Below are 144,179 nucleotides of genomic sequence, written 5' to 3'. Positions count from 1 at the left end.
GGATGCAGGCTGAATCTCAAACATTGTTTCTTTATTCTTCATAGATTAAGAGTTAATTTAGAACTATCAGAAACATAAATTGCAGCTTTGAACTTCTACATTAACTTTTTTTGATTTCAGTCAAGGCTGCCAAGAATTCATTTTGGGAGAGAGTGGAAAATTTATGGGGTTTGATTAGATGATTAAGGACCAAACTATGGCACAGTTAATGCTTGTTTTGTTTTTTTAAATGCTTTTAAGAATGCTAGTGTGAGTTTTGATTAAATATCATCATTGGTTGGGAAGCAAATTATGCCTGACACAATAACAGCAAAGACTTTTTCCTGGAAATATGTTATAGTTGAGTTGAGGTCTTTCTTGTCTCTTTTAAAAAAATGCAGGCATTTGGTGGGAGTGAGCTTTCAAGTTAAAACTGTTTGTTTCACGTACAGTATGTTTCTCTGGATAACTAAATTCAAGGAAGCCATCAAATTTTATGGCTGAGGGTGGAAACTGTTTTGGTCACATTGTCTGTGCCAAAATGCTCATTTTTGTGTACATGAAATATAAAATTTCATCTGTGTGTAAAGGTAAAATCCTGCAGTTTAATATAGTGCCCATGGAGACCTTGACTGGGACAATTTGCAAAGAATATGCTCATTTTCAGGAGACACTCACTACTGTAAAGTGGGTGCTGCTGGCTTTATTTGATTGTGTACAATTTTGTTAAGGAGCTGTAAACATTTATTTAACCCTTTAAATAAATGGCATTAGAAAACATAGAGGAAAACAAAGTACAAAAATCCTGTTGTTCAGAGTGGAGATGTGAAAAATACAATATTAAGGTGAAGCCCAGCTAAACAGCTGGGCCAAATTCTACGTTGGTTTACATCCTTTACAATCCCATTGAAAGCTATTTTTTTGAAATGGCGACTCTTAAAACTACTATTCTCCCTAGCCTTCCCAATTCCCAGAAGCAAAATGCTCCCAATTAACAGCCCTAGTCCTGCCTTGTCCTCCTCCTCTGAAATGGAGCATTCCACTCTAACGTTTGCAGTTCCTGTTGTACAGGGTATATCTTCTTCACTTCCTCTCTTCCACTGACTACAGGTTTGTCTACATGATGCACTAGAGGGGTGTAAATTCAAACAGTACTACATTAATAGTCACTAGGGAACTTTTAGAAACACCATCAGGAGCCACAAGGGCCCCTTAGTGTGCACCATGTTAGTGCACATTAGAATTGACACCCTTCATTGTGCAGACAAGCCCTTAGTTTCCCAAACTTCAGCAAGTTGACCCCCTTTCAGGAATAGGAAACCAATTGTGTCACCCCACCATGTGCTGTTAAAGCACTACATATTTTAATGTATACACCTTCTATGCCTCCACACCACTCCCACTCCTCCCCTCAGCCATGGCTTCACTCCATTCCCCATCAGGAAATACTGGTTTCGATCTGCAAAGGCTTTGTCTTTGCTGCCAAAAAAGATATGTTTTCACAGCAGGATAATGGTAGTTAACCATACATTTCCCATAATTCTGCTCTTCTGGGACTACTTCAATACTCCAAACTTCTGAGCTGCTTCAATAGCCGCCATTTAAACCAACCAACCAGCTGATGGCTTCATTTTTTGGTCATGCTGTGTGCTGCAACTGATCAACTGTTTGAGGAATAGGGAGTTATCTGTATGGAGACTTTCACTAAGGGCTCAATCATATGTCTGTCTGCTCATCTGCACAGGAGAGTGAGGAGGCATAACAAACCCCTTTAACCATCTGTGTAGGCTCCTTACATCACCAGAGTTGGGGGGTAGAGGAGGGGAGCGTAGCTGCATTCTTGTGCGGATAGGTAGAGTGGGTGGTACAGGCAGCAAGTAGGTGGAGCTTTGGTTCTACCCAATGCTCCAGCAAGTGCAGCTGAGCTAAGTGCAAAAAGAAAAATAAGATGTGACAGCAAAAGGGCATGTGCAAATTCCTGACCCCTGGTGGCCAGGGAAGGAATAGAGTTCAGAGTGAGACTGAGACCCAGTTTGGTTCCTAGCCTGACCCTCAGACAGCACAGTTACGTGATGCTCCTTATGTGGGCTGGAAAGCAGGGTTACAATCCAGATTTACGTGTATGACTTTCTGAAGTTGAACGTTTCCTCCTGTAAAATCCAAACAAACAAAACAGACAAAGTTTCTTGCTTTCCCTGAAATGCTGAATTTTTCAGCAAAATTTCACTGCCTGGGGCCTGGGCAATAGTCAAACCTGGTCCAGCAGCAGGTTTAATATCTCACAAACCATCAACTGTAATAACTGGTGCTTTAATAGACAGGAATCTCCTCTTTCCATTGGTATTTGGTTTTGTTTCTAGCCTGGTTATATCACAAGATACCATGTAAGACCCTCAGACTATAATGTTATTATGCATGAAAAAGGGTCATGTTAGTGGTTTTTAATATACCCTGATTATAATTTTCCTCTGACTTCAAGGACTGAACAGTTGGCCTCATATGGAAGCATGGCTTTATAGATGGATGGAAACAAACTATAAGAACTATAGCAAACCTTTCTATTAAAAAGAAAAGGAGTACTTGTGGCACCTTAGAGACTACTCCTTTTCTTTTTGCGGCTACAGACTAACACGGCTGCTACTCTGAACCCTTTCTATTGTTTGCTATTTGTGTACAGCACCATATATAGCACATACAGACTGCATGCTAGGGTTGTGTGGTACACGTATAAATGGTTTTTTTAGTACTTATTTGAGATAAATTGCATATCACATGACTTTGGAACTCATGAGTCATATGGCCTTCTGAAACTCACGCTGATAAACCTTTTTAACTACATGGCACTAGCATGTATTCCCTCTCTCACTCATCTTTCTGTTTGTACAGTAGGCACGACAATAGAGGAGTTATTTACACTGCCAGTACACTTTTAACTTTGCAATAACCTCAGCTGACATGATGGCGATGTGGAATATTCAGAGTTACAGGTACAGAAGCCTTCACAGGTTTCAGCTGTTGGAGTTGCTCCTTCAATTGGCAGCTCACTTGCCTGAAAATGCTGCAGGATCTGAAATTCTAGTTCCCCTTTGCCTTCTCCCCATAAATTAATCTCTTAATTGGCAAGCACAATATGCCCATTTATTTAATGAGCTGTGTGGTGGCCGATCCTGGTTCTTAGAAAATCTCATGCAGCATTTGATGCCCAGCTTGCAGCCTAGGGTAAAGACCCACCATGTGAGAGAGCTCATGGACAAGGGCTGTTTTAGTTGCGAGAATAATGTAAGACATTATGGGTAGTATCGATTAGAATCTTTACCAGGCTTTTTGCTGGAGCTGATGGACTCTTGGGCTAATGGTCTTGGAGTCAATTTCACCCAGGTGAAACTGACTCCAAGATGTGAGAGCTGAATTGGATCTCTTGTTTGGGAATGCTGGGGTGACACATTCTAATGATAGCACAACAGTGTTCAGTGAAATCATTGTTCCCCCAGGCGCAAATTATAGACCAGCATATCTGATTATTTGATGAGAGGTGATTCCCTACTTAAGGCCAATCACCTAGCAAGTGTCAAGGGTGTGTGTGGGGGGTGGTGGGGGGGGGGTTAGACATTTATACAGATAACAAGAATATCCAGAAATATAATCGTTAATATTTTTAAAAATGGAGAGGTTTGGAATAGTTATACAGTCTCAGGCATCAATCTCTAACTATTTGGGTCTAGGACAAGACAGCCCTTTATGAGGACAGGGTATTCCACATTGGCCTATTCTGTGGTTTCTTGCACATTTCTCTGAAACTTCTGTTGTTGGACATTGTCAGCGGTAAGACACTGGACTAGACAGATCATGGGACTGATCCTGTTTGGAAATCCCTATATTCCTTCAGGTGGATGCCAAACATTTCTTATACATCCAAGGCTACATGTGTTTGAGCCGAAGTCCATTAAAGTAATGGAAAGCCTCCCATTGACTTAAATGGAATTTAGATCAGGCCCTGAAAGCACAACTCACAGTATAATAAGTTTTCTACAAGATGTGTTTTTTTTATAATTCTTGCAAAGTTTTGTTTTGTCTTTAAATAATTAAAATTGCATTCAAATGTTCACAATATGCAATAAAACCAAGCAGAAACCAACAAGAAAGATCAGACACTGTTTGTGAGTTGGTGATAGTTGGTATGAACTTGCATGGTAGTATCAGTGCTTGATCTAGATTGTGCGTAGCACTGTAATGGTAATGTGAGAGAGATTAGAACGCTCCTTGCCCTTAGGCAGATCTATCAGACAGGTCAGAGCCTATAAACCATATATTCAGAATGGAAAAGCAGGGAGAAGGAAGAAAAGGAAATCAAGTGTACTCATGTTTGTTGTCTTTTTAAAGATCTGAAATGCACAGAATAGTTAGAGTACCAGGAATAACAGGACAAAAATCATACTGGGGGTGAGATTCCATACGGCACTTCTTAGGGGACGTCTACACTTCAGTTGGGAGTGCGCTGGAGCTAGCACACTAAAAATAGTAGTGTGGCTGGGAGTAGCATGGGTGGTGGCTCGGGCTGGCCTCCTGTGTATATACCCCGGGGGTCCGGGTAGGTTTGTACTCAGGTGGATTGGCTAGCCAGAGCTGCCACCCATGATACCCCCAGGTACACTGCTATTTTAGTGTGCTATCTCCAGCAGAGCTAGCCCATGTCTGTCTACCCTTGCTGAGGCACAGCACAGCACTTGCAGCCCACAAGAAAGGGGCTACTGTGGCTTTAAGACACTCCTTTGCTCCTGGTCATGGGCTACTTTGGGGGCTGGAGAGGCCTTTGGTATAATGTAGACAATTTGGGGAGGGCTGTCGAAATTAGAGCAGTCTTTCCGGGTTTTTCGATGAGCTGCAACATGGCCTGGAATAGCCACAACACTGAGTGGTGTGGCCCTGCCCTGGACACAGACCTCTTCCAGCCACAGCCTGTCAAGGTTCCTCCCCCACTCTGAACTCTAGGGTACAGATGTGGGGACCTGCATGAAAAACCTCCTAAGCTTATCTTTACCAGCTTAGGTCAAAACTTCCCCAAGGTACAAAATATTCCACCCTTTTGTCCTTGGATTGGCCGCTACCACCACCAAACAAATACTGGTTACTGGGGAAGAGCTGTTTGGACACGTCTTTCCCCCCAAAATACTTCCCAAAACCTTGCACCCCACTTCCTGGACAAGATTTGGTAAAAAGCCTCACCAATTTGCCTAGGTGACTACAGACCCAGACCCTTGGATCTTAAGAACAATGAACAATCCTCTCAACACTTGCACCCCCCCTTTCCAGGGAAATGTTGGATAAAAAGCCTCACCAATTTGCATAGGTGACCACAGACCCAAACCCTTGGATCTGAGAACAATGAAAAAGCATTCAGTTTTCTTACAAAAAGACTTTTAATAGAAATAGAAGTAAATAGAAATAAAAAAAAAATCCCCCCTGTAAAGTCAGGATGGTAGATACCTTACAGGGTAATTAGATTCAAAACACAGAGAACCCCTCTAGGCAAAAACCTTAAGTTACAAAAAAGATACACAGACAGAAATAGTTATTCTATTCAGCACAATTCTTTTCTCAGCCATTTAAAGAAATCATAATCTAACACGTACCTAGCTAGATTACTTACTAAAAGTTCTAAGGCTTCATTCCTGGTCTATCCCCGGCAAAGACAGAATATAGACAGACACACATACCCTTTGTTTCTCTCCCTCGTCCCAGCTTTTGAAAGTATCTTGTCTCCTCATTGGTCATTTTGGTCAGGTGCCAGCGAGGTTACCTTTAGCTTCTTAACCCTTTACAGGTGAGAGGAGATTTCCTCTGGCCAGGAGGGATTTTAAAGGGGCTTACCCTTCCCTTTATATTTATGACACAGCCCCACCCCCTTTATACCCCTGTACTGGGACTTATGTAGGGTGGGAATCCTCAGAGAACAGCAAGCTGTCTTCTGCATTGCCACAGAAAGAAATGGGGCTTTCAGAGATCCTTTACATTGCTCTAGCCCTTTTCTGAGTGTAAAGGGTCCAGACTGGAGGTGAAGATTTCATGCAATTAATACAATAGATCTTACAGGCAATTTTCCCTTTATTGAGCAGTCACTGTTACACCCATGAATCCAGTGCTTAAAACCAAACCAATATCACTAAGTTTTAGATTTACGCCCACAACTCTGAGAAATAGTTACCTCCTAAAATGTAGGTTATGATCATAGCTGCGAAAGCTTGGAAAAATTTGCTTGGCAAGCAAACATGCTTAAAAAAAATTCAAAGCACTGAGTGTTTAATTAGCTTAATTTACTTCCTGTTACTTTAAAATATGCCCATTTGAGCTTGACATTACAGTACTTCAAGAGGCTCCTGCTCTGATACTGCATCAAAGCAATGTTGAAGCAAGAAGGGCTGTATTTTAAAGTGGCAACTCTAAAAATTACTGTTCTCCTTTTGCCCTCCTCAACTCCCAGCAGCAAAATCTCAGCCCGATTAGCAAACTGATTTATTTTACATAAAAATAGTAATCTCCCTTTTGCTCTTCTCCTCCCAGTTGGTGAATTTCACTTGACATTTGCAATTTTATCTGGATGCTGTACTATGAGTTCTTCACTTCCCATCTTAAATTTAGGTAGTGTTGCTGGGCGCTGTTAAATATCTGCTTCAATACACCTCAGAAGTGGGTGCAGTTCCATGATGGATGAAGTGATTCCTGTACATAAATAACTTGTAAAGTTTTATTTTATATCCTTCATGATGAAATATACTCTGATGCTACCTTTTTTATTTATTTTCATTGCATAGTATAATCTTGTTACATTATTTCTATTTAAAACAATAATAATGATGTGACTTTGCTCTTTCTCTCACAGCTACAGAATCTGTGCTAATCCTTAGTTAACAATTGAATTTAATTAAGTGAAAACAGCCCACAATACAGTTTGTGGGTCAGCTCTTCACACCTTTGCACCACCCTTGCATTGAGGAGCCCCCTGGTCAGATAAAGTCAAAGGAACCGGTTCTACTCCACTCAATCCTCCCTAACATAACTGGGACCCAAGGGTCTGTGAGTGCAATCCAGAACTGGTGGAACAATCTCCAAAAGGCCGTTCCAGCCAGCACAAATTAGAGCTACCCTGAGGCCAAACAGGCCTCAGGATTTAGGGGGCCGCGGAGGGTTGAAAGCCACCCATTTGCCACTCATGTGTGCAGAACATAGCTCCCATGCACCCAAGGAGCTGGCCCTGTAATTGATGGATGTGGTTTTCCTCTCACTTATATCAGAGTGAGTCAGGAGTAATTTCATTGAAGTCAATAGAATTAGCCCTGTACCAGTGTTACATCAGTATGAGACCCAATATTTCTAAGTCTGTCGGTGGTAGCCATGGGGCTGAGAGTAACCCACGTTGTGACACCAGTGGAGTGGTAAATAGAGCAATACTTTCCTGTATGGGTTCCAGTGCTTCAGTGAACCAAACCATTTTGTTCAGTTTACCAGGTTTTCCATCTTCTGATGTTGATTCAGAGTTTAAAACTTGTGCAAAACCCCCAAAACTCCAAAACAATCTCAACAAACCGTGGCTAACCTAATTAGTTTCCTAATGAAATGGGTGAGTTTTGTTGCTCCTCTGTCCATAAGTTCTGAACCCTCAGATAGCGACAGGTGGGATTTGGAGGCCTTCCTTCTCAAAGGCTACAGAGGGTGATTAGCAAGTTCTATTCCTCATGGACTTTGTAAAGAATGACCTGTTGGTTTGGTCCCACCAAACTCAGTCTTCCGGGAGACTAAAAATGGGGCCAGTGCCTCCATTCTATAGCAAGGCTTTCTAGAGAAGTAGATGATTTGCTACCCCCATTTAGCAGCAGGAGTGAAAACAATCCTGCTTCCACTGCAGCCAGTGCTTTCCTGGGTATTATCATAATGTGAGGACTGAGATTGTCCCATGGCAAATTCTTCACATTACTGCAATGTGACCTTCATGACTCAGAATGGACAAGAAAGGCAACATCTATAAATACTTTTTTAATATCATATGCACCTCAGTTTACCTCTCTGATATTATCATGCCTGACTATGAGTTAAATCAAAGAAGGCTGTAAGGGAAAACCACTAGAAAACTAAACAATGGCAGAGATAAGGTACTATCATAGGGAATACTAAGGGTCCTTGGGGAAACAATAGGGAAACTATTAATTTGGGAATACCCTCAACCTGGCTTCAACCAGGCTGGCAAAGTTTACTCTTCCCAGGTGGACCCTAGGATCAAAGGAGGTGCTGAAACCTTAAAGATGCGGGCTAGGGAAGAAGGAGGTATGGGGAGGAGAGAGAAGTAACTGAACTTGTCAGCAGTTGCTCAGGAGAAAGAGACACAGAAACTGCAGCAAGAGGGCTATCCCTCAACCTAGGGATGGAGGTAACTGGGCTGAAGGGAATTTACAAAAGCTTGAAAGCAAAAATGATGGTGTAGGTAAGAGTTATGTGCATAAACCTTTTTCATTCTAACTCTTTGCTCTGCATGCTCTGTACCTTTGGGTAAATAAATAATCCTTTGGTCTGAAGAAGCTGTTTTTGAATCACTGTAATCAGCCCCTTGGTCACAGATTCCAGGGGGGAAAAGCACTTACAGGAACCACACTCAGTTGGGCCTGTTATATTGATATTGTTGGTAAACAGGGGGCTGCAGCCCAGAAAGTCAGTCTCAGAGCGGTTGGGTGATACGGGTTCACCCTTGAGAGAGGGGAAGGAAGTCAGGCCTGTCACCAGAGGGAAGCACCTTACAGGGACTAAAAGTGATCTAAAGCATAGCTTGCCCTATAACCCTGTAGTATGGACTGTAGTAAGGCTCAATGACACATTGACCACAACAAGGGCAAGACTATGTCCTTGTGCCACATCTCAATGGGTGAGGAGTGAGAAGGTAGCAGGCTCCCCTGATGACTCTATGAACTGAAAGGGCAGTAGGCCTTAGGTTTGCCTAAAACCTCTGTTCATCCCCTAACTGCCAGCCTGGCACAGAAAATGGGGATTGGGTCAGCCACCTCTCACCAAAGATGTTGGGGAGTAATGAAAAAGACCTTTTTTACACCCCTCCCCCAAATGATACCTAGAGGTATGTGGAGAGGGGTTTGTGTGAGGGCTCCTGGAGTCAATTAGGTAGAGATGTGCTCCTTTGTGGTTGAGGGGAAGGAAGGATGTATAGGGGAGAGTTAAAGGTCCCGAGTCAAACCAGGGCTGGCTGAAATTATCTGAGATTTGTGCATCCCTAGAGAGAGTTGCTTTTACATCAAAACCACAAGATCTTCCTCTGCTTTTGAGGTGAAAGTTTTGCTCAGTATTAATCACACTGGAAATCAGTTTTCATCCTGCTTTGTTACTGGCTTATGGGGAGCAAGAACTTGGCAAGTAGGAGAATTAAAAGGAACTTAATTGAGATATTTAAGACTATGAAATATGTAGTGAAAACTGATCAGTCCTTCCTCCTCTATCTCACAGTACAGCAACAACTTGTCGCTTGATAAAATTAATGGCAGGTAAATTTAGAACAAATGAAAGGATCTGTTTCTTCACCCAGCATGTCACCTGCCTCTGGAATTCACTTGCACAGCAGGTCATAAGGACCAGAATTGTAGCAGGAAAAGAGCTGGATAAGTTTATGACCAAATAATACCATTCATAGTTATACTTGCTAAGATAAGTGTATCCTAGCCACAACGCAAGTACAGCGCCCAAGATGAACTCTGAGCTGGCCAGTAAGGAAATTGATCCCAGAGATAGTCCAAGGTGGCAGACAGTGTGCTTGTTCTTGTACTCTTTAATTTTTTCTGGTTTTGTTATTTTTTTAGTTTCATGGCTTTCATTTTTACATGCCCATTAAAATAATAAAATGATAATTATGAACAAAATAGTCTGAGATACGCCATGAAACTTCGACTTGCCAGAAAGTTTTTAGTTCCACCACGGCAAACAGCTGCACAAAAATTGAATATAGGGTGCTAAAGATCGATGGGCACAACTGATTGCTGTTCAAATGAAACGACAAAGCACAAAGACATTCAGAAATCAAATTGATGACCTGTAAAAGATAAGTTCTGATTAAGAAATATTGAGTTGATAGAAATTCCTGAAGGCAAGGAGACAAGGGAAGATGAAATATTTTTGAAAGTGAATGATGAAGCTGTTCAGTATGGATGATTTTTGAGCTCCCTTTACAGTGTGTTAGAGCACATCAAATCCATGGCTGATCAGACAACACCTTGCATAATGCGTGTTAAGTCTGTATTCCAGTTTGTTTAGGCTGCAATTCTGAATTGGCAGCCTGTATAGCCTATTCCCCTCAACAAGGAACTGTCTTTGACACAAAAATACCCTCACTGCATATAAACATATATCAGAGTATTCTTCAGTAATCACGTCGGTATTGCAGTAGCACTAATTTGGACCATGACTATAGAATGTCACAGTGATTTTTTAATCAGGGTATTTCTGCCCTCTGTAAGCCAGTGCACTGCCCGCGCAGGATCAGGCACCAAATCAATATGCAAATCCTTACTCATGCGATTAGTTCTTAGTCAAGCAAAAAAGTCTGTTGACCTTCATGGCACTACTCATATGCATAAGACTCATCTGAGTAATGATATGCAGGATTGGGTCCTCTGTCTGTAAACTCACTGAGGGCAAGGTGCTAGTCCCCTCTTTGTCCTGTGCACACTTTTAACTCTCCAGAAGCCAAATGCAAAATGGGCCAAATTTTCAAAAAGTAGAGCCTGAGGTAGGCTTGTCCACATGCACCCACATTTGCATTCATGATGGATAATGGCACCAGCAAATGCCTAACTGCTTTTATAATTAAGTACAAATATGGGTTTCTTTTGTTATTTTACATGCTCCTACTTTTGAAAATGTCACTCCCTGGGGCTGATTCACTGCTGAGTTTCTCCAGGTGTACACCATAGTAACTGCAGAGCAAGAAGTGGAGTTAACACCAGGGTGAATCTAGAGTAAGGCAGTGGTGTATCAGGCCTTATGGGTCTTTCTCTTACAGAAGAGATGATGTTTCCAGAAGAGTGGAGCCAAACTGTACCTGAATTTTGTGAGCCCAAAGGATATTAGGGGATCCAGACTCATGGAAAGTTCATCTTTCCTGATGTGGATTTTCATTTGCTTTTTCTGTATGTTTTCTAAAAGTACTGTCACTGTGTTTGTTCAACTGAGTATATACGATGTTATAATTGTTTTGTTTAGTACTGTAAATAGTATGTGTGATTAATATCTTGTCCATGCTGGAAAGATATTTGAGTTTCTTACCAGGCGGTATGTGTTTAAGGTTCTGCTTTATTTATGTGTAACAGAAGAGGACAAGTACTGTACAGGAAAATGAGGGATGTGGACTAAAATCTGTTTTGTTTTTGTTTTTTTAAGGACAGAGAAAGACTGGTTTGGAAATTGGGCCAGAATTATGAGCTCCTGCTGTGCTTCAGGTTGGGGGTGAAGCTGCTAGTGGGGGCAGGGGACTGGCGATTGCTGGCATCTGTCACACCCAGCGTGAGATAAGAAATAAACTGTATGGAGCAAGATGAGCAGGGCACAACCCTAAAGGCTGAGGAGAGTGAGCCTGTGAGGGCTTGCTCACCAGAGTTTAAATCTTTTGTAAACATCTTGTCCCAGCAATGGGACTGATACCATGACCCTGAGCTATCAAAGTTGCCGTTTTCAGTAGATCCTAGCGGTTCCATTAATACCACTAGATTATTCACCATGACTCAGGGGTCCTTATTTTATTTATTTATTTATTGTACTGCCTGAACAGTGGGTGTTTTTTTTTTTTTTTTTTAAAAAGCCTTCTCCAAAAGAGCATCTACTTAAAATGCAATAATAAATTGTACCCCATTAGGGTTAATATAAACATAGCTACAGCCCAGCCATACTTTTGGGAAACACCGCTGTTCTATTTTATTTCAGTACTGCAGGAGTGTTTTGATCTCACTTCACACCAGCCTCACAAATCACTGGTGCAGTGCTCTCACTAACTTGTCTGTATTATGTTCATTTTCTGGGTGGCAATAAATATTAGAATAAAATAAACTAAAGACTGCTGGCTGGGGCTCTGTTAGCTATCTTTATGGTTTCCACGGCAGCTGAATGACAGCTCAGGCTGGAAGCAAGCGGCCCCTTTTCACCAAGTAAATTTAGCCTTGGGAAGGATGAACATCATCTAACTCTTGAGCTGTGATGGTTGATGCCAGTCAGTAAATCAGTCAGATTTTAATTATCGGACACATGACAGGGAGCAGTGACAGGCTGCAGTCCACTGGAGAGCATTCCTTCAAAGCAGCTTTAAAAACAGAACAGCACTTGAAGAGGAAAACCAAGTGAACAGAACACAGTCACAGCTGAATTGCAGGACATTAATAGCATGATGGAATTACCTTCCTCGTAATGTTAACTGTTTGTTGGCTGTAGCCCTACAGAGAGAGTGGATCTAATGCAGCATTACTGGGAGGTTTTGGGGGTTTTTTTAAGCCCTCTTCACAGACACCTGTGGTTTTTAATAGTGTTTCACACAGTTCTTTGCATAAGCAGTTGTTAAGTGCAGTGAAAGCAGTTACAGATTTAAAATGCAGAAGATGCCCCTATTTGGTTAGATGAAGGTACGTTTCTGACAGTGGCCCCCTTATGAAAATTGGTAACATACCTTAAAATGACTTGAGTATGTAAGAACTTTAGTATGTATGATTGTTTTGCATTTTTACGATTAATTCTCAGATAATTATCAAAAAGCACCTTCCCGGAAGCCTCTTTAGATAATAAGGCCTCATGTTAAGAAAAGGTTTTGGGAATTTCACAAAATCTATTTGGAGAATCCACAGAATTTAAAAAAAAATACTTTTGGGTGTTTTGGGGTGAGAATGGGGAGATGGCAGAATGGTAGCTAGATTACTGTCTGAAGAGTCTTCTAGGGAAGGGTTTTTCAGAAATCATCCCTGAATTAATAATATGAATGTCGATGACAAAATAAAATAAAAAATAATATTAATTAATTAATAATATATCATACAGTTAATAAAAACACGTTAACTTTTTAATTGAGCTCTCCATAATGCGTGAAGGGGAACTTGAATGTCTGTAATCTTAAAGCTGGTCACATCTTTTTCTCACAAGGCATAGGTTCAAGTTGAATCTTTGGGCACATGCATACACTGGAGTCAATAGGAAGTCCTACATAAAGCTCAATAGCAGGACATGCTGTAAAATCTTTCATAAAGTCAGCATGTTGCTATTACAGTAGTCCATACTGTTGACTCTTCAGACACAATATAGCCCAGTTCAGTGCAGTGCTTAGTCTCTGCTCAGAATACATGAAGCCTTGGAAACAAAAATAATGTTCAACTTAATCTCAGTAATTTTCCAGTGGGTAACTCACAGCAAATACAAATGAGTCCTACATCAAAAACTGGATCTCTCTTCTTCCATGAAGATAAACACTTCTTTCTTACTGACATAGAAATCACCTGGTGTCTGAAAATGTCTCCCATTTTCCAGTGGGAATCACACTATGCACTCAAACTGTGATTTGTGTTCGATGTTTTAGGCTCAAGCTTAAAAAATATTTTTAATTTAAAGACTTCTGTAGGGAAAGCTTTATAATAGGAACACAGGTCTCCAAAGGATATAAATACGTCTCTCTGCATCCTTTCTTGTAGTTATCTTCACAAATCTAAAAAAGCACCAGATGTATATGTATATAGATGTGTGTATGTAAATTCCATAAATTAGCAAATGTTTGGGTTTTGTTGTGTTTTTCTACAAGAAGCAGGTAGTGTTTCTTCATGTCCGCATTTTATAATTTATAAATCAATTCAACAAATACCAGCCAACTAACTGAATAATGAGATAATCTGTAACTTTCTAAACCAGAACAGTATTTCTCTGTATTAGGTCAGGACTGTGAAGCACTTAATTATTAATTATTATTATTTATTATTGCTGTAATATCTAGGAGCTGTAGTGGTGGAGCAGGACCTCATTGTGCTAGGCACTACTTGCTGGTAGCATGTGGACAGCTAGATGGTCGCATGGACCCTCATCCTGCACTATTAAAATCAATGGAAGCTTTCCTATTGATTTCAATGAGTGTGAGATCAAGCCCATGGTGCTGGCTCTCTACTTGTTTTCCAGCTGCTAAACTGTATTGGAAGCTAATTAAAAATAGATTCCTAATGCTACTTCCCCAGCTAAAGAATTGCTGAAGTTGCCCAAGGAACATTATTTGACTGCACATGGGAGTGGAGATGGTCTTTGTGACTGGGAAGGGGAGGTTGTCCAAGTGACCATCAATGGGAAGGGAAGTGTTTAGGACATAAATTTGTCTGTTAATATGTGGTTGAAGCTAGGAAAAATTGTGAACATCTGGCTTACATCAGTTAATAAGAGATAGATTGGACTAGAGTGAGGTTTCAAATACACCAGTTGTAAATGAGGTAGTCATTACTCCATGGAAGTCAATGGAGTTATTTTGGATTTACACCAGTGAAATTTAGAGCTGAATCTGGACCAGGGTATATTATCATATTAATATATTTTTCTACATTGTTTAGGTGTATACATTTAGTTACGCAGGTGAATTAAATAGTTGACTGTATTTTCTAAATCAAACAGATTTTTTAAGTAGAGTGCAATATATGTCAGTGTTTTACAGTTATTAATGAATGTTACAGGAAATATAGTGCATAATCTACACCTTTTATGCTTTTTCATTTATAGATGAACAAGATGTAGCTACAAACAAAAAAAAGAAATCACCTAACACTAAATTTGATATAAAAACAAGCCTCAAGAGAAGCCACTTCTATAAGGCAGTCCCTCCCTGCTAGTGGATAAAAACCTTTAAACAAAGGAAAGCGCATATCGAAAGGTGAGAAAGTAATGGAACAACACAAAACCAAGAGCCAAATCATCAGCTGGTATAAATTGGCATAGCTCCACTGAAATTTACACAAGTTAGGAATTTGTCCAAATTTTTCTGGTTCTGAGAAAGCAATGGAACTATAAGGAGATTCTATATCTTGTCAAAAGCTTGCATCCTGTCAATGTCAAAGGGTAGGAATTAAAATTTTGTGTTAAGAAAAATGTATGTAGTTCTCTATTGGAAACATTCTACACTGAATGGAAAATCTTACACTCCTGGTCATGGAAAAGATAAATAAAGTCTTTGATCACCCCATTCTCCAATCCCTTAAAGTATTTTCAGAGCAATATTCTTCTACAGTAGAACCTGAGAGTTATGGACACATCAGTAATGGAGGTTGGCCATAAATCCGAAATGCTCGTAACTCCGAACAAACATTATGGACTTCAACCACAGGATCTATATGTGTGTGTGTTATCACTCTGGGGGTGGGGAAGATGGGGGGTGGTCAGGGCTTCTGACCCTTGGGAACACCAGGGCTCAGGGCTTTAGATGTGGGGGGAGTGCTGGGGCTTGTGGCTTCAGCCCCACAGCTTCATTCTGGCTTCTGCCCCAGGTCGGGGAGGAGGGCACTGGGGCTCGGGACTCCCCAAAGCTCCGCTCCTATATATATATATAACATATAATCCTATATATAGAGGATTTGGAAAAGAAGGGCAACAGAAATTTTATATAACATGTTAGTTAAGTATAACATCACATAATAAACTAAAACCATTGGCTACAAGAAACTAAAATCATTGGTACAAAAGTTTGCAAGGAATGTGTATATGATGGTCAGTGAGTGCTCGTGTGTGTGTGCATGGGTGGGAGGGGAGGGAAGGGGGCAGTTAGAGCTACCAGTAAATTGTGTCTGGGTGGGGCTAGAGCCATGATTCACACAGCGTCTCCCCATCCCAACTCCCTAGTCGTGCATTGGCAGGGCTAGAGTGAGGGCAACTGCATGGTACTTTCCCTCCAAAGATCCTAGGTGGCAGTAGGCTTAGCTCTCTGTTCCACACCTAATGTAATCATTTACACCAATGCAAAGTGAATGAAAATGGTGCCATTTTGATTTGATACTATTTTAGAATGACTTTGCACCGTGTAAATGGCTGTCCAAGGTGTCAAGGCAATGGAGAATCATGCCCAGTCATGTCTGGCTGACAAAATGTCTCCAGACACTGCCACTTACCTTGTTCATCTCCTCCTCTACTACCTGGAGAATGAAGGGGTAATCATTAGCAGCCAGCATGGATTTACTAAGAACAAATCATGCCAAACCAGAGTGATTTCCTTCATTGACAGGGAAACTGGTTTGGTGGATGGGGGAATGGGGTGGACATAATATACCTGGACTCCAGCAAGGCTTTTGACACAGTTCCACATGACATTCTGATAGGTAAGCTGGAGAAATGTGGGCTTGGTGGAACTGCCATTAAGTGGATATGTAATTGGTTAAACAAACACAAACAAAGAGTAAGTGTTAATGGAATGATGTCAGATTGGAAGGAGGTTTCAAGTGGGGTTCCACAGGGATCTGTTCTAGGTCTTGTGTTGTTTGATATCTTTATGACTAGATGTAGGAATAGAGAGCATACTGAGAAAATCTGCAGATGACACAAAGCTAGGGAGGCTTGCCGACACTTTGGGTGATAGAGCTAAAATTCAGAGGGATCTTGATAAGTTGGAGAACTCAGCTATAGACAACAAAATGAAATGCATCAAAAACAAGTGTAAGGTGCTACACTTAGGGAAGAAAAAACAAACGCACATATACAAAATGGGAGATAACTGGCTTGGCAACAGCGCTGCGGAGAAGGATCTGGGAGTTGTGGTGGATCACAACCTCAACATGAGTCAGCAATGCGATGCTGTTACCAAAAAAAAAAAGAAAAGAAAAAAGCAAATGAAATTTTAAGTTGCATTAACAGAGGCATAGCATGTAAGTCCCGGGAGGTGATAGTACTGCTCTGCTCGGCACTGGTTAGGCAAGTTTGGTCACCACTATATAGAAAGGATGAGGAGAAACTGGAAAGAATCCAGAAGCGCGTGACAAAGATTATCAAAGGGATGGAATGCAAGCCATATGAACAATGACTGAAGGAACTGAGTGTGTTTAGTTTGGGAAAGAGATTTGGGGGGGGGGGACATGATAGCAGTCTTCAAATACTTGAAAGGCTTCCGTAAAAAAGATGGAGAAAAGTTGTTCTCGTTTGCCACAGAGAGAACATTCTTCTACTACTACTGCTACAGTTCAAACTCAAGCATGCACAGAAGGTTTAGTTTAAATCTCAGTGAAAACTTTCTAACGGTAAGAAGAGTAGGACCATGGAAGAGACTGCCTAGGGAGGTCACAGAGCTCCTTCACGGGAGCGTTTCGAAAGGAGGCTGGATAGCCATCTGTCGTGCATGGTTAGACACAACAAATCCTGTATTTTGGCAGGGGGTTAGACTGGATGACGTTGCAGTCCCTTTGAACCCTATGATTCTCCTCCCCTTTATCTGTATCTCTGAAGAGGCACATTTTGTCTTAAAGCGTGTTTCCCAATATGAATTCATTCATTAAAGCTCACAACATCCTTGTGAAAGAGGTAAAGGCTCTTCACCCATCACTGACATGTAGCTGCTCTTTTAATAGCGCACAGCAACACTACTGAACAGCTTGGGGCAGGAAATGAAGAACAACTGGTATTCAGTTTAAAGTGCAGGTAGGCAGAATGGAGCTGGCATGTGGCCAGGATGCTGAGGTTCACTGCAAATGGGCAGGAATTCCGCTTTACATCTCCTCTGAGAGATCACTCTTCTAGCAGAAGAGTGCCGCCTCACACACCAAGCAGGGTTGTTTGCTCAGTGTGGACTCAGAAAGACGCATACAACCCATTAAATCATCCTCACAACTTCCAGGATCATTTAGGTGCTTTGTGGAGGAGTTCCATCCAAATCTTGACTAAGCTTGACACTGCTTAGTTTCTGAGTTCTTACAGGGTCTGAAAACCTTCAAGTTTTCCTGAGTCAGAGCTCTCCAATCCCCTCATAGCCATATAACAAAACTCTGATCAGTCTCTACTACATAGGGCTCATTTGCTAAATGAAAACTTTGCTTTTTACCAGGATAAGTGAATTTATAATGTAGGGAATAATAAGGTGCTTCTACTATTGTGTCTCACTGTGAGTGCATAGATCTGAAGATCACCCTAAATATTATGAAAGATTGGATCCCGAGCTGAACTTTAGAGAGATTACTATTTCTGTAATGAGATGAACACCATACCCCAGACCCAAACGCACAGAACTTATGGGAAGTTCAGACTCAGATCTACGCTTTGTGGCACCTCTAGTTCGCTTTGGTGAGAGGGTTTATCTCATGAGAACTTTAGATACACAGGACAGCCAGCAAAAATTGCATTGACTGCAAACTCTTCTGCCCCCTCCCACTCCACAAAAGACTGCCTCTGATGCAGTCAGACACCAGAGCTCAAGCCTAGTTCCAGGAAAGCATCCATTCTATGGGGCTGTTCCAGACAAAAGGAACAATGTTCACATCCTTTTGACAGTATTAAAACCAAAACTTTATGGAAGTGGGAATAGTAACACAAAGCTTATTATAGTCTTGAGCATTTGAAAAACACTGGGACGGCTGTCTGATATATTTTTCTAACTGGTAGGATCACATTAGATTCACTTGCAAAAAAAGGAATGATCAGGTGGAATCAAATTACACACAGCGACTGAAGAGGAATGGGAAGGACTGGAATGTATAGTACGACTGGTTGGATAAACTACAGCAGAAGGTGGTGGAGGGTTCCATCCTCCCCTCCCCCCCATTACAATTAATTTTAGTGGACTTGGGCCTACAAGTCCCTGGCCTAGGGCACTTTTCACATCATAACAGTTGTGGGGAGGGAAATTGCACAGATGAAATGCAGCCATTGAAACCTAGCCCAAAGCTGTTCTTGAAAATAGACAGAATTTTCTCATTTTCATGAAACCAGTGAATATATAAATTTCACTGTATTCACTTTTCTGTGACAAAGAAGTTAACGTAGTTCAACTTGGCATGTTCAAAATTGGAAAGATCTGATTGACAGAAAAGGGAGATGGCACATTTACAATATTCAAATCTTGCTGTTGCACACTTCACTACAATACAAAAGACGTACACACAGAGAACTATTGCTGACAGTCCACTTCCCTGTGCCATACACACTTATACTATATTCCCTTTAAAATATTTCTTGACTATTTCTTGTTATATGGGCTCTTTGTTATTTTGTTAACCTCAATATTATATTTTCACATCTTTTAAAGCTTCTTTAATATATACAAACCTCATGGGTCACCTGAAAACTAGCGTCTTGCAATTCTCTGTTTCCTTCGGCTTTGCAAAGGCTTCACCTAAACACTTTTCACATTTCCATATGTTCTAGCTCTTCCTGAGTTTCACCTCTAGTTTTGGATAGAATGGAAACAAAACTCACCCCCCCAAACTGCCAGGTTTTCCATAAAAAATCATGTATGACAGACTGACAATAGCCTGCCATATCCTGGACAAACCTTATGGAATTAAAATAAACTTTACTGATTTAAGTTAAACCTTATTGAATTAGGTTTAATACCTTTGGGGTCCATTGTATAAAAAAAGCAATTGTGTACATGGGGGAGGGGTGTGCTAATGTAATTCCTCTGGTATCAGCCCCTTTGAAGACACCCCTGGAGAAGTTCACATATACTAGTTCAAACTTGATTCTCCAAGGACTAACAGACAAAGAAAGGATTTTTGGATAAAGAGCATGGTTTTACACAGGACAAGGGCCTGCCTTCTTCCTGTCCTTAGGGAAGGGTTAGAAGGACTTGGCCTACTGAGGCCCCATAAGACTGAGTGCTTGTTCTGAGAGGAAGCTGTGATGAACTTGAAACCACAAGGGCTCCCCTTAGGTAGGGTTTTAAAGGACTGCTCTTGCCAGAGCCCATGTTAGTGTTGGGGTGGTCTTGGTAAGCTCATTAGCATGCAGGCAGGTTCTTTTATTGTTTTTAATATTTTATCTGTAGCGCTTTGTTCTTAAGACTAAACAGGCTGACACAGGAAGTGCCGTGTGGTACATTATAACTGCGAGGAGTCACACTTTTAGCAGTCTCTGAACAGAAGACAGGAGAAGCTTGCTTAGGCAGCCTGCCTTTTGCTGGGGATAACACAGTGAAGGCAGGGTACTATTCAGCCTGGAAGTTCCCTGGTTGAGAGGGAGAGAGACGTGGTTCTCCACCCAAGACAGTCGATGACCAGGGGAGCTGGAAACCTGAGGGTGGGTGTCCTTGCTGGACCACTGAGGGGAAAGTTGTCCTGAACGCTGACGCCATGAGACAATATTAGGTTTTGTATGGTGTCCTTTCCAAGCCATAATTCCCTTCCTGGAACCAACAGGAAGCAAATGTTCAAAGTGCAGGTGATATCCCTGACCAAGCCTTTCAAATGGCCAGAGAAGAGACTGACAGAGAACTTATTGAGGTTATTCCCTGAGACCATGCATGGTGGAACAGGACATTGGGAATGCAACCAGTAGTGTGTGGATACTTATGCTGTGAAAACATTGGGGCTGATGTTATTCCACTCAGACTAGGGCAGTTCCCATAATTGAGAGTGTGATTCTGTTCTATTTCTATTCTTCACCTCACTCTTCACTATAGTATCTGAGTACCTTCCAGTAGTGCATTAAGTAACATATTATCTGTCATATGGTGCCCAAAACTTAGCAAACAATGAGCAAGTCTGGGTTGAGTTCTGGGTTTGTAAGGAAACCAGGTTAGTTCAGGCAGAGTCTGAGTTTTGTTATGCATTCTTCACACAGCTCTGGTTAAAATGCTTTCTTACCCCCTGCTTTATTTGCCACCAAGTGATAGTTCATCAGACTTTCTGTGTTTTGCATCGTCACTCACTTCTCCTGCCTATTTCTTTGGCAGGTTTTGGGATTTTCAAACACTGGTTAAAAAAGTTAATGCATGTGGACCTGGGATCTCATTTTAACATGTGCTCTATCTGTCCCTAAATCAAGCAAGGTTTGTCAGACACTCCGTGCCATTTATTTCATGTCAATCCCGTGATTAAATGGTTTTACCCCAACCCCATTGAAAAAAATTCCTTACAACACAAAATAATCTTCACATGAAAAGTTTTCTGTCAAAAGGAGATTTCTAGGTATGAGACATACAATTATTAATGCTGCTTGGTAGAATCTTTAAATGTACATTGTAACAATGCTATTTGCTCTAGGCAATGCTTTAAGCAGGAAAAAGCAATGGATTCCCCCTTCCAATATCTGACTTCATGTTTAAGAGCTAATGAACTGAATTCTTCGTAAACAAGGCAAAAGATGCAAATGAACAGACAGATTCTCCAAACGCAAAGGGACACATGAGAAAGAGCTAATTTTACACAATTGACTCTCTAACCTTTTTGGATCAGTGGAATTAGAGGCTGATTAATCTGCCATGATTAGCATTTATTGAAGTTTTTTGACACTGCTGCATTGTTTTTCCTTTCCTATTCTTTTGTTTCTCTAAGAGTTAACAGTTTATAATACATTTAACTGCCAGTCCATCACCCTGACAGGGTCATAGCTTTCCTTTATGGACTTTTAAAATTAATAACAGACAGTTCTATTTTGACATGCCCTTGCTTCTGCTGCAGAACTTGGCTGTTTAATTGTAGAGCTGGCCTCTTGTGGCCAAATGCTCCCAATGTTTAGCAAGGGTTGAAAATATGGATGTTAGGAGAAAAACTGGCAGATGGCTGACAAGGCATTTTTACTCATAACACACCAGTAAAACTTTAACTCGGAAGATTTAGTGCTAGAGCTTTCCAGTCAGCAAGCTGCAGCCATATGCAGATTTTTTTTTCAAACTTCTAAACTGATGGTTTTGCAAAGTGTGCATAAGCAGCCTTTATTGATTATGATGTTAAAAATTGAAAGCGTCAGTATCATTTAGCTTGAGACACTTTTAAAGAAAAAAAATGAACATTCGTTTTCATTATGAACTCCTGATAGGTCAGACACTAGAGAGGGCCGTGGTCTTTATTTTTAAAACGAAAGCAAGGAACTCTCTCGACTCTGGTTCATATAAAAAAAAACAAACAAACAAAAAAAACCCAACCAAACATTAAATATATATTATGCATATGTACATAAGAATATGAATCAAGCAACACCTCGCATGCATAGCATAACTGCTGGTTGTTACACGGTCAAAGGTTCCAGATGATGTCAGAACCCATGAAAGTGACTTGTTAGCTGGTTATAAAATCACAGACACCGTAAGCCTGGGTGATAGCTTCACAGCCCAACTTGCAGACACAAGCTAGTATTTATAACATTCTCAGTACCTATCTATCACCACAGAAAGCAAGTTAAATAATGTTAAAGGTCTGACAAACCCACAAAACTAGCAAATTCAGATTTAGGGGTATTCTGTGCAAAATCTGTGTCATCGTGCCAAGGTGTTTCAGCGGACATAGACATGACATACATTCTTCGTATGTAATTGTGAAGTAATGAGAGGGTATTAGCACAGATAGCCTGTGGTGGACTGGCACCTCTACTCACTATTTTTGCATGGAAAAACAACATTATTTTTGCTTGTTAGCAAAGAATAGCATGAAGTAGCTGGTTATTTTAGCTTCTTACCATTTTTCTATATCCAAAGGCATTAGCTCATGTTATAGGCTGTCATAAATATTTTAGTTTAAAAAAGGGAAATATGTTTAAGTTAGAACCTGCACAAAGAAGAAAATTCTCCTTGTCTCTCTTCATTGTGAAAGGACTAAAATGGATTATTTAAAAAGTTCTTAAATAAAGCGAGTGAGAAGGAAGCACAACTTCTTGCCTATAGCCTTGTGGGCCAAATTTTCAGCCCTGATTACAGTGTTGGTGCAAAAATGCATTTCTATTCCTTGCTGCTGACAGGCCTCTGATTTGTGCACACACAGCAGCATTTGTGGATAAAAACTGGGTAAAATTGTCACCTGACTAGCCAATCTATGGTTACAAATGACAGTTTGAATCTTCACATGTGATGTTGTGGATGCAGTGGATGCAGGTGCCTCTTTTACTGATTCCCCTATTGCACCTAACTTTGGCCGCTTCACGGCCTTTGTCAACATTTAAACCAAAGTTGGTTTTTACACCTGAGTTATAAACTTCTAAAAATAGACGTTTGTAATGGAAATTCTGAAAGACCCTTAACTCTAACGGTGCTAGCAGGTGCAACTATATCATAAGGTGTCTTAATCAAACATAGTTTACAATTTACCAAGGGCTCTAGAAGTCTTGACAAATTCTGCACTACCAACAGAAAGATTTGATTAAATGTTAAGGAGAGAGCTCGCCTCGCCCAAACAACCAGAATCCAGTTTGGGATTTTGGAGCAAGAGGCTACCTCCTTTGTCCCAGAGATTCTGGAAGAAAGACAAGACACTAGGAATGTGGGTTAACTAGGCTGCAACTTTATTAAGTAATACATCTGGGAACTATCCGGCAACAACTCATCCTGGGCAGGTCATCCTTCCTTTGTAATATGTAACACCTGGTGGAAATCTACTATCAGCCCTCCATTCCACCTGGTGGGAGGCTGCCATCAGTTTTTCACCCCATTAACTTGATTCCAACACTGTTGCTGGGATCCTGCTCTCTCCCCTCATATGAAGGTTAATGCGGTGGGGAAGAGAGGGTTGTGTCCTCAGTGTACTCGACATTAGGAACACCAACCTCATTCCTCAGCATCTTTTTGAGATGCCTCTTCCTAATCCGCTTCCAACTCGAGTTTATCAGGAAACCAGACCACCTAGAGAATGAATACTTGCATTGGACACTGGCCAAGTTATGATAATATGATTTTTACAACCTAATCTAACCACCAGGATCCTGGGCTGCTGAGAGACAGGCGAAAATACCAACAATACCCAGGATAGTTTGGCAGTGAGAGAAAAATTCTGCCTATCCCCACAAAATTATCCCAAAGAGAGAGGGGGAGTGTTTCTTCCCAGTGCAGAATGGCAGTAGCTGAGCAAGGATTTTGAGGATCCTAAACATTGGATTTAAAGTGGGAGTTAGACCCTAAGTCCTTTGTGGATCTGGTCCCAGGGGTTTTCTTTCCCTTGTAGGCCCACAAAGTCTCCCCACCCCTGAGAGTGATGGGGTGGGGACATTTTTGTATAAACCAAGCAGGAGGGTGAAAGGGAAATCTGTTTGCTGGGAGACAAGATTCCCAAAAGAAAACATCAACTTTAGAGTAAAGCTACTTTATTTCATAAATTCCAGGCTTGTGGTTCTGGGACAATAGTATTGATGTCATTGATAGAACAATTGGGTCCATGGCCCTATCTTCCCAATTATTTTGTCCTTATAAACGTATTACCACATTCTAAAGTAATAATAATGGTGCGAAGTGCTTTGCTATTACTATTGTTAGATATAGGGCTACATCCTCAACTGTGGGCTGATCCAACAACCCACTGAACTCAACAGGGTCTTTCCGCTGACTCTAAAGGACATTGAAGCAGGTTCTGGTGTACTTATGTGCAGGTCCATTGACTACATGAGCTGAATCCAATTGTATTAGCTGGAGATCTGGCCCATGATGTTTTGAACCATTACTCTATAAAGTAAAGATTATTACAGTATTCTTTAGGAGTAATTACATATATTACATCATTTGCTTTTTGAGCAGTTTAAAGAGACTACAAGAATAATTATTGTGAGGTTTAATATGGAGGCAAAGTCAAGTAGCCTGACGTAAGAATGAATAACACAATTACATATATGGGCAGCCTTTAAGTGACGAAGGTCCGAATGCTTTCAAGTAATTGTGAGTCAGAACTGCTGAAAAACTGGCTGTGTTCCCTAATTTAGGATAACTTGCACACATTTGCTCCGCCCTTTGCCATATAGGGTATTGAATTATTTCCGTTGAGAAAGGACTGGAGTCCATTTTGCAAAATAAACGTTCCCCAATACCACATTCCCAGGGAAGCAGTGGTGTTTGTTAGCATAAACCACAAAACCCCTTTAACACCAGGAGTTGGGATTCCTCAGTTTGTATCCTATTGCCAGCATTGGGATGTGCCAGAGCCCACCAGTGCCAAGGGGATAATGAGGTAATGTGCCTGAGTGATAAAATTTTGTCTTGCTGGCTTGCTGCCCAGTACATATGATGGCTCACACCTATCTTCATCTGGAAAAGCTAGTGTGGGACATTCCAGCAGCTTTTCAAATAATTCATCAAAGAATGAATGAATCAGGCATCTGACAGAGAAAAATGCCTTTAACTATTTATAAAAACTGAAAGAAAACTGAACTTGCAGCAGACAGGTACATTTCTAACCCCAAATCCGCATTAACTAATGCTTGTTGGGTATTGAATTACAACAGAAAGCCTGTGTTAATGCATGTGAGAGCCACATGAATATCAAACAAATTCATTATGATTAGTGCTATTACAGTGAATACCAAATGAGTTCATAATGATGGAACAATGAAAGTGTTACTGAGAGATTTTATTTCTGCAACAAATCCTCCATATAAGGGTCCACTCCTGAAGTATTAATTCTAGTATAAGATTGCATCTGAATATTAGCATCATCAAATAAATTATACCTTTCAATAGCCTCAACTATATGGTTCAACATTTTTTTCTCCACTGATACATCATTTCTTTTTAGTCTCAATTTGTCCTTAAAGTTTGATGACTATTGTATAGGGGTAACACTTTGTTTTAAGTGTCCAATCATTAGGCATTCATTTAGTATTCATTGCAATAACACTAATACAATAGAATGAAATGAATAAGAAATTCATTTAGTATTCATATGGATGTGATATGTACTTGTAAAAGAGTTCCACTCTATTTCAGCATTAGTTTAGCATTATTTAATGGACACTTAAAATAAAGTGTACTGGTAAAGATGACTTAATTTCTACACTTCAATAGCTAGCCCTTTTTTTTTTATTATTAAAGAAAGGCTTAGGACCTTATGGCAACTTCATTGGAATATGAAACAAAAGTCTCAAACCTGTGCAACAGCATCAGACTCGTGAAAATGGTTAGAAGGAAATTTGAAACCTTTTTCCTGATCCATTGTGATGTATTCACAGAGCCAATTTGCCACAGAGCTTGCAAGAACTTTGCAATAATTACTTAAGAGCAAACAGCCTCACCGGTCACTGCTACATTCAATAGCTAGCGCACAGAACTGGAACTGAAATCACAGAAACAATCAAAAAAATTTATTATCACAGATGACCTTCAATATATAAATTGCACAAGTTAGAACAAAGGCAAGTCAAATTTCTTACAGATTATTGTCTTTTGCTTTAGAAAGAGCTCTGTCTGCAACTTCTCCATACAATATAAGTAAATGGAAGAAATGCCTCTAACCAGCAAGGGCAAAGGCGCATAGATAACCTACACTTCCTCTTTAATCCAGCTCCCTATTATCCATTAGTAATGGCTCCCAGAAAACTGAAGGCACATCACTGAAGCTGACAAAGTTATTTTGAACCCAGAGGGATTATAGTGATTTTCCAATAATTTCTGTACTTCAACAAACACATTTATGAAGTACCAAGTACCCTTTCAGCTAACTCTTCATTAAAATATATTTAGATGTCCTTCAATTTAAAAAAAAGCATCTTAAACTGAAACTCAAACTGGCTGATTCCCAGGCTTACAGTTACGTTCCTATCAAGAATTAATGCAATATCATGCACACACCATTACTGAAAAATTCTACGCTGTTTTTTGCCAAGTGTTCCTATATAACAGTTTTATCACAAGTCTGACAGCCGCCATAAAAATTCCAGGCATTCTATATCAACAGCCCTCTTTGTACTAAGTTATTAAACATTAAATTTTTATTCGTCATTTGTATTCTGTTATGCAAAATAAGCTCCTTGATAAGATGTGTCTTCTTAATTGGGCCCTTGATGCTTCTTGGATCGGAGTTGTCAGATTAGCTGGAAGAAGAGGCTCTGCATTGAGCCAGCTCTCTATCAGGAGACCAATAGCTTTGTAACAACGATATTAAGTTAGAGGGGCCAAATGGAGGGCAGCACTAGGCTCAGGTGAGACTCTACATCTGTGCATGTCTTATGCTCAGGCACTTTTCTCATAGCATCAGCAGGGCTGATGGAAATAGATTTGTTTGTTGTTTACAGCATGCAGCTGTGGCGGCGGCTGCATGGGAGTTGTATAAGATTGAAGCAAATTTGTACTGAGACTAAAATATTGAGCTTTTCTCCAGTCAGCAGTCTCTGGAATCTTATTGTCGAAAACTTTATCCAGTTGTAACCCTCCCCAGGGTGATTTTCATTTGCAGCTGCCCTGTTCTGTCTCTCACCGCCTGTCCCATACTGCCTCTGTATTAGTCAGTGCAAAAGTAGACTCATAGTATACAAGCTACTGACTAGGCCATGCAAAAGGAACAACAACTGAGTCAACCATTTTATTCATGGAAGACGTTGTGGTTTTATCCAAAAAGCACTCCCATTTCCACTAAAGCTGTCATTTGTGGGGTTCAGCATCTTCTTTTTTACCTACTACATGAAAGAAGGCGCTCAGCATTTAGTAGTGTTGAACAACAAAGCATAATCAGAAATCTCATAAGCACCATGGAGAAGAAACCTTAAAGAAAATGTAGGATTTATTATTTTCATAAACTAGGGCCATTCTGACAAGGGGATTGTATATTTCCAGACAAGTGCTAGAAATTTAATTGTTTAATGCTACTGGCAGTTGTATGGCTAAATTCTCCCATAACATGAGGGAAATTATCTTTTCATATGATTAGCACCTAGAGGCCCAAATAATATTGGGGAGCATTTGTGCCTGGCACTGTACAAACACATTGTAAGCAACAGTTCCTGCCTCAAAGGGCTTGCAATCTGAACAGATATGACAGACCAAGGCTGAGAGAAAGGGAGTACTTTGTCTCTCGTTTGCAGATCAGGAACTGGAGATTAAATAATTTGCCCAAGGTCACAAAGGGGAATCTGTGGCAGAGCCAGGGATTGAACATAGGCTCCTGCGTTAACCCCCCAATGCCTTAACCACAAGACCGTCATATTTACAGCTGACATGTTCAGAAGTCATTTATTTACTAAACTACTAAATTTCAGGCTGTTCTCCAACCTGTTAGAGCACACTGGAGGTTGATACAACTTCCTTTAGGATTTTTATACAGGAAAAGTTTAGAGAATGCATTCAGATGTTTTAATACTTACATGTATGATTTTCCATAAGTGATTTTTTGCATGAGAATGTGTCGAGCCATGTACACGTCGAGCACGTGTACATCTTCCTTTCAATGTACCTGCAGCGACTTAGCTTATGGGGGTAAGCCCAAGCTATAATCACTAAGTCCAGCTTTCACCATACCATCAGCATGAGCCACTGAGATGCTACAACATGGATCCTCTACATGAGCTGTGTGGATCCATTTTTCATATCCAGCCTAAGAACCAACCTCTACACCACAAATCAGAAATAATAAGTTCATTGTACACATCACACACACACACATCCTGCAAATAATAACACATACTTAAATATGCACAATCAGAATGACACAAGACTAGCTGAGCTAAATGTCTCTGTATGGTTTTGTACAGGGGCCTTCCCCACTAGGCATTTCTGTGTTTAATTTGTAGGTATTTGCTTGTAGACTATGTAATTACAGGACCTCAGTGTGTCCCTGGATATTGCAACTCATGAACAAACAGAGACTATCAGTCTATACTTGATATAACTTAGCAGGGTACAAGATTCAAATAGAGGAGAGTGAAAAAAGCTGCACTAATGCATAGTGAGGAAAGAGAGAGTGTGACTAATGATAGAAACCTCACTTCCCTCATGATCATGTACCTAAAACATATATGCTTTGGCCTAGACTAAAACACATATGAGGAGACGTCAGGCATCACTACCTGCTCTAGTCCATCTGAAACTGATGTGCAAATATTGATAAAGATGTTGTCCTGTTCCAATGGAAGGAAGTAAATGTACTCAAGTACAATGGAGAAGACGCTTGCCTACCTGGTGAAAAAGCCCACAATAGCAGGTGTGCTCGCTCTCTCTCTCTCTTCACTAGCTCTGCGTGAGGACACTCTTACTGCATGCTAAGCATGCCTATGTGCACATTAGCTCACTGCACTTTGGAAGTGTGCTTAGTTAAGCCATCCTTAGTGTGCGGTAAGAGTGTCTACATGGGGAGTTAGTGCTGAGTAGCTAGTGTGCTTTAAATTCACTCCCTAGCTTACTGTGCACTAACTTCCCCATGTACACAAACTCATAATAAGTTTGGGAGATTAAGTTCCCATTTCCAAAGCATTTTCTCTCTTTCCTGAACCATATGATCCATCTTAGCCTCAAAAGACAAGACCTGCTGTGGGAGACAGTTCTCACATCAGTTCCAGCTTTTCTTTGCTGGTTTGTTCTACAGAGCTTCCTGGAAGCAAGCCCTAGGATGTGTATGGAGAAAACTCTTTCCAGACCAATGCTGAAACAACAGAACTCAGAACATAATAGCTTGGCTCTATAGACCAGGTGCCCACCTCTCAGGCAATGGATTGCATAGTGTAACTGAGGATAGAATTTGGCCCTAGGGTGGACATTGTATAGATTGGTCTATATTAATGAGCAGCTAATTCCACGGAAGTTGAAAACCAACAACATGATCAGCTAGGCATTTCCTGCAAAATACTGAGCACTCTCCCCTTCCCCCAGTCCCTCAGAAATTACAGGTGTGATGCACGAGACCCTTGAAGGACTGGGCCTGCTTCTGCCAGCAAGTCTCTTTGTAGATTGGGTCAGAAGACTCCTTTTGTCATCCAATGCTCCTGCACTGCTACTCTACTCAATCTCAGGTCCCAAGAGGGAGCGCTGTAGTGCGGTGGTGTGTTGAACCAGTCACCAATACTGTCTTTCATCATCACTCTTATTTTTGCAATCCTTGCGCTCTATTTTACAGTATGTTAATATTGCTTAACACAGATTTATCAGAATGTCCCCTCTTTCAATGTCTTTATTTTTGTGAACACAAAGTGAGAGTCAGTCCCTGCCCCAAAGAGTTTTCAATCTAAACAGACAAGACAGAAAAGATGAGTGTGTGTATGTGTGTGTGTGTGGGGGGGGGGGAATAGAGGCACAGTTTGGTGAAGTGACATACAGTAGCAAAGAATAGGTCAGTAACAGAGCTGAGACATAAACCTCAGTCTCCTGACTCCCAAGGAGGTGCCATACACTGGAGACATAGATCATATTGATAGAAGTACAGCACATTTGATTATGGTTCTCATTCTAATGACTCTTCAAGTCTTTTTATGAGCCTTGTTACTCCTCTTTTAAGGAGTTTCAGAATTAAGAAGATTTTGAAAGGGAGGGTGGTCATTAAATTCTGTTTGAGGGGTAGCCCCTTCAGGTATTAATAAAGGCCTGTGAATAAAAATATCAGACAGTTTCATAGTACTCCACAATTCTTACCACATACATACATTACTCGTGTCTTTACATTGTTTTAGAAAAGCATGTGATTTGAGTAGCCATGGCTCCAGGATCTGGCTGTGTTTTGACATTTCCAAGATGTAAAGGTACTGTGTGGAACTGAATGTTTAGCTAAAACATCAGTGATAATATTCCTGGCATGCTCATGCAGTGGATAGTCTTGTGCCTAGATACCTCATTATCTGCAGGTGCCATAATGAGAATATGAATGCTGTCAATCACTTTAAGACACTTGTTAAAACAATATCGAAAACATTTCCTTCATTTTCTCTTGCTGTAAGTATGGTGGTTGGAAAATTAAGAACTATCTGCATTTGCTCTGGTATATTGTTCAAAAATCAAGTACCTTGTCCAGTATCCTCACACCTTCTTGTCAACTATCTGAAATGGGCCATCTTGATTACCACTACAAAAGTTTTTTTCTCCTGCTGACAATAGCTCATCTTAATTAATTAGCCTCTTACAGCTTGTATGGCAACTTCCACCTTCTCTGTATGTATATATATAGCTTCTTACTATATGTTCCATTCTATGCATCTGATGAAGTGGACTGTAGCCCACAAAAGCTTATGCTCTAATAAATTTGTTAGACTCTAAGGTGCCACAAGTACTCCTGTTCTTTTCCCCCTACCCCAGTCTCTTTCCATAGCTAAAAGAACTTGTTTCTTACCAGTAGTGAAGAAAATATTTCTATGGTCCTGGAAAGGCATAACCTTTCTTTGACCCGCTCTTTAAAGATTTGATGCTTCAAGGTGCTGAGCAACTCCTGCAGATTCTGAGGGCTCCTTCTACTCAACTGAGTGCTCCTTGACTTCAGTAGGAGTTAAGAAGACTTAATGTGGAATTGCACAGCATCTCACAGGCTTGAACCCGCACCACCTATAGAATAGATGCACTGGATCAACTAGAGATGTGACATCAATGGCTTCCTTTTAATCATTCTAAGTTCATGCATTTGAGGTCTGTAGACTCTCACTCTCTACTTCTCTTCTGCAGACAGCTCAGGCACAAACTGGAAAACTGTTGTCTCATGGTAAAACAGTGATGTAGTCTGGGCTCGATAGAAAGCCTGAATTTGTCCCTGGAAGCCACCTTTTTATTCTTAATGGTTTCACAGTTTTGTTGAGATTGTTTTAGAAAGGAATATTTTTTAAATAAACATCTTATTCTTCTCCATTATCAAAGGGGAAATACAGGGTCTGAGTCTCTTCTCATTTGGGTTTTCCATTAGTGCAAAATTGTTGTACTATACAGTGATGTATTGCTGGCACAAAGCTGTCCAAAACAGATGAAGCCAGCAGGATAGCTCGCCAAGATAGGCAAAACTTCTAGTAGAACTGAGATGGTGGTGCCTACATCGCTCTCCGAGGGAGAAGGTCAGGGGAAGGATGGTATGGAAGGCCTACTTTACATTCTGTCAATTCCCAATTGGCATTATTAGCCTTTCGGGGACATTAGTTGCTGGTATAATTTAGAGCAGGCTGCTGTAGCTTTCACTGGGTATAGCTGGTTCAGGGTTAGGGGTGCACAAAAAACCATCTTTGTCTCCCCAAGCTATGGTGGCACTATTAGCCTAATGCACATGTGAAGAGAATCAGGCCCATTGTATTCCATGGAGCTGGTGATTATCCTGCTCAGTTTCTGAAGGCTCAGATTTGACATCCCATCAGTAGCTTAGCTAGTGAAACTTTAAAGATGACAATGAATTTAAATAGGTCTGAACTGAATTGTTAGTGCTGTTTTATACGTTGGAAGTGCTGTTTTATATGATTGGTGCCATTTTCATTAAAATATCATGAATGCATTAGGAGGTGGGCAAAAGTGTTGAAAGGGTACAGATATATGAGCGGTCATTGTTCTAGGGTCACGTGAAGCTGCTTCAGTCGACTGCAGTACAGGAAGATACCCAAATTACCCATGACTAGCTACCAATACTACTATATTGGTAGTACTGTAACCACAAACCAATTGTGCCTTTTGCCACAAATCAGTTGCATTTTCATTTTTGACTTCGCATCATCCCCACTTGCAGTGGGTTTCATTTTTATAAAGCTATAGCACTGTCTAACACACTTGCAGTGCATTTGGTGAACTTCCTCCCACCCATCTTGTCCTGACATGTCATCATAGACATAAACTTGCATTGATCGTTTTCATCAGGACTATGTACTATAACACAAGTATAGTATATATATATATATATATATATTGTCACTGAATTTGTTTTCCCTTTATAATCTCATGTTGTAATGGCATCGCCTTGGGGAGGGTCACCACAGACTTGCACAGAAATCATGTTGTCATTGTAAGCTTCATGGTAATGGGATCTCCATAGGCAAGGGCTGAAATTGTGGTGATGACAATAATGCGCCATTCAACCAAATGTTGAGTTGGCATCACAAAAGGCAGCAGAAAAACAAGCAAGAAACCTGAAAAATGTAACTCTTTTACAAGGCAGAGAAGATATCTGATTTATCTTGTTCCATAACTGAAAGATAGCTTAAGAGCTGAAACTATTGTATTTTAACAGTTGTACTACACCACCAATAATAAGTGTGAATCTCAAGAGACCAATAATAATTTTATGTTAATCAATTACATATATAGCAAAATACTTATTTTGAATTTATTTTCTTCAAAAACGTAGGCCCTTTGCACAAAAAAGGCACGTGGAATTACCATGAATGCATGCACAAATGGGTAACTGTGCAGGCAAATGCCTCTTTCACTACTTAACTAACCTTTGGCGTAGACTACCACATGTTCTACTGGTGCAACTGTGGTAAATATACATTATAAGGCCACAATTGTGTGCAGACCTTTGGTCTTCCTTTTGCAAAATTTCCCCTTGACTATCAAATAAAAGAATGTGTAATTTGTAAACTCACTTCTTTGTGTGTGCCCTTGCCACAAAGTTCGTGTGCAAAACAGTATTAACATATGCACAACTGGTTTTGTGTTAGATCAACTGTGTGCAGACATAGTCACTATGGTGTGTACTTCTGGTAACTGCAAGTACAAAGAGGTATGGATTTTCAGTTTAAAATGTTGGCAACTATTACCTCCAGCAGTTTGGATCAGCCAGAAAGTGAAGGCGGGCATACATTTATTATCCTGAAAATAGAGGACATGCTATTCTATTTTACTCAAACTTTTCTTGAGCAGTGGGAAGTATTTCATTTCTAGTTACACTGATTTTTTCATCATGAAACAGAATTCTTGGGTCTCAAAATATGAAAAGATTTGTTGTATTATGTTCCAACTAGACTTCATCACATTTTATCTTACGGGACACAACGTTCACAATGTGACACAGTTTAGCTTTTTTAATTAAAAAAAAAAAGTCTGAACAATTCGTTTAAATCCTAGCTTAGCTTTTTAAGATGGGCAAATCACTTTGGGAAAATACAGATCATCCTGAATGTTTGCCCTTGCCTAATTGCAGCCAAACTTTGTTATACTGACAGATTAGTTTAGCAAAGTCTTTTGTTCCCCCCCACAAACATTCCTCTACTTCCCTTGCCTGGACCTCCCTGCTGACTTACATACTTTATAAAATGTGGTGGCATGTAACAGCTGGGCCCTGCTACTGCTCCTTTAAAATTTGTGGCCACTGAGTGTTTCTCCTTTTAGTTGCACCTCCAGACTGCATAGTGCATGTCTGTGATTCTTTCAGTGTTATTTGTGGCTTCCTAGATACATAATATATAGAGAGGCTGCTCATCCACAGAGTCAAATCATCTGCCTATGTGGAAGAACAAGGGTTGGTCAAAACTATTATTTAACCAAAAAATTGGGGTTTCCATTAAAAGGGTATTTTTGTGGGAAATTTTGAGTTTTTATCAAAAGCTTTTCAGTGAAAATGGTTTTGGGGGGGAAAAAGCAAAGTTTTGGGGTATCAGTTTTTCAATGAAAAGTCAAAAATGTTTAATGAAAAATGGCGATGAAAATAATGGTTTTTTCTACGGTAAAAAACCCACCATTTTCTGACCAGCTCTAGGAAGAACCTCTAGCTTATAACTTCAGGAAATTGAGTTTCTTCTGAAAACTCTACTGTTAGCATATTTTAAAAAAGCTCATTCATTAGTTCATTCAGAATAGTAGACTACTAAGTAAGGTGTACTTATACCTATTTTAGAGATTGTGAAGCTGAGGCAGAGAGAAATCAAGTGACTTTTGCAAGGTCACAGGGTGAGTCAGTGGCAGAATTAGAAAGCGACACCAGGAGACCTGAACTGCCAGTCCCTGTTCCAACCAGTAGACAAGACTACCTCAGGGTGCTTTATTACTCTGGGGAATTCAGAATGCTGACTAGCTTACAAGTAGATTCCGATTTATATATGGAACATTTAATAGATTCCGCAGTATCCATGAGCTATGAGTTAATGACTGGAATTTTAAGTCTACTGTAATCATATGTTTTTAGAAAGGCTGGGAATGGCAGGTACAGTATTTTAAAATCAATATTGACAAGAGCTATAGAAGAATAAGGTATTTTATGTGTTTATATCACCTTCCACTGAAGGATCTAAAAGCATGAAAGAATGAAACCTCTGTGACTTAGGTTTTATATTCATATAACAAATGGGTAAACTGAGACAAGTAAGTAAAGTGACCTTGCAGGAAGTCTGTGGCAGAGCCAGAAATATAACCCTGACACTCTGACTCCTAGCCCTGTGCTTTCACTGCTCGGCATGCTGCTTCTCTATCAGGACTATAGGTTGTAATTTTATGGGTGGCCCAAGATTTCCATCATAAAGTTAACACAAACCATCAAACTGGTCCTCACTCTTTCCTTACATATTTCTCTTAATGTCACTGATTGTTACCCACATGTGTTTCCAAGGACGGAATCTGACCCCTAATGCAGCTATTAAAAGAAGAGATTGATTATTAAGGCAATGTGATTTTTAAACAGCTTGGCTGATTGTTAAGCACATATGTGATTATGTCAAGTTAGCTTTTCTTTAATATAAAGGCTTCAAGCAAAATGTTACACAAGACAAAATATAATGCATTTGAGGGCAAATGACATCCTTTGGACAACTATAATAAAAACCTGCATGTGATTATACCCTGGATTCACTTTTATTTTGCAGTACTGTGCCCTGGACTGAGGTCTACAGTTGCTGACCACTGCTGTTGATTATCTCACTGTAGCACATAATGTTTTGTACCAGGCGAATGTATTTTAGCAAGCCCCTAAACTGTATTTGGACAAAGAATAATTGAACACTGGACAGAATAACAAATGCTATGGTCAAGTTTGCTTCATGGGTTTATCGTGTTGTATTAACATGATAGAAATATGAATACTTAAATCTTATCTCAGGTATAGTTTATAACTGCATTAATCATTTACTGTATTATATATATTTCATGTCACTAAGATTGTGAGGAAAAGATTCAATTTTCCCAGTGCAGTCAGTTGAATGTGCTTTAGATAAGTTAAAGGCATTGCATTAAACTATTCCAACATGGCTTTCTCTTACAGATCCTTCAAAAGGATGGGGAACATATATCAAGCAGTAATAACCAGTATATTTTATATTTTTTTCTTTTAAAACATGCACCAATACATTTTCCATGGTCAGTGAAATCGGATAAATGAAGTTACAAAGTTTTCTATTTATAGGTAAATGTTCCCAAATTGACAGACACTTTTACCACTCTTACATGACTATATTTGTTTCCCCTTTGAGATTTTTAAACACTTTTGTACCAATTAAGGTAGTAGTTGGAAAGGCACCAAAATTACCTGGAGGGATCATAAGAATAGACTACACATACCCGAAATATTTAAAATGACATTTCACTTGATTTGCATTTTTTACAGGAGGTGTAAAATTCAAGCCCTACGTGTACAGAGGGGATCACTTGCATGCATCTGTGAGACGTTAGCAAACAGGCGAGCACACCTGTTTTAATCCATATAAAAATAAATATTACCAGTATATACATTATGCCCTGCAGAGTGTCTTTTTAGGTCATTATATGAGCATTGCACATTCATTGTCCAGGAATTAAACACATGCCCTAGTTTGCAAGAGTGATACTGATTAATTTCCTCAGAATCAAAGGACAAACAGCAAATGAAAAGGAAAGATACTCCAATGAGAGGAGAGACACAGCAGCTACACCATTTTCTGCAGTTTGTGGGATGGAAGAAAGGCCAGATTTCTAACCTATATGCTCAAAGAAGTAACCAGATCAGGCTCCTGGTGGCACAGTTTATGTGTGAAAACTGCTTCATAAATCTAAAGTAGTTAGAGACACAGGCATGCAGATTCAGCAATTAAGTCCATTTTCAGTGTCTATTCCTTTTACTGCCAGTGTGATATATGGCCAGTGGGACTCATATCTCGGGGTACAGTCTAGTCATGTTGTGCCACCACCGACGGCACATATAAATTCACCCCAACGTTGGAGGAGCATCCAGTGGCATGAAGCCAAGCTGGTAGCTCTTATAATAGCCCTTCTTCCTGCTGCCATTGTTGGCCAGGAAAACAGGCCTGGTCAGGGCTTCCCTGTTGATCCCCAGCTGCCATATCATCTCAGGGCTACAAGCAGCTGGAGTAACTTGGGGCAGCTCTGTTATAAAGGAAGATTGGCTCTGCAGACAGTTAGTGCAAGATCAGCAAAAGCTGCCTTTGCAACTCCTTCTAAACTACACTGTGCACACCTCAACCATAGCCAAGTATCTGGGCCTCTTCAGTGGGTTCCAGAAAACGTGAGGCTTTCAATCTGATTCTGCGCTCATCGAAATAGCTAGGAGTTTTATCACTGATTTCAGTGGGACCAGAAGCAGGGATAGTCCTTCGTTTAGCAGAGACTGATTCTGCATGGCATAGATCAACTCCCACTCAAGCCAGAGCGTTCTTTTTCTTCCATACAATACACTTGTGGACTTTATAACCTTCTTACAGTACTCTGCGTGTTGGCAAATGATGAGATTTCCTAGAGTAGCTGAAGCATACATATGCATAAAGTCATACACACAGTAAGTGGCTTCTGTAGAGACTTTGAATGGTGATTGTGATTAGGGAATGAGGTAAACTGGGCCAACAAACTTTAGTTATCTATGTATGTTTAGGTGTCCAGTAATATTACAAAATAGGCATTTTATACCTGCATGGCTACCATTATTTTTCATCACTCTCAGCAATCCTATTTTCTAAAGTTTTACTGCTAGGAAGCCAATTGCAATGCCAGAAATACTTATGCAAATGACCTTATTCCCAATTATAAAACTTCCTGAAATGACTTCTCTCTTGTATGTCTACTTTACTCTCTCTCACTCTTCTGTGTAAAGATCATGTATTTTCAAAGTATCTCAGAGTGGTCACTTACTTTCTAGCAACTTCCCTCTAATTGACATCATTTGAGTTAATCTTAATAGCAGATTCACTGCCATAGAATGTTTATATGAATTGAATGTTTGTAAGTGGTGCACAAAGTGTTTGCCAGTACTCAATTAGTAGCTCTTATGTCATTGTTGAATTTGTTTTAGGGTTTTTTGTAGAACTTCTTTGCGTTCCAGTTTCGCAGGCTGCCTAAATCAATGACATATGTGTCTTCATAACTACCCTGTAAAGATGACTATCATGGTTTTTTTGTGTGGGCCTTTAAGACTTTATGTTTACTTCAGTGAAGTGAAGCAAAGGTCATAACACAGTGTAACTTATTTCTTAAAGTTTCAAAAAAAATCAAAACAGCAGGCTGTAGAATAGAAAGGTGAGATTCAAAGACACAAATCACTTCACAGTCACAAAAATTGCCAAAAAATAGCAGCTTGCAGCTGTGCACAGCAGGGACAGAAAACATTAAACACATGTTAAATAACAAATAGGAGTCTTAAATATAGCTAAAAGTGGACCTTATACTGAATAAATCATGTAAACTGCATCTTAATGGTCCTAAGGAATGTAATGGATCATGTGAAATCTTCTAAATTTATACTGCTTAAAAAAATCCATAGCTTAGGCCCCTGTTTTTAAAAGAGACTATTGAATCCACAAGTAAATATTTTTTCTTTCATTTTCTTGCTACATGTACAGCTGGATGTGAGAAATTTCATTTTAGTTGAAGGCAAAACAAGACATGCATTCAAATCAATTTGAATTTTGGGTGTGAAACTATTTAACATTCTCTTTACAGTCCTTTGGCTTTTAATGAAAAAGTCCTTTTCCTTTTCTTCCATTACAAATGCAAAGAATGTGGCTTATCCCATTTTTTGATATACTCCTTGTAAAGTCTTTGAATTGGTCTATCCAATATCCCACATTCATTTGTAGTGTCTGTGAAAGGGCAGCCATTGCTCAATGGGCAACAAGATTCTCATCCCATCTTTTCTACTGTCTGGGAAAGAGGAGGGGTGGGGGAAAATCTCTTCTTTTTATGAGAAGCATGACAAATAAATCACCAGCTTGAGTATTCAGATCAATCCTGCTGGCAACTATCCTTCCCTTGAAATATTTGTAGCCTGTATTTTCTGTCTTCTGAGTATTTTCAAGCCTTCTTGCTTGCCTTCCACACTGAGAGTTACAGTTCAGTTTTTCTGTGTGTATCCTTTTTGAGATTAATGTTCTTTAATGACATCATTGTGTGCTATGACGGGAAGGTCCCCGAGTTTGCCTTTCTTCCCATCTCAGTAGCACTTCTTTACAAATCAGCTCTCAGACTTTGATGTTTTTCCTTTAGAGCTATCTTTCTTAAATGCAATATAGCTTACCTATAGGTTTAGCAAGCCCACATTCTCTCATTAGATACATTTTTTGTCATCAATAATAAGTTGCCAAGGAGTGTAATGTGAGGGGTAACTGCTACAGTGTGGAGGAGAGCCATTGTATGCTAATGCAACTGTCTCTCACAACAATGTAAATAAGAGGCTGAATATATTTCAAGGCTCCTTTGTTTTCAACATTGTTAGATGGTGTTCTATTTTCAGTCTGAATATTCATAATATGCTCCTAGAGCTCAGCAGCAAAATAAGTGGCTTTGAGGGGAAAAAAATTAAAAAGTGGAGGGGAAGAAAAACAGAAAGAAGTGAGCAGTGTTCTAATGAGGAACAGTTGAGTAGTATGATATAGCATACTTCTGAGGTTTCTATCAGCCTGGAGCCGTTCTTTCTTGGCTTGTATACCGTGCATTCACATGAAGCTGTGTTTGGATGAGAGCCTTCCAAAGTCAGTAAATGCTCTAATGTACTGAAAAGTGATAAATATGAAATATATGTATATACACACACACACACATATCACATAGTTATTTCCATTTCCTCTATTTCTAGTAGATGGATGAAATTCCAGAAGGCAGTGGTGCAGCTACAAAATAAAATGGTTGATAGTTTATTTGGTGATCACCCGGCATTATGTAGTACAAAAGTATTGTTTAAAGACAAGCGCTCCGGTTATACATCTTGTCTCAGTTTGTGCATTAACAATAATAATAAACAAAGTGGAATAAAAATTGTGTGAGTGTCGTCACTTCCTCAGTGACATACACGATCCTGTTAACCTGCAAATGTAGCAAAGAAGGGATCAGTTTTAGACCCAGGCAACAAGAAATTTTGCTAGAAATATGATATTATAACTTCAGACAAGAGGTAGGACCCATACAGCTGTTTACCAACAGGACTCTTTTGAGTGGCATTATGAGCTAAAAACTGTAATGGCAGCAGACACTATAACTGTGATTTTTATGGCACAGCTTTTGTTAATTTCTTTTGACATATTCCCTGGAAATCTTAGGCTACCAAAACAAAAAAATAAAATAAAATAAAATAATAATAAGGTTGAATAGGTTAATGAAATCACAAAAGAAAAGTGGCCGTAATGGAAATGCAATTGCTGACTGAAACATTTATTACTTACATTTATTTAGATCCTTTATGGAAGATGTGTCTGTTTTCCTATTCTTTGATTTTGCTCTGAAGTTTCTAGGAGTTTTTGTTCTTTTTCATCTAATATTCCTCCTCTTACTCTCCCCATGTGATTCATTTCTTTAAGATCTTGTTTTATTTTTAAGTCATCAATTACTCAAACTTTGTTGGCCTATCTATTCTCTGCCATCTGGACCCCATACCTTATTTTAAAGCATGTTCAAATAATGACAACCTTCTTTTCTCAATTAATTTATGGGCTGTGGGGACCATTTTTCATTTGTTATCATGCACTTCCATTTGATCTCTCATATCTTTCTTCTGCATCTGCAACCATAGTGTATAAATCTTCCTCTCTAGCATTGTCATGGTGTCCAAGATATATAGGTATAACTCCCTATTAGTTCCACAAAACTGACCTTAATTTCTAAAAATGGTATCAGATGTGAATAAAGTTTGGTAAGATGATTTGTTTTGATTTACTTTGTACCACTTATCTTTGAGTTTTCTTCCTACTTTTCTTTTATCTAATTTAGACAGTATAGTCTTGCAAGCCCAGTTGCATGTTTATCCATTACCTTCCTGCCAATGCTGTTCCGCGGAGAGATGGGACTGCAAGATTTTGGCTGTTAGGAATAATAAAATGGCATTTTCAGTAACCTGTAGGCTAATAAGCTTGCAATTTCTTTTTGCATTTAAAAATGGTATTTTTTTCTCAAATTACAAAGAGTTTTGCAGCTATTATTGAGGTGACACAAGTCCTATAAAATAAACAGAAGCAGACAAATCCAAAAATGCTTTCCTTTTATTTTGCTGTGTTGACAAATGATAAGACTTATAAATCTAATTCTCCCACCGAGCATTTACAAGAAGCTGGTTTGGATTGCTGAAGGGCTGTGGCTCACACAACAAAATCTGAGCCGTGTGTGTTTTGTTTTACATAAACAGACTTCAGTCCAAACTAAGGAATGCTAATTAAGCAAAAACCATGACCAGATGTTTATTAACACCTCTCAGGTTCATGGGATTTCAATAGTGTGCAGTTTTCATGGACTAATTTGAGAAGAGAAACACCTTTATTGGAATAATGGCCAATTATAATTGCCTACTTTGCCTATTTTTCTTTTATCTCATGTGTAGGGGAAAAATAAGTTCAACCTATCATCCTAGTGCTGTTGATATTCATTCTGCACATCATTTGGTACATATGATTAATAATAAATACATTGTAATGTACAGATGAAAAATTCCTAGTCCATTTACTTTACGACAACTTTTTTTATGAGTTTATCATGTGCCAAAATTGTTAACCTATTTATACATAGTCTGCCATCAGCTTTGCCTCTGCCAAGGGAACGATGCATCACGTTGATGCCAAAAAAGCACCAAAACAGGAAGAGTTGCTGTTGGGTCCCAGCATGGTGACTTCATCACAGGCCACAGCTTCAAACTGTGGAGTAATAAAACTGAATAGCACAATATAAAACTCCATGTTTCATAAGACAAATATTGCTTTACGCATTCATGTCTCTTGTACTATGTTAACTGTTGGAAGAAATGGAATACAGTTTTAGTGACCCCCTGGGACCTATAAAGGCTATTTCTGAGTCTGAATCTTGCTGTTTAATTTAATCATTTATTATATTAATATTCAAATGGGCTGCATCTTATTAGCTACTGCAAAGATGTTAGTATGTCTGAAATAAATACCTAATTATGCTTTTGAAGAGAGAGGTTCTAAAGACTTTCCTACATTTGTGCTAATAGAACAGTTCATTTGCAGATTTTTTTCTGCAGAAATAAGCAGTCTGAGCATCTCCCCCCCCCCCGCTTTACTTTGAATAAAATAAAAACAAGGCTCAAATATACCACTGTGATGCCTAAATAGCAGGTATGAGTTTTCCTTTTTGTATTTTTAGGTTTCATTCTCCAAGCTGGTGAGTTATACAGAAGCAAACTGACCAGTCCCCTCAGCTCCTAGCTCAATAACAGATTAATAAAAAATAACTGCTTTAACCAAATGACCATGAAATTAAGTATGTTCTTATTCAAATTAAACAAATGGATATGCTTTTGAAAATACACTTTGAGCCTGGCATGGTCGTGTTTAAAACACATTGTCATTTTATTGTTTTAAAACCCCATTATTATTTTTTTTCCTTGCATGCAAAACAAAAGGATTAGGACATTGCATTTCACAAACAATGGGCACTAGCATCTTGCAAAAATGATAGTTGACAAAACGCATAGCAGGGCACAGGCATGTAGGCAGAAGGAAAAAGAGTCAGTGGTTTCTAGTGTCAACTTTTCTCCAGGATCCATTTTACTAAGTCTTCATGAGGATAAATTGGCATAACATACACAGACACATTCTCAACTAAATGTATACTGCATTTAGAGTAGTACAGAAATTTGCAGTAAATGCAAAAGTTACAGTCTGCAAAACTAGGAATTAGAAGTTACCATCTTTCAAAAATCACCACCACCAAACTTGCAATAATCCTTTTAAAAAATCACTAAGTATGAGGCGCTAACTAAGACCATTATTTGCATCATAATTTATTTTCTGAATGGATGCTGGTGCTAATAAAAGGTTAAAGGACAGAGAGTGCTGGAGGATGAACTCCTCATTTTATCCACAAACAGCCAAGTACAGCTGACTGCAGCATGGGTTCCTCCAAACTGACCTGCAAAATGGCCTTAACCTTGACTAGGAACTAGCTTAGTTTTCATGTAACTGCTTCTATGCATGTCTTACAAGCTGGAACTGCCAGGTTTGTTTAATTATCACAGGAGTTATTGACATGCAAATTATCAACCTTTAAGAACTTGGTGGGGGGGGTGAGGGGGAGGAGGGAACAAGGGGAGGGGTGAGCTGGGTCAATTTCCATTATTATTAAGGGAAGGTTTGTGTGACACATGCAACTCCTGTTATTACTAATGAGAGCTGTGTTTATGTCCCAAAGGGAACATGGACTCCTAAACTGGGGGTCCATTCATAGAATCATAGAATATCAGGGTTGGAAGGGACCTCAGGAGGTCAGCTAGTCCAACCCCCTGCTCAAATAGCCCATTCATTAAAGCTACCAGAGCTTTCCTGATATTGTCACTTCATCCCTATCAGCCCTACAGTGTTACAACAGACTTGTTACTATACAGTAGCCACCCTTAAAATAGATATGATAAAATAGCTAAATAGATATGGTTATATCACCACCTGCATTATTTGCTATACTGAGGTGAAAATTATTTAGTCATCTAAGGCAAATGACAAGTTTTTAAGGATGACCACTGTACATTATGCAATGCAATGCATAACGTTTTTCATGATACTTTTATTCTTAGTTACTGACCAACTGATGTTACTAACAATGGTTATCTGAAGTACACCGTGTATACAACGATAGCTTGTTAGATTTTACCTGACACAAATAACTCTTCACCAAGGAACTAACTAGTTGATAAATATTTTCCTGTCACTAGACACTTGAAATATACATCATCTTATATTCCAGTTTGCCTTCTTTTTTTTCCTCCAGAATATTTAAAGATTAGATTTTCATCCTAGATCTAATGAGGAGAGGCATAGCTTGCTATAGCTTCAATAGTTAACCTGTAATATACATTTATATTACCCTCTGTTGAACAGACAATGTAGGGGTTTAACTAACACACCACTAAAACCACTTATTCCCACAGTTTTAGACTAGCCATAAGAATGCTGTGTATATGTTTTCCTCATTATTTGGATGTGCTGTTTGAATGTTGTGATCAGTGATTCAGAGCACATGATTCATCAGGAAGACATTTGCTAGGCAGACATGTGAGGAGCTGTCTGCCTCTTCAATCTCACTGACAGGGCAAAAATGCTGATTTATAGTAAATCATTAAAATCTGCTTATTATTGCACTGCTTGTTCCTCTTCTCCACTTCAAGCCAGCATCTTGATCTGCATCATGTCTCTTACAATTTTATACCACAGCAAGCAGTTATTTAAACAAGAGAGAAATGATCCTTAGTTTTTATTAGTGCATAGGAAAGGACAGTTTGTTTAAAGAAGACTAATTAAGAATGCAGACTATTTTCCTGCTCAGATTAGGGAAAAATAAAGATTTAAAGCATCTAAGCACAAAGAATTATTACACTAAAACAAGAGTGTAAAATGATTATTGGATACCTCTATTTAAAAAAAAATCACAAAGTAACAGCTCACACATCGCCAAAAATATTGGAAAAGGAGTGCAGGTGGTATGAAGGTATGCTGTGAGGATGGAGTCAGGCAACACAGAGCTAAATACAATCTGAATACTGATGAAAAGAATAGACTGGTATTATGTACCACTCTGTTATAGCTGACAATGGGAGCATTCTTTTAACATCATTACAAAAAAAAAAGTTTTATTTGTTTACTTTGAAAGAGATGAATTTGGTGAAATAATATAATATGTAAATCCACTGTATGCTAGAAAAACAAAGAAACAATACAAAAAGGTCCATATTGTGTATGTGTTACTTACAGTAAAAATTTTAATTTGACGCCTGGGGACAGAAATCCTTGCCACTGAATTACAAAGAAGTGAATAAACTGACTCAAAATTAATCCATAAAGATCTGTCCCCTTAATAATACTAATTCCAGAGAACAAAGCAGTGCATAATGCATTTTAAATTAACTTGGAAAATGCATAATTTATATTTGTTTTATTTCTTAATATTTGAACACAGGTACCTTTTAGAATTCTAAGGGCAAGAAAGAGAAGGGCAGATTTTTATCCACATATATTCAATTTTTTTTCTTTTAAAAAGGCAATATTTTAAGCTCTCCAAGAAAAGGACTTCAGCTGTGAAATATTACAGGGAAAAGATAAACACAGTTAGGGGAGAGCAAATGATTTTAACATGCTGTGAAATGAATATGTTTGGTTAAAATATAAAAAGGGTCTTAATTCCTAATAAAACATTCTAAAATAGATAATTACATATTCGTTTGGATCTAAAATAATGTCCTTACTCAGGAGAAGCAATTGAGAGATACACTGCAGTGTGCCCAGGGTGGGCATGGCTGGCAGATCGAGTGGTATATGGAAGAGGGATAACCCCCTTTATGAGAAATACACATTATATTTAGGAAATTGCAGAATTCTACTCCCTCACCTTACTCATGCCCTTCATTGCACATGTGACATCATCACCTCTGTTTTACATATCAGACTTTTATAGCTACAGAGATATATGCAAGTCAAAACACAGGCATCCTGTATGTAATCTAAAAAAGATGTGTATGCGGTACAGGTATATATTTATCCCCAGTTACTGTGGTATCACAGTATGCTACCTCCAACCTGTAGAGTTCAAAGAGCAAACATACAGTAACCACGGCACCATGTAAATGTGGCAGAAAGGAAATAATTTTACATAGTGATATTGTTCCTCTGCCACGCTACACATGGATGGTCAACATTTTCTTAATCATCTCACTAACATTTGCTTGCCTTTAAAAGTTTATTCTATAGTTGAAAAAGAATAGGAAACAAAAACAACCAAAAGGAGTGCAGTTTTATTATTAGCAGGGAGGTGGCCGCTGAGGTGCAATTAGTAGTGAGCATTTAGAAATAAAGTGTGCTAGTCCGAAAAATTAATCCTCAATATTTTCTTCTCTCCCTTTTTCCCAGGGCAACTTTAGATCTGATTAATAGGGAAGGGCGGTTGGTGAAATTCTGGTAAGTGGGTGTCTTCTACTTATTTACATTCTTCCAAACACTTGCCTAGGACTTAGCTGATACTGTAAGGCTTTACAGCTACTAGTGTAAAGTAGAGAGGTGGAGTGTGTATGTGAGAGAGGCAGAGATGACATTTCTCTGCTTGGATGTCATTTTGAGTAGTTGTTAATGGAAGAAAGACAACATTTAAGCCTTTTCTACACTAGGGAAATTTTGCTAGGATTTTCCATTAGTGGGTCATCGTTACAAGTGTGAGCAATGTTAGAAGCCCAAGGATGGACAGGCCATCAGTTGCTACTAGTTTTTTAAGTACCATGTTGATTAGACCTGCTCAGAGCACTGTTGGATCACCAAGTGTAATGCACTAAGTTTACTGTTGCTAAATACAAGCGGGATGGAATGGATGTTAGAAACGAGTTGCAAAAACTGCCCTAGTGTAGAATGTAGGGGCTAATCCAGTTCCAACTATACTAAATCATTATCAAGTGACCATTCACATGGGAAAGAACATGTTTGCCAGAGATCTGCTAAACTTTCACAAGAAAGCACAAAACCAGAGTGAAATTTGCCTGAGTCCAGGCTTAGTTACAGACCTGAGTTATAAACACTTCTAGAAAGCTTAGGCAGAACATCAAATTAACCTGGACTGAGTCTTCCCCCAAAGATGCAAGGTGGTGATTTACAGTGCATCAGAAACCATGTGGTTTTGACTTTAAATCAAGAACTCAGATTTTATTTCAAGTGAACCACAAAAAGTGGGGAAATCAAGGAGTAAAAATCTATCCAAAACGAGTCCTTCACCTTCCAATACTGGTTGAACACTAGGTTCCTTTATGAACTACGCTAGCTGATTTTTGCTCATATCAAATATTTATCTTTTTTCCTTCCTTTGCATTTAAAAAAATCAACTTGTATAGACCCACTAAAAGCCCGAGTCATATGCAAAATGTTGGCTGTGCAGAAGAAAATCTATTTCTAGTTAAATTCTTCCTTGGCACTGTGGACGTGAGTTATTTTCAATAATAACTCAAGTTTACAGGATAGCCTTATCGTGGGCTAATGCAAATTAATGCTCTGAGTCATAAGTGTTTCCCTTGGAAACAGTAATTTCAAGTTAACGTCTCTTGATGTGAAATGGAGTGCAGTGTCACAAGCTCTCTCTCACCAACCTACAAATTAACTCGTGTCCTCACTGTACACGAATATGGATGGCATACCACTTTACTTCTTCATCTTAAGCTACAGGGCCAAATTCTGCTCTCAGTGAATTTGACTGGTTTAACTGAAAGCTAAAATTGGATTATAAGGCCTTATGCAGTCATTAGTAGTAACAGGATGTAGAAAGTGCTAACGCCTGCAGAAAATTACTACAAAAATGATTTCTGTAAGATACAATGTTTATCCCAGCCCAGACTCATTTGAGCTAGTGTGTGGTGTGTGTGTGTGTGTTTGGGGGAGAGGGAGTTTATTCTTCTAGGCAATGAACATAATGAGATACACACAAATGATGAACTAAAAATGTTGCTTTTGGGGGCTTCAGAAGCACCCGGGGCCCTAGTTGGTGCCCACCAAAGCACAAAGAAGGTGTTTGCCGTGATAACACCACCACTTTCATTTAGAGTTAGAGTAATAAAGAATAAGGGCATAAGGGGCCAGCAGATCATCTAGTCTCACCTCCTGTATATCGCAGCCCACCAGCATCACCCGGCACCTGCATCCAGCAGAGTTGTTGGATCAAGTTCTGTTTTCCCATCAACATTTATTACCATTATAAGAGACAGAAGAAAATTAAGAGAAAAAAAATAACAAAAGCAAGTAGAAAGAAAATAATGATGAGAGAAAAAATTTGTTTCTTCTTAATTGTATTGTGGACTCTCGTGTGACACACTGGAAATGAATCAGTGGTGGGAAAAATAACAGGGGACCGGGGTTGTGACGCCGTCTTCCACTGCTAGGGAGCCAAATGGCAGAGCATCAGTGGTGCTATGAGCCACAGTGGAGTAAGGCAGTTCAGCAGAGAAGCCTCAGGACAGCTTTACCAGCAACACTTCTCTGCATGGATCCCAATGTAGGCAGCTGGGTTCCAACTACAACAGAAGAGATGGGCAATGGGAAGAAATCCCTGTTCTTCTGGAAGTTCAAGTGTTGAGGGTGGGAAAATGCACTGGCCAGTGAGAGGGGAGCAATCTGAATTGAGCTTAGATTTCTATGCTATCCTTGGTAGTGCAGGAAGGGGCCAGTGTGCCCTGCAGAGACCTCTCCCCTGACACTGAGTGAGCACAAAATGAAGTGAGAGTACAGACATTGGTGGCAAAGGATAAGATGGGGTGATCAGGCAAAGAAAAGACCAAGGCAGTGATGGGAGTGGGGATAAAAGGGAGTATGACACTGGAGGACAAGGAGGAACTCTGGAGAATGGGGGAGAGGGGAGTAGAGAGAGATTAGAAAGTAGAGGAAAGAGGGATAGAGGCTGGAGCACCGAGGAGCAGGGTAAGCAGCAAATGGAAAAGGGGTCAAGATAGGAAAAGGAGCGGGAGTGCAATAGTGGAGAGATACAGGGAAAGTGGACAGAATGTAATAAAAGGGCAAGGAAAACAAGAGTCAAAGGAAAAGAAACATGAGTAGGGGAGATGAAAGGAAGAAAGAAATGGAAAAATAAGAAAAGTTAAAAGAAGACAACCAGGCTGATGGGAATGATGGGTAGGTTCTTGGTGTCAGAAGAGCTAAATTATGTAGGAAGGAAAAGAGGCAGGGAATGGAAAAGTGTGCTGCTTCCTTTGCGGGTTAGTGGAAAGGGAGACTGACTGTGCCTTGTTGAGGAGGTTGATTAGAGAAGGGGAAAAGGAGGGTGATTGATCATGGAGGACGCTGAGGGGGCAGATCTGAATAAAATGTTTCTGTCAGCACTTTCTTTGCACAATGCCAATATGTGGTCTCCAATATTTGTTTTTTGAGACCACTCCAGTGATATAGGACACCAAGCAAAGATTAAAGAAAAAATACTTGGATTAGGATTTATGTATATGCTTTGACTTTATAGATGTCTTGGAACACGCCAAACTTTATAAAAGCGAGTAAAAAATAATAAATAGCCTACTTTGAAGCTGAGAACACAGTGGCAAGTCAGATAAGAGGAGGTTAATGAAATCAGAGTTCATAAAATTGAAGTGTAGCTGTATTAAAGAGAATGAGTTTAGGTGGGAGAATATGAGAAATCTTTCTAATTGCAAGAACAATTAAACAACAATTGCCAGATAGGTCAGTGGAGTATTCAACTACAGATCATATCCCACATTCAGAGGAAGAGCACAAGTGATAAGTGTAAGCACAGCTCAGACTCTGGCTTAAGCCTAAACACCCCTTCCATCTACACACTATTCTGTCTAACTTGGGCCCAGGCCCCAAATCCCTGCAAGGGTAGAGGGTTCACAATCCATCATTTTGCAGTGTGGATGCAGCTCAGGCCCGGGCCCCCCCAGACTTGGGTTCTGAGAGTCCGCCAGCACTATCCCACAATTCCATGGGACTGTGCCCTCTGTCCTTTCTATTCCAGAACTGTCCAATTGGCTCCCAGGAAATGGAAGCAATCCCCTGGTTCAAGTACAGCTGCTTGGCATTTAAGCCTTCCATTTTGTTCTGACCACTGTGCTTCAAGCAGAGTGAACCTTCTTCTGCATTTGTAATGGCCACTGACAAGAAAAAGTCTTTTACCAAGCATGCTGCTGGCTGTGTTCCTGTAACATGCAGGGTGGACAGTCACATTTTCTGACACTACACCATGAACCAGGGCTACAGCAGCTGGGGAGGGTGCTAGAAAACCTGGGATTGGGTGGTTTGCCTCAGGTTTGCATACTGCAGTGTGGATGCTTGAGCCCCGTGATTGGGGCCTGGGTCCATAAATCCTAAACAGAGGGTCAATTTGCAGTGTGGACGCTCAAACCTTGGGCTTGAAAACCCAGGGTCCATGGACTCAACTACCACTAACCCTGTGCTTACATTGCAGTGTAGACTTACCCATAGTGCATAAAGAAAATAAGGCCTTACTATCCTACGAGGGCCCTTTCAGACAAACTATAGAAGGAGTTACCCCTTCAACATTCAATACATCTTTCTATCATCAAAAAAGATGTTTCTTATTGTCAATAGATGACTTATTTTGTACAACTCTAAATCAACTTTAGGAATATGAACAAAATGTACAATTTTGGTTTTTTGCAAGTGGCACAGATAATTCATCTTGAACAGACCAGATAGGATTTACGGGAAGATTTCGTTTGATATTTTGACCTAGATACTTCAAAACAATTGAAAACACACACAAATATAAACACTTCAATTAATTATATTTGCAATTGAATGTATGATGTCCAGGGATATCACTGTAATGTACAAACATCACTTCTCCCTTTTGGAGATTTGTCTTGTGGCTTAATTCTTAAAATTGTTCAGAATAAGATGCAGCACAAAGTGTCTGGTTATCATTTCTCTTAAGTACTATAACACGTTTAAATCATAACGTACATTACATTGCAACACCTTGCTTTTCTTCCAACTATTGGCAATTCTATTCCCTAGGGACCATCATTCTTTAGAGAAAATAAGAGATTTCATCTGTAACAATCCCAAAGAGAATTCTTGCACTTGCGGGTGTTTTTTAAAAAGACAATTTACACTGAAGAGTAAGGCTGTTGATGTGATAATTGAGAACCACTTGGTGACAGTGTCTTTCTTTTCACAATTACTACAATGGAAGAGGAAAATAGAAGGGCTTGAAAAATTCCCTGTGGCCAAATAATGAAGGGAAATAGGCTGCTGCTTCAAGAAGCTTGTTGGTTAAGCACAACAAAGAGGGAGCTAGCCTTGGGCCACAGAAATAAAGAGGCATTAGCTTGAATGACAATGGGGGTCCTAGTGTCATGCTAGTCAGAGCTCTCCTCAAGCTGCCTTAACTCAATATGGGGATCTGCCATATTCCTGTCCCCACCCTCTTCATTTTTTTAAGCCAGTGACTAATCAGGAAGTAGGACATATTGATTTTCTGAGTCGAGATTTCCATAAGCTCAAACTGCAGATATTTATTTCTAAAAGCAATCATGTATTTAAGGTTGTAGAAGCAACCTGATTCAACAAACAGGTTGCTAACTTGTTAGACTTTGTCCAACAAGGTAAATTATTCTACTCACAGCATCCCACCCGTGTATGTCGGTGACACACAGGTACAGTCCTGATGATGATGATTCAAAACTGTGATGTAAGCTACGGATACATCACAGCATTGTAGCCTTGTACTGAAACATCATCCAACATAATGAGAGAATATGATGAAGTGTCATCGGCTGCTGAAAGTGCTTTTAGGACCTGGAATAATCCACATGATACCAGATGTCTTAAAAAAATGGGTATGTGATCCAGGAAATAGCAGGGCCAGGGGCAGCCTTTGCCAAACATATTTCTGAAATATTGAAAAAATGCGTTCACATAGGGTGAAACTGACCCCCTCCTGAATGACTTCTGGGTAACTGGGCTCTATCTGGATAGGATGAGGAGGCAAAATGCATTCTTCCCACATGAAGCATTTGAGCAAGTCTGCACAGCCTTACTTCCCGCGGGGCTGGAATAGCAGCTGCTGCTCCACTACACCAGTTGTACAGAACGCTGGAGTCACTGAATCCATGCAGATGTGGACTCACTAGCCTTCCTCTGGCCCACTCTATTGTGCGCTTTCATACTGGGCTATGCAGGGCTGCTGCAAAGACCATTTCTGCAGCATGAAGAAGGTATAGGAGCACCCTTCTATGACTGCTGCATCTACTTTCCCTCTGCAGAGCCTCAAAGCGGGTCTTTTGACTGTTTTCCCTATAAGTTACAGGGCAGCCCCTTTCTGAAAACATTCCACACAGTTCAAAAGTTTTCCCTATTATAGCACTGAGCTTTCTCAATCTTTTACAGAAAACAGCTCTGTTTAGTTTTTCCCAGAGCAAGTCCAGCAGTATTTGTACAGCTAACAAGCCAAGCCATGAACATCAGTGGGTTTTTCTCTCCAGAAGAAAGGGCACAAGTCTATAAGTCTGGAGACCTGTATGCTTTTCCCAACTCTACTGTTTACTCTCCATGTGACCTTGGGCAACTTACTCAACCTCTGCAAGCCTTAATTTTTGAAATTACAGGTCAGCCGTAATATTGGACGAATGATATTTCTGAGATGTCTGGATGAAAATACTGAAATTCTAATTCTTTTTTATCAAAAATATTCCTTTATCGGACCTGATTTCACTGAACATTATTTTACATGTATATGTCACTGTATTGCTAACAATCCTATGATACCATATCATATATCAGATTCAAGAGGGATTACTAGCTGAAAGCAATTTTTTTCCTCACAATTCTGCCAAACAGCACCCGGAAAAACTGCATATGTACACACAGAGCTACTGTGGAACCACATCTGAGAAGAATGAGTTTAATTCAGACAGTTTCCAAAAACAGCAATTCCAATTGTTGTAAAATGAGAGAATCCCTGGAGAAGCAGATGTTAGTTCTACTGATAACAGTAAAACATCTGAACAAAAATCTTGTAAATATGAGCAAACTTCACTGATAGAGTGAAAGAACTAAGAAGCCACTGCTGCTATCATTCAGCTTTTTAAAATAGTATCATGTGTGTCATTAAAAAAGAAATATTCTCTTAAATGCCTGTTATTTAGTTTTGAAATGAAAAATTTTGAATAGTTAAACTTTATTAAGTGTAAAATTGGTTTTTAGACCACGTGTGAAATGTTACATACAGGGAAGCAAACTTGGGGAAGTGCTGAAATCAGCTTACTCCAGAGATGTAAAAATACCAAAACTAAAAGGATGTTTTTAAATTGATGCAAGTGCAGTGAGAGCTTATGCAATGATGATCTCAGAAAAAGGAGGACTGGGAGATGTGATCTGATTAAATAATTGCAACATCATACAGATTACAAGATACTCTGTATGTAAAATATAAAGGGGGACTTAAAGTGGGAGTGCTTTCCAGCCAATATAAGGCATCTTCACATTGGCAGAAGTGCAAAAGGGCATTACTGTAAAGGCCCCTTCAGTATATTGTGGCTCACTATACTACAGAACCAGCTTTTCACTTTATCAGGTGCACCACAGAGCACTGCAGAAAGGTCTGCCAATTTTCATCTTTGTGTTGCAAAGGACATGTGTGACTATTAAACAATTATTGTCAACAAATGATAAACTATTTAGGTAACTCTTAAATCATTGTCCAAGTACACTATTTCAAAGAGCTCTGTCAATTTCTGCAGTTTGCTAGGCTAGATTTTCAGATGGCATGTCATTATGCACATGTTCAGTAAGCTGTAACTTAATGTACTGTACTTGATCCACCAAGGTAGCTGTAGGACTGTAGTGCAACTATACCAATAAGGTGAGTAAACATCAAATTGGTACTGTGCAAATGGTAATACTTTTTAAAGAACTATATAAGCTTTCTACACTTTTAAGCACATACTGAATGTAGTCTGATTCTCTCTGCTCAGTGCAAGAGAAGGGGAGTCGTCTTTCATCTGTAATAGCCTTGGAAATATATAGAGCAGCTTCAGGGCTGCTCTAAATTCAGCTACTAGTGTTGGGTCTTTAAAAGGACTCTACGTCTCTGGACAATAGGCATAGTGGCGTTACACCCGTTGAGAATCTGGCCCATTAATTTTAAAGCAAGAATCTATATATTTCAGTTCCCATGCAGATTTCCATGTTATTGATCTATAGAGTTTATGGCCATAAGGGACAATCAGATCCCTACTCTGGCCTCCTATATATCACAGGCCATTAAATTTCATCCAGAAAGTCCAAAGACTTTACTTACACCACTTACTTTCAGTCCTCAGGAAATTAAACTATGTGCCACAGGGAGAGAAAAAGAGCGACCAAGGTGCCAAGGTACCAAGGCGCTGCATACTGCAATAGAAATTAATCTACGTGTAAGTCCGCTGGTTTCTGTAGCCATGCTGGCTTCAGGAAGGTACCATGTGCTACATGTATTCCCCATATATTTTCTAGAGATAGTGATTTAAAATATTGGTGCATAGCACTACTTCTTAATCCTTCAAAGGAGCACAGTGCTAAAGTTTATCCTAAGGAAAGTTACAAAAAAGTAACATTCTATTTATTGCATCCCCTTTTATAATATATTTCTTCATTACAAATTTTGTTGAAATAAATTAGGGCTCCATTTAGAATAAAGCTGGCTCCATAGGTATAATAAAAAATTAACTGGCTCCAGCCAATCCATTACCTTCCTCAGATGCTTTGCTTCAGCCTATCTATTTTCATATGACAGTAGTGCCAGTATGCCCACTGGAGCCCTCTAAACAGACTAGATTAGGCCCCAATTCTGCAAAGATTTAGGCACATACTTAACTTTATGCCTTGTAAATAGTCTCACTAAGTCAAAGGAAGTATCACATTTCATAAAGTTAATCGTGCACATAAATCTTTGCAGCACTGAGACATTACATTTAAGACAAAGCAGAGCACAAAGGGTAATCTTTGCTACCAGCAACAAGGATGGCTACAATAGGGCATGGCTTTGTCATTAAAATAATTGTGATTCTCTGGCACATTAGCAAAATGTGGCTAAATCTCAGTAAATGTTTTTGAAGAAAGAAACCTTAGGTTTCAGGTCACATGTTTAACGTGTAATTGTAGCAGATTTTACAGTAACAAACTACATTGGTAAACTACATTGTGACTTGCAAGTGTGACATTAGAAGAAGAACAAAGTATTATAAATGTGCGAGGACATAAAGATATTCACCATCTTTAATTACCCTTGAATCGAAGTAAAAGTTGCCATACCTTATTGGTAATCAACCCCATTTCAAATATCAAATCACATTGGGTTATTCAACAACTCATCCTGGGATGGGCTGTAAGTCATCTCATTTCTCCGGAGACTTTAAATTGCAGTTAAGGCTATTGAAAAAAATCTGGCAGATTTGTCTTCCGAAGAAGACCTTATTGAGAGTTGTACAAAAGCTATAGAATTCATACTCATGCTGATAGAATGTGCTGTGTTTGCCATTCATTCAACCTTTTCTCTGATTTTGATGAATCTTCACAGAAATTTCCCATAAAACAATTGTTCTAAGGTACTAAAACCAGGTATTTTTTCCCTGTCTATTGGCAAACCGTGTATTCTCTCTCTCCATTTCCCAGTCTCAAGCAAACTGCAGGGTACTAATAAAACAAGTCATGACTAACAAATTAAATTTCCTCTGTATTAATCTTAAACTCTGTGAGATTTATCAGGGTCTCTGATTCTTGGTTATAATGTGAGCAAGTATTCCTATCTAATGATCACATATATCACCAGGCGATAAAGTTTTGATAACAATACTTATACGCAGCAATAACAACATTCTGAGGCGAGCTTGACTCATTCTGGTCGTGCCTCAAGGTTTCATTGTCCTGGGTCAAAATATAAATTATTATTTACATGTTCTGGAATTTCTACTTATCCCAAAATGCACAATTAGTCATTCTGTGGGACTTTATATATCCTCCAGTCTATCGGGGTTCAAAAAGTGCCAAAAGTCACAGTTCTAACAAGTTCAAAGATGTTGTACAAATGCAACTCCAGTCCTTAACCATAACTGAAGCTGCATCTTTTTGAAGATTAATTCATACAACGCAACGTGAACTACCAGAGTATATAATAGTTTAAGTTGCATTTCTGGGATCATATTAAGGCTGACTCAAAAATTGACCTGAAATCCACACAGTACTGAGGATAGCAGATCCAATCCAGTGATCCTTACTCATTTAAGGAGTCCTTTCGTACAAGACAAGTCACTTAACAGACATCAGTGGGCAAACTTGAAAGTGAGAGTTCGGGTTGAAGGACTGGATCTAGTGTATAAACTGCACAGGTATCACTATTTTGTGTAAAGATGCACCAGACTCACTCTCCACTTACATTTCCCTTTATTTTACTATTAGCTTTCATTTTTTTCATGTATTATTTATGAGTCTCAGTTGACTATTGTGTTACTTATTTTTTTTGTGTGCAGGTTAAAACCTATCACGGATAAAATGTACCTCCCTTATTCATGTTGTTGAGCACTTTCATTGGCTAGATTTTTCCACCCTTACATATGTTAAGTGCAGCTTACTCCTCAAGGGATATCCTGCTGTGCATCAATTATGCACTGACTTCACTTAGAGCTATTCCTGGGGGTGAGTGTTCAGTATAAGGATCGCACAGAGTAGCCCTGCATTTGTACTCTCCTCTTCATGGTCACAATTCTGATTTACAGTAGGGCCCTGTTGTGCCACTTTGATAGCGTAAAGAGGCCTTAAAGTCTGTGTAAGCACAACTTGTGCCCACTTTAAGGTCCAGATATTCAAGGTCAGAGCAGTATAAAGGGACTTCAGTATCAATAAGGCCCACTGTGTGAGTACTATATACATTTTATTATGGCATCTCAAATTAGTGAAAATGTTTCTAAAAGTGTAACTAAGAGATTAATGACAGGTTTCAATCTCTTTGGTCACTCGATTACAGACCTAAAAGTTGCAATTCTTCAACAAAAAAACTTCAAAAACAGACTCCAACGAGAGACTGCTGAATTGGAATTAATTTGCAAACTGGGTACAAGTAACTTAGGCTTGAATAAAGACTGGGAGTGGATGGGTCATTACACAAAGTAAAACTATTTCCCCATGTTTATTCCCCCACCCCTCCACTGTTCCTCAGATATTCTTGTCACCTGCTGGAAACGGCCCACCTTGATTATCACTACAACAGGTTCCGCCCCCCTCCCCCGCTCTCCTGCTGGTAATAGCTCACCTTACCTGATCACTCTTGTTACAGTGTGTATGGTAACACCCATTGTTTCATGTTCTCTGTGTATATAAATCTCCCCACTGTATTTTCCACTGAATGCATCCGATGAAGTGGGCTGTAGCTCACGAAAGCTTATGCTCAAATAAATTTGTTAGTCTCTAAGGTGCCACAAGTACTTCTTTTCTTTTTAAGAGATTAATGTGATTTAAAATATGTTTGGAATAAAAGCTGCATGTAAGGAGAAGCAGTGTCAAAAAGTAAAAGAAAAGCATCACAAAACCCATCTTGTTTGGAAGGACCACTGAACCAATTTTATGAAACTAGGATATTAATTAATTAAATGACATTCTTATTTATTACGTACTAATTTCAAATTTTACTGAAAAGTCTTACTGAGAATTATCAAATTTCTATACTTATAGAAAAACAGCACTTCATACATTCTGAACTATGCTATTATCTACACATGTGCTGCCTTTCTCTAAAAATATAGAATTTTGGTATTTGCCAGTAGAATTATTACAATTTAAAAATGGATAAATAATGAATAGTAATGCCATTTCTTCATTAAAATTCCACAAAAGAAAAATATATACTCGTTATCCCTTTCATTAATTCAGCCCATTGAAGGGTCATAAATAATTGTGCTTCAAAATTGTGTCTAATTAGCAACGAACTTAATCCAGTGCATCCAGAAGCCTGGAGCAAAGAAATCTTTAGTTTGCTTTATGTCACACTCTCAGTAACAAAGGTCTGATTTCAGACTATACCTTTGCTGATAAAAGCGAATGATGGATCTTCAAAGATTAGTGTCACACACAAATGTCAGATATTGTCATTTAAAGAACTGATTCTTAGCCACTCCACATGTGGAACTTAGAGTTAGCTCAGTGGGAGTTTAGCAAATGTAGTGGCTACTAAATGGGTCTTAAAAATGTTACTTTATAATAAAAAATTCTCATAGCCAGAGATGTACTTGTATTTTACTCCATAATGCAGACTGTCCTGCAGTGCTGTTATGTTATTCCGAGAAGTATTGCTTTCTGGGATTATTCCTTGGAATCAAGTTAAAGCATTAGCATCTCTTGTGGGGAGTGGGAATTCCAGCAAGAAAGGGTTGTGTAAAGATACAAAATGGCACTTCCTTCATCAGCTTGGTGCAGTACCACCATGTTTGGAGAGTCATTGCTCATATATTTTTCATTGTAGAGGGCTAAGCTATTAGATCTGACACTGTGTGTGTGTATTTGTGTCCATATTTTTTTCCTCGAAGAATTTGATAGACACAAGCAGGAAGTTTTAGAAAGAAACTGAGGAGTAGAGCTGATTGAAAAATAAGAGAAAAAAAATTGGGATGTTTAATTTTTTATCCATTGTTTGTAAAAATTGGTAATTTTGATGAAAAAAATCTAATATTAATATTAAATTTTAGAGAATGTTGACAGCTATGTTGAAGAATAATTGCAGCTTTTCACTTTTCTGCTTGGTTCCTCTTCTTAATTCAGAAGGAGACAATATAATTCCTTCTATATGCATCTAACAAAGAGGTGAATCATACAAGATCTTGAACAAGTTGACAGAGTTTGGTTCAAAGCCACTCAACACAATCAAAAGCCTTCTTGGCATCACCAAGAGAGGATCAGTGGAATGTTCTCATAACTATGTGTGGTTCATAAGATGAAAGGTCATCCCAACAGCTCACCTATTATAAATACTACTGATTCTGACTGATTGGAGTAACTGAAAGCTCATAGTGACTTCAATGGCAGCAGAATTGGATCCTAAATCTAGAAGACAGGAGGGAAATTGATAAAAATGTTGCACTGCATATTCAATAAGACATTCAAAGCTGTCTTCATATCACTCAGGATAATACTGTATTAAAAATAAAATCTCTTTATAAACCTGCCACAGTAAAGGGAAACATTTCTAATGAAAAACCCCAAAATTTTAGGAAAATCCACTCTGGGACCTGGAATCTGATTCACCACTGTGTTACTCCAAGGTAATGGTGGTATAATTCCATTGAAAGTGAAATTACATCAGCAAAAACCTGGAGTAATGCAGAGATGAATCAGACCCCTGGTCTTTTATTTGTCTACATCATCTCACTGATTGTTAATCTCAGTTTTCCAGTTACCATCATTCTTCTTTTGAGATTTTGAGGTGAAGGTTTTGCAAAGTTAACCAACAGCCAAAACTAAAAATAGTTTAAACTATATCATTTTGTTAATAACTCACTTTAACGTGCCGTGCAAAGAGAGCATTGTGCTCTGTCTTTGTTATTTCAGAGTTCAAGAACTCATGTATTCTTTCCTTCAGAAAGCTGTTTGGTGTTTTGGTGTTTTTAAAGAAAATGTTCTTTAAAACAGTCTCAGTCCTTTTAATCTCCATCCTAAATTCTACTTGCTCCTTTTGTTCTTCATTAAGTTTATAGCCTCTTATCCTCTAGTTGTCTTTTCCTTTCTGTTCACTCACTGAAATGGATTGTTTAGTCTCTTTGGATTTCCACCTTTCTTCCTGTGATGAAACTTTAATATCAATAAGCAGGTGACAATAAGGTCAATGTAAAGAATAAAATGACCATGCAGTTAATAGATATTTCTTACGTTCTAGGCATATTCTTATGCCTAGAAGCATCATGAGATGCTTGGAGAATAATATATATTTGAACTTTTCTCTCTTAGTGTGGATTCTCCATTACTGGAGATTAGGTGGTATAAAAATTAGGCTAGAAACACAAAATGGCCTATATCTCTTTCATCTCTGAATAGTTGTAATGTCTACGGTGTCTATCACATGCCTGTACTGCTGCTCCCCTCTACAGATTCGTCTTTAAGCTTGATGAAAATCCTAAATATAGTCATTGTTTTTGTCTCTTCCCAACTAGTCGGTCATCAGTAATGCTGTCATCTTTGTTCTTTGTACATTTTCAAAGGGGCTTAAGCTCTTACTCTCACTGATTTGATGTTATCTGATTCTTAAACCATCGCCGGCTATGAAACATCTAAGTCTGTTATGAATAGTCATTTAAACAACGAGTACTTCTTTATGAGACACCAGCAGGTTATTTGATTATATTACAATCACATGCCTTGGAATTGAACTTTCCTGTTACCAATGAAAAGGAGAGGAGGGGAAGGAGGAAAAGGAAAAGGATTTTTGCTTTCCTTAGGGAGGTTTTTTTTTTTAAAAAAAAACTTATAAGACTTATACAGTGAGCACACTAGACAATGTCTTTGTTGAATGTATGCCATCAAACAGTTTAACACAAAACATAATATATGTTTAACTGGCATTAGCTTAGAAAACAAAGACAGACTCTAACAGATTTCCTAAGTAAAAGCCTCTCATATCACAGCTTCAACTAAAATAAACATCCCTGTTGTTTTTCCTTTATTCCGCAAAGAGCAAAGAAAAGGCTAAAAAAGACAAACTCCCTGATGGACCAAATTTACCTAAAATAACAGCACAGGATGGCATTAGAAAGATCCCTGCTCATGCCAAATTAAGAAAGATTTAAACAGACGTTCTCATGTCATCCTACCTCAGTCTTGAAACATACGGATCCTTGGATGAGCAAAAACTATAAAATAAAACTGTCATATGGCTCTTTTGACATAGGGATGGGATGAAAGATCACATGGGGAAGAAATTATGGTTTGTGGTTAAGTAAATTGACTAGCTTCAATTCCTGGCTCTGCCATATACTTCCTGTGTAATCTTAGTCAAGTCACTTAGCCTTACTGTGCCTCAGTTCCCCATCTCTAAAATGAGCATAATAGTACTTCCCTACCTCACAGGGGCGTTATTGGGATAGACCCACAAATATGTGGAAGGTGTTTAGATACTGCATTGATAGAGCTGTACAACTAGCTAGACAGCACCTTACACCATTTCATTCAGGATACATCCTTACATTATCTACCTCTGGTGTGACATGTAGGTGTACAAATATATTGTAGTGGATTATTACTTTTGTTTGGGCTTTTAAATCTTTACCATTTAGACATTTACAGAAACTTGTCAAGCATGCCACACATAGCAGCCACCACTAAAAAAGTCAACATTTATAAACTGTTGCCACACATCTGTCATATCACAGTTATTTTGGATTCAAAGCTTAGGGAAATACTACAGTATCTTATAAAGCACAGTGATCTTTGATTGGTGTTCACTTTTTAATTAGGACCAGGATAAACTGAATAACTAACTAGATAACTAACTAACTAGAATAACTAACTAGTGATCAATGGCTCCATGTCTAGTTGGCAGCCGGTATCTAGCGGAGTGCCCCAAGGGTCGGTCCTGGGGCTGGTTTTGTTCAATATCTTCATTAATGATCTGGAGGATGGTGTGGATTGCACCCTCAGCAAGTTTGCGGATGACACTAAACTGGGAGGAGTGGTAGATATGCTGGAGGATAGGGATAGGATACAGAGGGACCTAGACAAATTGGAGGATTGGGCCAAAAGAAATCTGATGAGGTTCAACAAGGACAAGTGCAGAGTCCTGCACTTAGGACGGAAGAATCCAATGCACCGCTACAGACTAGGGACCGAATGGCTAGGCAGCAGTTCTGCAGAGAAAGACCTAGGGGTGACAGTGGACGAGAAGCTGGATATGAGTCAATAGTGTGCCCTTGTTGCCAAGAAGGCCAATGGCATTTTGGGGTGTATAAGTAGGGGCATTGCCAGCAGATCGAGGGACGTGATCGTTCCCCTCTATTCGACATTGGTGAGGCCTCATCTGGAGTACTGTGTCCAGTTTTGGGCCCCACACTACAAGAAGGATGTGGAGAAATTGGAGAGAGTCCAGAGAAGGGCAACAAAAATGATTAGGGGTCTGGAACACATGACTTATGAGGAGAAGCTGAGGGAACTGGGATTGTTTAGTCTATGGAAGAGAAGAATGAGGGGGGATTTGATAGCTGCTTTTAATTACCTGAAAGGTGGATCCAAAGAGGATGGATCTAGACTATTCTCAGTGATAGCAGATGACAGGACAAGGAGTAATGGTCTCAAGTTGCAGTGGGGGAGATTTAGGTTGGATATTAGGAAAAACTTTTTCACTAAGAGGGTGGTGAAACACTGGAATACGTTACCTAGGGAGGTGGTGGAATCCCCTTCCTTACAGGTTTCAGAGTAACAGCCGTGTTAGTCTCTATTCGCAAAAAGAAAAGGAGTACTTGTGGCACCTTAGAGACTAACCAATTTATTTGAGCATAAGCTTTCGTGAGCTACAGCTCACTTCATCGGATGCATCCGATGAAGTGAGCTGTAGCTCACGAAAGCTTATGCTCAAATAAATTGGTTAGTCTCTAAGGTGCCACAAGTACTCCTTTTCTGTTTCCCCTTCCTTAGAAGTTTTTAAGGTCAGGCTTGACAAAGCCCTGGCTGGGCTGATTTAGTTGGGGATTGGTCCTGCTCTGGGCAGGGGGTTGGACTAGATGACCTCCAGAGGTCCCTTCCATCTCTGGTGTTCTATGATTCTATGATAACTAACTAAATATTGTCTACATGCCTACAGGGAAGGCCTGGGTGGGAGCGGGAGGGCAAGGAAAGGATGGAGATCAGGAAAGTTGCCCAGATGCCAACTTCCGGGCACACCAACTCAACTTCTGGGTGTGAAGGCACACTGCACACCATTCAAGTGTTTGGCCTTCTGTTTTGGGGGGGATTTTGTTTTTTTTTCTTGGCCACTCAGGGGGCACCAAAAATGTTTTTCAAACTGGACCTGACTTGCCCAATAAGTACTGGAGAAGTATTCACATATTTTCACCTAAATTTAGCTTGCAAACATGAATGTGCAAGTTATGTATTTGCATGTACAAAGTACGTAAAATCTATGCAAAAACAATTACCCATTTGCACCCATGGTTGTCTGGCTGCATATGTCCATGTAAAGTTTTTGTTGTTGCAACTTAGGTGCAGAGCTCTGAAAATTTGCCTGTAATGTCTAGTCACCAGTGAAACTGAAATGAGGACAGCTCCATGTAAGATGCTTTCTGATTTCCTTGAAATATACTCAGCACATTTTAAAATTATTTTAATTCTACAGTACTTTTAATATAACCCTTTAAACATGAGGGAACACAAAAGAGAAGGTTAATTGGAATGGCTAATTAAACCGAGTGAAATTGAAGAACTGGAACACTGGGAGTTTGTTTTGATATTCAGCAACTTCTCATAACCCTAAGGACATTGATTTAGCCCAAGGTCTGGTATTGTTATAAATTGCCATGTAGCCTGGAGATCCAAAGGAGAGACAAAGGGGTTGAGAGCTTGTAACAACTGATTCCCAAAGGAGCAGTAATAACAATTATAAGCCACATTATTATTTGCATTAGTTAAAAATAAATCCATATTTCAGGTTTTAGTCATTTTATACTGATCAACTAGGCTATGGAGACAGAGACAGTTTGGAACCAAGGCAAAAAGGATCTCAGGATCCAAGAGGCAGATTTTATATGCCAAAAGACTGTCATCTTTGGACCACAAGCCATTGTTTTTCACTGCATAGTTCCCAAATGATTTGAATGACTCTAACAAAATCTGGGGATTCCACCCCAAGGAGGTAAAGGCTCAAGGCCTAAGACCTTAAGGGGCTGCACTTAGAGAGAGCAGAAAGGGGTCAAATGTGTTACTATCCCTGTAACCGTGATACTCACTTTGGACTAGATTCTGCCACTCCAGCTCATGTTTACTCTGTGAGTAGTCCCATTGATTTCAAGAGAACTATTCATAGCATTCTGGGCTCTCCATGGCCAACACCATTATCGAGATGTCAACTGCTGCCTCTGATTGGCCCATGATGCAAGCCTCCACTGTGCACTTGTTACATTTTCAAAGAAGCGCCTTATACTTTTTCCTCTGCTGCCCCTCATGGTTGGGAGGAACTCCCTGTAAACATCCTTCACATCTCTACATTTTCCACGATACTTACAAAAAAACCCAACCCTCATCAATAGCTAGGATCATTGTTTCCTTGTACTCCTCTATCTGTCTGTATCCAGGCATTGTATCTAACCATATTCTCGATTGTAAGTTCTCTGGGTCAAGGACCATCTTTTTGTTCAGTATTTGTATAGCACCTTGCACACTGAGGCTCTGCTCCATGACTAAGGTGAGCTATGCAAATAATAGACTTTTTGGTTCATTGGCAAGTCCAAAAGATTGGAAAAAATCATTTGGGGTCAAACCGAAAACAAACGTTTTCAATTTTTTTGGCAAATTGAAAAGTCAATATACATTTTGTTTCATTCGACCAAAAACAAAATGTTTCATTTTTATTTCAAGCTTTTTGAAATGTTTTTGCATTTTAAAAATGAAATTGAATGAAGTTTCTAAATGATAATCTGTTTCAAATAAAAAAAATTGAAGCATGTCATTTAGAAAATGTCAAAAAGAAACATTTTTACCTTTTCAGAAATTGTTTTTATATAAACAATTTGGAGTTGCCAAATCTTCATTCTTCACCACAAAAATTTTAGCTGAAAAATTGCACCTAGGATCTACAGTAATACAAATAATAAATAACACCAATAACATCATAAGGTATTCAAAGGAGTACATGGGTGACAGAATCTAGCTCAATGAAAATGACCATACTCTCCTATTACTATTGCTGAGACCAATTCTGCTACCCATTGGTTATTATCTTACCTTGCAAATAGTCCCACCCATTTCAGTGGAATTACGTGTTTAGTAAGATAGCTCCCAACATGCGTAATGGTGGCAGAACATGGCCCAAACTTTGCACACATAACAACGTCAGTCTTGCAATTGGATCTGAGTATCCTTATGCCCACGTAGAGCTTCACTGAAATCAACAGGGCTCTGCCTGAGTGCAAGGTCCACTGCTTTGTACATATAGCAATACTGTTTTCTTTCTATGATACCTTCAATAAAGACTGAAGAATGGGTAAAACTGGAAGAACAGGTCCAAACACCTCTGAACATTAGGAACATTTGGATTGGGAACAGAGTTGTGAGGTTTAGTCCCCATCTCCACAAAGAAGCTCTGCTGGTGTGTTCAGGTATCCAAATGAATCTCTCTCTTCCTACATATAACTGATTCCATGAAAAGATAAATAGCATTAAAGGGTCACCTGACCCAAAATTCCACTTTGAAAAAATCTGTAGAAAACGGTATTCTGACACTGGCTAAATACTGGCCCGTTGAGAGAATTTAGGCCTGTGGTACATTATATTCTCTGCCCTCCCTTCCCATTGCATATTATTTACACAGAAGTTACAGATTTTTGGGGGGTGCCCTGAGTTGGAGTCCCCTCTCTCCCCACTGGTCTCATCAGCCCTGCATAAATATGAGTGCATGCAGATCTACAAGTATGCTGTTTCCATAACACTTTAAATTGCCAGAGAGCAGTATCCAGAAGAAGCCTTTGTCCTCTATAATGAAACATTTAACTGAAAATGTATCACTAACAGTCAAATATTGTACTGAGTGAAGCCCAACTGCAATCCAAAAATCAAGGACTTATTGCTGAGATGGCTAACAAATTACTCCCCATTCCTACAGATTTTGCAAAGTTTCATCACCATTGCATTGCAAAAGAATTCCACGGGAACTGCAAATCATCCCTGCAAGATTTTGCAGGAAAGGACAACTTTCCAGCTGTCACTGCACATTTAGAAACATAGAAAATGGCTTAGCAATGATTACTTTCACTTTAATTTGTTTCACTCTAATTTAAACTGGAGCAGATTCTGCTCTCAGATACACTGATGTAAGTACAGAACAGCTCCATTGGTCTCACACCAGTATATATGAGAGCAGAACCCAGGATAGTGCATTTAAATGGATTAATCAGAGCAAGTTAAATCATACAAAAATAAATGAGCTGAAAATTTCTGCACCCATTTTATATGCAGGTCAGAATTTGGAGATTTGTTCTACTCATTTGCTAGTGTTTTAGAACTAGGAAATAATATCTGAGAATTCTTTTCTCTTTCTTGACAAAAAGCGCTAGCCAAAAATTGGGAACCAGATGGCTGCTTATATATTTCCTTTTTTTATTTACTGCAATACTAAAGCCACTATAAAAAAGCAAAGTTGAACAGACAGAGCTAATAATATAATCATTCAAAACACCTGCAAACAGTGCAGATGGGCAATTTCTGTCTGCAAAATCATCAGTGAAAGACCGCCTTCCCATATGGGCAAATCTAACTGCCTTAGAGCTTCCTAAGCTCTGTCCCTTACCTTAAGAAAACCTGCATTGAGCATATGCAGCCTTTTTATAGCAGAGCAGAAGTGTCTGGATCTGCCTGTTTATTTTAGTTAAATATAACTTAAAGTACTTATACCCTTCTGTCAGTGCATTTGATTTGTCCACTGCATGTCCCAAAAGGGCAGAAACCATGGATTTAAAGGCAAAAAGCAAGCAGTAGAAAAGCAAACAGGCAGAACATTTGCAATTATTACTGAACCATACACACCCAAGTTTCATTCTTAAATGTGAACAACCAAACAACTGTAGAACCAAAGGGTGTGTGTGTGTGTGTGTGTGTGTGTGTGTGTGTGTGTGAGAGAGAGAGAGAGAGAGAGAGAGAGAGAGAGAATGATGTTTCATTTTTATTTAAAAAAACCCTCATCCTGGCATCACTGTCGTGTTTCGTCTCTGATGCTAATATATGTCTAGGGATAGAAAATGAAACACAGGGCATTCTGGAGATAATTCCAGTGCTACCCATTGATCCTGCAATGTGGATGGACTGATTACACGCTGCAAGATCTTTCTCACTTACTAGCTTTTCTTTACTTGAAGTGTCAGACTCACTTCAAACCTCAGCCAGTGGGGAGCCTACCAACTGAGCTTCCCAATCAGAGTAGTGGTGACAGGACTTGAACCTCTTTTGAATTCAGTACAGCATAAGCAGCCTTTGTGGCTCTGAACTTCTAGTTTAATCTTTTGCCCTATTTTATATGAAATATTCTCTACTAATATTAAATATTATTTTTGAGTTTGCATAATTAAGAAACCTTACCATTTCAACTCCAATATTTTACACTAAACTTTTTAAGTTAAAAATATTCCCCTCCATGATGTATTATGCTGTGTAATACTGTGCAAACGAAAGCAATGATGATCTCAGCTGAGTGAAAAATTTGCAACAAATAATTTATTCGATGCATTTAGTCTCTGTTGTGTCTTTGCTCTCCACACAATATTAGGAACATGGGGAAACGACACAGGCACAATTACATTCAAAACAACTATGTTTACTAATTATATATAAACATACAAGGCCCAGTTTTACACACACACACACACACACAGAGTTCAGGTTTCAGAGTAGCAGCCGTGTTAGTCTGTATCGACAAAAAGAACAGGAGTATTTGTGGCATATTAGAGACTAACAAATTTATTTGAGCATAAGCTTTTGTGGGCTACAGCCCACTTAATCAGATGCATAGAATGGAACATATAGTAAGAAGTTATACATACATACAGAGAACATGAAAAGGTGGAAGTTGCCATACAAACTGTAAGAGGCTAATTAATTAAGATGAGCTGTTATCAGCAGGAGAAAAAAACTTTTGTAGTGATAATCAAGATGGTCCATTTCAGACAGTTGACAAGAAGGTGTGAGGATACTTAACATGGGGAAATAGATTCAATTTGTGTAATGACCCAGCCACTCCCAGTCTCTATTCAAGCCCAAGTTAATGGTATCTAGTTTGCAAATTAATTCTAGTTCAGCAGTTTCTCATTGGAGTCTGCTCTTGAAGCAGCCACAGAAAATGTTCATTATGTGCCTAGCTGTGGTGAGCAGCATTACTGGAATATTTTGCTGTAGTATACATTATTTTTAGCCAATATCACCGTTTTAACAAAACTCTTAAAATGATGAAATTAGGGGGAAAAAATCTAGCCAGGTGAAAGACACCCTGCCTGCATCATATTGATTTAAACTGAATGAAAACCGAGTCTACTGTGCTTAGCAATATCATTGGAGACTACAGATATTTTAATTCCAACTCTTGTAGGCAGGAAAAAAAGATGTAAAAGCTTTGCCAGGGATTCCTGTAGTACAATAGCTGTGTTATTATTATTATTAAATATCCTCCTTTCACAGTTTCCTGGGTTTCCTAAATGTAACAATAATTTTAATAATTACAAAACTGAGAATACTTTTTCTATAACTGACTGTGTTCCCTGTTTTCCTCCAAGCTAAAGCTCTGCTTTCATGTAATACATAAAAGAGCAACATTGCTCTGATGAACTAAGACACATGAAATATCTAATTAACATTAAAATATTGTCTCTTGTCATTAGCTTCATTTGCACTTTAAGTATCAGCTCTTGAGAGAGAGGTTCAAAAGCAGTGACCTGGCCCTTGCACAAAAACAGTAAAGAAAGAAAGAAAGAACTGTATATGTAAAATTGTACAAACAAACAAACCTGGCTTCATTTGTACAGTTTTCCTCAAATTATAGATTTAAAACAAGACTTTCTTTAAAGAAGGGAATATTCCTGTTTTTCATTGGCTTTTATTTCATAAATTCTACCTCCACTGAACCATAAGAGAATAATAATTTTTGGTGCTTAGAGTGGCAGGTGGTCAAGGTGACTGTGAGATAATATCCATCTCTTCATTTTTCTCCACTCCACATCAAGATAGACTGGGAGATTGACCCGTTAAGTCGATGGCAGAGTGCTCTCCAGTTGATTCCACTACTCTAGCTCCCCAAGAAGAGTAAGGTAAGTCGACCACAGAACGTCTCCCATCGACACAGCACAGTGAAGACACCACGGTAAGTCAACCTAAGCTACATAATTCACGTAGCTGGAGTAGCATCACTTAGTCAACTTACCCCGGTAGTGTAGACAAGGCCACACTGTACAGCAGTTGGCCGGCATAGCAGCAGCTGATTTCTCCCCATTAGTTTTCAGCCACGAAGAGAACATTTCTTTCTGGTTGGAAAGGTGGAAATTGCAGACCACACTCAAGGTCGGTCCATGACAGGCTGGCAAGGATGTTCCAGGAGCAATGCAGCTAACATGCTACCTCTGGGGACCAAATAGGAGTTAGTAAAACACTTGGTCTCCACTAGACTAGGAAGCAAGGCATTCCAGTACTGCAAAGGCTGTAGCACTAGCCTATATTCAATATGTACCAAAGATACAGGATTATGCAGTGCTGAGAGCAGCATTGACCTGTTTCTGCTAGATAAAAAAAATCAAATCCTTAATTAATAAAAATTAAACCTTCATTAGAATTTGGACAATGTCGAGTTTCCACCAAGCTCATACGTTACAATGTTTCTGCTGTTAGGTGCATGCCCAGTTCACCTTCGTCTTTCATGATGATTGAATTTATCTAGTTGCCTCAGATGGGTGCTACAAAAACGGTACTGCAGTGATCACCATCAAGCTTAGTCCCCTGCTGAAGAAAGAAATTGAGATTGGCTTCAAGGAGGGGAACCTGGCCCCAGGAACTGGGGCAAATCAGAAATCACGGGTGAAAACTGCATGGTTGGATTGTACTTGCTTGGTAAATAAGCCACCTTGTTGAGTCTAATTGATTTATTAAAACAGATCATCTTTCGTGATCATCCGGATGGGAGCAGGAAGGCAAAGGAAGATCATTATTTTCATTTTAAACTGACCAGTTTGTTAATCAGGTTTTGATTATTAATGTTGCTGGGGAGGTTTGTGCCAAATGAGAGCAGCATTTTTTGTATCTGGCACTAAAGTATGCCAGCTCCCTTTTTGGTGCTGCTTCATTGCAACATCAGAGCACAATCTTCACAAAGCAGCATGGAAAATGGAGTGGACACTTTCCCGCATAAAAAATTGAGGTCATACTGAGCTGCAACGTTCTGATTTGGATTTTCCATCTCCCCCAAATTCTGGGATGTTTGGATCCAGCATTTTGGTTTGGCTCCTAGAGGAAGAGTCTATCAGACTCAGCACTCTGACCTCTGAAATTTTGTGAGTGTCAGATGCGAGGCTTCAGTTCTCACCCATCCCCAGTAACAATTCCTCTAACTAACTAACTCACTCTAAGGGCACTATGAACAAGGAGAGAATGGCAGGGTAGTAGTGAACATAGAGTGGGTTAGAAAGTTTGTTTGCTGGCTTCCTCTTCCTTGACCCCCCCAAGCATTCAACAAGATACCATTTTTATGCAAAGAGAGTCTACTCCCATGCTGCAGTAAAATACAGACTTTTAGAAACAACTTGATTTGTCTTTGTGCTCAGATTGTTTTATGGAATTTCTTTTAATCGTTCTTAAAATGTATTCCTTCTTGGTTTGATTGGAAATCCGGGAGTTTAGAATGAGATATGATATACAGTCCCCATTCACTTGGCCAGCAGAGTTCACATATGTTCATTTCTAGTCAGCGAAATCTGTTACTCTGGGTGAAGGGACTCCATTACCCTGAGGGGAGGGGATCCTGCTGTGAGCTAGCCAAGGAATGGCAAAGACACTTGTTTTCCTTCCAGGGCTAGAGGAAAGATGTTTGTTATATTGAAGGAGGCAAGGAAGAGCAGGGAAAAATACACACATCATTCAGAAATGTGTTCTGAATTGCACCTTAAAATTACCATGTAATTGCAAACTTGACCTCTGACAACTTACCTTGCAAATCTATTCATTTCCAAACCAATTATGATTTGTTGGAACTGAAATGTTTTGGTGCAGGGTATCTGTGTTCGAGCCAAACACAGATCAAAGTCACTACCCAAGAATAAAATGCCAAACAACGGCCTTTACTGAATCAAAGGCACAAATGGAATTTTTTTAAAAACCCTCACATATTTTTAAGATAATTATTCATTTTATAGCAGTCAAGTTTAGAACATGTTAAAAACCAATTGCAGGGAGAAAAAAAAAAACATATTCTACGTTTAGTTAGCACCAAGAATTTGACTTTGACCTACAGTACCAAAGCAAAGAAATTCACAGTTAAGACTACGTAACTAGTCAATACTGGGTGTTTGACTCGCACTGTTCTTACAGGGATCTGTACGAAGTCTTAAGTACCATATGTACCAGGGAAGAAAAAATTAACAGCAAAAATAAAATAAAAAATCTGCCTTATTAATAAGAGAATTTACACTTTGCACAATCTACTACAGGGTAATGGCTCCATCTGATTATTGATCTTCAGTTTCCCTGGTAGTCCTGAAATTGTTCTTTTGAACTACTATAGCATGAGACAAAGGTTGTTTTTTTCTCTCCTTTGTTGAAATATTTTGAGTTTGTGGCTCATTGAGCAAAGCATCATAAATTAATGCTAATGACATGCTTAAGCCAAGTCTATTTGATTTAAAAAAAGATACACATACTTTTAAATATTTAAAATAAGGAATTTCATGGGGAAAAACATGCATTTAAATTAAATAACTATTACTTTTTCTAAAGTGCAAAACTCACATCATGTAAACATGGCATATCTGTGTGTGCAATTATATAATCGGCATACACTGTTATGAAAATTAAACAAGCAATTGCATGCCCATTTTGCACATGCTGTTGTGCACATTAATGGCCTGAAAATATGGCTCAATCATTTTTGAGACACAGAAGAAAACACACCTGAGACTGGAAAATGAGTGCCTAAAGGTACGCTCCTAAATGCATCGTTAGGCTCCTAAATGCATGCTCCAATTTTCAAAAGTGCTGAGCGTACAGCAGCAACCACTGAAGTCAATTAGGAGTTAAATTAGTGTAAATGTAGTTTTACTTTTTACACTTTTATGGTTGTATATAATCAAATATTTTTAGTGTAAAGGGGGCAGTAAATCACACCAGGGAGAGACAAAGTTCATCCTTTAGTCGATTTTAAAGGGACACTACTAAGTTACAAAAAAATAAAATAAAATATATCATTTATTAAATAAAATCCTTACAATGCCCTAGTAATTAAAGCTGAAATAATTTTAAAAGCTGAACTAATTTTTCAAATTCCCGCTGCTGCAACAGTGAAAACAGGTTGGTCTTTTTATAGTTCGTTTTATTTTCTGGTTCATACCACTGCTATTAGCACTACGACCTTTGGCAGAGGCATCATTTGGTGTGGGGAAAGGTATCCCCCCAACAGCATTTTCATAGGCCTATATACGCTACATTTTTCTCCCTGCTCCCAGATAAATATAACCACATATTATGATTATATTCTCTGATATGATGCTGACACATCTTTGCCTCCTCCAGAATTTTTCTGAAATGATGTGCCGGAACACTGGGTCAGGTCTTTGATCTCTTAGCTTTGTCAATGTTATCTGAGAGTGTTCATTGCCTCACAGAATTAGGCCTTTCCTTTGGGGATCTCAAAGCACATTACAAAAGCTGGCAATATTATCATCACCCTTCCATAGACAGAGTAAGTGAAACACAAAGATGTTAAGTGACTTGCCCAATGTCACACAGCAAGTCGGGCCTCCCAACCTGCAGGCATCTGCTCTGCCTATTAGTCCACAATGAATGCACTCGCACAAGGCTATAGCCTTTGGGTAACAAAAAAGACTGGGGAATGTTTAATTAAAAAACCTCTGATTTACTTTCTACTTATTAAGATTTCATATTCTAATCAGAAGTCAAAGTGCAGGTACAAAATTTGAAAAAAATTGAAAGACAATATAATGGACCTACCATGGCAGATGTAAGGCCAAACCTTACTCAACACCCACCCTGACCCAACACCCACCCCTACTCAGCATCCTTCCTCACATCCAGTAAAAGCTTAGGAAAACAGATGCTCCCTGCAGCATGCCATGAAAGGTCATAACACCAGGACTTTGGCAGAAAAAAGGGGGAATACTTTTCAGGACCTCTCTCTTAGAACACCCAGCAATCATAGATTCATGGATTAAAAGGCCAGAAAGGACCATTGTGATAATTTAGACTGACCTCCTGTATGACACAGGCCATAGGATTTTCCTGAATTTATTCCTGTTTGAAGTCTAGTAGCTGTGGTTGAACTTTTAGAGAAACATCGAGGCTTAATTTCAAAATGTCAGTGACGGAGAATCTACCACCACCATTGGTAAGTTATTCCAATGGTTAATTACTCTCATTATTATAAATATATGCTTTATTTGTAGTCTGAATTTGTCTAGCTTCAATTTTCAGCCATTGGATTTTGTTATACCTTTCTCTGATAGATTGAAGAATCACCTGTTATCAAATTTCTGTTTCCCATGTAGGTACTTACAGACTGTGATCAAATTACCCCTTAACCATCTCTTTGATAGAGCTCCTTGAGTCTCTCACTATAAGGCATGACTTCCTAATCTTTTAATCATTCCTGTGGCTCATGTCTGAACCCTCTCCAAATTATCAACATCTTTCTTCAAGTGTGGACAGAAGAACTGGACATAGTATTCCAGCAGCAGCCGCGCCAGTGCCAAATACAGAGATAATAGGAACTCCCTACTTCTACTTGATAGTCCACTATTTTTTACATCCAAGGCTAGCATCAGGCCTGTTAGCCACAGCATTTTGCAAATGGGTACTCATGTTCAGCTGATTATCTACCATGAGCAACCCCCAGATCTTTTTCAGAGTCACTGCTTCCCAGAATAGATTTCCCCCATCTATAAAGATGTCCTACATTCTTTATTGTTAGATGCATTATTTTACATTTGGCCACATCAAGGCACATACCTTTTTTTTTGTGCCGTGTACCAAGTGATCCAGATTGCTCTGTATCAATGACTTGTGTTCATTGCTGTTTACAACTTCCCCAGTATATATGTTATCTGCAAACTTTATCACTAATCATTTTATGTTTCCTTCCAGATCATCGAATTAAATGTTAAATAGCATAAAATCAAGAATGGAGCCCTGCTGGATCCCACTAAAAATACACCCACTTGATGGTGATTACCCGTTTGTGATTACATTTTCAGACCCATCAGTTAGCCAATTTTTCATCAATTTAATGTGTGCCATATTGATTTTGGATTGTTCTAGTTTCTTCATCAAATGTTGTGCAGTACCAAGTCAAATGTATTACAGAAGTATATTACAGCAACACTATTATCTTTATCAACCAAACCTGAAATCTCATAAAAATTATATAAAATAAGTTCAATTCCCTATAGCTCTTAGAGTGTAGTCCTGTGTAGACAGCTTCCAAAATCTCAGATGGAGATAGCGCCATGTAAAAAAAATGGCTGCAACCTTCTTGTCTAATACATATGATAAAAAGCACTCAAAAAACCTACCTGCCCACTCACCCAGTAGTATCTGGATCCAATACAATTCCTAAATTGCAATCCTGCACAACCAACAGCTAACAAACTAATACTTCATAAATGACACCCAGAGAAGCAGATTTCCAAAATGTTTCTCTAGAACTGCATTTTTCCTATCAAATAAACATCCTAAATGGATTATTTACCACAATTTGTATCCTCTAGGAGAATAAACCAAATTTCACTCAACTAACTAAAATATTTGATCAACAGAAACTTCCTTTAATGTATGGCTTTCAATCCTTTACATCTCATTGAAAATTAAAAAGGCAAGGTTTGGTTCATGTCATTATAACCACACAGAGATCTGTCCTTCCTGATCCACAGGAAAATTATCAGCACTATGACATTCATTAGTCTTTTCATATAAAATGTCATTTTTCAGGAATGTACAGTAGTTATCTTTTAGTGAATGCAAACAAAGTTATGAAGTCTACAAATTAAAGATGAATATCCTGTTCTCTGACTAATGCAATGTACAGTATTCTATACTTCCATATCAAAATTTCATCTATTTTATTATACAGTAATTACACCAGATAGGATTTCTGTCTCAGCAGATGATAAATGTCTTACTGCCAAACAATATGGCACCTCATGTGGTCCTTGCCATTGCACAAAGAGCAAAAGGAAATGTGCTCCCCACAACTTTGAATGTGGGCAGGGGTGAGGAGGGGCTTTGTCTGGCCAAGTGGAACAAAACGGGGTCATGGCTCCTTTAAAGGTCCTTGCCCCATTGGGTTAAGAGGAGAGGGCACAGGAGCATCACCTGAGCCAGGGGTTGACAGGAAGTGGTTCAGCTAGGCCATAAATCCATAGGCACCCGAGGAAGGGAAGGTATTTATATTCTGTTCCCACCGTATAGAGTCCCCTTTCACCCAGCAGAAGGCATGGTGGGGAGCCGCCAAGCTGCCATGGGTTGACAACACCTAGGTGCATGAATCAAAAGGTGGCTAAATCTGCATGTGAATGAGTATCAGTAATTATTCATCAGAAAATACAGTAACGGACACCTGAGTTATTCAGGGATGACGGTATACACCTCTCTGACCTGGCAGCAGATGCACTTTTGATCAACATTAGGGAGGGAATTAATTGCAGCCTAATTAAGCCACATCCCTAGCATCTTGTCTTTCTTCCTATGTGGCTGGGGCAATGCACCTTTTCCACTACTTGGAGTTAGGAGATTCAGAGTTCCACCCTTCTACAGGTTTTTTAATGAGTGCAGAGCAATTCTGTGGGATAGAGATGTTATATCAATAAAGTTTCCTCTGGATTTTGTGGCCACCAGAATTCAAATCCGTTCCAACCTTGATCAGTTTTAAAGATCACGCTGTCCCCAAGTGATATTAGCTTGAATAGTCTTACAGCTTTTGGACTTGGAATCAGGAAAATTTAGCACATTTTTTTTTGGAAATGAAAGAATAATTCATAATTCAGACTATTAAACCATAAAGGGGCAAGGAGAAGGGGTGCTCTGCACTGATAGTCCAATACACTGGAATGAATTATCAAAGTGGTCTCAACTTGCCTAAATATGTCTGTAGCTTTACACACACAATCATTTTCGTATGCAAGTAGCAAAAATTCTGCACACAACTAATATTATATCCATGTATGCAAAAGAGATAGGTACTACCCAATTAAAATGCACACATCCCAACCGCACGAATAGGTCTGTGACTTCTTTGGGCCACTGACTGCATATATGTACCTTTAATAGTAGCCTACAAGCATAAGAAGATGGAGAGGGGTGAATAAAGAAAAGAGTAAAATAATTTTTTAAATCACAAAATACACTGTAGAAGAGGTTACAATCTAAATAGAACAGGCAAAGAATGAGAGAAAAGAATTGTTAAGTAACTGCCTGAGGTCACACAGTATGTTAGTGGTAGAACTGGGAATTAGAACCCAGCTCTCTCGAGTCCCAGTCCAGCATCTTAGCCACAAGCTCATCCTTCCTCTCTATATGCTACTATTATTTTGTCAGAAAACAGGAAATGTAGTGGATGTCCTGAAGAATGCTGGAGAATTTCCACTGATAGTAATCCATGTGGGAACAAATGAAACCAGTGAAGGAAGAGTCAAGAAAAAGTAACTTCAGGGACTTAGGAAAATCCTGTCATAGGTTCTCTTAAGTGATTTTCTCAGAAATCCTTCCAAAGTCAGCAAAAGTGAAGAAAATAGAAGACAAAGTGAAAAACAGCTGATGGATGTGCTAATCATGGAGTGAGAAGAATCTTAGATTGAAATATAAACTACTGAAATATCTTCTGTGATGGGTCCTTGAATTAGATGTCTCTACTTAAGTATGGTCTTCAGCGGGAGTTTTGCCTGAGTAAGGACTAAGTAAAAGCTGAGTAAGGACTTGAGGCTGTGGCCAAAAGATTACACGAAAATCAGACTAACCAGTGTGTGTTTCTCATTTACATAAAAAATACAATGGCAATTCAATCTGCTGATTTTGTGGGAAAATATAGTTTGAAATATGTCACTTCATACACACTCATGGAAATGTGAAACTCAGATTAAGTGCTCTTGCTGGCAATACATTTTGTATCATCCTAACACAGTAGCCCATCCACTCCAGTATCTTGTCTCTGGTAGTGTTCAGATCAGATATTTCATGGGGAAATGAAAACTTGCTATACTGCAATTTGCCAGTTTTAGCTGACAGGATGCATGTAGAATGATTAGAGCATGAAACCATAATGCAAACTCCCACATTCGCTCTGTGTAGGCTCGAAAGCTTGTCTCTTTCACCAGCAGAAGTTGTTCCAACAAATGCTATTAACTCACCTGCCTCGTCTCTCTAATATCCTGGGACCAACATGGCGAAAACATCATTGTAAACAGGTTTAGACATGTCTTTTTAAAAGAGAGCAGCCAAAACTGGATAAAATCTACAGGATGTGGTCATGCCATTGATTCCTCTAAGACCATTATAAAAGAAAAGCATTGAGTCACAAAGAATAGTAGAATTCTTGATCCCATTTCTAAAGGAAATAATGAAAGCTTTTCTAGGCAACTCTCACTAATTTGCTAATATTTAATGGGTTGAGATTTGAGGAGTAATTTCCTAAGAATCCTCTCTATTAAAAAACACCAATAATTCTATATTTCTCTTTCAAAATGAACCTCAGAAATGGACTGTGCTGAATGACAAGAAAACCAACTAAAATTAGTAACAGCATGCTCATTGCCTAGAGCAGCATAAAACTGATGGGTGATGTGATGATGACAGACAAATCCTTCTTCCCATTCTAAATTCTGTCTACCAACTAAATAAGTAATGTCATCAATATCATTTCAGCATTACATTCAGCTTTTGTAGCAGCTGCAGTATTGCTGCATCTCCCCATTGCCTTTGCTCCCTCGCTTTGTGGCACTGCTTAGATTTAGTTTGGGCTGATTAGGACAGGTAATACTGTAGCCGATAAACTTGTGCCATTCAGGCTCAGAATCCAAATATAATCACTGGGGGTCAAACTGCATGCATTTTAAGGGCATAATAAAAGCAAATGCTACAGTACTCTTTCCACTAATGTCTCAAATATTGACTCCTGACTCTGACTCTTGTTCTTTTACACCAGAAACTTTGAAGTTGTCAGTGAGAAGGGTACTTTCTGGTTCCTCATCCCTTTTTCTTAGAATCATAGCACCATAGGACTAGAAGGGACAGCAAGGGTCATGTAGTCCAACCACCTGCCAAGATGTAGGATTTGTTGTGTCTAAACCATCCAAGACAGATGGCTGTCCAGCTTCCCTTTGACAACCTCCAGTGAAGGAGCTTCCACGACTTCTCTGGGAAGTTCGTTCCATTGTCCTACTGTTCTTCAGTTAGGAAGTTTTTCTTGAGATTTAATCTAAATCTGCTATGCTGTAGTTGGAACCCATTGCCTCTTGTCCTGCGCTCTGTGGCAAGAGAGAACAATTTTCTCCATCTTTTTATGGCAACCTTTCAAGTCTTTGAAGGCCATCATCATGCCCCCCCTTAATCTCCTCTTTTCCAAACTAAACACCCAGTTCCTTCAGTCATGCTTAGATGGCTTGAATTTTCTTCTAACCCCCTCTATTCATTTCTCCATATTTCTCTTCTGGTTTTACCTTACCCATTTACTTTTTAGCTCAACAATAGAAAAAAGTGGAATGTTAATAGGTGCAAATAGCTGCTGGATTATATATAATGAGACAGTAAAAAAGAAAATCTCATAGGCCCTTAGTTTGGACTACCTAGGGTCCCTAAAAACAGATATTCAAATCCAAGCTCCTCATCCTTCTGAAGTATATAACATGAGTTTACTGTCTGGGGATCTTTTGTAGGACACCTTAGCAACTGAGCTCACATCTCATCTGCATGAATATTAAAGATCCCAAGGCACTTCTTGTAAGAGTTTGGGTTGGCCTAGTGGACTTGACCAAAATTTTCCTTCCCACTAATGTACAAAGTGCTATGTGAGTGCAGCTTGCCACCCGACAATTGTCTGCATTTCTGTGGTGCTGTATGTATTGAAACACTTTGGTTTCCCTCAGGAGGGAAAGCACTATATAAAATACTAAGCTAGTGTTAATATTATTTTCATTTGATTTCTCCTGTGACACTTAACTGATTTGCTCTGCTTTCAAGGCAAAATGTTGTCCACACTGTTCATCCAGAGTGAAATTTGCCCCAGAACAAAGGATAGGAGCTATGGCCAAGATTTTCAGAAGAGACTAGTGATTTTGGAAGGCTCAGGACACTGGAAAGGGCCCTGATTCATGCTCAGCACTTTCTAGAACACGTGACTTTGGGGTTATGATACTTCATATTGCAAGATAACTAGAACTTCTTGTGTAGCTCACAAAAATTCACAAACAAAGGCAAGGGATGTTTAAAAAGCCGGTAGTGATATAAGCCTTATTATAAAGATATGAGGGTCCTCAACTACAGATGATCACTCAAAAAGAGAAAGTCATGACTTTATTCAGAGTAGTCACATTATCATCCAAGATACTGTAGCTAGTTCTTTATTTAACTCATACTGGAACATAAGTACACTGTGGTATAAAGTTAGATCAGTTTACAGGCAGATTAAAAAAAAAGAGGCAAATAACATGATGCTCAGACAATTAGGCCCACGCTGCTCTCTCAACATTTCTAAATTGTCATTTTTAATTTGGAGTTGGTAAGGGACAGGAGAGCAACCAGTGAAAAATGTGATGATGAAATTGTGCCAATAATTAGGAGCACAATTGGGTAAAAAGGGCTGGCCAAGAATTGGGAGGATGCTAAAGGAATCCAAGCACCTTGCTCTGTTCTAAAGGGAGAGGATGTATTATCACAACTTTCTCCCTCTTCTATGGGGGTCAGTTCTAATTATCTTGCAGAACATTGAAAGGACTATGAAGTTGCTATGATTGCCCTTCATAACTGACGTGGGTCCAATATGTTGGCAGGGCGGTCTGAGTGCCAGGCAGGCAGTGCAGCCCCAGCGCCAGCAGGCCGGCCAGCCCCAGTCCCAGGCCTAGGCAGCCTGCTCCTGGAGGCAAAGAATGGGGGGGCACGCCAGGCTGTTTGGGGAGGCACAGACTATGATACCCACTGCTCATGGCCCCACCACAGGCACAGGGATCTCTGCTGAGGGAACGGGGTAGGGACTAGGTGGGCCAAGAAAGGAATGGCAAGGTGGGGTTATGGAGGGAGATGAATAATCCTCTGTGGAGATTAAAAGGAGAAGATAATGTAGCCACAGACTATAATTATCTGTTCTGCAAAGTCCCCTCTGTGGTGGGCAATCCTCCTTTAAATGGCAGTCCCCAGGAGCATCTGTGGCTAGGGGGAACCATTAGGAGTGACTAATATCATTGATTGGGGGAAACACTGGGACCAGAACTGCCACAGAGGCAGAGGGTTTCTATGCAGATAGCCATGGCCTCCCATAGATCCCAGGGAACCAAGAGGTTTGGGGTCATGTGATGGGGTTTACAAAACCCTCCTTGGGTTAAAGGAAAAGAGGTTAAAGAACAAGACTGGGACCAGGTAGCCCCACACCTCCAGGCCTGCAGAGCATGCTCCAACTGGATAGGGAGCTTAAAAGGGAGCCATTCAGGTCAGGAGGGTGAAGGAAGACAAACATTTCCTGGCGGCTCCTGAACAAGGGTGCTGAAGAAGCCTCCCTGTGAGGAAGAAGAATCATAGAATCATAGAATATCAGGGTTGGAAGGGACCTCAGGAGGTCATCTAGTCCAGCCCCCTGCTCAAAGCAGGACCAATCCCCAATTAAATCATCCCAGCCAGGGCTTTGTCAAGCCTGACCTTAAAAACTTCTAAGGAAGGAGATTCTACCACCTCCCTAGGTAACACATTCCAGTGTTTCACCACCCTCTTGGTGAAAAAGTTTTTCCTAATATCCAACCTAAACCTCCCCCACTGCAACTTGAGACCATTACTCCTTGTCCTGTCCTCTTCTACCACTGAGAATAGTCTAGAACCATCCTCTCTGGAACCACCTCTCAGGTAGTTGAAAGTAGCTATCAAATCCCCCCTCATTCTTCTCTTCTGCAGACTAAACAATCCCAGTTCCCTCAGCCTCTCCTCATAAGTTATGTGTTCCAGACCCCTAATCATTTTTGTTGCCCTTCGCTGGACTCTCTCCAATTTCTCCACATCCTTCTTGTAGTGTGGGGCCCAAAACTGGACACAGTACTCCAGATGAGGCCTCACCAATGTCGAATAGAGGGGAATGATCACGTCCCTCGATCTGCTCGCTATGCCCCTACTTATACATCCCAAAATGCCATTAACCTTCTTGGCAACAAGGGCACACTGCTGACTCATATCCAGCTTCTCGTCCACTGTCACCCCTAGGTCCTTTTCCGCAGAACTGCTGCCTAGCCATTCGGTCCCTAGTCTGTAGCGGTACATTGGGTTCTTCCGTCCTAAGTGCAGGACCCTGCACTTATCCTTATTGAACCTCATCAGATTTCTTTTGGCCCAATCCTCCAATTTGTCTAGGTCCCTCTGTATCCTATCCCTGCCCTCCAGCGTATCTACCACTCCTCCTAGTTTAGTATCATCCGCAAATTTGCTGAGGGTGCAATCCACACCATCCTCCAGATCATTTATGAAGATATTGAACAAAACCGGCCCCAGGACCGACCCCTGGGGCACTCCACTTGACACCGGCTGCCAACTAGACATGGAGCCATTGATCACTACCCGTTGAGCCCGACAATCTAGCCAACTTACTACCCACCTTATAGTGCATTCATCCAGCCCATACTTCTTTAACTTGCTGACAAGAATACTGTGGGAGACCGTGTCAAAAGCTTTGCTAAAGTCAAGAAACAATACATCCACTGCTTTTCCTTCATCCACAGAATCAGTAATCTCATCATAGAAGGCGATTAGATTAGTCAGGCATGACCTTCCCTTGGTGAATCCATGCTGACTGTTCCTGATCACTTTCCTCTCATGTAAGTGCTTCAGGATTGATTCTTTGAGGACCTGCTCAATGATTTTTCCGGGGACTGAGGTGAGGCTGACTGGCCTGTAGTTCCCAGGATCCTCCTTCTTCTCTTTTTTAAAGATTGGCACTACATTAGCCTTTTTCCAGTCATCTGGGACTTCCCCCGTTTGCCACGAGTTTTCAAAGATAATGGCCAATGGCTCTGCAATCACAGCCGCCAATTCCTTTAGCGCTCTCGGATGCAACTCGTCCGGCCCCATGGACTTGTGCACGTCCAGCTTTTCTAAATAGTTCCTAACCACCTCTTTCTCCACTGAGGGCTGGCCATCTACTCCCCATGCTGTGATGCCCAGCGCAGCAGTCTGGGAGCTGACCTTGTTCGTGAAGACAGAGGCAAAAAAAGCATTGAGTACATTAGCTTTTTCCACATCCTCTGTCACTAGGTTGCCTCCCTCATTCAGTAAGGGGCCCACACTTTCCTTGGCTTTCTTCTTGTTGCCAACATACCTGAAGAAACCCTTCTTGTTACTCTTGACATCTCTTGCTAGCTGCAGCTCCAGGTGCGATTTGGCCCTCCTGATTTCATATCTACATGCCCGAGCAATATTTTTATACTCTTCCCTGGTCATATGTCCAACCTTCCACTTCTTGTAAGCTTCTTTTTTATGTTTAAGATCCGCTAGGATTTCACCGTTAAGCCAAGCTGGTCGCCTACCATATTTACTATTCTTTCGACTCATCGGGATGGTTTGTCCCTGTAACCTCAACAGGGATTCCTTGAAATACAGCCAGCTCTCCTGGACTCCTTTCCCCTTCATGTTAGTCCCCCAGGGGATCCTACCCATCCGTTCCCTGAGGGAGTCGAAGTCTGCTTTCCTGAAGTCCAGGGTCTGTATCCTGCTGCTTACCTTTCTTCCCTGCGTCAGGATCCTGAACTCAACCAACTCATGGTCACTGCCCCCCAGATTCCCATCCACTTTGCTTCCCCCACTAATTCTTCCCGGTTTGTGAGCAGCAGGTCAAGAAAAGCTCCCCCCCCAGTTGGCTTGTCTAGCACTTGCACCAGGAAATTGTCCCCTACGCTTTTCAAAAACTTCCTGCATTGTCTATGCACCGCTGTATTGCTCTCCCAGCAGATATCAGGAAAATTAAAGTCACCCATGAGAACCAGGGCATGCGATCTAGTAGCTTCTGTGAGTTGCCGGAAGAAAGACTCATCCACCTCATCCCCCTGGTCCGGTGGTCTATAGCAGACTCCCACCACTACATCACTCTTGTTGCTCACACTTCTAAACTTAATCCATAGACACTCAGGTTTTTCTGCAGTTTCGTACCGGAGCTCTGAGCATTCATACTGCTCCCTTAAATACAGTGCTACTCCCCACCTTTTCTGCCCTGCCTGTCCTTCCTGAACAGTTTATAACCATCCATGACAGTACTCCAGTCATGTGAGTTATCCCACCAAGTCTCTGTTATTCCAATCACGTCATAATTCCTTGACATCACCAGGACCTCCAGTTCTCCCTGCTTGTTTCCAAGCAGACTGCCTGCTAAGCCCAGTGGGGCTGATGGTTTAGTTGTTTTTCTTTTCTTTTGCTTACTTATATTGGCCTTGAAGACTCTGGGGGAGACAGATGACAGGAAGCAACCCAGGAAGCCAGCTCTGGGACACTCCAGAATGCCCAACATTGTTGTCTCTCATAGCGTCCTTGGTCATAGCCCAGTTGAGTGGGAGGCCTGAGATCTCCTACCAACTGCCCTGTTATAGGAGGGGCACATGCCTTATTTCCACCCCACCTCCCACTTTAGTAAGGAGAGGGTAAGGATGCTGAGATCTCTGAGGCAAGGATAAGCCACATACAAGGGTTAGGAACTGGACTGAAGGCCCTTCTTGCCAGGAGACTGGAAATTAGGTGCGCTCTCCACTAGGCCACTTGGCCCTCCGGGGACTAACGACGGGTCAGCTTGCATGTTATAAATACCATTGCCTCCTGCCCTCAAATGGAATGATATGGATGAATTTCTAGGATGGGAACCCCATGGGAATTTTCTTCCATTGAGTGTCTCCCACAGGAGGGAATGATCCAGTCTTTTCCCCATCCCACCCTACAGGGGGAAGGGAACTGCCTGACACTGTAGAATTCTCCAGTAGCTCATCAAAGATGGCATCTCAAGCTGAGAATTTTAGGCATGGTAGAGAGCAGGAGGCATTAATGAGCTCTAAGTGGGCACTTCACCACTTTCAATGGGTGTGTGATATGCCAATCAGTATGCACATTTTCTCTGGTTTTACCTAGGAGGGAATACGGGTTGCCTGCACATGCCAGCCATGGTAGTACTTCACTACTCATTTGGACATGAAATCTTTAAAGATTGTAACTATTTTTGGCCAAGTGCAAAAATGAATTGCAATTATTTGGTGTGGATGGTGGCTATATCAATACCAAATAAATCTAAGGTGCAGTTCAAAAGATGTCTTTGTGCAATGCTGAAATAAAAGGATCTCTCCTGTCTTTGTGCAGTATTGTATTGCAATGTATGGTTACCCCTCCATCACTGAACCCTTAATAGGGAAGGAGAGCTATTGTCAGATTAAGTAGACTCACATGCGTGCAGCATAAATCCATATAATGAAAGGAGCCATGCATGGGAGAGTGAACGGCTGCCTTAAAGAAGAGATAGAGAATATGGAAAAAAAAAACCCTGCTGAGCTGGAAAAGTAAGAATCTCTGTACTAGCCGAACTGTTATGATATTTCATAAGGAAAGATATTGAGTAGCTTTTTGGAACTAGCATCCTTATCTTGTGTGCTTCTGAATCTGGGTCAGAGTAGACCTGTGAAAAACTCTACTGTTTAGGTTTGGCAGTTTTAGTTTGCAGGTCTTCACACCTTTTCAGATGAACCTGAATATTGTGTCAGGTCTCCACCAGTATCATCCTGAGGGGAAATTCAGGGCAGGCCCAAGGTATGGCCAGTGATCCATTGCAGTAAGAGGGACTCTGGGCTGAAACACTGCATGGGACAGCTACAATCCACATCCATTCCTCCAGTCCACAGACTGAATGGACAGGCTTTCTAGTTATGCCTGAGGACTCACTCTCTCTCACAGCCCCCAATCTCTCTCTCTCTCTCTCTCTCTCTCTCTCTCTGAGAGCAAAGGCCTTAGATGCAGGATTTGATCCATGTCTAAGATTTGACCCTCTACACACCATGCTAATTTTTCCAGCCTGCCTTTTGTCATCAACTACTGCTGAAAATTACCCTGCTATGTTTGAATGGCAGAACATCATTAAGAGTATACATTTTTTACCAGTCAAACAGAACATTCACAATGAGGATGAGCTTGTAATTACACACATGTCAGAACAGGGAGCATGATAGTCTGCTTAGATTTTCTTGAACATTTCTTTTGAAGAATTTTTTGGGGAGGGAGGGAAGAGCTTCCTGTAAATCAACTTTGGCATGAAACTTTTGTAAATGGTGCCCAACATCCATCACATTCTTTGTTCAATGTTTTTCCTACACATAAAGAGCTGACAACCTGCTACTCTATGATTGATGTACTTATTTCTTCTAAACTATCACTAACCAAGCATATCATTTTTATACAGTACATGTATATTCCATTTCCTACGGTTTTGACTATTAAGCAGGCTCAGCAGTGGAAAAACTGTTTATATACTGTTAAGAGGATCTAACTTAAAGCCTTGAAAACCTTTTCATTCCAGTTTTCTTTGTTTTTAAGGGCAGTGAAAGAAACATAAGACTAGACACTCCCAGTGATGCAGGATGACACTCTTAAAAATGCATATCAATATACGTTAAAAGTTCTATTGTCAATGGATCCAGCCAGCAGCTACTTCAGACTTTACAGTGTTAATGGGAATATTATAATTCATATATTCTCACATTATAAGAGAATGACATTTCAGGTTTGCAGGCTCTCCTGACAAGGTATAACATATTTATCTGGGTTTTTATACTATGCTTTATCAACGTAGGATCTGAACAACTATTGACGTAATTACAATTCATGTATTCATACAATGCTTAGGGGTCTTCCAGTGACATTATATTGAGCATCACATTGCTCCTCTACGTAGATGTTTGAAAGAACATACACATTTTAAAAAAAATTAAAATCCCATTGACTTATCATCAGGTCTCGGGCACTTTCTGACCTGACATGATGGTAATGGATCTGTTACAATTCATATGTGTTTATGATATATGAGGCATTTGAGTTGACATTGAATCAGGTCAGTGGGTCCATTGGACAGGAGGCAATGTCAATGGAACAGTTATGTGTTATTGATGTCAGTCGCAGAATAGATAAAAACATTATCAGAATAGCTTTTGTTAAGTTTTTTTTTCTTAAAAGGCAAATAGCACCAGCCCATAGCAACCACTCAGTGACTACAAAGTTTCAGTTTTTCAAACAAGCCATTTTGAGTTCCAGCAAATCAAGGAAATGACTGAAACCATCTTTATGCAAATATTTTCATATGAGAAAGGGATTAAACAGTTTGGGCAAAATTTTCAACTGTCGAACATGATGTGCCTGTAAAAAATATATGACCACACATAGCCCTGCAAATCCTTATGCACATGAATAACTTTACTCACATAGGCTAACGTTTTTGCTGGTGCCTGACATAACTCATGTGTATTGTCACACTGAATTCTATGGGCCTGATTCTACTGCTGCTTCACGCTGCTCTGGCAATGTAAAGGGGCTTTCCAAAGTGAGCAGAGGCCATGTTGAAGCTTCTTTATCCTGCCTGCCACATGTGGTGTAAAATGGCCTTACTGTAAACGCGAATCAATCGCATTGAGACTACAGTCATGCTTAAAGCACATATAATTGTTTGCAAACTCTGAATCACAGGCAGTCCAGTGAATAAAATGGGAAAACCCCCGTGAGTAAAGTTACTTGCATGATTTATTCTTTTATGTGGGTGACATGCATCCCTATATCAGCTGCCAGAGTAAGGACTGCATATGACTTAAGTCCCACTGGAGCTCTGTGACCCAGAGCCAGCAAAGCACCTAAAGCATGTGTTTAATTTTAGGTGAGTAATGCCATTGATTTCAATGGAACTACTTGTGCTTATAGTTAAGCACTTAAATGCTTTGCTTCATCAGGATCTATATGCAAAAATCCTGCTCTTGGAAAGACAGTTGTGCACATGAAGGGATAGGCATGCATGCATTTACCCAATTTTCATATTCAGATTTACTTTTTTATGTGTTATAGATGTGTGTGGAGCTTTCACAGGCTCCTCTGCAATCTAAATCCCTACACTTGCCCGTGAGGGAGAACGTTCAGAAGAAAAGATGAAGAATAGTTTAAAAAAAAGACTATGATCTCCACAAAATGCAGGGACCAAGGTTGCTCTGGCCCCTTTATATAAAGCTAAAGAACATGTATTTAGAAATGGGAATGGCGATTTGCCTAGCTCTGCCCAATTGTACAGATTTTTCCTCTTACCAAGATATTGACAGAGCACAACATGCCAGTTTGCTGGGCTCAGGAAAAGTGTAGCAACCATAACTGTTAACCATTCAAGCACCTACCAGAAGCCCGCAAGTGTCACATGCTGAAGCGTCAGGAATGTGGAAAGTGAAGAGACAGTCTTATTACTGGTTTAATAGATAATCTGATTGATGTTTTGTTTGCTTTAGTGATAATCTCCCTTTACTTCCCTTGCTCCTGTCCCCTCCACATTATCTTTACCTCCTTGGGGCCCTGCTTTGAACTAGGAATGCTTATTGGGTCATTAAATCCTTAATATTGTATACTGACAGTGCTCTCAAAGATAGGATGCCACGTTATCTTGAAAACTGAAGGCCCAGTAAAAATAAATAGCACTAACTGAGGATTCTCTGTTCCTAATGCCAAGAAGCAGACAATGCTGTGAACAAGTTCAATAGCACCTCAGCAGAAGTACTCAGCCTCTCACACACAAGCCACAAAGTAGACTAGGGATTACAAAGCATTATGAGCTACGATTTCATTTAATTAATAGCTTATGACTCTCAAACTATAGTTGTTACATCTTGAACAAATATCAGCTAATACCAATTTTTTAACTTTCTGCTACTGCAGATTTTTTTTAAAAAATCACCAAAAATCATTTGTATTTGATGGCTTACATGAAATGAAGTATCAGAGGAGTAGCAATGTTAGTCTGGATCTGTAAAAGCAGCAAAGAGTCCTGTTGCACCTTATAGACTAACAGACGTATTGGAGCATAAGCTTTCGTGGGTGAACACCCACTTCGTCGGATGCAGCATAGTCCCACGTGTGCATGGTTGAGGTCTAAGTGAGCATGGAAACTGAATTATCCTCTGCCTCTCCCTCCTCCCAGACCTGAAGAAGAGCTCTGTATGGCTCGAAAGCTTGTCTCTCTCACCAACAGAAGTTGGTCCAATAAAATGTATTACCTCACCCACCGTATCTCTAATATTCTGGGACCTACATAGCTATAACTACACTGCACAACTCCCTCCTACAGGTAGTCTGCCTCAATGCTATTCTGGAGAGAAGAGCATAGGCAGACTCACACTGTTTGAGTCTGGGCTGTGGCTGCTAAAGATGACTATCCTGTAGAAGGCTGTTTGTAGTGTTGTTGTGACCATGTTAGTCCCAAGATATGAGACGAGAATAGAGAGGGCTGTCAGTCCAGCTCCTTTCATAAACGCTACATTCCATAGTCTTAAAAGTCTACCTGCCATGAACATAGACCACTTTAGTGATAAAGACTAAAACCTAATTTTCCCCTCCACTCCCTCGCCTTCCCCGAGTTTTTGAATACTTTGCTGATAGTAAGTGGCAGCGATAGTTACCCTAACGAAATTCCTCTCAATCGCTCTGCTCAGCATTTTCCCCTCTTCACAAACTACACAGTCTAGTATCATAAAACAGATAACTGAACATTTTTGCCACCAGGTTCTTCATTTTAAAAAAAAACACCCCTCCCCCTTGAAGTAAGGAGAAAAGCCCGTGAGGTGTCTATCCTTATCTCCCCAAGAGAAAACAAAGAGAGTTAAAGGAAAATGTCTTCTGCAGAGAATGCCTTTTCCATGCTTCTCTCCCTACTGTGTGCCAAATAATGGCATCTGTTCCTGCTGTTCTTTTGTTCCCTCATTCAGCATGTCTTCAACTTCCTGTGAAAATTTGTGGTTCTTAAATCCAAAGGTCAGGTACAACATTAAGTTTAGTTTGGAGGATTTGGACTTGTTTCTATTAGAAATATTTTTTCCAGACCTCCTTTTAAAATTCACAAAAGGCTTTAATTTTCTTTTGAATTGTGTGTACATCACATGCTATGGTACACTTCATTGGGATTCTTGTTAGTACTCTGGGAGAGAACTACTTGTGTATTGATAAGCATTAAAGGATTTACATTCCTTCATCACCTGGTGAGGTTCAGTGTGCAGTCAGCAACACAAGCTCCCACACATTATCATAAACATGGAGGAGGTACCTTCACTATTGGGAACCCAAGGGTGACCAGATGTCCCGATTTTATAGGGACCATCCCGATATTCGGGGCTTTGTTTTATATATGTACCTATTACCTTACACCCCCTATCCCGAGTTTTCACACTTGCTATCTGGTTACCCTACCTTCATAGGGGCTAAGAGGGAATTCAGGATGCATGTAAAACCAGCTAGGGTTCTTCTAAGGAAAGGTTTTCATAGTAAAAAGCCAAATTTCTACTGAATTATGTATGATGGTTTTGTGCAAGAGGAGCTGAACTCAGATCACCAGATTCATTTTTCTTAGTGCTTCAAGTTGGACTCAAACTGTGATCCCTGAGCTAAAATGTCAGGGCTCTGTCCAGTAAGCTACTCAGCCCATCTGTTTGCTGGCTTTATACACTTTATAAGAGGCAGCCTGAAATGGTTCAACCGTTGATGTATTGTGTGAAATTTAGGCCACCCTTTACTCAGTATTTTCCCAAAATTGTAATAAAAAATGAATATTTGTCAGCTGAAAGGATGCATTGAGAGGGTGGTAACAGAGAGAGGCAGAGACAGAGAATTAAAGGCAAATAAATCACTTTGTTAGAAGGTTGAGAATTGCCAAGTCCTTCACTGATTTTTTCTAAAATTAAAAAAGAAAAAAAAATGTACCGGTGTATGTTGCTGCACATTTACTTCGGTGCTAAGAAAGTATGTTAGACAATGAGATCTAGTGGACAGAGCACTGGACTGGGGCACAAGAGACCTGGCTTCTATTCCCAGCTCTGTTTCTAGCTTGCTGGATGATGTTGGGCAAGTCATGTTACCTCCCTGTATCTCAGTTTCCTAATCTGTAAAGTGGGGATAATGATGCTTACCTCCTTTTTAAAGTGCTTTGAGATCTATGGATGAAAAGAGCTAAGTACTAGGTATTGTTATTATTCCACATAAAAGGTGGCTTTTAATAAATATGTTTATAAAAATTATGGCAAAAAGAATTTCTTAAACAATACTGGATTTTAATGAAAGTCAGAATAAGTTTTAAAAAGGAATAATACATAAATGACTCCTTCGCCACTGCTGTGGGCTTGGCTCTGAGTAATACCTGCCCTTGATTCCCAGGCATAGGCTCCAAACTGCACGTCTTGACTCCTTAGTTCTGACACCCTATGGATGTGGAATATTCTCTCTTATTTGGCCAAGAGACAGATGCTATTTTTGGTTTGAAGGCTAGTCTTAAGACATTTGTTCTCAGTTGCATGCACAGTTCAATGGGATGTTAAGGTGTATTTGTTAGGGATTGTAAAGCACCTTCGGATACATCGTATGAAATGTACAGTAACACAATACACATTGCTCTTATATTGGCCATCACATTATACAATATGCCTCAATTCACTCCTGGGAACCCAACAGATCACACAAATCTGGCCTATTTTATGAACAATTGTAGGCACCTTGGAATTATCTCAGTAATGTTTAACGATTGTCACAAAGATCTCAAACAGCACCTGATTTTCTCAGTTCTTTCGGTTGCTATCGAACACTCAAATTCTGTTGGATAATGGAAGCATTCTCCCCCCCTACAAAAATAAGAAGTGTAAGAAGAATGCTCACATCTTTCTTTTGTAACATAAACAGAGATTGTCTGAATTCACTACCTGTAAGGTGTATTGAATTTTTAATCAGCTATATATTTATGGTAAAGAGTAACAAATTACTTATAGCACACAAAAGCTTATGGCATACGATTATCCTTAATTAATGGGTAAGTGCAAGGCTTTATTATTCAATGAAACTGATTTATTATCTTAATTCTCAGATGTTCTGCTTCATGTTTCCATTGAAACCATTGTTTGCACCATGGTAACCGGCAACCACCATATGTATGTGATCTCTTTTATGACCTATACCTAATTAGATTTTATTGTTATCTTAAAGCTAAAGCATAAACTGTGCTTGTGCAGTGGTAGTTTCTGATACCTATTAATAAGGGATAGGCCACTGTACTGTACTGTACTGTGTTGTTTCTGTAATAAGCAAAGCATACTTTTTGTGTTATTATAACTGTCTATTTTTTCCTCAATGCTTTTGTATCTCTCCCTGTTCTTCCTCCCTCTGTGTGACTGTACACTTGCCTACCTGTCCCTTGTCTCTTCTATTAGGCACAGCTAGTTAACTGAAAGGAAGTGAAAAGAGCTGAAAGCTAGTGGGTGTCGGAGCTGCCTAGTCGAGAGATCCCCAGCTAATTGCTAGTCCTAACAGGCACAATTAGCCGCTACAAGCCCTTTGAGATGGCCCTGGGCTTCTCTCAGGTAACAGCCATCACTAGATAAAGGCTGAAATATGCTCCATTTAGAGAGACACTTGCAGACAGGGATGTCACAGGCTGCCAATTATGTTCTGCCTGTACACAGTCACTTCCAAGAAAAGGCAAGACACACACACCTGGAGTTAAAGGGACAAGATGTGTACTATTTTGAACTACACACGTACAGGGCTTGTGATGGTATAACCCTTTCAAATTAGGTTGTGTCAATTTTTCAATTATCAGTTTTTCATCAATATCAGTCATTGCTTTTAAAGTTTAATCCACACAGTTAGTACCAGGAAACCCTGTGGGAGACTGGTGTACATTATGCCTGCTGTACTTGATGTTGCTTTAAGTAAAGTTCAGTCGTAACCACACAGGCGAAGATAATATAATCAGCCTATTCTCAACAAGCATAAATACACTTGTGATATATGCATTGTTCTAAGTGTAACCCATGAGTTGTTGGAAGCAAAAAGAGTCAAATATCTGGGGTATTTTTCCCAGAAACCTGGGAAAAACTAGATATCTTCCCTGGACTGCCTTGACAAGCAGTACTTCCCCTCTCACAAGGAAAAGTTTAAGGAACACAGCATTAATTTGGGAAAACATAACAATCATAAATCAACAATATGTTTTTACAAAATAATAAGCAAAACACCTACTACTCAGTATCTTTGGGAGTAGTCCTTCGTCTCAGTTTCCCCACCTGCCAACATGAACATCTGGTGGACAAAATGTCCCTTTTCCATGCGGCATTCCCTCCTTCCCTTTCTGTGTACCCCACTCATAGTTAGCAGTCAGTGGACAATGACGTCCTGAGCACAGAAGTGCACTTGGGCAGGTCCATCTCCTGCTCCTAAGGGGAAGTGCTTTCTGGCTTTTGTAGAGAGAGACATCTTTCCACTGCCTCATCGCTCACTGCATCAATATCTCCACACATCACCTTTAAACATAATACTGGGTCTGGGTCCTCAGGCTCCTAACCCACCACTAAAGGTGTTGGCTAGGGGACCTTACCGTTACCTCTACAACCCAGATCCAGGTCCTTACCAGAATTCACTCAGCGCTGATATTAGAGTATGGAGAGGGTTAAATAGCATATACAACCCTTGAGCAGAGTGCTTGATGCCAAGGATTTCCAGCCTAACCACAAGATCATAGAATCATAGGACTGGAAGGGACCTTGAGACGTCATCTAGTTCAGGCCCCTGCACTCATGGCAGGACTAAGTATTATCTAGACCACCCCTGACAGGTGTTTGTCTAATTTGCTCTTAAAAATCTCCAATGATGGAGATTCCACAACCTTCCTGGGCAATTTATTCCAGTGCTTAACCACCCTGACAGTTAGGAATTTCTTCCTAATGTCCAACCTAAACTTTCCTTGCTGCAATTTAAGCCCATTGCTTCTTGTCCTATCCTCAGAGGTTAAGAACAATAATTTTTCTCCCTCCTCCTTGTAACAACTTTTTACGTACTTGAAAACTGTTATGTCCCCTCTCAGTCGTCTCTTTTCCAGACTAAACAAACCCAATTTTTTCAATCTTCCCTCATAGGTCATGTTTTCTAGACCTTTAATTATTTTTGTTGCTCTTCTCTGGACTTTCTCCAATTTGTCCACATCTTTCTTGAAATGTGGTGCCCAGAACTGGACACAATACTCCAGTTGAGGCCTAATCAGTGCAGAGTAGAGTAGAAGAATTACTTCTCGTGTCTTGCTTACAACACGCCTGCTAATACATCCCAGAATGGTGTTTGCTTTTTTTGCAACAGTTATTCATATTTAGCTTGTTGTCTACTTTGACCCCCAGATCCCTTTCCGCAGTACTCCTTCCTAGGCAGTCATTTCCCATTTTGTATGTGTGCAACTGATTGTTCCTTCCTAAGTGGAGTACTTTGCATTTGTCCTTATTGAATTTCATCCTGTTTACTTCAGACCATTTATTCAGTTTGTCCAGATCATTTTGAATTATAATCCTATCCTCCAAAACATTTGCAACCCCTCCCAATGAGGTATTGTCTGCAAACTGTAGATAATGGCATACAGGGTACACTTATAAATCATTGATGAAGATATTGACCAGAACCAGACCCAGAACTGATCCCTGCAGGACCCCACTCGTTATGCCCTTCCAGCATGACTGTGAACCACTGATAACTCCTCTCTGGGAATGGTTTTCCAACCAGTTATGCACCCACCTTATGGTAGCTCCATCTAGGTTGCATTTCCCTAGTTTGTTTATGAGAAGATCATGCAAGACAGTAGCAAAAGCTTTACTAAAGTCAAGATATACCATGTCTACCGCTTCCCCCCATCCACAAGGCTCGTTACCCTATCAAAGAAGGCTATCAGGTTGGTTTGACACGATTTGTTCTTGACAAATCCATGCTGTTATTTATCACCTTATTATCTTCTAAATGTCTACAAAATGATTGCTTAATTATTTCCTCTATTATCTTTTTGGGTACAGAAAATAGAGACCTTTCTCTCCTCCCTCCTAAGCATCCAGCCCCACTGCCCAAGCATACAAGACTGAGGTTTTGGTTATGACAACTCTGCACTTAGGGCATACTAAGCATAGTTTGTTGTCCTTTTGTCACACAATAAGGATTATAATATTTCATTACTCCCTACATCCAAAATTTAAATTAGTCTTAACCAAAATGCCCAAAATATTGACACTGGGATGTTTGGTAGCAAATATGCAGATAAGGCCACACATTCTATCTCTTCCTCCAGTTCACCATTAGCAGAAATCTCCTTCCCTAGAGCTTCAGAGTGCCATAGATTTACATCAGTTTTGCAGAACATTTAGAAGGAAAAGGAACAATTTCAGGTGGACTCTACAAAAGACAGTGTGCGTGGTTAATGGTAGCATCATGCAGAGCTGAAATGCATAAATATTTACACTAATAACTGCACATTTCAGGGGTTTACAATGTCAGCATAATAGTAACTACATGCAAGTCACAGCCAATATATTAACCAATTACTTCCCATTGTGCCTGCGAAGGACACCTTCGAGCCTACTTCTTCACATTTGGGTGACCAAAGTTAAGCCCCTAAATCTGTATTTAGGCTCCTGTGTGAAATTTGCCCGATGTTCAGAAATTCTGAGCACCCATAATTCCTACTGCAGCCAACTTCTGAAAACAAAGACATTCATTTTAGGTTCTTAAATGGTTCTGTTGCCTAACTCAGACACACACATTTAAAAATTATGGAAATCCTTGTTTGAAATCCTAAAGTGCCAATTTATCTTTGTTTTTTTGTGGGACGGTACCACTAAGCTAACTTTACATTGGAGGAATGCTATACTGTCATTACTATAACACATAAACAATAACAATAACACTGCAACAGCTAAAATACTAGAACATAGTTATATTAGAACTGAAATCAGAGGAATCCCTAGAGATAGCCTGCTGGATACAAAATGAAGTACTATGAAGTGACTCCATGACTGCAGAATACTTACTCCATATTTCTGCAGAGCACTTATTCCTGCATTGCAGTCACAAGGAGGCACCAGAAAAAAAAAAACCAGCAGAGGAAACAACAACATTGTCTTAGTATCCAGGACTAAAACACCATAGGAACAATTAGAAACAACAGAAAAACCTTAGCAATTCAGATCAAATATAAAAAAACCCTATCATTTCAACATATACAATGATTAGCACACAGTTAATTTAATACCAAGCATGTCAAAAAAGAGAGAGAGGATGGAAACAGGATGATTCATAGTCTGGTAGCAGATAATTGTTTAAAACATCTTCATCAGGAGTCAGCACTAACGTCATTTAAATGAGATGCCTTTTGGCCTAACTCTGGGTCAGATTGTGCCATCCGGTTTTAAGTAGAAATCCTCATTGATGCCAGTATAGTCCTGTGTTAGAATATGACACTGTCACAAATTTGAAAGGGTGTGGTCTATTATTATTATTAATGTCTTTAATAAGTGTCACTTTCTTCAAAAAAACAAAACAAAACAAAAAATCCAGAGAAGTTTGGAAACCCCATGACAAGAATTCTGGGTGCACTGCCCATATTTTTTAGTTTTGCTTACATCAGGAAATAAATATTGTGACAAAGTTCCTCCTCTGCCTTGATGGGTCCTGTGCTTATTGGCGGATTTGCTCGCCTCAGAGGTTCACGGCAGCCCTCAGTCTGGCCACTTTCGTGGCTCAAATCTGCCGTTCACTCAGTTAGCCTCATCACTGGCCACCATGGGGAAAAGGAAGAAGAACAATCCCTGCAGTCTCTGCTGATCCACCTAGTAGATCGGGGAACAGACCAGAGACCTTCCCCTCTGGTGGAACCCACAGTCCAGTTCAACTCCTCCGGTATCAAGTTGGGAGGATGGAGGGATGGGCAGAGCCTGGGTCCGCCCTCTACTCCGGGTTCCAGCCCGGGCCCTGTGAATTGCAGCTGTCTACAGTGGCTCCTGTAACAGCTGCGGGACAGCTACAACTCCCTGGGCTACTTCCCCATGGCCTCCTCCCAAAACCTTCTTTATTCTCACCACAGGACTTTCCTCCTGATGTCTGATAATGCTTGTACTTTTCAGTCTTCCAGTAGTACGCCTGCTCACTCTCAGTTTCTTGCGCTTCTTGCTCCCAGCCCCTCGCGCACACACCACAAACTGAAGTGAGCTCCTTTTTAAAAACCCAGGTGCCTTGATTAGCCTGCCTGTCTTAATTGATTCTAGCAGCTTCTTGATTGGCTGTAGGTGTTCTAATCAGCCCATCTGCCTTAATTGTTTCCAGAAAGTTCCTGATTGTTCTGGAAACTTTCCTGTTACCTTACCCAGGGAAAAGGGACCTACTTAACCTGGGGCTAATATATCTGTTTTCTATCACTCTCCTGTAGCCATCTGGCCTGACTCTGTAACAATATATGTATGTATGTAAAAATAAAATTTTAAACAGTGTATTCCATTACATTTGGTGTATGGTGATGAGACATTCCTGGCCTCACAACAATGCTAACGTCACTGTTACCTTCAAAATTAATAGAGAGGAAGGAGACAATAATTTAATGTGGGATATTTAAGAAGTATTTGAAATATCTTTAGAAAAGGTGAGAAAAATAAGAGGATCAAATTTAGTAAGGGATTAAATAAATAGGTCCCCGCCCCCAATAGTTCTTTTTTTTTTTAAAGATCCCAGAATACCTTATGTTGGGTAAAGATTTAGAGTAAAATCCTGGCCCACTGAAGTCAATGAGTGTTTTGTCATTGACTTCAGCGTGGGCTAGAGATTTTATAAAGTTTTCAATTATATTAATCTTGCCATGTACAAAAGCTGTGTCCTTTAGTCAAACCCTATTACAGATTTAGTACTAGAAAGTTTTGCACCTGTGCTTCATTAATCTTGTCTCCTAGACCTTTCAATTCTTTTTTGAACAGTTTAAGGGGTCTTTGTTCCAGATCTAACATGTCTGATGAGAGCAGATCCATCTTTGATTTAATCAATCAAATTTAGAGATAGTAGGCTTTGGAAAGCTGAAAAAAATGTTACTGATGAAGCTTTTTGAACTGACCCTGTTGTAATTTGTTCAGGGGTAGGTCTCCAGTTGTCTAACTGCTTCAAACGCAATAATGGAGAATAGAGAATGGAGTGAGAAAAGTTGGGCTTGTGGCTAAGGCACTTGACTGGGATCAAGAAAACATGATTAATTTCCAAGCTCTGCCACATTCTTCTTGTGTAACCTTGGAAAAATCACTTCCTCTCTATGCCTCTGTAAAATAAGGATAAAGATATTTCCCTACCTCACAGAGGTGAATTCAGTAAAGGCTTTGAGATACTCATCGGCTATGTTTACTGAGAATTAGATCTGGTGGACATTTTTTTCAAAGTTTCAGTAAAATTTTCCCACAAAAATGTTCCTTATTTATGGGGGGCAGAGGGCAAGTTAGAGAGAGGCTTTAATTTTTCAAAACCTTTAGATTATGACAAAAAGTTTTCACAAAACATTCAATCTTTTTATGAATTGTTTTCTGCCTTTTTTGTCCAGCTAAAAAGTACTAAAAAGTTAGAACAGCCTTTAGAAAGGATAAATAAAATCCCCTTACCCCAGCTTAACTTCTAGACACTCTGAGGCTCAAGTGCATACCAACAGGGAGAATGACATATTTCACACAGAACATACATACAAAAAGCCAGTCCAACAGCAGCAGCCAGGAACATACCTACACAAGAACAATCCATCCCCATCCCCTCCAACTTTCAGTGTTACCAGAAAGGCACCGCAGTTCCAGCAGCGGAACCTATAAATCTGATTTGTGTGCATTGTAATCATAGAATCATAGAAATGCAGAGCTGGAAAGGATCACAAGAGGTCATCTAGTCCAGCCCCCAGACCTGAGGCAGGAGGAAAGTATACCTAGACCATCCCTGACAGGAGTTTATCCAACCTGTTCTTAAAACCTCCAATGATGGGGATTCCACAACCTCCACTGGAAGCCAGTTCTTAACTATCCTTATAGTTAGAAAGTGTTCCTAATATCTAATCTAAATCTCCCTTGCTGCAGATTAAGCCCAATATTTGTTGTCCTACTTTTGTGGACATGTAGAAAATTGATCACCATCCTCTTTATAACAGCCCTTAGTATATCTGAAGACTTATCAGGGCGTCATTCTTTTTTTTTCAAACATGCCCAGTGTTTTAAACGTTTCCTCGTAGGTCAGGAGGTAGGTTATCATTTTTGTTGCTATCCTCTGGACTCTCTCCAATTTATGCACATCTTTCTTAAAGTGTGGCACCCAGAACTGGACACAGTATTCCAGCTGAGTCCTCACAAGTACCCAGTATAGTGAGACTATTAACTCTCGTGTCTTACATACGACACTACTCTTAATACAGAATATTAGCTTTTTTTGCAACTGCATCATATTGTTGACTCATATTCAATTTGTGATTCACTATAACCTCCAGAGTCTTTTCACCAGTACTATTGCCTATAATCCCATTTTGTAGTTGTGCATTTGATTTTTAATTCCTAAGTGCAATGCTTTGCATTTGTCTTTACTGAATTTAACTTGTTGATTTCAGATCAATTCCCCAATTTGTGAAGGTAAAGTTGAATTTGACTCCTGTTATACAAAGTGCTTGCAACCCCTCCCTGCTTGGTGGCATCTGCAAATTTTATACACGTACACTCCCCTCCATTATCCAAGTCATTAATCAAAACATTGAATAGTATTGGACCCCAGACAGACCCTTGCAGAACCCCACTAAATGTGTCTCCCCAATTTCACAGCAAGCTATTGATAAATACTCTAAGTATGGTCTTTCAACCAGCTGTGCACCCACCTTTATAATAATTTCATCTAGATCACATTTCCCTAGTTTGTGTATGAGAATGTCATGTGGGACTGTGTCAAAAACTTTACTAAAAATCAAGATACATCACATCTACAACTTCCCCCAATCCACTCGACCAGTCATCCTGTCAAAAGAAGGACATTAGATTGGTTTGGCATGATTTGTTCTTTACAAACCTATGATCACTATTAAAACACTCTAATCCTCTAGGTTGGGGTTCTCAAACTGTGGGTCAGGACCCCAAAGTGGGTCAGAACCCCATTTTAATGGGGTCACCAAGACTGGTGTTCGACTTGCTGGGTCCCAAGGCTGAAACCAAAGCCTGAGCCCCACCGCCCAGGGCTGAAGCCAAAGCACGAGGGCTTCAGCCCTGGATGGGGGGATAAGCTTACATGTGCACCGTCCAGGGCAGAAGCCCTGGGGCAGCTTTGGCCCCCTTACCCAGGGTAGTGGGGCTTGGGTGGGCTCGGGCTTCGGCCCCCATCCTGGGGTTGTGTAGTAATTTTTGTTTTCAAAAGGGGGTCACGGTGCAATGAAGTTTGAGAACCCCTGCTCTAGGTGCCTACAAATTGATTGTTTAATCATTTGTTCCAGTATCTTTTCGGGTATTGAAGTTAGCCTAACCAGTCTATAATCCCTGAGTCCTCTTTGTTGCCCTTTTTACAGATAGTACCTATGTTTGCCATTCTCTAATCCTCCAGGACCTCTTCTGTCCTCCATGAGTTCTCAAAGATAATCACTACTGGTTCCGATATTGCTTCAGCTAGTTCTTTAAGTACCCTAGGATGAATTTCATCAGGCCCTGATGACTTGAATACATGTAACGGATCTAAATATTCTTTAATCTGTTCTTTCCCTGTTTTGTGTTCCTTCCCCTTGTTGTTAATATTAATTATGTTAAGTATCTGGTCCCAATTTACCTTTACACTGAAGACTGAAGAAAAATAGGCATGAAACACCTCAGCCTTCTTGATGTCATCTGTTATTAGCTCTCCTTCTCTGCATAGTAGAGGACCTACGCTTTCCTTCATCTTTCTCTTGTTTCTCTTGTATCTATAGAACTTACTGCCTTTTATGTCCCTTGCTAATTCAAATTGTGCTTTAGTCATTCTGATTTTGTCCCTACAGTCTTGTGCTACTATTTTGTACTTATCCTTTACAATTTGTCCATATTTTCACTTTTTGTATGATTCCTTTTTGATTTTCAAGTCAAAGAGTTTCTGCTGGAGTCATATTGACCTCTTACTATTCTCTCCATCTTTTCTTCACATTGGGATAGTTTGCTGTTGCACCTTATCTCTTTGAGAAACTGCCAGGTCTCTTGATCTCTTTTTTCCCTTAGATTTTCTTCCCATGGGACCTTATCCACTAGTTCTCGGAGTTTGTTAAAGTCTGCTTTTTTAAATCCACTGTCCTTATTCTGCAGCTCTCACTTCTTCCTTTCCTTAGAATCATGAAATCTATTGTGTATGATTCTTTTCACCCAAATTGCCTTCAACCTTCAGATTCACAATCAGTTGCTCCCTGTTAGTCAGAATCTAGTTTAAATATATCCCTCCAAGTCTCAGTGATTCCAATAAAGTCATAATTTAGCTTACGCACTCTAAAATGGTGAATAGATTCCCCCACTGTTTTCCCTCTTGTTGCAGCTATGACCTTACTGTAATTTTCCATTCTCCACCCCCCTCCCCAACATCTAGCCCTCTCTTTTTGTATTCCTATCTGTGAGATTTTGTCACCTGCCCCTGAATTGGATGTGGAATTCCCATCGCTGGAGGTTTTTAGGAACAGGTTAGCGAAACACCTGTCAGGGATGGTCTAGGTATACTTGGTCCTGCCTGAGTGCAGGGTTGGACTAGATGACATCTTGAGGTCCCTTCCGACCCTATTTTTCTATGATTCTGTGGGATACCGTACTGTGGTTAAAACACAAGACTGTAAATGAGATTAGAATTCCTAATTTTGCCACAGGATTCCTGTGTGACAGGCACAAGATACACTGATGTCTCCTATGAAGAGCTGTTCAGCACAAAATCTCCCATGTGAAATCAATGGCAGTTGTGTATACACAACCCCTCTGAAATCCAGGCCCCAAACCTCTGTGCCTCAGTTTCCCCAACTTTATTACCTGACAGGAGTTGTGATACTTAATTCATAAAGGTCAACTTTTATTTAAAAAAATGAAACACAGCCTACAGTGTGCTGTCTAAGTGCATAGTTAGCTCCTGAACAAGCTGGCATGTTCCAAGTATGGAGTGCTCACCACACCTCCTCCCCCCCCCCCGATGACTACAGGGAGCGGGTGTGTGTAACACACTCTGACAACCAGCCTATTTATTTAAGAGACTAAATCAAGGCTCAGGAGCTTAAATTTGGGGCTCTGTTTCTGAATCCTGGCTTTTTTTTTTTTTTCGGGAGCTTAGAGATCCTCCAGAAGTTCTAGTGAAATGAAAGGTACAATTACTACATTATTTGTGAATAGAAAAAAAATTTACTTGCTGATGTTGGTGTTACCTTCTTGAAATCAAGACTGAGTTCGCTATCTTTGGGGCCTGTGGGTGGCATTAAATCCTGTTGAGGAAAGATGCTCAGGTGGTAGTTTTCCTATGTAGTTAGGGAAGAGGAAAAAGGCTAGCATTAGTAATATATCAATAAATTTAGTCTCCACTTACTCTAATCTTGCCTAATCTGATTGATCTTTCTTGCAATAGTTTCGTGAATCGGATTCCAGATAAAGAGATCCCGAGAACTTGTAGATACATAACACATTACCACTTTATCACGATCAGTACTTTTTTTTTCAGTCAAGATGTTTTTTATTAACTTTTCTACAAAAAATGTACATTCCATATTAAAGGTTACACATCTTTCAAACAGATCTAAGCCTATTACAGTAACAATAGAAGGCAAACCAAGAGGTTACACCAGAAAACTAAAGTGAACAACAGAGTGCCTTTACTATTAAACTAGCAAAGTGAACAGACACAATTTTAGTTGTGTCTTTCATATATTTTACACATTTGTAACCAAATTAGTAACAAGATATTCTCCAATATAAATTTAAAAAAGCCTTACACTTACCTATTAATTAAGAATAATGGAATGCCATAAGCTTTTGCATGCTACTGGTACTGTAATATGGTTGATTAAAAATTTAGTATACCTTACATATATTAAATTCCTACTATACCATGAATTGGCTCACTATACTCATTCTAGTAGTTCCTCTGAATTCAACCTAAGCAGGATTTGGTCTATGTATTTTAAAAGAAAAATATGAGCATTCATATTATAGTGTGTGTGTGTAGTGGGCTGAGGATGTGGGGGGAGAAAATGGAGGGATGTGTTTAAATTATCCAACAATTTGGCAGCCACTGGAAAACCTGAAAAATTCAAATACTGTTTGAAATCCTGATTGGCACAGGAACATTATTTTAACACTAGTGGAGCTACCAGATAGAGTCAGAGTAAATACAGTTATTATTTTAAAAATTAATCGTTTGTCCTTGTAAATTAAACAGTTCTATCAAGTCCACAAAAACGTTTAACAATCCTAGTAGACCATCTGTACGGAGACCATTGACATTTTACAACCTTGAAGTTAAAGGTAAAATCTCAGACATTCCTGCAAATCTGGAGGAAATCATCTCTCTCACTACATATGGCACAAATTTCAACTTCTAATAGTTTAGGAAGAGTTTATGGCAGACTATCCGTACATTCATAGTACTTAAATTTGATGACATATGGGCCCCATCCCGCAAACAGATCTGCAGAGATCTGTATCCTTATTCCTTTGTGGAGTTCCACTGAGGTCATTGGGGTTCACATGAGTCTAAGGGCCTGCATGTGCAGCTCTGGCCACAGGATTGACCCTATGATATTTACCAATTACTTAGCCCTGGTCTACGTTACACAGTTAGGTCGAAGTAAGGCAGATTATGTCGACCCAACTCTGTCAGTGTACACACTACAGCCTTGTTCCTGCTGATGTAAGTGCCCTGCTTTCCCCTCATAATAATTCCACCTCCACAAGAGGCGTAGGGCTTATACAGTGTAGTTAGGGTTTATCCAGTGTAGTTACTTACACTGGCTGTTGGCTGTCTTTTTTTTTTGTCAATTTAACGGCTCCAAATTGACAAGAAAGTCCTCCAAGCTCCTACGCAGGCTGCTGCCCACTGCCCAGGCTCCCTGGTCCCAGCTGGGCTGCTCCTCCCTGCTTCCGGTTCCCAGATGGGTTACTTCCCAGGCCCCGCATGCCCCGCTCAGAGCCGGGCTGCTCCCAAGGTCCTGGCTCCCCGCTCCACAACAGGAGCCTGGGAGGCTGCCTGGCTCAGGCTGGGAGGCAAGATTCCAGGTGACTGCCCCACTCCCAGTGGGGAGGTCAGAGCCCCAGGGGCTGCTGTGCTCCCAGTGGTTAGCAGGGAACCGAGAGCCTGGGGACGAGCAGCTGAGATCCCAGCAGGGAAGAGGAAATGGAGAGCTGTGGGTGGGGAGCGGGGAGCTGTGAGCAGAGCTGAGTGCCTGGACTCTCAGCTCCCCACACTGCCCCTCTTAGGTTGGTGAAAGTGCTCCTCGAGAGGAAACGCACCATCAACCGAAGAAGGGTAGTGTGGACATGAACCACCACAGTAAATACTTAAGTTTTTAGTGTAGACATGCCCTTTGTGTAATATTCACCATGAACGGGGGCCAGCACAAGGCCCACTTAAGTCTTCAGAAGAAGCACTGCAGAAATGCAAATATTGTTTTTAGTGAAACTTCTTAAGTTGCCCCATTACAATTTACTTAGGGCTTAAGTGGCATGTGGCCTCAGGCTGGCTCTCTTTACAGGGTTGAATTTCCCCCTTGGAAGAGAAATGGAGAGCAAGCTGATGAAATTTGCTGGTTACAACATCATTTTGAACTCTAAAAACTATGGAGGATTGTAATAAACTACAGCTGGTATAAAGGTATGACGACAGGGCAGCATGATAGCTAATGGCAAGTGAAATTCAGCTTGGATAAGTTTATAGTAATGCTCTGGCGACAATAATCTAAAATTTCCCTTGTAAATTGATAGACACTGAACTTGTGGGCTGCTCTGAGGCAAAAGGGCTTGAATCATCCCAGCTAGCTCAATATGCACTAAAGGCCATTAACAAGGGAGCTCATCTCACACATCACTGTGTGTGTTGTCACACGCATTGGTTATGATCCCCCTCCCATGTATACCATCGTAAATTTAGGTCGGTACATTATAGGGGCATTTTACACATTGAAGAATGAGATATCAGTCACTAATAAAATGATATACCAGACTTGATGGACCAGTTGTCTTTTTCATTATGGCAACTCCTATGCTCCTAAAATGTTATCTTAAATTTCCATGGAGCATTTAATCCTGAAGGATTCACAAACACTTTAAAGACTTTATGGACTATATACATCAGCAGTGTCAAGCATGAGGCCTACAGGCTAGATCAAGCCCATGGGATGTATTAATGTGGTCCATACCCAGATTCCGCAGAATATAAGGTTTCATTTTAAAAAGTTAAACTTCTAACCTATATGGTTGAGAAGATAATCTTCTAAATGTGTGCTCAGTGTAAACGGGTGTAGTTTTGTCTTCCTGAGTCTGCAAAAACAGACAGCCTGAAACAACAACTGAGTAGTTTGAATTCCCCTACCATCTCCCTTTCCACCACCACTATGCATCTCATTGGGTGTCAATTATTAAACTTTGCATGTCAGTGTTAACTATTTAATTGCTAAACATTTTAGCAGATGAGAAAGGGCAGAAGCCCACAGAGGGGGAATATTGGGAGTTGCTGCTGGGAGGGAACCACAGAAGGAAGAAACGCAAAGGCAAAGAAAGGGCAGAGAAACAGAGAAAGGATGGAGAAGGAAGAAAAGTAAAGGGCAGAAACAGTAAAGGTCTTAAAGGTAAGTTCCCACTGAGTGATACCAAAACTGACAATCAGATAATTAAAAATAAATATGCAAATAACTAAAAATGTATTTACTGCATAAAGGCCATGTGCTTCTAGCCTTCATCTTCAGACTTCTGATTAACATCAGTGGGAGAACTGCTGTGGATTGAGGTAGTACCTAGTCCTCAATTGGACAATGGACCATAATTATAATTGGAATTTGGTACTCTTCCCAGAATGAATTTGACTGATAACCCTGTGGCTAGAAATCTCCTCAACCCATCACAGTAAAAGGATCTGGGGGTAGACCCAAGGAACTCCACCCAATAGGCAGTGTTTAGGATAGGAAGTGAAGAAGAATACCATATGCAGTTGACATTGTTAGGGGAATTTTAGGCTGGCACAACATAATTACAGAAACTGGGGTGTAGTTAAGATGCTCAGAATAAATTCTCTCCTCAAGCAAAAAGTGCCATGAAATCTTTAAATGGTCAAGACTCCAATTTAATATATTCCTTAAAGACAGCACCTACAGCAAAACAATGGCTGAAAATACTATGACAGAGCATTTGTTCATTACTGACTCAGAAAGAAGAGTGATACTTACCAATTCACCAATAATGCCTCCTGCACTTTCACTTGAAGGGTTCAAGTACTTACCATCCTGGACACAGTTTAGTTTGCAACATCTGATAATATCTCAGCCCAAAATGGTATAGCTGTAGGCCATAAAGTAAGACGTGAGAAAATGGAGAGCCAAGGACATAAATTTTGTGAGCCCACCTGACCAGTCTAGCATAGGTGAGTGCATGTTTCCTGAATCACACTGAACAGGCATGTAAAATATCTGTTCCTTGATGTATCTGGCAGATGTGATGCCAGAAATATTTTCCCCCTGATTTATTTTTGTAGCTGTAACTAGTTCTCTATACTAAACCTACAACCCTAAACTAATTTTAGGGCCATTTATTTTTATGTCTACAAACAGCAGAATTACCCAAATGTTAAAAGCCCATGTTCATGTGGCCATAAAGCACTGCGAATGTAACTATTATATTTCAGATTTTAGTTATCAAACACTGACACTTTGGGAAATCTCTTGAGCACAGTGTTCATATGTTTGAGTCCCAACTTTTTTAACCATTTATTCTGTAAAATATACTTCAAGTAGATTAGAAAAAAATAAATTAGAAATAAATTAAACATACACATGGAAACTCATTGCAACTAACTTCTGCTTATTAAGACAAATATATAAAACTTTATATTACACTCTAATTCAGTCACATGCTACAGTCAATGGAGTCAAATAACACACTATCAAGCTGTCTAGATTTCTCCTGGTGTGTTAAATTCCATGCTTTGTCTGTCAAAGTGCATCAGTCATCACTCTAAGTCTAGAACGTGGCATCCAAATCTGCAGCAGTAGCAGCAATAGTGGATGCCACAGAATCTGGATGAAGTATTTTCTTTTAGAATGTCATTATTTTATGATCCTAGTATCAAACTCCTTTGATAGTTAGTAACAATGTTTCTAGCAGTGCTAAGTAAGCTAGCTTTAATTGACTTGACTGAAGTTACTGTATAGGAAAGTTGGATCTTGCTTTCTGTTATTACCATTGTTTGTACCTGGGTACTGTTTATTTCTTCGTATTGCTTAGCTTGTACCATTCCTTTATACACTCTGTAGGCAGAAAAGCTTGCCTGGTCACTTTCCTATGGCATATGTTTCAACAAAAGACATATTTGGAACAATAATGGAGGCAACAGAAATAGACATGGGAAGAAACAGAACTTAGGTAGTTGAATTCATGACTTGATTGATAATGCCTGGTAACACTGCTAAAACACTGACTGATGTAAATTCTTTGCGGAAGCTCTTTATACACTGCACAGGTTTGATTCCAAAAGATGTGTGTTTTAAGGAAGCATATACTTCACCCTTTCTATGGATATCCCATTGTTAATACCAACTAAAATTCCACACATGAATCATGGGGAAAATAGTGAATTACTCCTCATATGTAATCATGCATTATTTGACTCCTCTTACTACAGATTAATTGTGACATGGTTTAAATGATGAGACAAAATAGACCTTGAATAGTTAGTAAACAATGGACAGAATATTTCAAACTATGTCTAAAAGTGCTCATCAACAGTTGGAAGACGTTAAAAGTAAGAGAGTTTACCAAACCCATTGTCATTTCACTGATATAGAATTTGTTGGGGAAACTGCTGGGTGGGCCTGCATTTTGAGATTAACTCTTTGGTTGCTTTGGCTGAGGAGGCTTTTATCCTTCTCTACAACCTATTCAAACACAGGTCTTTCTTAGATCACTTGGTTGAGAATCACACTGATAGTTTGTACTTCCACTTTGCTTTCCATCCAAGAATCTCAGAGCATTTCTTTATTAAGCTTCTTTATTTCTTTATTAAGCTTATTATTTATACAAACATTTCTTTATTAAGCTTCATTACACCCCCATGAGGTAACCAAGTATTGTTACATACATTAATACAGATGAGCAAATTGAGGCACAGGTTTCATCTTGATGAAACTTCATCAAGATCATAAAGGGTGCCTATGGCAGGATTGGAAATAGAACCCAGGTATCTTGAATTCCAGTCTTGTGTTTTAAGCACAAGACCATCCTTTCTCCTCTAATAGCATATTGCTTGTGTCTGGCTGCACTGTCAGATTACAGCAGGCAGATGGCTTAGAGAAGGCACCAGTCAATTTCACCTAGGAAAGCCATCATATGAAATATAGTACCATAGGGTTTTGAGCAAAATAAAATGGGTGGCTTGCATTGCCATTTATAATGCATTCAGGATATTTAGCCAATCTGCTGGCTGAACTGAATGAAAATTCCTACCCTACCATACTGGTTACAGGGTACCTTGTGATTTAGAACTTCAGCTAACTGCTTTTGTTTTTCATTATTCTACTGAAATGTAAATGCTGGGCTGTTTCATTGTAAGATTACCCTGAGGGGAGAAAACACTCCATTTTCATAAAATATACTTCAATACATTATTTCATTCTTTCATTAGTCACTTTTGTCACTTCATATTTTGATGCTTTATAATTAAGTTATATGGAGCCCTGAGCATCTATGCCTAATAGAGTGGGTCTCATAAAAGGGTTATCTGGGGTAGACCCATTCACATCTGCTTCACATTCTCTAAGCCCAAACCAGAAGTGTTCATAAAGACACATTTTAAGATGCTGTAAATACAAGTGACCTGAAGAAGCCATACACAACAGAACCATACTAATTTGCATTGATGAATGAGTGTAGATAAAAGAGGTTAGTAGACTAGCAAATGATAGGATGGAGCCAATGCTGGTGATGGCAAATTTCCCATAGGGCATTGCAGAAAAAGCAAGCCATCACTTGCCCTGTCCCTCCACTCAGAGAAGCTCTAATCAACTTACATATGGGTTGGAGATAGACTCAGGGTCTCACTGTTCCTATGGAGCTAAGCTACAGCAATGGGAACAGAGAGGAATAACCTGGTGGCCTCCAATGGGGCTAGAAGGCCTTGAGAAAAGCTATTTCTGCTACTTACCAGCAAGAGCTGCTCTTAGGAGAACTGATATTTCCCCCACGCTCCCCACAGCACTGGGCCCAACAATGGTAGAAGTTAAAGATAGCCACCAACTTTTTATTGCTGAGGAAAATATGGGACATTCCCAGTTTGATTCCCTCTCCTGGGCTCAATGCTATTGGGAACATGAAGAAGAATTATTGCAAATGAGGTCGGTTGGAAGGTTTCCTGTTTTCCTGATTCCCCTTAACTCCTTGGCTATAGCAGAGCTACAGTAGGAGCAGTGAGACTCTGGCCTTACTCTGCAACCCTCAGAGCACCACCCGCAGCTGCCTGTTAAAGTTGATTATCTCGGTCTCGGATCTTCAGTGACTGCCAGAGATGTGGCCAAGTGATGACACGTGCTCATCCTCAGGCCCACATGGAGCAGGATGTCACTCATAATGACCAACCCACATAGCTGCTCTGGAGCACAGTAAACTGCAAACCTCCAAATTCACTTTCAGTGTGGGTTTGCAGATTACTGCAGTGCCAATAGGCAAGGTCTGATTATACCTCACAGTTACAGAAGGAGCCAAGTTATTTGTTCATTTTACAACAGCTGCATTTTACTACTGCAAAAAAAAAAAAGCGAACAGAACAGAGTTTTCTACATCAAAATGATCAGTTAACAAAACTCCTTTATATATTAGCATCTAAATGTTTTTCCAATGGACTTCTAATTTGCATTATTTTTAGTGTGCTTTATTTTTACATTGGGATTTCTGGCACACCGCCAGATTCTGTAGTTTTCCTAAACAATATGGACCAAAGTTTCACTCTGAACCAAAATCACGCCTCCAAATCCAGGGCCACAAGCTGTGGTTAGTTCAAAACCCACACAACAAAGTCAGGCCTTGATCCTGACATCACTTAAGGATGAAACTATTCACATGAGTAAAACTATGCAAGCGTGTAAGCATTTGCAGACTGGGGCCTGATATTTTCATGAACTCAAGAGAATACCTGTGGTTGTAATCTTATTTCAAAACAATTCTCTCTCTTGATCCTAAATAGAGTACTATTAGAGAATATGTAATGATGCACCTCAACATGGATTCATTAAAATATATGATCCTCTTAATAAAAATAAACTAAAAACAAGAATAGTCTGAGGATATGGTCAATGTAGTATTTTTGAGAAAAAGAGTCTGAAACAAAACTCAAGATCAGTCCGACACCTTCCCTTCTCCATGTCTAAATGCACTGGGGGACAAAGGGATCTGGAATCAGAACCAGGAACCTGAAACAAAGCTTGTGGTTCCCTACAGCTGACTAAATCAAAACCTCAGAGTCAAATACTCCTAAACCTTAGAGGTGGGTTTAAAATCCAAAACTTTTGTGTCTTGGATCTACCTTTGTTAAAAATAGTACATTTTCTATAACAAGGGACCAAAACACTGTAGCAATCCTGTTGCAAGATGCAGCCTTTGGGAACATTAAGCTACAATACCAGTGTGTGTGGTTTTTAAGTGGTTTTTTTAGGATTAACTGTGGCTGGGGGAGGACCTCTCCTTCTATAATATTTATTGTTGTCTGCTATATCTTATAGGAAAAAATGGCATTTCCCCAATTTGATGCATCTAAACCACACATTGCATATATAAAATGGTGAGGGAAAAGTTACATTTGCATAATGGCATCCACTATCCTTATACCACAGTTCTGATACGAACACTCATCAGTAACACTGGTGATCACTTTAAGGGTGTTACAGTGCTTAGTTTGTAATATTTCACAATGCATCATTCACCACTTAAATCCCCTTCCTTTATTCACTTTACTCATTGTTCCTTCTTGTGCATCCTGTGTTCTCTCTGAGGCCTCTGAGTCCGATCCATTAGTTGTAGCCAAGATTGCAACATTCCCTTCTGCTGGCCATCCACCAGCACAGCATGCTAACTTTATGACTGCAGCAGAACACTGTGCCTAAACAAGCTCTCATGATTAGCTACTTCGGTCAACATGAATAATGGATCGCCTGGGCTGAGTCAGGCCTGAACAGGCTGGATAAGCCCTCTCCCTGGACCTACATGATGGTCCTTAAACACAGTCCCAATGTAATTTTAAACTTCACTTCATCATACTGATAGGCTACAAGCTACCCTCCTATGAACACAATAAACACAGGGAAATAGATAAACTACTTTGAGAAATACTATGACAATACCGCCTGGGTATGGAACACATGCCAGTAGGGCCACAGTTTCAGCTGCCCTCAAAGGCAGCATCTGAAATTGTCTTTCCAGTTGCAAGTGGCTGGGTGGGCAAAACACAAAACACATATTTGCAAGTACAGACAGGCTCACTACTCTCTGTATGAACCAACCTTTATTTTTAATTTTCATGAATTTTGAAGATAATAAAGTCTGTCTTTTTTTAAACTTCATTGTTGTGTCTGGTGTATCAACCCCTGGTTTGCCTTAAAATTCCTGCTGTGAGAACTCCATTTGCTTTAATGAATTTTGTTTGCATAACTGACATCAGGTTAAGCAGTTATTGCAAGGTAATATTACAACCTAACCAATAGTTAACAGGTATAGAAGCTCTGACAAGGAATAGTCTGAAACCCACATATGATGCAATTCTTTCTGGCAAAGGGAAAAAGACAAGTGTAGGACCAATTTATGCATAAACTAGTCACATTTTCACACATAGGCCCAATTATCTAAAAAGGGTTTAACATTATATTTATATTGATAAGCTTAACAATGCTGAACCACGACTCTCGGATGATCTGTTACAATTCACATCCAAAGAGACCAGAAGGAATAATTGGAAACCCTCCAGCATTTCGAGAAATAGAAGCAGCCTTGAAAAAGATGAAAACTGCTGTACAAGGTCTGCCTTTTGCTGAAATTACAACATAAATTCCAAATGAAGGATGGCTAAGAATAATTCAACAATTACTAATTCCCTTCTAAAGACAGAAGGAATGCTACAAGATTAGAGAAATTGAGTCATCCCAAATGTCTCCATAGGAGCTGGAGATTGTAATGACTACAGGCTGAATGAGACACTTGATAGACTGTATCATTGATTGATTGCAGGGGGGTTTGAGTGGAATAGCCTGGTTTTGTGTTATGAATATCAATAGTTGGCTATATAAATTGTGAAAATACTTGCAAATAATTATGGAAACCTCTCATGCTAATCAACACTGTTTAAATTAATCTCAAGATACACTCGACTTTTCTTAAGTGACCACAGTCTTTTGACATGTTTTCTAAGTCAATGGCATCCCTAAATGTCTAACTGATTTTACTTATGAGTCAGTACTGCAAGGCCCACTAAAGAAGTGTAAGTATCACAAGTAATCAGTAACCAAACTTCTCTCCCCAATCCTTGCTTTAGCTGATGAGTTTTGGATTTTTTATGAACCAGTTTTATTTTCCAAAATCAGGTCTTACTATAAAAAGGAAGAAGCTATACCCAGAGGATTGCCTGTAAGCAGCAGTGAAACCAAGGTGAAGTCATATACAGGCTTTTGAAAATGTATTATAAAGGAAGAAAGATAATAACACCACCCAAAAATCAATACTATATCTTAGAACAGACATAAAGACTGTTTCCTTCCCCCTGCCCTTCGTCCAAAACTTGAGCACAGAAGTACAGGTATCACAGAAAGTCTACTTTGGTTGCAGTGTCTAATAAAGGGGTGCTCCCATTTTTGTTGCAACAGCATTTGCAAATGAAAAATGAGGTTTCAAAGAGAATTTGCCAAATTCACACACACACCATTTCAAATTAAAAACGAAAGGCCAAAAATTCTAAAAATTGACTAACGTTGGATGACTAAACACATATATAAGCACCTAAAGTAGTGGCATGATTTTAAAGAGGTGCTGAACAACCACACACCCCACGTACATACACTGATTTAGCAATCTAATTTTAGACAGACAGTTATGAACATTTTGTCTTAAATGTAGACCTGAGCCTGGTAGGCCTTGCTTTGCTCAAAGAAACTCCTAAAACAATATGCCATATAATAATCTAAATAGATTCTTATACCATGCTCATCACTGTAGCATCTGAGCATCTTCTATTAGTGCACTAAGCAAGATGACTTAACATCTGTTACACGTGGTTAGTTCTCTCATCCTCTCCTCAGGGGCAGAAGTATGTGGGGCATTACGCTACTGGTGGGTCCTGCCTAGTCTTGATCCCTTGATCCAAGATCCCTGATGGGCTAATAGGGCTTTGAACAGTATCCAAGAAATAGAAATACTTGCAACTTCCAGCTGATACTTCAGCCTCAATTAGCTGGTTTCTTGAGATCTTGGAGCCTTACAGGGCAGATGGAGCCGAGAATTCTGCCCATCTGTATAAACTGGGTTTTTAAGTGTCAAAATCTACAGATAGCCAAATTTTCCATGGAAGCCAGGTAATTCTTTAACTCATGTCAGTAGTTGGGTGCCTAACTATTCAGATTTGCACAAGCAAATTCCAATTTACAGTAAGATTATAGTGCCATGATTGTGTGTGAGTAGGAATACACACACAATTGTAGGGTATTCATTAGAGTATCTCTAAGTGTGTTACCAACATTTACTAGTGGATCCTCACAACACTTACTCTTTGAGGTATATTAATAAATATTATTGTCCCATTTTATAGATGGGAAAACCTGAGACAGAAGTTAAAGGATTTATACTGACTCACTGTGTGATTTTGGGATAGAGACAAGATTACATTTCAAGAGTTCTTAGCTTCCAACCCCATGCTCCCAAAAAGGTAAAACCAGACTGGAATGCATCAACTGACAGTTTTGAAATAAACAAAGACTTATGGGACAAAGCTGGAAAGGGTGATTTGCTACTGTAGAAGGAGTCTTTCATCTCAAGTCACTGATATGAATGTGATCAAGATTAGTACTGGATAAACACCACCTCCATTAAAGTGTGTTCTGCGGCCCATGTGAAATTAATTGATGGCCTCAATTATATTTTTAAAAATTACCATAAACCTACACAGAGACTGGACTGCCTAAAACAGAGTGACTCCCCAAAGTTATAACCCTGGAGCCCAGGCTATGGGCATGAAAAGAACGTACAGCAGAAAAGCAAAGAAGGATCTATATAGTAGCATGATAAGGACAATAAGCAGAACTCATATGCTATATTTCCCTCCCACAAGTTAATGTCCATTTCAGCCTCTAAATCTTTCCATGCATCTCATTCACTAACATTCTATAAACTCTACAAATACCTATCACAGGAAGGATTTCTAACTACTCCCGACATATGTCTTCATTAAGCTTGTAGATGAATGAGTCCCAATTGACTGGAGTTAGATATAGATGGACCAGGACCATAATCCCAGAGCTAAATAAACCTTTGAGGAAGTTCAGGTTTAGGTCCAAACTACACAGTTCCGTCCCCTGTGTCTATAGACAGAGAAATTAAAACTCCTCTATTCAAACACACTGAGGCTTTGGAAAATACAAATCCAGATCTGAACTGTGTGCCCTGGATGCATCTCTAGAGTGATACAAAATAATCCCATGTGAAGTTCTGGTACTGAAGATCAAAGGTTGCAGAGCCAGACAATGTCTAAATCACCATTGCTTATTTTTTTTAAATCTGTGTAGGCTAACTGATAAACATATGTAAATAACTGATTAATATGCATAACAGACTTCGCCTTAGCAGGCTAGGAACACCATGGTCCTTCTTGTAGAGCAGTGAATGTCTTGGAGTTGCAGAACACTTGTTGCATACATGAATAATCCAGAAATATGAAGTAAGGCAAGGCACTCCAGCTAGGGTGACCAGATAGCAAGTGTGAAAAACTGGGACGGGGGTGGGGGGTAATTGGCACCTATATAAGAAAAAGCCCCCAAAATCACGACTGTCCCTATAAAATCGGGATATCTGGTCACCCTAACTCCAGCAGTTCATCTTCAGAAAACATGTCATTTATGTACAGACTCTTAATTCCATTCCTCCTTCTATTTTCCTTTCAAATGTATGTTTTGTGTGGAGCTATCCATCAGACAGCACTCTATCAATGAGATGTGTTATTGCTGTGTGTGTGTGTATCCTGATAATCCTGATAAATATGTAAATCTGCCTTCTCTAGAAAAGTGTGTGGAAACATATTTGACTTGAAATCTTTCACTGAAAAAAGATTTCAGAAGGGTACAGATGCAATTTTTCCCCAATTAAAGACTGAAGCTGGAACCCTTATAATCTGAAGAAATGTATCATATAAAGAGAAAATTTTATTGTACAACACAGCCAGAGCCTTCTTTATGGCTAAAGGGAACGGAACACAAGTCAGGGAGCAAGTGTGTAAAAGTGGCTTAAAAGTGGCTCGGTGCCAGGCCAATCTTTGGCTATTTTAGAGCAGCCTAGGAATTGAAATGGCCACAGAAGTAAAAAAACAGCTGAAAATCAGCATACTGCAGCCATGCCCCATTTCCTCCAGCCACACTCCCTATCCCTGCTGGGCACAATCCCTGATCCTATGATAGCTTTAGACTAGCTGATGCGCACCCTTATATTGAAGTAATCCTATTTGAACCCATTAAAATAATGGCTTTTCAGCCAGATAACACTAGCACGGAAGTGCAAAGTGGCCACCTTGCCACACTTGCCTGAAGTTGATCTAATGGAAAACAACGAATTTGGCCCTTGACCAGAGAAAAAGGGAACATATCACCCCTCCAGTCTCCAGTGGTTCCCCACAAACCCTTCCCAATAACTCTTCCATCTTCACAAAAGCAAGTGGCACAGTTTTCATAAAATAGAAGGCACACCGTCCATGCCACTATGACTCAGCCTCTGGCCAGGGGAGAGCCTTTTTTTCAGAAACAGGGAGTTGCTGTATTTGTGGCCAGACCAAGGTAGGAATCAAGTAGTGATCATAAGCACCAACATGGAGGATTGTAGCCTACTACAAGCAGATGGCAACAAAATACCCAGACAACAGCCATATAGCCCGTTGAGGGTGCTGGTGGCTATTCTAACAAAATGCTGCAGACTGCCATCATATACTATTTTCAGAGATCTGCACTGATAGGTATTAGTACATTGGTTTTGGGGGTTTTTTGGGTTTTTTTTTTTTTGATAGACAATTGATCATGGAGGCATATGAAAAAAATTAACTCCCCATCACAGTAACATGGATTTCACTCTCTAATTGATTTTTTAAAAAAGGCAAAACCATCAGCTGTTTTGAACGGGCTCTTAAATATGACCATTTACAATAATGTGTACGAAAAAATGAGGAAAGGATTTAAAGATCTCATCTGGCAAATTGCTTTGCTGACAAATAGGTATTAAATGCAGTTTATCCTGGCCATAATTAGGCACCACTTTTGTAGCATTGTGATCATTACAGCTTTCCCCCCCTTCTTCTTCCTCTTTTTAAGAATTTACAAAAAAAATGACATAACATTAGTGGATCCCTTTTGGAAAGAAAATACACAGGCTAAGCAAATAAGAGTAAAATTCTTGTGTAATGATAATGAGGATAATAATAATATCCTCCCATAACCAGCTAACCAAATCCTTATAGTGTGATTCAGCCAATTTAAAATTAGATATAAACTTCTGCACTGATCCATTTGCACATGCAAAAATGCATCTGTGATGCAAACTAGCATTTGCATGCACAACTTTTGCAGTTCTAAGTGTAGAAGTCCATAATATAGAATAAGATTTTCTTTTTTATATCCCTATGCATCAGCTACTTTGAAACAATACTGTTCCCAATTCTTAATTTTAACTCCAACTGTATATAGAATGTTAAGGATTACATTTATAAAGAAGCGTTTCTTTTATGTAACACCATATTTGGGACCAGCTGGATAGACTTATATAAATTGCCAGCTTTTAGACCACAAAAGGCATCCTTTTTTAGAAGAAAAGTGGAAGCCAAAACTTTCTGCTTATAAAATATTTTTATGAGATAACAAATATCTCTTTGGGTAGAAAGTGGAAAATATAAACATGAGACCATAGCGATCTGAAGATACGGTGCATTTTTGCGGCACCTTTTAAAAAGATATCACAAAAAAAAAGAAACCCTTTTGCTATATCTTCCTGTTCAGAGCGGCAAGGTACATCCTTCTATGACAAGTAATTCAGTAAGTCACTTGTACTGCATATCCCTCTGAATAAGATTTGTCTGAGTTCAATTTTTTGTTTTTTTCAAATACATTCTTATTTATTTGAAATGACAGTATTTACATCTCATAGCTTATTAACGCCAATCACCCACTTCGGTAATTAAAAAAGACATTGTTGTCTATTTACATCGATCAGAACACAGAAAGATGTGGTGAAATGACTCTAATGAAATATTTTTGTAAGTCGTAAGAGTGGATAATTATGGGCACAGAAAAACTAAACGTACTGCTTCTTTTAATGAAATCAATATCACATTGTTCAATTAAGTTAGTGAAGCATAGCTCAGTGATCACATAGATTGATGTGAAATTGACAAATATTTTAAATGATTGTGCAGCTAACAGACTGCTTTATTCAGTGGTACCTGAAATAAATTCAGTTGTTTGCAGAGTTCACCATATTACGTCAGAGAGTTGATGAAATAAAGTCAAAATGATCTGTTGTAAAATACATTAGCTGAAAGGTAAAAGAATCACATTCTAAAGTTCTCCTAAAGGAAATGGAGAGTTTTTGTCATTCAAAGGAACTTTTTTTTTCCTTTTAGTGGTGTCCATCTGTTGATTTTAAAAGAGATTATGTTTTAAATGGAAACAATATTTTAGGACTTTTCCCCCACATGCAGCATTGTTCAAATTTCAAAGGACATTATATTTCATAACTAACACATATTACTTATTGCCCTTTACAAAATATTCTTGGCAGAAGGTTAGAAACTGACATTTCCAGCTGAAAATAATGCAGTGTCAAATAAGAAAACTGCAGGGTATAATTTTTAACACTCATATCTATTATTTTAAACATGAAACATTGCATCAGCTTGACATTAATTGATATAATAGGGACAGAAAAGGATAATGCAATTTTAGTGGCTATCTACATTTAATTAACTGGCAGCAGTAGCCTGTGACAAAAGAAAACTCTACTACGAAAAATAGAGCCTGTTTGTACACCTCCTTTCATGCATTATTGAAACACAGTGTCATTATGCGATATAATAAGTCCTCAAACAGTCAACAACTAATAAATGCAGACACAAAACTTTCATAAAAGTTAGTAAATACAGTATTGTATGGAAATTCTGATGCAGATTAGCTCTCATGTTCACTGTAAAATGTTTTATTATGAAAAAATGGATAAGATACTTATCTTTTAAATTGGAGTTTAATATTTTATTAGTGCCAGCACATAATTCTCATCAAACGGCAGGAAACTCTTTTTTGTATGGATATAAATGTCTAGAGTTTAATATTTCAAAGATAAGTACCTACTACTGCATCTATCACATTGCAGCTTAATGGAATTTACTTATTCTTAAATATTTATACTGTATGTGTGTTTGGTTGTCAAATGATTGCATAACTACTGAGTTAGAACCGATAAGGCAGTGCAACAACCTTGTGAATTATTACTTTTTAAAAAATCCAAGTATTTAAAATGTTTAATAAGGTATGGAAATGTAAATCCTACCAATTTTCTACCTGGCATTCCTGTGGAAAGGTAGCATTCTGTAACTGACAAAGAAAAGTTCTTCTAAGTGAACCTGAGATTGCTAAAATCATCCGACTTTCCCCAAACAAATTATATTTAAAGAAAAACAGAATGACATTGGTGAGAAATATTTCCTGTGAATCCAAAATTTGCAGTAGTGAGCAAATTAATCTGAGCCCAGCCTCTGATATTTTGTACACACTGTAATGTACAGGCAGCCTCATTCAGGTTCTGCAATACTGCAAACTATTTCATCAGTTCTGAGAAATGCTTTCTGATCCATGCTGATACAATTACCCAGCCTTTATTGGCAATTTAGACCTGCTTTTAGGGACATTTTAGAGTAAATGATGTTTTCCTGATATTTTAAAAAAGCAGCACTATTTGCTATACCTTTGGGATAAGGTAGAAATGGAGTTAGAGGCTCATTATATATCTGATTGGTACAATGTGTTTTTTGTTACTGTGAACTAAACTACCAAAAATGAAGACACTTTTCAGAAGATTTTGCTCCCTCTTGCAGCTAGAAAGTATTTTGATTCTGAATATTTCTGTAAAATAAAAACTGGCATTTACAACTACTGTACTACTTACAAGGGTCTTAAAATCTATCCATTAATTGTAGGATGTGGAAACTTACCCAATAAATTTTTTAATATGAGCATATGAGAAAGACATTTCTTTCTTGGTTTATATAAAATATGGATATTCAGTTTATGATCCACAGAACCTGTATTTCTTCTTATGTTTCTAACAGTATTAAAAAAAAAGAATGGTTTACAATGATGGAAAATAAAACTGGACATTGTTAAATGGTTTTAGATAGGGATTAAAATTAAGTGACATGGGAAGCTATACAACAGTTTAATGAATGATGCAAAACCCATATAAGAGATTTTCTTAAACCTGGAATAATGTTAACTTGTGGTTAAACTTAATTGTGGTTGAATTTAACTTAAGCTTTTGATTCAGAATTTGCTTTCTAGAGATCAGTAAAATGGTAAAATTATATTCTTTTGTTCTATTCAGTTAACATAATATATAGCTGAGAGTGGCTTCAGAATGTAAACTATATCAAAAAGATTCTACAGATTACCTCTGAATTTTGCATTTCTCTACAATAATCCTGCTGCTGGGCATTTCACATTAGTATTGTTGAGTGCCCAACGTCACAGAGTTGTTTTCTGCCACACTGGTCTGAGTAAATAACATGAAAGAAAGTGTGATAGCCCAAGAGCATAATATTGTGATAAATAAAAGCTGCTAATTTAAAACTCTTTTAGACAGAAGTGAGATACATCTCAAGAATATTATTCTGGTAAATAAAATCTGCTAATTTAAATCTTTTAAAATAATAGTTTCCAGCTGCTAGCGTCTGACAGAAAATGTAGTACTATAATCTACTTATTTGGCAGACCTGTAACTGAAAAGACACTATTGCTGAAAATGTTATGGATTAGGAAACTTTTGTGTTACACGTAACAAAGTCGATGGGCTTTATTCTACATCAGTAAAATCAGTGAGAGTGAGATTTGGCTCTAAAAATCAGCAGAGTTACATATTTTCTTTGAAAACTAGAAGGTTTTAACTCCGTTCGCCTGAGTGGTTATTGGAGAGGCAAAGAATTAGTCCTAACTTCACCAATATTGAGATCAGATACGGTTCAATAGGATGAAAAAACATTTAATATTGTTTCTTTTGAAATGCCAGTTAAACACTGTTTTTGCAGCATGTTTTTCACTTCCACTTTCAGCAGTGTCTTGAAAATTTTATTGCTGTAAAAAAAAAAATGCAGTTGGAAAGCCTACCATATAGTTACCATTGCTGCAGAAACTACAGCAGGAATACAGACCAGAGAGGGAGTTTAGCCTTGCAATGGATATCAAATTCCAAAGATCTCTGACAGAATCCACAGCAATTGTCATATTCTGGAATACAGAAAAGTACCTTCAGAAAACACTGACTAGGAGGCTACTGGATTTCATACATCAAGAGCACACATGCAAAGCAAGATCAGCCATTCAAATTTTGTTCAGTCAGCTCAGATACTATAGTTAGGAAATTATATAAACATTAATATTTCACCTCTTACAATCATAGGTTAAAAAAAATAGGAGGATGTTTTGTGCTCCTCTGACCTTTCCCCTAATCCTCTCCCCCTCTGCAAACACCCATCCAGCACATATCCATGGTGAAGCTAGACTTCATCTACTGTATGTGTGTGATAAGGGCTGTACTGACATGCCTGGTTAATTTCTCAGGCAAAGACCTCTTATTCTGCAGCCAGTCAGCAGGAAATTTAGGAAGATTGAGCATTATAGTACTCTTTAAAAATGATGGACCTGATTCTCCACTGCCTTGCACCTTATGTAGGCATTTACACCTGTGTACAGTAGTGGCAAGTGGGTGTAAAATGCTACCAGTCTGCTGTGGTTGCAGTTTACATCGACATTGCATCGTGACTAAACAAGGCCGCAAGACAATGAAGAATCAAGCTCACTATCTTCATCAAACTATTGATTGTGGAAAATAAACAGATTTGAAAAAGATAAAGTAGTACATGGTGTACTTATGGTTTCTTTCCTGACGTCCTTCTTCAGGCAGAAATCCCCACTGACTCCAGTGGCCATCCCTTTCTATCTCTTCTATACAGAAAACAGGTTTAGAGTTTACTTTTTACAGAAATTAATTTTTTAATGTTAAACTTTCATTCTGAGCAATTTTATCCTCCCATTTATAAAGATAACCCTATTCACCATATACATTACTTGTACTATAAAAGATTACAATTAAGGGCCCAATCCCGAAAGGTGCTGCACAAGAGGGATTAGGCATGTTTAATGGGAGCTGAGCATACTCAGAAACCTTGCAAAAAGTGCTCAGCACCTTGTAGGTTTGGACCCATAAGTAACATATCATGGGACAAATCCTGACATTTCTTGTGCAGGGGCACAAGATGTGAAAAGCAGCTGAACTCTCAAGGCTCCATTGTTGCAGGGAGAGGGAAGCAGGCACAGAGGAGCTACATGGCAGTACACGATGTCTCTGAGCAGTGAGCCAGCGCTCCGTGGTAGTAGACTCTGTGGGTCAGTGCACAAGGTTGGCTGGGGGAGTGTTGAGGAGATGGCCAGTGGGGCCCAGGGAAAAGTGTTCGCTCTAATTTCTCCTGCCCATGTGCAGAATGAATTTTGTTATTAACAAAATTCATGTGGTGGGGTGGGACTGAGCGGTTCCGATTGTGGGGAGGGAGTCGGGGGGGCAGAGGGTTGGGATGTGGGGTGAGGGGGGAGGGCTCAGGCTGGGGATGAGGGGCTCCGGGCTGGGGCAGAGGGTTGGAGTTCAGGGGAGTGAGGGCTCTGGCTGGGGGTGTGGGCTCTGGGGTGGGGCTGGAGATGAGGGGCTCCAGGCTGGGGCAAAGGGTAAGGGGGTGTGGGGGGGTGAGAGCTCCAGCTGGGGGTGCAGGCTCTGGGGTAGGGCTGGGGATGAGGGGTTTGGGGTGAAGTGCGGCTCCCTAGAGCTACAGTGGGGAGAAAGGACCTGCCCCCCCCAGCTCTCTTTCCCTGCAGCACCACCTGGATGCTCTCCCCCAACCACAGCAGGTTCAGGGCCAGACCAGGTTGGAGCCGGACAATGGGCGCCTCTTCCCCGTCTGCAGCAGGTCAGGGGCCGGACTGGGGGAGGAGCACCTGTTCCCCAGCTGCAGCGGGTTTGGGGCCGGGCTGGGGGAAGGCTGCTTGTCCCCCGGCCACGGCAGGTCTGGGGCTGGGCTGGGTCGGGCACAGGAGAGGGGCACCACAGCAGATCTGGGCCCTGGGGAGAGGCATCTCTCCCCCCCTGCAGCCCTGAGCGCCCTCTAGGCAGCTGCACGGCTGCACAGTTTAGAGGGAACTTAGCCCACATCCTACTTCTAAGTGGAGACAGGCTCCATAGCCCACATTGACGAAAAGCATTCCCTCAAAGTGACTCTGCAAATCATAGAATCATAGAATCATAGAATCAGGGTTGGAAGGGACCTCAGGAGGTCATCTAGTCCAACCCCGTGCTCAAAGCAGGACCAATCCCCAATCAAATCATCCCAGCCAGGGCTTCGTCAAGCCTGACCTTAAAAACTTCCAAGGAAGGAGATTCTACCACCTCCCTAGGTAACGCATTCCAGTGTTTCACCACCCTCCTAGTGAAAAAGTTTTTCCTAATATCCAACCTAAACCTAATCCTCCCTATGCCATTAACAACTCAGGGTCACATTAAGAGGCATCCTTCACCAGGCATGCAAGAGGCCTTGTCATCCCATGCAGCTGCTTAAAAGACACTCAAAATGACTACACCGCACCTTTAAGTGGGGAGGGGGCAGGTGTTGTCCGGCTTGCTGGGGGAGAGGGACTAGAGCCTTAGGGCCAGGAAGGGGAGCGAGGCTCAGAAGCTGTTGCAAAAAGAGGGAGTCTGGCAGCGTGAGGATGCTGATTCATCCACAGGGGCCTGAGTTCAAAAAGGGAAGCCCGTAGAAGACCCTTTTCCCCGGGCCAGGCGGATCATGGAGCTGAACAGAGGGCTACCTGCGCTGTACACTTTTATCTGCAAGGTAGTCTCAGACATATTATAATAAAGTTGTGGCCTGATTAAAACCATATGAAGTGTCTCCTGTCCTTCTTTCGGTATAGCTGGACAACAGCAGTCCCTGGGCTCCTGGGAGTACAGGGACTCCTTGTTCCTGTCCCCAAGTGTGCAGGGAGTGGTGACATCATGGCTCCCACACTGGCCTGCAAAAAAGGGGTGATACAGTTGGTGGAGCAATCTGTGCACAATCCATACGCCAGTGAGATCACACCTCTCTGAGGCAAAAATATTCCAGCACTCATCTGTGGGCAATGCGGCTCCTACCTCCACCTATGCAGAGCAGAGGCTTCACTGCCAGAATGTAACAGGAAGTCTTTATTCATGGGGACAGGGATTGCCTCTCTGAGCAGATATTAGACTAGCAACATAGAAAAGTTTGAAATAGCTAAGAGATAAAGGCAATGGAGAATTATTGAGTTGCCATACTGCATCTGGATTAACATGAGCAAATTATTTTGGTAGAGATTCAATTTCATAAAAATGGTTTCAAAAGCTCTTTCATGAGCAGTAGAATGCTTGTTTTTCTTCTCACCAAAATGAATAAAACCTGTATGATATGTTCAGCACAGTACTTAAGTATTTGTTTTGTTAATTTCTTAAAACAAATTGGATTCCCAGTAAATACAAAACTTGGACAGCTGCATTAAGCAAGCAGTGGGGAAGCAATCTCATAATGATTATCATGTAAAAGTGGCACTACAGAAGAATTCCCAGAATTTCATCTGAACAGTTATTGGCTCTGTTATAAAAACTGCTATAAAATCCAATATAGATATTCCTGAAGGAGGTGAGAGAATTTCTAAATATGTACCACTACCCTCAGGTGATTAAGGAAACATAGAAGGGATGAGACATTATTAAATGACAATACAATTTAGTTGATATACTCGTTCTCTTTGATTTATTGTATTTGTAGGGAATTATAGCAGTTGAAGTGGTTCCCCTTCCAGTCGGGAGGGTTGACAGGTCAGAGAGAGTAGGTGGTATTTAGGGTTGAAAGAATTAGATTTTTATCAGTAAACAATAATTATTGATTTCACCAAGCACACACAAATAACAAAAATCTTTCCATTGATAATAATCAACATTTTCAGTTAGGCAAAGTAAGAAAAATGCCACTTGAGAAATTATTAGAGTTTGATTTAAGGATATTTACTTTGTGTATTTTGACATGGGATGTTGTCAATTGGTGTTTTAACGGTTATAAAGCTTCAACTTTTTGAATCTCAGCATCTACTGTCATGTCTGAGTCCCCCATAACTTTTCGCAACTGTGACAATTTAAATAAATAAAAATCTAAAAAATGCTTAAAATCAACAGTTATCTGCCAAAACTTTCAAAAAACTAAAAACCAAATTTTGCCAAGCCTAGTGTAATTGAACCCATGGACAATGCTCAAACATCATGTACAAATATAGAGTTTGCCTGTCTCTGAACCTTGCATATGAATGAATGAGTTTGTGGGGAGAGTAAACACTGCGATGTACATCACCCACTTGATAAGATTTTGACACTTCACTGCCAGTTGGTAGTGATATTATTGGTGGTGCTCTCTTAGTTTTATAGAGCATCTGATGCCAATGAGTTCTAAATCCTTTCTCTCCTAGTCTCTGGGATCTTAGACAAGTTACATAAACTTCCTTTCCTGAATTTCCTCACCTGGAAAAAAAGGGGGTAATGGTACTTTTCCTACATACTTCAATGGAACATATATTGTGAAGATTGGTTAATACTTGTAAAGCATTTTGAACAAGTGTTATTGATGTATTAGGCCATATGGCACCAGCAAAGGTAATGAGGAAGCATGGTTTATGCATCTATATACTAAGGTTGTCACCTCTTGCTTCCTAACTTCTGTGCTGATTCTGTCTTTCAGAAACAAATAAAATAGCATTAGACAATTATTTTAATTTGGCTTTAAAGGGATCCATGAGATTTGTGTAGGGATATATGAATATTCTTCCGTTGGGGCTGCCATAATGGAAGTCAGTAAGTAAATACTCCACACAATTCACTTGAGTAAGCAAACAGCCCCAACTTTAATTATAATTTCTTTAGCCTTGGGGAAAATCCCTATTAATCAGCAGAAGAACCCTTCATCTTATGGAGTTACTCTTTACTTATTCTATGGGCATAACAGCCTGCCAAGACAAAGGGGTTTCATCTACCCCAAACAAATAGGATTTGGCCAAAACTGAAATCTTTCTCTCTCTTGTGAATTATGAGACTTTGACAAGAGCTGCCTTAAACTGTACCCAATGTTAAAGTTATTAAAGTGTCTCCCCATGTCCTATCACACTTAACATAAAGTGTTCCCATTCATTCCTGCCTCTGTGCTTAGGTTTAAGATAAATTATGGACCCCCACAAAAGTTGGCTGCTGCCAAAGTGGACTCCTGTGAAAGTTGTGAAAAAGGACTAGCCATCCATCCCTAATGAAAACACAGCTGCTAGGCAGAGCTTAAGTAACCCAACATCCAAAAACCTAATAAACCAACCAGTCTAGCCACAAATAATTGAGTTGGGGGGGATGCTAACAACTACCAAGATGTCATTTTGCAGCAAAGGATCCTTTCATTTTGTAATGATGACCCTAATGATGTTAGTAGGTCTTGAATTTTGCCCTTCTGGGTCTACAAGCATAAACTATTACTGCTTAAGCTAAAGGATCAGGACTATTAGCTCATCGTCAGCTGCAGACTCAAATTTCAATGTATGATCTAGCTACTAGAGGACAAAGACCCACACTGAAACCAGTGTGGATTTCATCTATCTCAGACAGTGAACACCTAGTACCAGTAAGGCAAGTTGATGGAGAGGCGCATGGGTTTTCCTGTCTCTGCTGGGAGAAATCAGCACACCAAAAGGGAAATTCAAAGTTCTGCTTCCTCCCACTAATGTGGCACCCCACTAAGATGGAGCAAGTAAGACAAATATTGGTCGCAGTGATTGGGGTGTAAATTCAAAGCAACACCACAGGCGTTGATAACTAGCGAAACATGATGCAAACAAAGGATTAATTTACTCACAGGTTAGCTGTGTCTACTACTGTGTCATTAAATAAGATTTCTTATACGTTAAATATCATAACTGAAACCAACCCTATGGGCATGGCGTTTCTGTTGCAATTGTCACTAAAAAAATCTCACGCTTATGCTTGCATGGACTTATTTTGTTCTCATTCACATACAACCTACTTTCTCATATCTACAACAAAAGACCCATAGAGAGTCACACTGTTCTCATTCAGACCTAATTTGTGCACTTACAAGTATGTCATGGTTAAGAAATACAGTAGGCATGGAGGATTATGATCTCTATTTTCAAAAGTGGCTAGTGATTTTTGGTGCTTCAATTTCTGGGTATCTACCTCAGGACACCTAAATGGGACCTGATTTACAGAGAGTAGATGATCAGCAGTTTCTGAAGTTCAGGCCCCATTGCGGTGCCTCAAGTTGATTCCCCCAAAGTGGAGGTACCCATAATCACTAGTCCCTTTTGACAATTTAGACCACGTTTTTGTTTTGTTTTTTTTCAAAATATCAGGCTTAATTTATCATTATGCATGGAGAAGGGACTATTTTAACTTGAAATTATATGATGGGGTATGTTGTGGGTCAAAGACAGAAAAGAACACATGCTGCTGGGTGCAGAGAGAGAAAGAGCCTGGACTCTTGAACAGAACCGCCACCTCGTTTGGAACTTTGGGGGTTTTGAATGTGAGGGGTTGACGTTTGGCTCCTGAGGAGAAAGGGAGCAGGGTCACAGAGCGGGTCAGAGAGCTAGACTGTGGTCATGAGGGGAAGCACTGCCAGGGTCTTACAAGAGTAGGCTTTCCCTCTGGTGATAAGAAGGGTTACTGAAAGCTACCGTAATGTTTATGTTATGTTTACTCTGGTTAAATGAAAGGTTAGTGGTTTTTGAAATTCAGAAGTTGGAGGCATACTCAATCAGTGGGGTTTTGAAGAGATCTGCATGGAGCTGAAAAGAGAGTTAGGAAAAGGAGCAAGGATTACCTGGTATTCACAGGCAACTGTCCTAAGAGGAAGATTAGAGGGATAAAAAGGCTGTACCAGCAACCAGGAATCCCTAAGTGCCACCTGACTTCTGTGTATCTATTTCCTAAGGCTCTTCAGGCTGTGACTTGCATACTGTTGTGTATTCCATAGTCAGTGCAAAACAAATACATGAATAAAGAATAACAACCACCACCTTAGTGATACCAGCATAGATTTACAGTGAACTATTATTTCAAATAGCGTTTGATGTTTAGTACTCTGGAATTATGGATGTATGCACATTATACAATACAATAAAAACTAACGGAAGAACGACAGAAAGAAAAACATTTTTCCCAATCAAGTAAAATGTCCCAGGACTTATCAATGGTGAAATGAATACGATGTTAGGTAATGTGGGAAATGGAAATCAAATGGTGCCTTGAGCCTCATCTAAATCTAGCTTCCTTACTGTTTGGGGATATATAAACAAAATTAGAAAGCTATAATTTTGACTTTTTAAATAAAAATGATAGAAGATATACCTTGCAGGTAAGATGAACTGAATGTGTTTTTAATCTTAAAATGCATGAGTCTCTTGCATGATTTATAAAAATATAATTGACAGAAGAAAGAATATAATAGATTAATGCTACATAAGTCATTGATTTTCTAGAGAAGTACAGTACAAGATTACTGTGCATGCTTACTTCATTTTGAATGCTTTCTTTCCTTAGAGTCAGAGCCACCTAGTATTTTAAATTCCTTGCACTACATCAGGGTTATGGTACTATGTTACAAAGTTATTCAGAAACCTGATTGGCCATGTTCCTGCAATACATTTTCCTAACCCCAAGATAAAGATCCATGCATCTCTTTACCCTTTAAACAAAAAAGCTATTGTAATAGCATGTAGTGTGATGCATGGCATGAATACCAAAACATGTACATGCACTGCTAAACTGTTTAAGTATGGAAGAAGTAGTGTCTAATAGCATCAGGAAATTGAAATTTAAAAATTTTTCTCACTCACTTATTTGATGAGAACTGGGCTGCTGACAGGTGAAGCAGAAAGTCATTTTTCAAGTTAAATGCCAAGTGGTTATATAGCATAATATTCAGTCAAAATTAACCACCTCACTGCTGCATTGACATACAGCAGATTTAATGGCAACAGTTTCCACAAAGAAAACTATCGGCCTTGGGGAGTCTTCGGAAAATGGAAAGAAAATTTTACTAATATTAAAAGGAAAGTGGTAATAGTCCCAATACCTCACTACTGATGTAAAAAAAATTAACTCATTGCCAAAAATGTAAGTATCTCACAGTGGTATCTTTATCAAGTGGCTCACATGCAGACCATTTAAGTTTTCATAATTTTGGTTAGTTTTATGTATAAACCATTGGGATCTTCAGCAAATGATATGCGGAGAAGGCAAGTTTATTGCTTATTAGAAAAGCTTTGTACTTATTGCCATTTAAACTGATGACCATATTTACAACTATCTATCTGTCAGATAAAATTGGGAAATAAGTTTCAACTACATGAACTAGGCAATATGCTAGACATAACCTAAAGGCCCAGATACTGCAATGTCATCCGTGTGTGCCAGCCCCTCACCTGTACAAAGCCCTGCTGACGTCCATGGGACTCTAGCTGGGTGTATGGGACCACCTGTATGGATCAGATTACAGGACTCATGATGCAATCCTGGCTCCATTGAAGTCAATGGCGGTTTTGCCACTGTCTTCAAAGGAGGCAAGATTCCACCCTTAAAGTTTGCAACAGTAAAATATATTTACTTAGATTTGCCAGTTAATGCTTTATTAACTTTGCTTTTTTAACCATTTATTGAAAATGCAGGTAACTCCAAGAAAACTAGAATCAGCAGTGAATCCTAGTACAAATATTGCTTCTAGTTTATTGCTAGAAGCGTCCTGCATCCAACCACATTTCAAACTATTGCAGCTGTGCAAATAACTGATTTTCCATGCAGTGACTAAACAGAAAAATAGTAATGGCTTGAACAAAAGTTTTAGTTCTGCTCAAAATAAAATGTTTTATTTTATTTGAGGGCTTTTTGTTTTTTTGTTTGTTTGTTTGTTTTTAAAAGTTTTTTGTGATTAAATTGAACCAAATTTCAAAACAGAACGTCATTTTGAATTGAAAAGTCTAAATGTTTCATTTAGAATATGTCAAAACAAAACTTTTTGATTCTTTTTCTTTGATTCAACTCCACAAATGCAACATGAATTCACTAAATGTTTTAGCTGACCTGAATCAGCATTCTTCAGCAATAAAAAGCTTTAGTGGACAATTTCACTCAGCTGTACAGCACATAGCTCTTTGGATATAGAGGCTAGATACCAAGGTGGACTATAGAGGGCTGCACTACTCACTGCCTCACAAAATACAAAATACAGACCTAGCTTTATTGGTCAAATAATCAGAATGCATAAAAGTAAATTCAGAGATAAAGCCAAGTTTACTCTTTCAAATAAAACCCGATAAATAGGATTTTAAAACATGAATACAACTCCTAAATGTAGTAGGAAAACAGGGAGGGAGAGGCAGGCAATGGCAAAGTGTAGCAAATGTATATAAGGTTTTCACTCTTTCTGCTAATCTTCCCTCATAAAAATGTATAAGCAGCAGAAGGTATAGTTAGGACAGTGAATGGCAGAGCAACAATCAAGAAACAGGATCTCAAGTGCTAGGATCTCCTGCTTTTAGGGGGAAGTAGATTTTTAAGGATTCTCATTGTTGGTCTAACTCTAACTTTTGAAGTGGTAATGAGAGTGGCCCATTTCACACAGTTGACAAGGTGTGAGTAACAGTAAGGGGAAATTAGTATTGAGGAAATTAGGTTTAGGTTTTGTAATGACCCAACCACTTCCAGTCTTTATTCAGGCCTAATCTGATGGTGTCCAGTTTGCAAATTAATTCCAGTTCTGCAGTTTCATGTTGGAATCTGTTTTTGAAGTTTTTTTTGTTGAAGAAGTGCCACTTTTAGGTCTGCTATTGAGTGACCAGGGAGATTGAAGTGTTCACCTACTGCTTTTGAATGTTATGATTCCTGATGTCAGATTTGTGTCCATTTATTCTTTTGCGTAGAGACTGTCAGGTTTGGCCAATGTACATGGCAGCGGGGCATTGCTGGCACATGATGGCTTATATCACATTAGTAGATGTGCAGGTGAACGAGCCCCGGATGGTGTGGCTGCTGCATTAGGTCCTATGATGGTGTCCCTTGAATAGATATCTGGACAGAGTTGGCACCAGGGTTTGTAGCAGGGTTTGGTCCCTGGGTTGGTGTTTTTGTTGTGTGGTGTGTAGCTGCTGGTGAGTATTTGGTTCAGGTTGGGGGGCTGTCTGTAAGCGAGGACTGGCCTGTCCCCCAAGGTCTGTGAGAGTGAGGGATCGTCCTTCAGGAGAGGTTGTAGATCCTTGATGATGCGCTGGAGAGGTTTTAGTTGGGGGCTGTAGGTTACGGCCAGTGGTGTTCTGTTACTTTCTTTATTGGGCCTGTCTTGTAGCAGGTGACTTCTGGGTACCCTTCTGGCTCTGTCAGTCTGTTTCTTCACTTCACCAGGTGGGTATTGCAGTTTCAAGAATGCTTGATAGAGATCCTGTAGGAGTTTGTCTCTGTCTTAGGGATCGGAGCAAATGCGGCTGTATCTTAGAGCTTGGCTGTAGACAATGGATCATGTGATGTGATCTGGATGAAAGCTGGAGGCAAAGTAGGTAAGTATAGCGGTCAGTAGGTTTCTGGTACAGGGTCATGTTTAATGTGACCATCGCTTATTAGCACTATAGTGTCTAGGAAGTGGATCTCTTGTGTGGACTGGTCCAGGCTGAGGTTGACGGTGAGGGTGGAAATTGTTGAAATCTTGGTGGAATTCCTCAAGGGCCTCCTTCCCATGGGTCCAGATGATGAAGATGTCATCAATGTAGCACAAGTAGAGTAGGGGCATTAGGGGACGAGAGCTGAGGAAGCGTTGTTCTAAGTCAGCCATAAAAATGTTGGCATACTGTGGGGCCATGCGGGTACCCATAGCAGTGCCGCTGACTTGAAGGTATAAATTGTCTCCAAATCTGAAATAGTTGTGGGTGAGGACAAAGTCACAAAGTTCTCCCTGGTCACCCAATAACAGACCTATAAGTGGCAATTCTTCAACAAAAAAAACTTCAAAAACAGACTCCAACATGAAACTTCAGAACTGGAATTAATTTGCAAACTGGACACCATCAGATTAGGCCTGAATAAAGATTGGGAGTGGTTGGGTCATTACAAAACCTAAACCTAATTTCCCCAATACTAATTTCCCCCTACTGTTACTCACATCTTTTTATGTATTAATACCTGCTCCTGTATTTTCCACTCCATGCATCTGATGAAGTGGGTTCTAGCCCACGAAAGCTTATGCCCAAATAAATTTGTTAGTCTCTAAGGTGCCACAAGGATTCCTCGTTGTTTTTGTAGTATTCAAGCATTCCTAGAACCTTATTGTTGGTATTGTCTTCCTCCCTCAATCGTCTTTGCCTCTTATTTCCCCACTTGCATCAAGATCAATTTAAATTGGCTGATTCTTTCAGGCTGGGCTGTGCTTTTATTCAGCATGACCCAGATCCTGCAGTGAACTCTATGTGGGTAGACCACTGTGGCAAGGCAGAGCTCACTGCAGGATTATAGCCCACAGCCCAGATCCAGCCTTTAGGTTCAGTGTTGCATCAAGGGTGATATATAGCTGCCAGACTGTCACAATCCTTTGCCTGCTCTTCTCTTAGGGTGGAGTAAATTATTTCATCCCTTTTTGGGATGAGCCTGTCTCATGAGGAGGAAACTGCAGGCACATAGCACCTGTTTTTCCCAGAGATGCAATCTGGGCAGCCCTAATGCAGTAATAAAGCAAAAAAAAAAAAAAAAAACAACCCCAAAAAACCTAGGAAAATCATGGGCCTTACCCAAAGAAAGTCCACTACAGTCACAGCAGAGAAACTCTTAAGGCCAGAGATCTGGCTGTACTTTCTCATCAGTAAAGTCAAGCTTCATAAATGAACATATTGTGAAGGGAGATTAATAAAGAGAAAAACATAGATGGCTTTTGTATATTGCTAAATTCTTTCCTCTGCCTTGACAGGATCAAGCAAAGAATTCTTTAGAAAGTCACAGAGCTATTCAACAGGTGAACAGCTGCCAAGACAATTTGAAAACTCTAGATTATGGTCCATCATGTAACTCATGTTAGTATTATTCTCTTGGGACATCTTGTGCAGAGAAACAGATGCCAATAGATGACCCAAACTTTTCCTGGTCTTTCACTATTGTTTATGGAAAAGAAATAGGTAAATCTTTATAAAGAGAAATTACTCAAATCTCACTGAAGTTATGCTTCCTTATGTTTTCTATCTTCTCTTGTGTAATATATTTGAGGTTCTGTTGTTTGAACTGTATGGGGTGAAGAAGACTGTAGCTAATGTGTACATAAACTATCTGCAGGATTTATTGTATATGGGGAGAAGAGTAAGAACCATATATGTGTATAATTTTTACTAGAAAAGATGTATTGGGCTGGTGGTAGCAGTAAGATGAGGGGAAATCTTGAAATTCTTCATAGTATTATATGAAAATTGTCAAAGTGTTGGGATACCCTAATCATCCACAAGCCAGCTGAAAATAATGTGTATTCATACTAGAATTTTTCAGTATCCTTGGACAGTAGCTTAGCTTTTGTTTTAAGTTATAATATTTCACAAAATACTGTTTACTTTATCTTGTCAAAGGATGTAGTAATAAAAAGAATAGTAAATGTATCTTTTTTTTTAAATCAGTAAGACTGTGTATATTGGTTATCACTAGAGACAAGAGTTGGGTTTTTTTTCCCTTTGAAGGAACTGAAATGTCTGATAGTTACTTTTGATGAAAATTCTAGGAACATAAGGCACTATTTACGCATACCTCCTTGTTATTGAGCGTGTGATATTTCCTAACAATTATATCTTACACTCTGTGGTTAGGATATGGGTGAAGTAGGATTGTGCATATGACAAAAATAAGAATACATATGAAATATGTTCCATTGTTCTTAAAACCTAGTAAACTTCCACTCCATGTTGGAATCAATACATATAATGAATTTTCAACTGCCAGTGATTAGTTCTTTATTTAAATGATCTAAAAATAGAATTGTGATAAACCAATGTTTATAAAATCATAACTATATGTTGGCCCTTTGTTCCTACCAAGTTATATATCTCTGTAGTCATATAAGGAAGTAATTTGCAGCATTTTTTCCTCCTGTGTTTGGGAACATCTAACATCTGACCAATTTGTATCTCCCAACTGAATGGAGGGGGGGTCCTCCATTGAAGCTGGAAATTAGTGTTGATTCAAAATGACTGTAGAATAATATTCAGTACTATGTTATTATTTGACATATAAACTGACTAGCAAAACCAGGACAGGTTTCTCCATGGCCCATCAGTACTTTTATTGTATTAAACTATTTATAATATGAATTATGGAGCTAAGTCACCCTCTCCTGCAGTACAACCAGAGGAAGGGGAAGGAGGTCACAGGGAGGAAATGTCTATGTCCCTCTCATAGCTTCTCCCTAGTCACTCCATTGGGATGGGAGAAGAAGCGGGTGGGCTCCCATGAAGAACTGTCTGTTTTGGGCCCACCCCAAAATGGAGGATCTCTAGCCACAGGAAGCCCTCTACCTCCACAGTAGCTCTGTGCCCTGGCAACTCTAGCTCCACCCCCTGGCAGTGTTATCTTGGCTGTGGCTACTCAGGTGGACCCTACACTAAAGGGTCCTGCACACTGTAGAGGAAGCTTTGCTGGAGCTGTATTACCTTTCAGGAGAATCTCCGTTGGGCTGGAGAAGTTGGGGGTAGGAGACAAAATGCGTCCCCACTCCATTATCCCTCCACTCTCCTCCTAACCCACCCTGTTCCAACTCACCCAGTGTACACATCCATGAACCAACAGAGAACACTCCACAGGGCGAGGGAAAGGGAAGGATGGGGTTCAGAGATGACAGAATTCATTCCACGCAGGGTAGAGGAGGACACAGAGTGGTTAAAGTACACTGAAACAGGAGAGAAAACTTAGCACCAGCTAAGGAGGAGAGAATGCTGTGGCTCACACAAGCCAGAGAAAGGAAAGGGATCTTTCCTTTGCTTTTACAAGAGGTGGAGAGTTCTTACCCCTTGACCCCTTAACCCCTGGACACATACACACATAGAGGATTTCCCCAAAGTTCTTAACTATGGACTCAAACCTACTATTTACACTAATGACTCTTATTCACACAAGAAGCTGCCATTGATTTAAATGGGACTATCTGTGTGTGTAAGTATTGAAAGGATTTTTTCCCCCTTGCTGTTCCAGTTACATAGGTAGGAACAGTTTCACTGGATTTTTCCTAAATTCTGTATTTAAAGAGAAATAAACCTATTTGACAATTAGAATATATTTAAAATCAATTATCCCTTAAGCTTGTGCAAATAATTTTTGAAGTTAAATGACTATAACAAAAATATCTGACAATGACAAAGATGAAAACTAGACAGTGAGCTACATAATGACAGCTACAATCTCTTGCTGTAGAGACAACAGAGCAACATTTTTCCTCCTGAGGAAACAGTGAACAAACTTTTTGATGCATAACTGCATTAGTAATACGTTCTGGAAAACACGTCCATTTGGTGATGCTTAATGCTTTCACCTACTTTCAGTGGAGTCTGAGACAGTGAAATCTGTATTTTAAGATTTAATAGAACCTGAAATGAACTGAATTTTTTAGTGATGTAACTGTACAAATTGGTGTGATGCATTAGTATAATTGCTAAGTGACCAGCATATCTCAAAACAGGTTTGCAATGACCATCTTATTAGCTCAGTAAATACCAGTGGTTTGTGCCACCTGACTGCAGACAGAGAGACTGATGCTAATGTATGATTTCCCACCCTTGACTGTTTTTAACAAAGATGGCAGCTGAAGAGATTATTTTTCACTTATATTTGCTTCAATATTTCATTACAACTAAGAAATAGTTATTTTCTAGCATTAATTATACCATTATATCATGCACATATTTGAAATTCAGACCAACAATGCTAATACAATATTAGAGTCAAACAACTGAGTTTTCAGGGACAGTCCTGCTCCCATGGAAATCTATGGCTTCTGTGGGAATAGGATATGGCTCTCAGTAAAAGCTACAGTTGATTTTACAGCCCTAATTCTGCCCCTTGTGCATATGTGTTGTGTTACTATATGAATCTATAAACCTATATGAATACTACTATACATATATAAATATATTACAATAATTCTTCTACAACATTAAGTATATGGGTATCTATGCCCATAAAAATTACATAATTAATGACAGTATTATAATGCATTTTAACAAGGGAACAAACTTTCCCAGCTCCTGTACTGAACTGTGAAACCTTAATACTTCATTAACAAAGAAGCAGCAGAAAAGGGGGGGGGAAAGGAAGAATAAAAAGCAAAATAAGTCCTAGCTCCATACTTAGCATCTATAAACCAACAAAAAGAAGTTGGTACCTGCAAACAAACAGGCTTTAGTCAATTGAAAGTCAGGTAAGAGACTAATTCTGGATTCAGTATACCACCTGAGTGAATGGGTTGTTCACGGAGGCTTTCAAAATAAGGCTTATGTGATACACAGATCTTTTGCTGACTTTATGCCCAGTGGTGAATTTTACCCATAAAGAACTAGATCACAAAGGCTGTAAATCTAAAATTTTTGTTAAAGGTATCTGAAATAAGATAACCACCAGAATAACATTTACTGAGTAACTCCCACTTCTCCAAATAATTCTGCTAAGTCAGTTTTGACACAAGGCTCATGTTCAGTGACCATGCAAGAAATGCTCTTAATTTTTTTAAAAATCATATCTATATGGTTAATGGTTATAAAAAGATGGAGCATTGCTAAAAACAAAGGAACAAGCAAAAGAAAAAACATTTGAAAAAATAGACAATACTGCTTTTTCCCTGCAAAAGTACTTCCATCTTGTTCCTGGCTTATGTTTAAATGAAAAGAACAGGTCAGGGATAACACAAAGTAATTTAAAGGACTTACACTGCAAGACGTAGCATTGCCCACAGCTACACCTTGCAATCACCTAGTTCATATTTTAGGTCCTGACATGAGAGTTCATAGTATTTTACAATTCTATGTTCCATGTCAGTGGCTCACTGTGGAGTTGAATATCAGTCCTATTTAAATCGGCAAGAAAATAGCTGCAGGTGACATAACCTTTCATGTAGTACCACTGTGTACATATACAAATAATTGAGGCTCTTGACCCTGTCTACGCACATACAACTGTAAGTACAAACTTGACATTTTGATACTGCTTGTAGCCTTTCCCGTTGTTATTTTCTGTTTCAATAATCCATTGCAGGTAGAAAAATGAAAGAAGGAAGCATGAATGATTAATGTTGTCAAGCTAAAATAATGTATTTAGAAAAAATCTATAAATCTGTTATTTGTGGCATTTTAAAACTGAACACGACACTCTTTGGTGCCATTCAGCCTATTTTACAGTAGATAAATGTAAACGTTATTCAGCAACAATTGCTACATAACCCTTTGAACACCAGGTTTGACAGAAAAAGCCAAAGCAACAGCAAACTTTCAGGCACAAAAGAATATTAAGCTTAGATTGAATATTCATAGGTGGTTATTAATATTTATTGTATGTATACACAGGAGGCAAATGCAACGTGAATAAGTTTTAATCCACTCCTTTTGCCCACCCTTTCTGCCTTAACCTCACTGACCATGTCTGCAAACCACCTTGAATGTGAACTGCTATCTTATGTAATATTTTTCTGAATAACACAGACAGTAAGCTCTTTGGACAGGGCTTCTTATACATATTTAGTAAAATGCTATATATAATCTACCACTCTGCAAAGATCAATAATCATAACTTTTAGAGGGAAAATGGCTCATTAGCCTGTAACTTTTTTTATGCACATTCAGTGGTTACCATTTACTAAGAATGGTACATGAATAGATAATAAATATGATCTCAGATACCACAGATTATAAATTGTTAGCAAACACTGTTTGTTGTTGTTGTTTTTAAAATGGTGACCACAGGATACACGGGTGCTTCAGAAATACCAAGTTTGACAGCCCTCCCCGTGGACACCTCGAGGCAGCAGGCTGCCTTTCACATTAGTCTAATTTTTATTTTATCAGAGCAGTAGGATTTAAATTCCTAGAGGGTCTCATTCAAAGCCCATTGATGGCAATGGGAGTCTTTCCAATGACTTTAATGAGCTGTGGATCAGGTCTGCACTCAGAATCAGTGTGCAGTTTCTTGTGAATGTCTATTCCTGCATGCGTGTGAAAGTAACTAATAGTGCAGCACCTATCTGAAGAATAGTGCAGCACATGTCTTTAGAAGGATATTGCATTTTATAAGAACAGTATTATTAGTGCTAGAGTACTAAAATACTAGAATTATGCCAGTGCCATAGGCAGCACTGTCACAGTTTTCCTTTCCCCATGAAAATTACAGAGTCAGGCAATCAATGAAAACATTAGTATATAAATCAGATATTCTCTTTTAAAGCACTAAGGGGCCTTTCATGCTAACAAGACGTTTCCTTGCTACGTCAACAAGCCTGTACAACAAAGCCATATCTATCTGCTAAAACTGTCTTGAAGATGTTACATTTTTCAGGTGCTTTAGCAAGTCATTTAAAATTAAACTTAATTAAACAAAGGTGATATTAGCCCAATTGTTTCACTTCATAAATCTATAAACCCCAAACTGTGCAGCTCAAGTTTCAGCGGATGAGCAAATGAGTAATGCATGTAAATGATCAAGGTTGTTTGCAGAGTCAAAAAAAAAATTAGAACCAGTTCTATAGTTTGTAGCAAATTTCACTTGAAATCACAGCCGCTGAACTGCTCTAGATCGCTGCTGATTGCTAGATATCCACACCACTCTAAAGTGCAACTTCACAATTTTAAGAGAAAACTTAATTTAATCAGTTACATTACATTTTGACAACATTGTTTGCTTACAATATTTTCAATCTCCCTTTATATCCCCAGGGTGACAAGATCTCAGGCACACACTTCTCAGAGTAGCAGCCGTGTTAGTCTGTATCCGCAAAAAAAAAGGAGTACTTGTATCACCTTAGAGTCTCTAAGGTTAGTCTCTAAGGTGCCACAAGTACTCCTTTCCTCAGGCACACACTGTAATTTTGAAAATTTTTCTCTGCTTTATAGTTAACATAATACATTTATTTCACCTATGTAAAGAACTACTCTGCGGGTACCAAGAAAGATGGTGATTGCTCTGTGGTATAGAGAAACAGTAGTGTAAGTCATTTCCTCAGTTCAGGAGCCTGAAGGAATGACCATCACTGGATGACTTAAGTCATGCTGAAGTCAGTGGTCTTACCCAAACCATGACACCAACAACAACTGACAGGAAGCAAATGTCTTTGAAGTCCAAAGTGAAACAATTCTGCTGCAACAAAATATATTAAAACAAAAGTTTAGTTACTACTTTTTTAATTTAAGGCAAACAGGATTATTAGCAGGACAAATTATTTTCCTACATACATAAGTGTAAGTTTATGTGTTCTTTTTTTTTTTTTTTTTTTACTTTAGCTTGATTTTTTTTAAATCAAAGCATGTTCCTTCAGAAAACACACTCATAATTACTTATGTCAGTTTCACTGTCTTTAGTTTGAAAAGCAACATCATCTGTGCGCCTTGGGACAGACATAGGACAGGTTGTTATTTATATTGCTGTTAGCATGTTCATCTGTTATTTAGCTTCAGCTACCCCAGGACAGCAGGTGAAACCCAGAATAATAACTGTGCCATATATAAAAATGCAAGACACAAAGGCAAACAGATCCTAATCCAGTTTGTACTTATACTCTGTTAGCATACCCCTGAAATATACAAATTTGCTTAAAGATGCTCACTTCATGCAGCCAATAGGGTTTAATAATTTAAAATTAACTAAACTCTTTCAGTACAAAATGTAATGGCTCTGTCAACCCAAAGTGCAGAATGCTAATTTAGGATTTTAAATAATAATTCTGAATAAATGGAAATGCCATTAAAAGAAAGGGTTTTTTTTCTATTTTAAGTGCATAAAGGGACACCTTGAATTAATATGAGCCATTAAAGATACTCCTGGAGCAAGCAAAGACTTACAAATGTCAAAAACTTGAGTGAGCTAGAAAGAATTTAGCTCACCATTGACATATTCTGTGCCATAAACACTAAAATGTTCTTACTGAAAATCCTGTAAAAATCATATATATTTTGCAAGTCATATAGTTACTAGGGGGATACTATATTGCTCATTTCCTAATTTTTTGAAAGCAAAGCCCCATTTCAGGAAAGTGAAAACAAACAAACCACTTTTACAGCCCCTCCATGTACTATTAAAGGTCCACACATCTTAATGAATATAGCTACTCACCCACCCATGAGTCCTTCATGCCCCATTCCCCACATGCTCACACATTTTTGGAACATTGGCATGAATCTTCATAACAAGATACTCTCCTGTTTCATATTCTTTGATGAGCACTGATATTATCAGGGGAGCTTCCAATGACCACTATAAGTTGACTAACTTTTTCCATAACAATGGATTCGTTCTGACCTTTTTTTGAGAATCTTTAACACTTCCATTGTTGCTTGCAGCAGGACTTTGAAATGTGGCAGGGAAAAAAGCCCTGGAGCTAGAGAAGTGACTTTTCTTTGTCCCATAAAATGCATTCAGATTTTTTGAGGTATAAAATAAATATATAAAGATATAAATAAAAGATATAGATTTCTAATCAAAATGGCCTTTTCTCTTCTCTTCCTTGTGTGCATCAGGAAAATTTTGCTGCCAAAATAATAACTCAACATGAACATCGAAAAGGCCAGGCTCTAGAGTGACCATCTTTTCAAAAGGCAAAAGTGGGACACATGCAAGGGCCCTGCACCCTCCGTGGCCCCACCCCTGCTCCTCCTCTTCCCCTGAGGCCACACGTCCTGGCCAGGCTGGAAGCCAGAGCTGAGCCATGGTAAGAGCCACCCAGGGAGCCTGGGCTGCTGTGGGGAGCCCCAGACCCTCTACCTGCCCTGGGCGGGGTACCCAAGAGCAGCCCCTGGTCAGTGTCCCTGCCCCTTGCCACCCAGAGCAGGTGGAGGGTCCAGGACATCATGGCTCCCCACAGTGGCCTGGGCTCCCTGGGTAGCTGTTACCATGGCCTGGCTCTGGCTTCCAGCCTGGGCAGGGGGCAGGTCTTAGGGGGAAGAGGAGGAGAAGGGGCATGGCCTCATGGCAAGGAAGGGGGGGCCTAAGGCCCACCTTAGTCCCTGCCAGTGGGAATAAGCTGGCACCACCCATGAGCCTTGGCAGGCGTGGAGCGGTGCTGCAAGAAAACTGGCACAAATGCTGTCCTGGAGTCATTCAGCCCAGAACTGGGACTTGAACTCTGCATTTCGGGACTATCCCAACCAATCTGGGATAGGTGGTCACCCTACCAGGCCTACACCACTGCCAAAGCAGCAGCAGATGACGACACTGGAGAGCTGCCGGAATTCCACTCCAAAGACTCCCTAGACTCAGCAGCCCCTTCCACTGCCCCATGGAAAAGAGCCTACTCCAGGTTGCTGCCCGCTAATGTAATTCGTTTTGCAGTTCAAGTGATAGAACTTTGTGATGCAGTGCGGAGGGTTTACACCCTGCTCTTGTTTCAGAGTAGCAGCCGTGTTAGTCTGTATTCGCAAAAAAAAAAGGAGTACTTGTGGCACCTTAGAGACTAACCAATGGTGCATGATGGGGGAGTTGTTACAGCTGTATGTAAAAAAAAAAAGGAAATTATACATAAAAATGCATTAAAATTATTTAGATTACAACATCTAGCATTCAAATTTATATATATAAACCTCAGAATAGAGGTAATCTATGTAATTTTAATTCTGCCTCCCTGTGCAGATGCATTATGATTAGAGCTGTGTGAATAACTGATTTTTTCCAGTTCACTGGGAGTTCTGAAAATTTAAAATTCAGTTTGGGTTGAATTTTCAGCAAACCGAAAAAAGGACTAGAACGTGGGTGCTGCCTCTCCCATGATGGCCCTAATTACCAGGCTACAGAGTCATTCTCTCTCTTGTCCAATAACTATTCAAGCAATTTATACAAGGTGGAACAACTTCAGCAGGCTACCTAGCTTCAACAGCCAATATCCTGGAGGTTAGGCCACTTCCCTGGGAGGGAGGAGGCTTGAGTTCAAGTCCTTGTTCCAGAGTGGGGATACGAATCTGGATGTCCCTCATCCCAGGTGAGTACCCTGGCTATTGGATATAAAAGGGAGGGGGCGCCCCGATGATGTCTCTTTTGTAAATGGCATCTAAATCCCCTTGTGAATCTAGCTCCAAAAAGTCAAAATGTTTCATTGGTTCAATGTTGAAACAATTCATTTCACCATTTCCATATTTTTTTCTCCTTTTTTTTTTTAAGACCAAAACAATTTGCCAAAATTGACATGAATTTGCAAAAATGTTTCCGTCAACCCGAATTTGCATTTTTTGGTGAAAAAAAGTTTTGGCCAAAAAATGTCACCCAGCTATAATTAGGATACCATCTTTAATGACATGATCACATGCTAATTTCTCTACAAGACTGTGCCTCATTCAGTGACAGGATGGGGCACATCTTTTAAATGAATGCTGTGATTCTAGAGAACAACTGGCAGGTCTGTCCACACCATTACCTCTCCTGGCCAGTCTTTCATGGCACTTCACATTTTGGGGGGAAAATGTCCAAGTCTAAAAATAATAATCAAAATGCTCAGTTTTTAATTTCAAAACAAGAGGCCAGATCGTGGCATTAATATTTAGGCAGAACTACTTGTTGATTACAGTGGAGACTTCTGCTCAGAAGTGGACGGCATAATACAGACCAAGAACTACACTCTGAATGGATTAGCATCAGTTTGACTGCAGCATTCAGGCAGCTTTTCTCGTGTTTTTATACAAACTAAGTTTGAGTTGCAGCCAGTCGTGATTTAAAATAGAGAAAACATAGAACCTAAGAACTAAAATCTAATAACGAAAAAACGACAAAACTGGGCAATTAAATGAACACAGAACTTAGATTGATATTTCTACATGTTCTTTTCTCACAGTTACTATTTTATTATAACTGGTTTGTGATAATCTATTCAACAAATGTGTTCATGTATTGTCCAGGAAGGACAATTTTGGTGGCCTCCTCTTCCTCCCCCCTGATTTGGTCTAACTGCAAAGGCATCAATCACCCTTTTCAAAGTGGACCAATATCTGTGCTCCATAATTGTCATTAGCATAGCTGGGAAAAGACTGAAAACAAACCAGGCAGGCTGCAAATGTCCCTTTTTCTGTTTATTTTCATACATATCCTACCTAGACCCTGATCCTGCAGCTGACAACATGCTGCATCTGAGCAGAGCCCCTGTAACTTCAGTGGTGTGAGTGCAGCATCCCCTCCTCCCCTGCCCACACTCTCAATTGCAGAATCAGGGCCTAATGGCAGGAATGTTGTCTGAAACAACAACGTAAGAAAACCGGGAAAAGTACATTCATCCAATCTGGGAACAGAAACAGAGCCTATAAACTATGCATACATTTATAGGGAATGTTTCTGAAAATCAAGCTAATATCTTATTATTCCAAACCCATATTCTCTGTAGGTTTCTCCTTCAAGCTTCCATACTCATAAGGCTTTGAAATAGTAGCCACTAGAGCTCCTGGATATAGGAGTTCCTGGATACTGATCCCTCCCATATAATAGGAAAACCTTTTGTAACTTTTACTCATTTCATGTAAGAGGAGCCAGAAAATAAAGATTGTTTTCCCACAAGCATCCCTAGGAGTCACACCTCTACTATTAGGCACCTTCCGTACTGGTGTGTGGCAACACCAGGTGCAGTGGAGTTTAAGGCAGAAAGATGTAGGTCATCAGGAGAGCAACTGCAGAATCAAACTATGTTGAGTCAGTTCTACATTTTGCCTTGAAACCAAATTGTTCCTGACCCCTATATTCAGAAAGAGACTGCTTCTTTATTGACTGAGGAGATGTAAACTGTGCCATGTACAAAAAATTCAGATATGGTAGTTATCTTATACATTCAAAAAGGAAGGAAGAATCCACAAGATGTCTATGGCAAATTTAATTTGAAAATCCAAGCCCACAGTCCTCCACAGCCTGCTAAGATGTTTTTATTCTGCTGGACTGAGTGACAGCATGAAACTAATGCACCCATCTGGCCACATAAAAATCTGAAGATACACCCATGTAAGGGGGAAAAAATATGAATAGGCCTGTGATGTGTAAATTCTTATTGAACTCTAAAATCATAATAGAAATGGCTTATCTGAAGCACCGTGATCAGGAGATGCAGAGACTCAGTAATAATGTGAGGCTTCTAATACTGTCAGAAGGGACAGGATAGGTATAGTTGAAGGGGTAAAGAATACTGAGCAGGTGACTATTTTACTTTTTAATTAAAGATATATATCAAGTGTAGATATGGAGTGAACCACACCCTGGATCAAAACACCCTTGAACTCTGAAGAAGTTTGAATCCAGGTCTGAACTGTACAGCTTTGACCCATCTCCAAAAGAAATAACTAAGCAGCAACTCAAGCATTCAGAGATGCACAGACACTTAACTACTTCTCAGATCTACTATCTCCACACTCATCAAAATGAACTGGGAAGATGATAATAATAATAATTCATAATAAGTAAGAGAGAGAGGCAGAATGGGATTTTTACCCCATGATTTTAGGTAAAAACTTTCAGCAGCTCAAACATGTCTAGTAAGGAGATATCTAATGATGGGTATATAACAAATCTGAAAGGACCCTTTAGGATGACTACAGTTATCACATTTACTACAGTATTCTTTTCACACCAGTTTGTGCATTCACTTATAGTAGCCATGTATTCTGTTGCTGCGTGCAGTTTCAAACCTACTCCTGTATCTTTGTTATTTCCCAGGAGCTTTTTTCCCTTCATGTTTTTAAGCAATTGCTGGGTATTCTTAGGATTATATTGGTTGTGACTTAATAATCTTGCTATAAACTCACTTCTCTCTGTATGTTCAATTCTTCAACTCAGACAACGTGTCTCATGTTACTGCAGCACTAGGACCAGATTAACCGAGGAGCAACTTGAAGAGCGAGGTGACAGACAACAATTCTCAGGACTGTTTTATGTTTGGACGGTTTGTTTAAATGATGTGCGCTCAAGAATCATGAAGAATCTACTTGTACCTTCCCAATAAAATGAGTAAGAAGGCCAAAACGTGGAGAAAAACAAGCAACAGATTCTATACCACACTTCCAAAAACTTTAGAACTGAACACTTTTCTCTAGCACTTCTCAAGAGCTGCAATTCTGCAGTCTCCAGACTAATTAAACACAATTCAAACTTCTGGGTGTAGTGGATGCAATGACTACTCCTGGTTCCAGTTATAATCCCCATTCTGACTCCATTTAGTATTTGTGAAATACTCATACCTAATTCCACTCACACCAGACAACATTGTATCATCTTTTGCCTCTACCCACGCACTTCTAGCCGAGAAGAATGCAGCAGCCACCTGGAGTTCTAATCAACCTATGGATAGGACTCAGATTAACA

General features: G+C 39.6%; 2 long non-coding RNA genes across 2 annotated transcripts in view; both read left to right on the top strand.

Annotated features, from left to right (window-relative positions):
- LOC141996856 (uncharacterized) overlaps positions 1-14,918 on the top strand; it is a 96,134-nt gene extending 81,216 nt beyond the window's left edge. The window contains exon 4 of the long non-coding RNA XR_012641628.1: positions 14,746-14,918. This is a non-coding gene — a long non-coding RNA (uncharacterized LOC141996856). The remainder of the gene's footprint in view (positions 1-14,745) is intronic.
- A 54,336-nt stretch (positions 14,919-69,254) lies between these two features.
- LOC141996857 (uncharacterized) lies at positions 69,255-143,687 on the top strand. The gene is made up of 3 exons (XR_012641629.1): positions 69,255-69,441; positions 73,699-73,778; positions 143,655-143,687. It is a non-coding gene; the product is annotated as an uncharacterized LOC141996857 (long non-coding RNA).
- The last annotated feature ends 492 nt before the right edge of the window (positions 143,688-144,179 follow it).

Source organism: Natator depressus, chromosome 12 (genome assembly GCF_965152275.1).
Source record: "Natator depressus isolate rNatDep1 chromosome 12, rNatDep2.hap1, whole genome shotgun sequence".
In the NCBI taxonomy this organism is placed as follows: Eukaryota; Metazoa; Chordata; order Testudines; family Cheloniidae; genus Natator; species Natator depressus.
Note: the sequence above shows the minus strand (reverse complement) of the source record. Positions and strands in the feature narration are given on the sequence as shown.